Here is a 141121-nt window from a genome sequence, read left to right as displayed (position 1 = left end):
GGGGTGTCGAGCCTCGGGGGCGGGGCGGCCCCCGCCCACTACTTGCTTCCGACACACCCGCCGCGCCAGGAGGGTTACCCTACAGGCTGGGGAAACCCAGGGCCACCCCAGGCTGGCAGTTTTGGTGTGAGCCCCCACCTACCCGATCAGACAGGAGCCAGGGACGGCAGGGGCAGAGGGCGGGCGTGGGAGAGTGGGTGGGATAAGGGAGTCCCTCTCCATGGGGACCCTCTGAGAGGTGACTGCAGAGTCCCCTGGGAGGCAGAGGAGCCCTGGGGCAGTGGTCCCTTTGGACAACAAGTGGGACCAGAGGCCGTGCTGTAAGGGCCCCAAGCCTGGGTGCCTCTGTCCTGGGTGTGGCCTGGACAGTTGCACAGGGCCTCACACTTAGAAGGACCCCATGCTCGCTTTGAAGCTCTGCTGTGGTCATCTTGAAATTCTTCACCATCTTTGAACAGGGTTCCTACATTTTGATTTTGCACGGGGCCCTGAAAATCATGTAGTCGGTCTTCTGACAGCCAATGCATCTTTTCTGAATTCCCCACAGCTCACCACCTCCTCGGCCACTAACCCCAAACTGAGTCAGGACCAGCTCACTCGCATACCGAGTGCTCTTGCAGCAGGCAGGCCTGGGCCTTTGGTTTCCCTGGACCCCGCCTAAGAGGCCCCTGTACTTTCAATCCTGTCCACCTACAATCTATCTCCCTCACAGCAGGAGGATGCTTCCAACCTGGAAATCAGATCAGGCCCTTCCCCGCTCAAAACCCTCAAACACTTCCCCAACCCACTTGAGATGAAATTCAAATACACGACCATGGTCTCTGAGACCCAGCTTGCTCTGGTCATTGGCCGTCTCTCCAATGACATCTCCTACCACCTCCTCTCCTCTCTGCTTACTCAGGCCCCACTACTAACCTTGTCTCCTTCCTGCCTCCCTGCATTTGTACTTACAGTTCCCTGCCCTAGCTATGCCCTTCCCTAGCTCTGTGTGAGCCATGCTCCCTCATTTCACGCTGATCTGTTGGCTCAGAGGGCACCTCCTTGAAGAGGTCTTCCTCGATTCCCCATCTCATTCTCATTTTTATCTCTTTAACTGCCTTATTTTTCATCTTATCACTTATCACACTCAAAATCCCACATAGTGTATCATGCTTGGGTGAATTTTGATTGTCACTCACTCCTATTATAATGGAAGCTCCATGGGAACTAGGCTTAGTGATGAAGCCTCGAAGAGTGCCTAGTATATAGTAGGTGCTAGAGAACCGTGTGTGAGATGACTAATGTTAAATGAATGGGGAATGAAAAGCAAAAAATCAGAGATTATAAGGGATAATCAGAGATAATAAGAAACAAATAATTAGATGACAGATCTAAACAAAACGTATCAGTCATTATATGAAGTGCTGAGAGTTATTACATTAACCGTAAATGGTCTTTGGTTGTTTTTTCACTTGCTAAGTCCAGTTTATTATTTGCCAAGACATGGAGTGCACCTTGCCAGGCTCCTCTGTCATCCACCATCTCCCAGAGTTTGGTCAAATTCATATTCATTGAGTTGGTGAAACTATCTTACCATCTCATCCTCTGCCTGCCCTTCTCCTTTTGCGTTCAATCTTTCCCAGCATCAGGGTTTCTTCCAATGAGTTGGCTGTTCTTATCAGGTTCCAAATAGTGGAGCTTCAGGATCAGTCCTTCGAAACAACATTCAGAGTTGATGGTGTAAATAACTCAATTAAAAGCCAGGGATTGACTGAGTGATAAAAGCATAAAATTGTATGATATGTTGCCTGTAAAAGACCACTATAAATGGGAAGACATAAATAAGTTGAAAGTAAATGAATGAAAAGGCAGGTTTTAGGCTGGTTTAGAAAAGGCCCATCAAATTGCCAACATCCCCTGGATCATCAAAAAAGCAAGAGAGTTCCAGAAAAACATCTATTTCTGTTTTATTGACTATGCCAAAGCCTTTACTGTGTGGATCACAATAAACTGAGGAAATTCTGAAAGAGATGGGAATACTAGACCACCTGATCTGCCTCCTGAGAAACCTATATGCAGGTCAGGAAGCAACAGTTAGAACTAGACACGGAACAACAGACTGGTTCCAAATAGGAAAAGGAGTACGTCAAGGCTGTATATTGTCACCCTGCTTATTTAACTTATATGCAGAGTACATCGTGAGAAACGCTGGGCTGGAGGAAGCACAAGCTAGAATCAAGATTGCCGGGAGGAATATCAATAACCTCAGATATGCAGATGACACCACCCTTATGGCAGACAGTGAAGAAGAACTAAAGAGCCTTTTGATGAAGGTGAAAGAGGACAGTGAAAAAGTTGGCTTAAAGCTCAACATTCAGAAAACTAAGATCATGGCATCTGGTCCCAACACTTCATGGCAAATAGACGGGGAAACAGTAGAAACAGTGGCTAACTTTATTTTTGGAGGCTCCAAAATCACTGCATATTAAAAAGCAGAGACATTACTTTGCCAACAAAGGTCAGTCTAGACAAGGCTATGGTTTTTCCAGTAGTCATGTATGGATGTGAGAGTGGGACTATAGAGAAAGCTGAGCGCTGACGACTCTGTGCTTTTGAACTATGGTGTTGGAGAAGACTCTTGAGAGTCCCTTGGACTACAAGGAGATCAAACTAGTCCATCCTAAAGGAGGTAAGTCCTGGGTGTACATTGGAAGGACTGATGTTGAAGCTGAAACTCCAATACTTTGGCCACCTGAGGCAAAGAGCTGACTCATTTGAAAAGACCCTGATGCTGGGAAAGATTGAGGGCAGGAGGAGAAGGGGATGACAGAGGATGAGACGGTTGGATGGCATCACCGACTCAATGGATATGGGTTTGGGTAGACTCCAGCAGTTGCTGATGGACAGGGAGGCCTGGTGTGCTGCTGTTCATGGGGTCGCAAAGAGTCAGACAGGACTGAGCAACTGAACTGAACTGAACTGAAATGAAATGAATGAAAAAAAAAACAAATGCCACGTAGACGATAAGCTTGAGAAGGCCAGTGCTGCGATCTTATACTTCATTCCATTGCCTTTACCTACGTATACTGTGATATAACTGACATATAATATGGCTATTTTTTTAAACAGCCAAAAGAGAATTCAAATCAAAGGTTGTCACAAAAGACAAACACATTTCATAATGACAATAGGGCCAATTCAACAGAAAGACAAAATCACAATTGTGTGTCTACCTAATAAATAGACCTCCAAATATAGGAAGCAAAAGTGAACAGAATTACAGAATGAAATAGACAATTCCACGGTTACAGTAGGAGAGATTATCATCTTCTCTCAGCAACTGCTAGAACTAGAAAAAACTGCAGGAAAGATATAGATCTAAGGAACAGCACCACCCTTCTTGACTTGACTCCCAAACAGAGGACAGTAGAATACACATTCTTTTCAAGTGACATGGAACACACAGATGGACGCAAGACAGACCACACGGTAGATTTACACAAGTCTCAACTCGTTCAAAAAGGTAAAGGATCGCACAGAATAGTCTGTGACCATAACAACACTGAATTACAAATCAATAACTGTGAGGATTTTTACAGAAACTCTAAGAATCTGTAAGTGAAAGTGTAACTTGAATTGACAGGTCAGAGCCAAAGAGGGGAGATTAAACGACTGATTTCCTGGGCCACAGGAACCCCACTGACCACGCTGACCCCAGGCCACCGAGGCCCCAGAATCCCACGCCCGCCGTGACCCCGGCCCGCGCCCCAGCCGCCCCGCGCCCGACGCGCCGTGTCCGTTGGCCCTCCGCCCTGCGCCTCCGACGCAGCTCGCACCGGGCGCTGCCATGGGGCCCGGGCCGGCTCTCCTGCTCCTGGGCCTGGGCCTGGGCCTGGGCTGTGGGCCCGGCCGCCCGCCTCCGCCCCCGGCTCCCGCGCAGGCGCCTGGCTCGCCGTCCCGAGACCGCCCCATCCCGACGCCCGCCGCGGCCCGAAGTGCCGCGTCCGAGACCCGGGCCCTCGTCCAGGCGCGGCGGCCGGAGGCCGCGCTCCGCTCGGTCAGGGCCTCCCGGGACCCCGGGGAGCGGGGCGCAGGCTTTGGCGGCCTTGGGGCCGGCCGCGCCCGCGTCAGCCTCCGGGCCCGCGCGGCCCCGGGCGGCGGCATCTTCCTGAGCGGCCGCCGCGGCCTCTGCCTGCCGGCCGGGCGGCCCCCGAGCCTCGTGCCGCGCTGCCTCCGCGCGCACGTCCAGCTGCGCGCCCGCCGCGCCCCCGCCGCCGCGCCCGCGCCGGTGGACCTGCAGCTGTCCGCGCCCGGCGGCCGGCTCTCCCTGCGCTGGCTGTCCCGCCTGCCGCGCTCGCTCGGGCCTCTGGAGTGGACCTTCCGCCTCGGGCTGCTCGGGCCCGCGGCCGCCGAGAGCCGCGTGTTGCCCCGTCGGGCTCTGCACCGCGGCCGGCGGTCCTACCCGGGATTCGTGGCCCGAACCGAGTGTCCCACGGACCGGCCCACCCCGGTCGTCTTAGAAGCTGTCAGCCCGAACAGCTCAGAACCCACTGAGTCCTCCGTGTCCTGTCAGGTAGTCAATAAAAAGGTCTGTAAATTGGACCGCGTGCGAATAAATAGGAACGACGATAAACCAGTGCGACTGACCAGGGACATGGGAGACACCTTCAATGCAACAGTCATCCTCTTCTGTCCCATCCAGGAGTACTATTATTGGGGTTGGTCTATCTATTCCGTTCCTTATGTAGGGGCCGTGCCTGACTGGACTAAACCTCTGAAAAAGCCACCGGTCAAGTTTAGTAGAGGTTTCTTCGTGGTGACTATACCCCCATATTCTATACCTTGGGGGGTGTATCTGTTTAATTTCTCGGTGGTTGTCAGAACACGGGATCCCCAGGTTCCAGGGAAGAACGACTCAGACCGCATCTATGTCGTCATTTTTAGACGTCCCCTGAATGCTGTTATTTCAGGGCCTTCCAACATCACAATTAATTTCACAGATGGGGTGACTCTCAATGGAAATATGTCTTCTGATCCAGAGGAAACAGACCCTCTAGAGAAAGAGAGGCTTAAGTTTCTCTGGTACTGTACCACAAACCCAAGAAACTATGATGGAAAAAAAATAACAGTGATAAGCAAGGAAGTTTGTCTCCCAGAGCAGGTTGATCTCAAGTGGACATGGGCTTCTGGTCCTATTCTCACACTTTCTCCAGAAACACTTCAAGGCGGCCGTGTATATTTTTTCAGACTGGTGATCCAGAAGACCGGCAGGTCAGCCTTTGCTGATGCAACGGTGCACGTGCTTCAAGGAGAGCCGGTAGCAAGCATTTCATGCATTGAAAATTGTGACCAGGTTCTGGTTTTATCAGAGAGATTCTCGTTGTCTCTGGATTGCACAGGTTGTACAGCAGGCCGAGATGTCTATCGGTGGTCCATTCTGACGTCTTCAGGTCAGGAGGTGCTATTTGACTGGACGGGGCAAACTTCAACAGGACGGAATGGTGCTTATGTGTCTATAAAAGCTTTTGCTTTCTGGAATTTCAGGGAAGATAAGTTTTGGATTTCTCTAAATGCAGCAACTTGGAGTGGAGTCACCTTGGTCTTAAGATATCCTTTCATTATTCACCATGTCCGTATAACCACAGACTGCAAAATTGTTCCAGAAAAAGGAATTTCCTTCATTACTCAGTTTGTTGTCATTTGTACTCATTTCAAGCATAAGAACATTGTTCTTACATATAAAATAATAGTTCCTGATGTACATGGTTTTGGTGAGATCAGTTCTTTGAAAGAGAATAACTTTGGATCCATCCTGTATTTGGGAAAGAATTCCACATCGCCCCCTTCCTTTCTCCCTGTTGGTGTGTTGGACAGTCATTATGCCTTGAAAATAATTGCTCAGGCATATAATACCTCTCTGGGAGCTTTTTCTCAGGTGAACTTGTATGCCACTGTGCGGCCTCCCACTGACGTAAAGTCATCACCAACTGTGCTGGAGGAGTTATCCAACTTCACCGTGGGACCAAATTCCTCCCTGTCTACTTTGCTTCAACAGCAGGATTTTCTAAATGCAAGTTATTTAATATACATAGTAGCTTCTGTCTTGAATAGCATGAAAACTGACGCAAGTCTTCAAGCTGACAAAATTAAACTCCGAGAACACCTTTTCAATCAGACACTCATTCTTCCTATAAACACTCTGGTGAATATTAGCCAGGTGGTCATGACTATTACTAAATTAACAGAGAAAACCTCTGAGATCAGTGCATTCTCTCAAAAACTGGCCACAGTGAGGACTTGGCAAGCAAGCCAAGCCCTCCAAGATAGTCATCAGAGAGATAAGAGCATTTCTTCTGAGCAAATAGAAAGTGTGTGCACTGGAATATTAACAACCTTGTCTAACATCCTGAAACTGCTGGTTCATTATGAAGTCTTTGAAGAGCCTTTCCACGTGGTTGAATCTCTAGCAGACACGGTATTGGCTGTGAAAGTGCCGGAGAATGAGACCACTGCCTTGAGGACCTCCAACTTTAAAATGTATGTCAAGAAAACCGAAAAGTGGAATGTTACCAAGTTCTTCAGCACCCAGAAGCACTGTCAGAATTGTTTTTATCCCAGCCTAAATGTGAACAGCGTTCCTAGTCTGCCTGCCAGCGCTCCGATTTCCACGATGTTTTGTGAATTTGCGGATGACCCTTTCCCTTGGCTAAATTATGGGGAAAACATTTTGACCCAGGTGGTTGGATTCCGAATGACAGGAGTGGAGGCCACAGGTGACGTGATTGAGATCCCACCTGATGCAGTGGAAGTGTACCTCATCAGGAAAAACCTGAGCTTTGGAACTTTTAATCTCACGGTGGGACCCAGCTCAGAGCCTTATGCAGTGGATGAATCTGCGACAAAGACGACAGGGGCGTTTAGCTTTGTTGTGGACAGTACCGCAGGCAGGGACGTGTTGATCCACATCATGACAGACGTGTCCGTCTTGTTCACGGTGTCTGTGTACGCAGGCCGTGAGATCACACCCAACTCTTTTATGACCAGCTACCTGGTGCCCCATAAAATCCCTCCGATTGCCAACGAGAGTGACCTGTTTGACCCGAAGTGTGCAGTGAAGGAGGCCCGAGTGGTCTGCCTCCCCGAGGCCCTGGTGCAGGTCATAGCTCAGCGAACCGATTCCTCTGAGTGCACCGTCGCTGTGGTTCTACAGGCACCTCGTTTCATCCTAAAACCCAATAACAAGTTGGTGAGAATTTCTGTTTTCAGCATTACGTGCTTGAATATGTTTGGGATCCAGAGCGATTGGAGAGAAGATACCTGCGTTGTGGGAGAGAAGACTACTTGGCAAAGAGTGCACTGTATCTGCAAGAACCCACGGCGGGCCAAACGGCAGCTGGATATAATCAAACAGGCCAACCTTCGCCTGCATACCCACTATTTGACAGCCAAGGTGATCGTGGTCCCTAACTCTGTGGATCTACAACTGGAGGCAGTCAAGAACGTCACCCAAAACCCTGTGACCCTCTTCACGGTACTTCTCATTATGCTGTTGTACTTGATCCTTGCGTTCTGGGCCTTGCACAGAGATGAAATGGACCAGTATCTTAGGGAACATGTGATAGTTCTCCTTGATAACGATCCTTATGATAATGTGTGTTATCTAGTCACTGTTTTTACAGGAAGCCGTTGTGGTTCTGGGACCAGGGCCAATGTCTTTATCCAACTGCATGGAACCGAAGGTAGCAGCGATGTGCACTGTTTAAGCCATCCACAATTTAGGACTCTCTACCGAGGAAGCATCTGCACTTTCCTCCTAGCGACGAAAAAGGACTTGGGTGACATCCATTCCCTCCGTGTGTGGCACAACAACGAGGGCAGGTCCCCTGAATGGTATTTAAGTAGAATCAAAGTGGAGAATCTGTTCAGCAGACACATCTGGCTCTTCATGTGCCGAGAATGGTTTTCTATCGAATCCTCTTTGGACCGAACCTTCCAAGTAATGCCCCCAGATAAGCCTCTCAAGAAAATGGACTTTTTCCTTATAGATATAAATTATAAACTAGGGAGAAACCACTTGTGGTTCTCCGTTTTTTCTGGTGTCATTTCTACACCATTCAATAGGCTCCAGAGGCTGTCCTGTTGTTTAGCCATGTTGCTGTCCACGCTTCTGTGTAATATTATGTTCTTTAATCTAGAGAAGGAGATCGAAGCAGAGCCACAAGAGCAGAGGTACATCAGGTCGATGGTGATCGGACTGGAAAGTGCCTTTATTACCCTCCCTGTGCAACTAGTGATCACATATTTGTTCATCTATTCCCAGAGGAGACCTCTTATATCTCTACATGAGATCACTCCTCGGAAGCATCCTTTGAAGCCAGCTGCTAATGAACACTGGGAAGAACGGCTGGGAAAGTGGCATGCTTATGAAATTGACAAAGCACACTCCCAGGAGCCTGAGAAGTCTAATAGATATCCTAAACCCAAGTCTTCTCTCAAGGTCACCTCTAAAGGACAGCCCCCGCCCAAGCAAGCAGAAAGCAAGGTCTCTGGTACCCAAAGGAAGATGTCAGGCACCCAAAGCAAGGTCTCCAGGCCCCAAAGAGATGTCTCCAGTACACAAAGAAAAGTCTCCAGCACCCCAAGAAAGGTCACCGACACCCCAAGAAAAGCCTCCAGCACCCAAAGAAAAACCTCTAAAGCCCAGGAAAAGAATAAAAACACCAATAACCCAAATGTTGAAGACAATCAAAGCATTTCTTTTGAGGATCTGCCTCCCCAGCCAGGTTCACGAGCCCTCAAAGAGAAGCCCAGGATTGTCCTGCCTCGGTGCTGTATTAGTGTCGCCTGGCTCTTGGTTTTTCTTACCTGTGCATTATCCTCCTACTTCATCATATTTTATGGACTGACTTACGGCCTCGAAAAATCAATAGCATGGTTGTTTGCATCGTTTTGTGCATTCACTCTGTCAGTCTTTCTCGTGCAGCCATCTAAAATCATACTTATGTCAGGCTACAGAACAAGTACAGCCAAGTATTCAAAGAACCTTTCATGGATCAGCAACTATCACTTCACTGAGATCAAGTTGCAAAACCTCTGGAAGGACCCAGAAGAAATGGACAGACGCCACCAGTTTGTCATGGAGCTCCGAAACTCAAGGATGTACCAGCCTCTCACCCAAGATGAAATCACAATATTCCAAAGAAAGAAGAGGATCAAGAGAAGAGCTTTCCTGTTCCTTATTTACATCCTCACTCACTTCATCTTTCTGGCTCTCTTGCTGAGCCTAGTCGCTGTCCTACGCCCCACTGAGAGCTTTTACTATAATCAGTTTATTCGGGACCAGTTCTCTGTGGATCTGGCAGGCGTGACCAGGCTGGAAGACATCTATCAGTGGCTGAACAGGGTGCTGTTGCCTCTGCTCCACAATGACCCGAATCCCACGATTTTCCCTGACAGCTCCTCTAAAATCCTTGGCTTGCCACTCATGAGGCAGGTGAGGGCGCAACCTGGAGAGAGAATGTGTCTGCCGGCCAAGAAATTTGTGGAGGGCAGCCTCAAAGGAGAGATTCGCTGTCACCCCGAATATGGCATTGATCCAGAAGACACAAAAAACTACTCTGGGTCATGGAATAGAGTTAGTAAGCGGGACACTGACAAGACGACCAGAGGGTTTACTTATAGGCCTCCGGAGAAGAGGTGGGCGTACTCTTCCTATGGGCTGCTGCACACCTATGGCTCAGGAGGATACACCTTCTATTTTTTTCCAGCAGAGCAGCAGTTTAATTCCACACTGAGGCTCAGCGAACTCCAGAAAAGCCACTGGCTGGATGAGAAGACGTGGTCTGTGATTGTGGAATTGACCACCTTCAATCCAGACATCAGTCTCCTCTGCAGCATCTCGGTCATCTTTGAGGTCTCTCAGTTAGGTGTTGTGAACACTAGCCTGAATGCGCACTCCTTCTTGCTCACTCATTTGAACAGAAAATACCCAGAAGAAATCTACTTGTATGTGGCCATCTACCTTTTCTTTCTTGCCTATATTGCTGACGAAGTCAATGTCATCACGGATGAAAGGACTGCCTACGTGAAAAGTGTATATAATTTGCTCAACTTTGCTCTAAAATGTATCTTTACCTTGTGGATCATACTCTTTTTCAGGAAGCACTTCTTGGCCATCGGTGTAGTTCGGGCTTACTGGTCGAACCCTGAGGATTTCATTCCCTTTCATGCAGTGGCTCAAGTAGATCACACCATGAGGGTGATTTTGGGTTTCCTGGTATTTCTGACGATCCTGAAGACACTCCGGTATTCCAGGGTCTTTTACAATGTGCGTCTGGCTCAGAGGGCCATTCAGACTGCCCTTCCTGGCATCTGCCACATGGCATTGGTGGTGTCCGTGTATTTCTTTGTCTTCATGGCATTTGGGTACTTGGTGTTCGGGCAGCACGAGTGGAACTACAGTGACATGATCCACGCCACCCAGACAATATTTTCCTACTGTGTCTCAGCTTTTGAGAACACGGAATTTTTCAATAACCGGGTTCTCGGGGTCCTCTTCCTCTCATCTTTCATGCTGGTGATGATCTGCATATTGATCAACTTATTTCGTGCTGTGATTTTGTCAGCCTATGAGGAAATGAAGCAGCCCGTGTATGAGGAGCCCTCAGAAGAAGTGGAAGCCATGACTTATCTGTGTCGGTGCCTACAATCTGCTTTTTGCTGCCTGTGCTTCAAGCCCAGGGCAGAAGATGATCCCAGGTTCTTCATCAACATGGTGTACGGGCAGCCAGAGAAGAACAGCCGCCACTACCTGGGGCTGAAGACCAGAAACATTAATGGGAAGAAAATGGTTTACCTCGTCGTGTGATCCATGGCAGTGTCAAGGCCCACAGGCAGGTTCCTCCAAAGGCTCGGTTTCTGGGGTCGAGGGGCGTTTCATGGCTCAGTTGTGTTTCCCACCTGTATTCTTCACAGTGCACCCCGCATCTGGACGTGTCTGCAGCGGAGGCCTCCAAGCTTGGAACTTGAAAGGCGGGTCAAGGGCAGCATGGCCTCTGCGGAGAGAGGAGGGCGACCATCTGTGAGTTCCGGGTTCATTTCCCTTTTACTTAGAAGCTGCTGTCTTTGGCACCGACTGCAGTTTAGAGGGTTAGAGACCTAGATTTGGGGGAGGGAGCTGAAAGGGCCCCCAACCTCATCTCAGCTTGTCAGAAGCAGCAGGTGAATGCTCCTGCTGTCCCGGTCCCCCTGTCCCCGAGGCTGGGAGGCCAGGGCTAGTGGTTGGGGGCAGAGCCCAGGTCCTTCGGCCCTGCTGGCCCTTCCCTTTGCTGATGGGGCTGCAGAGCCTCCCTGCCTCCTTACCCCCACCACACACACTCCAGCTGGGCAGGGCTGGAGGGGCCTCATGAGGGGTCCCAGGAGTGGCCCTTGTGCCTGGAAATGGAGGGATGTGGACCAGGGTGCAGCAATCTGAAGTTTCCCATGTGCTCTTAAGGCCACTGCAAGTTACAGATGTACAACTTAGTAACATGTTTCTGTCTATGAAACATGCCTTTTCTGAAACAACAAGTTATGTGTTTATGCTGAGGGGTTCACACTGAAAGGTCGTAAATATGCCATGTACCGTGTGTTACCATATATACTTCTAGGATTTGGGCTTTTGGTTATTGTTGGCCTGGTGGATTGTTTATAACACATGAGTTAGGAAAATGATGTAGCAGCTCCTTTATTTTCAGCCTAAAGCATGTTCCTTTACGTAGATGTCACTTTAAGCTTGATGTGAATTAAATGTATGATGTTTCCTGAGGCCTGCAGTGATTTCTGTGATAGGCGTAGGTACACAGCTGGCGCCTGCCCTCCACATCCAGTGCAGCAAAGGGGAACGACCCACAGGTGGTGGCTGCTTTTCCCAGGTGTTTGCCACTCATCACCCCTGGAGAATGGAATGGCTACCCACTCCAGTTTTGGCCTGGAGAATTCCATGGACAGAGGAGCCTGCAGGCTACAGACCACGGGGTCACACAGAGTTGCACAGGACTAACACTTTCAGTTCACTTGGCACCCGGAGGTGCTGATCTGCACTGCGTGGCCACGGCACCTCACACCTTGGCAGGTGTGGGCACATGCACAGGTATAGGCCTCCATCCCTTCCTCCCTGTTGTGGGGGCAGTCTTCATCAGGTGAGTAAACGAAGGAGCTTTGTGACTTGCCCAAGGCCACCCAACAGTTAAGAGTCAGAAGCTCAGTTCTGGGTTTTCTATCTACCCTGGCGGGAAGTCCCAGGTGTGCCCAGGTTCTGATCCACTGTTCCGAGTGAAGTTCACGTTCATGGTTAGCACCTCCCATTAGCACAGGACTTCTGAACTAGTTGAGAGCGTGGAAAACTGGGGCTAACTCTTTATATTGGGTTCCGGTCAGGCGCACTCGCCCATGGAACACAGAATTGTAGAGTGTAAGCCCTGGCGATGTGGGCCAGGAACTGTGGGCCAGGCCCCCCTTAGAGGCTGGGAAGACCCATGGCAGATAAGGCAGTCTCAGGTGCTCTTTGGGGGAGGGTGGGGAGCGCCCAGACATTCTTCCCAAATTTAGGCATCAGCTCAAGTCTCCACCCCTTCTGATGTTGTGGGAGGCCCAGGGTCACCCTATTTGGGCTCCCTCCCCTGGAAATAAGCCCCCAAGTCAGCACTGCATCTCATGATTTGGAGGTGCGACAGAGTCAGAAAGGCACCGCCCAAGTGGGCAGTCCAGGAACAAGGCTGGGGATGGGAAGCCATCTGAGACAGGACCAGGGACAGCAGCTGAATGCCCCGGGGAGAGAGGACTCTCCACTTCTGGCTTCAGTGAGAAGTCTAGCAGATTTGCAGGGGTGTTCCCATGTGTACTGGGAACGAAGGGAGTGCCAGGGGCCTTCCAGTGTCAGAAAGCAATGACACGTATTCTTATAGTTTAGAAATCTCAGAGATGCCAACTGTAACATTGTCACCGTGGAAATTATTAAAGGGAAACCTCACTAAAATGGAGTTGGGAGGCCAGATGCGGGGTCTCATGCATACCCCACTCAAGTCAACACAGATCCCAACTGGAAGAGAGGTACTGGCAGGAAGTGATGCAGGAGGAAGAAAGATTTTCTCCTTGCCTGGCAACTGCATAGCCAATGAGAGGCTGTCACAGCTCAGCCAGTGAAAAGCTATCATAACAGCCCCTCCCAGCTACCCCTTCTCTATTAAAGATCTCTTTTCTTTGTTCTACCAGACTTACTTGTCCCAAACTGCAATTCATTGCTGCTCCTGAATGAATCCATTTTTCTGGTAAAAATAACTGGCTGTTTTATTGTTTTAGGTTAACATCTGGGAAATAAAGTAATGAGAAAACTATAAATTCAGGTTTCTCCAGAAGGTCGTTTTCCTGGAACATGGCGTCAATTTCTAAAGGAATCTTTTAAGATGCCTTTATTCTTACCACATTTCCAGGCACAGGGCAGGCGCTTTTCAGAAGAAGTTGGAGGCAGTTATTCATGCCTCCTGAGTGTGCATTGCCCAGGAAAACAAGATAGATGTTCTTGGGTTTGTTTTTCACTCAGAGGAGTGGAGCAAGCTTTGTATGCAGAGAGGTGGCACCATCTGAAGCTACATGTCCTTCACCTACCTCAAACTGTTGTGTTAATTAAGAAGACTTGTATTTGTAAGGCCTGCTTCTGTGTGTATATTATACTCTTCAGTTCAGTTCAGTCGCTCAGTCATGTCCGACTCTTTGTGGCCCCATGAACCGCAGCACGCCAGGCCTCTCTGTCCATCACCAACTCCCGGAGTTCACCCAAACCCATATCCATTGAGTCAGTGATGCCAACCAACCATCTCATCCTCTGTCGTCCCCTTCTCCTGCCCTCAATCTTTCCCAGCATCTGGGTCTTTTCAAATGAGTCAGCTCTTTGCATCAGGTGGCCAAAGTTTTGGAGTTTCAGCTTCAGCATCAGTCCTTCCAATGAACATCCAGGACTGATCTCCTTTAGGATGGACTGGTTGGATCTCCTTGCAGTCCAAGGGACTCTCAAGAGTCTTCTCCAACACCACAGTTTAAAAGCATCAATTCTGCACTCAGCTTTCTTTATAGTCCAACTCTCACATCCATACATGACCACAGGAAAAACCATAACCTTGACTAGATGGACCTTTGTTGGCAAAGTAATGTCTCTGCTTTTCAATTTGCTATCTAGGTTGGTCATAACTTTCCTTCCAAGGAGTAAGCATCTTTTAATTTCATGGCTGCAATCACCACCTGCAGTGATTTTGGAGCCCCCCAAAATAAAGTCAGCCACTGTTTCCCCATCTATTTGCCATGAAGTGATGGGACCAGACACCATGATCTTAGTTTTATGAATGTTGAGCTTTAAGCCAACTTTTTCACTCTCCTCTTTCACCTTCATCAAGAGGCTCTTTAGTTCTTCAATTTCTGCCATAACAGTGGTGTCATCTGCATATCTAAGGTTATTGATATTTCTCCCGGCAATCTTGATTCCAGCCTGTGCTTCCTCCAGCCCAGCGTTTCTCATGATATACTCTGCTGAACTCCCCAGGTCGGTAGGTGCCCAATATGCTACTGGAGATCAGTGGAGAAATAACTCCAGAAAGAACGAAGGAATGGAGCCAAAGCGAAAACAACACCCAGTTGCAGGTGGGACTGGTGATAGAAGAAAGGTTCGATGCTGTAAAGAGCAACATTGTATAGGAACCTGAAATGTTAGGTCCATGAATCAAGGCAAATTGAAAGTGGTCAAACAGGAGATGACAAGAGTGAACATCGACATTCTAGGAATCAGTGAACCAAGATGGACTGGAATGGGTGTATTTAACTCAGAGATGACCATTATATCTACTATTGTGGGCAGGAATCCCTTAGAAGAAATGGAGTAGCCATCATAGTCAACAAAAGAGTCCGAAATGCAGTACTTGGATGAAATCTCAAAAACAACAGAATGATCTCTATTCATTTCCAAGGCAAACCATTCAATATCACAGTAATCCAAGTCTATGCCCTGACCAGTAATGCTGAAGAAGCGGAAGTTGAACAGTTCTATGAAGACCTACAAGACCTTCTATAACTAACACCCCCAAAAGATGTCTTTTTCATACTCTTAAATATTTACTTAAAAACTATACAACAGTTAAAAGCATTTTTTCTCTTGGCCATAAATTCAGTTCTCTAAATGCATCCTCCCTCCACCACCCTACAGAGGGCCAACCTTTCCTTTGAGCCAGAAGAAACCTCTAGTGTCTTGCATTGTAGAAGACTTCACCTGGGTGCTGGATACACTGCTGTATTTACTTTGTGAGATTTCACCTTGCTGCACACTTAGGAAGTATGTATTTTTCTGTATGTATGTTATACTTTTAAGAGTTTACTTAAAAAAACTAAGGCCTGCTTCTGGCATTTCATTCAGCACTAAAAGCAAAACTGCCCGTCTTTGGAGCTTAATTTTACTGGAAGAAATGGAGAAAGGGATGAGCAAGGTTGTACTTAAGTGAGATGAAGTGCATAAAGAATGAATCCTCCAGAGTACCCCCTTTTGTTGCTACTAGCAGTGCTTTGCTTTAGATTCTAATCTGCAGTCAATTTCTTATTTTTCAATTTTCAAATCTTTCTCAGTCTTCACTTAACTAAAAATATATAATATCAATAGTATTTGCAATGTTCTGCCTTTTCCAGGAATGTAATAGAACTGGAACCACACACTATGTAGCCTTTACATATTGGATTCTTTCACTTAGTTATATGCACTTACATGTCCTCCATGTCTTATCATGGCTTGATAGCTCATTTCTTTTTAGTGCTGAATACTCCTTTGTCCATAGTTTCGGAGAAGGCAATGGCATCCCACTCCAGTACTCTTGCCTGGAAAATCCCATGGACAGGGAGCCTGGTGGGCTGCAATCCATGGGGTCACTAAGAGTCGGGCACGACTGAGCGACTTCCCTTTCACTTTTCACTTTTATGCATTGGAGAAGGTAGTGGCAACCCACTCCAGTGTTCTTGCCTGGAGAATCCCAGGGACGGGGAGCCTGGTGGGCTGCCGTCTATGGGGTCACACAGAGTCGGACACGACTGAAGCAACTTGGCGGCGGCAGCAGCAGCAGTCCATAGTTTATTTATCCACTGACCTACTGAAGGACATGTTGGTTGCTTCCAAGTTTTGGCAATTATGAATACGAATAAAGCTGTAATAAACATCTGTGTGCAGGTTTTTATATGGACATAAGTTCAATTCCTTTGTTGAATACCAAGGAGCACAACCGATGGATGAGACGGTAAGAGTATGTTTATTTTTGTAAGAAACTGCACAACTGCCTTCCCAAGTGGCAGCACCACTCTGCGTCCCCGCCAGCCATGAACGAGCGCTCCTGCTCTCTACATCCGCAGCAGCATTTGGTGTTGTCAGCGTTCCAGATGTTGGCCATTCTAATGGCTGTGCAGTGGTATGTTATTATTGTTTTAATTTGCATTTCCCTGGTGATGTAGGATGTGGGACATCTTTTCATATGCTTACTTGACATTGTGTATCTTCTTTGGTGGGGCATCTATTTAAAGTCTTTGGCCCATCCTTCACTGGGTTGTTTCTATTGTTGTTGAGCTTTAATAGGAGTTCTTTGTATATTTTGGATAACAGTCCTTTATCATACATGTCTTTTGCAAATACTTTCTCCCATTCTATGGCTTGCCTTTTTTATTTTTTAATTGGAGGCTAACTGCTTTACAATGTCATATTGGTTTCTGCCACACAACGTCCATCAGCTGTAAGTGTACATATGTCCCCTCCCTACTGAACCTGCCTCCCACCCTCCACCCCATCCCACCCCTCTAGGTTGTCAGAGTGCACTGGGTTGAGCTCCCTGTCCTACATAGCAACTTTCCGCTCGCTGTTTTATATGTGGTAGCGTATATCTTTCAGTGGTGCTCTCTCAGGTCCTCCCGCCCCCTCCTTCCCTCAATGGGTTCACAAGTCTGTTCTCTGTGTCTGCGCCTCTACTCCTGACTTGCAAATAGGTTCATCAGCACCATTTTTCTAGATTCCGTGTATATACATTAATATACAATATTTGTTTTTCTCTTTCTGACTTACTTCACTCTGTGTAACAGGCTCTAAGTTCATCCACCTCCCTAGAACTGAGTCAAATTCATTCCTTTTTATACCTGGGTAATATTCCATTGTATATATGTACCACAACTTCTTTGTCCATTCCTCTGTTGATGGACATCTAGGTTGCTTCAGTGTCCTAGCTGTTGTAAATGGTGCTTCAATGAATGTTAGAGCATGTGTGTCCTTTTGAAATATGGTTTTCTCAGGGTGCATACATGGCTTATCTTTTCATTCTCTTGATTTAATGCCTATTTCACATGCAGTTTCTTTTGGGAAATGATTTTTTTCTAAAGCTTTATTAGATATTTTAAATCCTTTTGGATTTTTTGTAAGCTTTTTATCAGTAACTGTTGTTGTTCAGTCGGACATCTGGCAACCCCATGGACTGCAGCACACCAGGCCTCCCTGTCCTTCACTGTCTTCTGGAGATTGCTCAAACTCATGACCATTGAGTCAATGATGCCACCCAATCATCTAATTCTCTGTTGCCCTCTTCTCCTCCTGCCCTCAGTCTTTCCCAGCATCAGGGTTTCTACCAATAAGTTGGCTGTTCACATCAGGTGACCAAAGTATTGGTGCTTCAGCTTCAGCATCAGTCCTTCCAATGAATATTCAGGGTTGATTTCCTTTAGGATTGAATGGTTTGATGTCCTTGCTGTCCAAGGGACTCTCAATAGTCTTCTCCAGCACCACAGTTTGAACACATCAATTCTTTGGTACTCAGCCTCCAGCTATCACATCCATACATGATTATGGAAAAACCATAGCTTTGACTATACGGACCTTTGTTAGCAAACTGATGTCTCTGCTTTTTAATACACTAAGTTTGTCATAGCTTTTCTTCCAAGGAGCAAGCATCTTTTAATTTCATGGCTGTAGTCACCATCTGCAGGGATTTTGGAGCCCAAGAAAATAAAGTGTGTCACTGTTTCCATTGTTTCCCCATTTATTTGCCATGAAGTGATGGGACCAGATGCCATGCTCTTCGTTTCTTGAATGTTGAGTTTTAAGCCAGGTTTTTACTCTCCTTTCACTTTCCTCAAGAGGCTCTTTTAGTTCCTCTTCACTTTCTGCCACAAGGGTGGTGTCATCTGCATATCTGAGGTTATTGATATTTCTCCCGGCAATCTTGTGCTTCATCCAGCCTGGCATTTCGCATGATGTACTCTGCATGTAAGTTAAATAAGCAGGGTGACAATATACAGCCTTGACGTACTCTTTTCCTAATTTGGAACCAGTCCATTGTCCCATCTGATGCTTCTTGATGGGCATACAGGTTTCTCAGGAGGCAGATAAGGTAGTCTGGTATTCCCATCTCTTGAAGAATTTTCCACAGTTTGTTGTGGTTCACACAGTCAAAGGCTTTAATGTAGTTAATGAAGCAGATGTAGATGTTTCTCTGGAATTCCCTTGCTTTTTCTATGATCCAACGGATGTTGGCAATTTGACCTCTGGTTCTTCTGCCTTTTCTAAATCCAGCTTGAACATCTGGAAATTCTCTGTTCATGCACTGTTGTACTTCAAGCCAACTTGAAGGATTTTAAGCATTACTTGCTAGCATGTGAAATGAGTGCAATCAATAACTGTGGACAGCTCAAATCAAAATTAACATTATTTTCTGCCTAAGACCACATGACTTGCTCTTTGAATATTATTTCACTTAACTCTTTCCGTGCAGCTGGGAACTTGTCCAAACTAATGGCTTTGACAGCATTCATGGGATAAGCTGTCACATATCTGGGAGTGGATTTAGGTCAAATTGGAAATGCTTCATCAAGATGGCCCATCTATGGCCAGACTCAGAAATAAAAACCAACAGTATATAATCGTTGCATTGACCCCAAAAATGCCATTGCTGTAAGCACACGTCGAGGTCATGTTCTAGTAGTATAATAAAAGTGATTGCCAATTCCTGAGAGTCAGGACAGGAGCATTCTTTCGGTCAATTCAAAGACCATATAGCATTGGCTTTTATTTTTGAATCTGCCCAGATGACGAAGGGCATTGCAGGCAGGTCACTTCAAGGCTTTGGAGGAGCACAGTGGCAAGTCCCAGGCGCACACAGCTTTTAAGGACAGCAGGAAGGGACACGACCCATTTTGAACCCATTTTATCTGCTGTCTCAGGGGACACAGTAACCACTGCGTGCAGCGCTCACCCTAGAACCCGGGCTTCCGTGCTAGTGAGAGGACAGGTAACAGGAGAACTAAGACCAGCGCATTTCTCTCAGAAGTACAGGGTGAGCGAAACTGCCTGGGGCTACAAACCCCAGGGGTTGGGCGGTCTGTGAGGCTGCACACTGGCAGCACCGACTCTGTGGAGCTCGAGAGGGAAGCTGAGAGACTCCGAGCAGCCAGGACGGCAGGCCAAGTCGGCGTGAACGAGTCAAGGCGCGCCAAGGGCTGCCCAGCCCCTGCCAAACAGTAGATCTTGGGTGTGGGACGCCGCCACAAGGCGGAAGCGAAAATGAAAGGCATTCAGTCGTGTCTCTTTGCGACCCCAACGACTGTAGCCCCACCAGGCTCCTCTGTCCATGGGAATTCTCTAGGCAAGAATACCGGAGTGGGTTACCATGCCCTCCTCCAGGGCAATCTTCCTAACCCAGGGATCGAACCCAGATTTCCGCATCGCGAGCGGAGTCTTCACGTTCTGAGCCACCGCTGAAGCCAAGCGGAAGGCGAAGAGGAAGTCCGCCGCGAAGCCCCGCCCCACCCCCCCCACCCCCGCGCAGGCGCCCAGGGCACGCAGTAGCGGGGGCGGGGGCGGGGCCGCGCACGCGCCCAGGGCTGGGCCTCGCCGCCGCGGAGGCAGCGGAGGTGAGTGGCGCGGCGTAGCGGCCTGGCGGGAACGCGAGGGGACGTGTGCGGCCGCGCGCCGGTCACCTCACCGGCGTCTCCCGCTGCCCTGGCCGGGCCTGGGCTCCTCCGCGGAGGACTAGGGGGTTCTGAAGGGAGTGGCGGGCGCCTTGGAGCCAGGCCGCGGAACTTGCGCCCGGCTCGTTCCCGCGCTGCGCGGCGCTGCGGGCCCGGGAGCCGTCCGAGGGCCGGTCGGCTGACTGGACAGAACCGAGGGGGAAAAGTCAGTGAACTTGACGGCAGGGCGGCAGACACGACGCGAACTGAAACGCAAAGAGAGTGACAGCAGAGGTTCCGAGAACCGCGGGGACACTACCCGAGCTCAGCGTACTTGCGGTTGAGATGTCCGTGGGAGACGAGAGAGAAGGGGGCTGAAGAAGAAATCCATGAAGTGATAATGGTTAAGGATTTTCCTAAACTACAGATCAAACTGCTTAATGCAGCACAAGCAGGATAAGTAGGTTTAAAAGAGGTGAGGGTGGCGGGGAAGTAGATATATATTCAAACCGCTGAAAGCCGAAGGTGAAGAGAGAAACTTCAGGGCAGCCAGAGGGAAGTCCCCTAGGTGGAGACACGAGGGAGACCCTCCAGGCGGCTGGAAGGCCAGGAACGAGGCCGGGAGGTGGGAGAGCGCAGGGAACGCGTGGAGGATGCCGGGCCGCAGCGCAGCCTGCTGTATGGACAGTGGACGGCGGAGTCTTTGGGAAAAGATAGTTCCTGAATTAAAGAGGCCTCACATGCCCAGGAAGGTTTGAAACACCACTCAGAGCCTTGAGTTTTGTAAAATCCTGTTGAATTCTCTCATGCTTACAGTTTATGCGTCTCCTGAAACGATGGTGCCGTTTCTTCCTGTATTGTTACTCTCCTGAGTTGCATTCACTAGTTTTCGAATGTTGAACCAGGTTTGCATTCCTGGGTGGAGTCCAGTCTGCACTGATGCTCTAGGCTTCTTATGTATTATTGGATTCAGTTTGCTAATATTGTGCTGAAGAATTTTGTTTGTGAAGGATATTGCTCCGTTGTGTTGTTCCGTGGCTTCAGTTCAGTTCGGTCTCTCAGTCGTGTCCGACTCTGCGACCCCATGAAATGCAGCATGCCAGGCCTCCCTGTCCATTACCAACTCCCGGAGTTCACTTAGTCGTGTCCAATTCTTTGTGACCCCATGGACTGCAGCACGCCAGGCTTCCCTGACCTTCACTATCTCTGGGAGTTTGCTCAAACTCATGTCTGTTGAGTCGGTGGTGCCATCCAACAATTTCATCTTCTGTCACCCCCTTCTCCTCCTGCCCTCAATTTTTCCCAGCATCAGGGTCTTTTCCAGGGAGTTGGCTCTTCACATCAGGTGGCTAAAGTATTGGATCTTCAGCTTCAGCATCAGTCCTTCCAGTGGACATTCAGGGTTGATTTCCTTTTGGATTGACTGGTTTGATCTCCTTGCAGTCCAAGGGATTCTCAACAGTCTTCTCCAGCACCACAGTTTGAACGCATCAGTTCTTTGGCGCTTAACCTTCTTTATGGTCCAACTCTCACATCCCTACATGACTACTGGAAAGGCCATAGCTTTGACTATACGGACCTTTGTCAGCAAAGTGACGTCTCTGCTTTTTAATACACTGTCTAGGTTTGTCATAGCTTTGTAGTTTTCCTATAATTAGTTCAGTTCAGTCTCTGAGTTGGGTCTGACTCTTTGCAACCCTTGGACTGCTGCACACCAGCCTTCCCAGTCCATCACCAACTCCTGGAACTTGCTCAAGCTCATGTCCATTGAGTCAGTGATGCCGTCCAACCATCTCATCTTCTGTTTTCCCCTTCTCCTCCTGCCTGCAATCTTTCCCAGCATCAGGGTCTTTTCCAAGGAGTCAGTTCTTCTCATGAGGTGGCCAAAATATTGGAATTTCAGCCTCAGCATCACTCCTTCCAATGAATATTCAGGACTGATTTCCTTTAGGATGGACTGGTTGGATCCCCTTGCAGTCCCGGGGACTCTCAAGAGTCTTCTCCAACACCATAGTTCAAAAGCATCAATTCTTTGGTGCTCAGCGTTCTTTATAGTCCAACTCACATCCATACATGACCACTGGAAAAACCATAGCTTTGACTAGATGGACCTTTGTCAGCAAAGTAATGTCTCTGCTTTTTAATATGCTGTCTAGATTGGTCATAACTTTTCTTCCCAGGAGCAAGCATCTTTTAATTTCATGGCTGCAGTTACCTTCTGCAGTGATTTTGGAGCCCAAGAAAATAAAGGCTGTCACTGTTTCCATTGTTTCCCCATCTATTTGCTATGAAGTGATAGGACTGGATGCCATGACCTTAATTTTTTGAATGTTGAGTTTTAAGGCAGCTTTTTCTCTCTCCTCTTTCACCTTCATCAGGAGGCTCTTCAGTTCCTCTTGACTGTCTGCCATAAGGGTGGTGTCATCTGTGTATCTGAGGTTATTGACATTTCTCCCGACAATCTTGATTCCACCTGTGCTTCATCCAGCCCGCATTTCACCTGATATACTCTGCATAAAAGTTACATATATGCAGTATACACAGCCTTGACGTACTCCTTTCCCAATTTGGAGCTAGTCGTTGTTCCCTGTCTGGTTCTAACTGTTGGCTTCTTGACCTGCATATAGATTTCTCAGGAGGCAGGTGAGATGCTGTGGTATTACCATCTTTTGAAGAATTTTCCACAGTTGTGATCCACACAGTCAAAGGCTTTGGCATAATCAATAAAGCAGAAGTAGATATTTTTCTGGAATTCTCTTGCTTTTTCTGTGATCCAATGGATGTTAGCAATTTGATCTCTGGTTCTTCTGCCTTTTCTAAATCCAGCTTGAACATCTGGAAGTTCATAGTTCACGTACTGTTGGAAGTCTGGTTTGGAGAATTTTGAGCATTACTTCAGTAGTGTGTGAGATGAGTGCAGTTGTGTGGTAGTTTGAATAGTCTTTGGCATCGCCCATCTTTGGGATTGGAGTGAAAACTGACCTTTTCCAATCCTGTGACCACTGCTGAGTTTTCCAAATTTCTTGGTATATTGAGTGCAGCACTTTCACAGCATCATCTTTAAGGTTTTGAAATAGCTCAGCTGGAATTCCATCACCTCCACTAGCTTTGTTCGTAGTGATGCTTCCTAAGGCCCGCTTGACTTCAAATTACAGAATGTCTGGCTCTAGGTGAGTGATCACACCATTGTGATTATCTGGGTCATGAAGATGTTTTTTGTATAGTTCTTCTGTGTATTCTTGCCACCTCTTCTTAATATCTTCTGCTTCTGTTAGGTCCATACAATTTCTGTCCTTTATCGTGCCCATCTTTGCATGAAACGTTCCCTTGGCGTCTCTAATTTTTTGAAGAGCTCTCTAGTCTTTCCAGTTGATGCTGTCAGGTATCAGTTAACCAATTATCAGCTAATAGTCTAGTCTAGTTAATGGTATCAAGGTAATCCTGGAAGTTTTGGTAGTTCATGTGATACTAGCCTCAGAATTTCTTTGCAAGTACTCCTTTCTCTGTATTCTTTTTTCCTATGGTTGATTTATTTGCGTTTGGTTGCACTGGGTCTTTGCCGCGAGCGGGCCTTCTCTGGTTGCGGGGCGCAGGGGCTGCTCTCTGGTTGTGGTGTGCGGGCTTCTCGCTGCGGTGGTTTTCTTACCGCAGAGCGCAAGCTCTGTGGTGCACGGGGCTTCAACAGTTGCGGCTCCCATGCTCTTGGATGCATGGGCTTAGTTGCTCCTCCACATGGGGCATCTTCCTGGTATCAGGGATCCATCCTTTGTATCCTGCATTGGTGGGTGGATTCCATACCACTGAGCCACCAGGAAAGCCACCCTGCTCTGTATTCTGAATGTTTCTGTAGGTTGGTGTTACTCATGTAAATGCTTGACAATTTGCTGGTAAAGCCATCTGGGCATGAAGTTTTGCTGGTGCTCTATTTCATTTTAAAGTAAAATTTAAAATTACAGATTCACTTTTCTTAATAAATATAGGTCTTTTCAGGTTTTCCATTTTGAGTCACTTTTGGTAATTGGTGTTTTTTTTCCCAAGAAATGTGTCTATTTCATCTAAACTGTCAAGTTCATTGGGTAAAAAGGTCACTGCATTTCCTTATTATTCTTTTGATGTCTGTAGTCTTAGTGATGTCCCCTATTTTGTTCCTCATTATGGTAATTTTTATCATTTTTCTGTTTTTCTTGATCAGTCTAACTAGAGGTTATCAACTTTATTGACGTTTTGAAGTAACCAGTTTTGGTTTTATTGATTTTTTTCCTATTGTTTGTCCATTTTCTATTTCCTTGATTTCTATTCTTTATTATTTTCTTTTTTCTGTGTATTTTGGGTTTAATTTGCCTTTTTGTAGCTTCTTAAGGTAGAAAGTTAGATGACTTATTTTAAATCTTCATTTCCAGTTTAGGCATTTAAAGCTGTGAATTTCTCTAAAATCAGCTTAAACTGCATTGTGTATACTTTGGTATTTTAGTTTTCATTTAGTTCAAGCTATTTTCTAATTTCTCTTGGGATTTCTTCTGTGAATCATGATTTATGCAGAAATATATCATTTAATTTCCAAATATTTGGGGATTTTCCATGTATCTCTTTGTTACTGATTTTAATTGACTTATTTAGGGTTAGAGAAGGTACATTATGGTTTCAGGCTTTTAAAGTTTGAGGCTCTTTTTTTGGCCTAGCCTATAGTCTTATCTTGGCGGTTACCTCATGTACACTTGACGAGAATGTGTGACCTTGAGCGGGTCTTGCAGTTGCCCTGACTGGAGACTCCTGGTGTGTATGGTGCCCATCTTCTCTGTGGGGAAGAAGCAGGCAGTGGGGAACTTTGAGATGTGCGTGGTTCTTGGTTCTGTAGGTGATGTGCCCCATCTCTTGGCCTTGCAGATGGCGTGTGAGACGGAGCGAACCCCCCTGGGTGTGTTCAAGTGCCAGCTCTGTGCCTTAACAGCTCCATACAGCTACCAGGGGCGGCAGCCCCCTAACAGCCAGTCTGTCATGTGAGTACCAGGGTCCCAGCCCAGGAGCCTTGCCAGAGCTCGCTGGCCTGAATCTGACACAGAGCTTGTGTGTTGTGTCTGGGCCCACCCTGCCCAGGCTCTGGGTGCTTGAGGTGTGAGCCACACCTGATGGGTTCAAGGGCCATCTGGCTCTTCTGGAACCTCCCAGTCTCTCCCTCCATGTTCGGCCTTGGGTGGACTTTCCTGCCCGCAGCTCCTGTTCTGGTGGGAGTGAGCCCTGAGGGCCAGCATCTGCCCAGGGAAGGCCTGCAATAGAGCCAATGGGTCCCAGGCCTTGATTCTTGACCTTCAGCTCGTCCTTCATCAGACGCCACCTTGTGAGGATCTGACCAGTCCATTACATGGGACGGGTGCTGGGGGCCAGGCCTCTTCCCTCTGGCCGTGGGGATCCTGGGGGTGTTGCCTCAGGACTCTCTTGGTCTCCTTTCTGACGTGCACTGGAGGCCAGCAGGGCACCCACCGGCAGCCTCCACGTGCTCCCTGCGTGGAAGCCGTTTGGGAGTGGGCATCATCCTGGGGGCGGGGAGAGGACTCGTGCCTGCCCCCAGCCCCATCCTGTTGAGTCAGGTGGGGTCTGGGGTGGAGTTGCCGCAGCACTTCTCTGGGCCGAGGAGGAGCGGCGCTCTCTCGGAGGCTGTTGCGGAGCCTGGAGCAGGTCTTGTTTCAGTCCCAGCCTGGCCCCTTTGCTCCTCTCTGCTACTACTCGGTGGCACTGGGGGCCCAGCCCCTCCCTCGATGCGCGGCCCCGGCGGGCGGCCCCCGGGAGGTCCGTGCAGCTGCCGAGTTCCTGTCAGCAGAGGTCGGGCCTTTCCGCCCCCTCTTCCTGTCCTGCAGCCTCCTGGAGGAGAGCTACGTGATGAGGGACCCCTTCACCCCCGACAAGGGCAGATTCCTGGTCGTCGGCTCGAGGTGCAGCATGTGCGGCAGGCTGGTGTGTGTGGGCCCGGTGGGTAAGCCGCGTGCGCCTGGGGCCGCCTCCTCTCTCCACCCCGTGGCTGGGACCTCACGAGTGCTCTCGGGAGAGGTGACCCTCGTGTCTTTCCCAGGGGCAGTGTGAGCGGCAGCCTTTCCTGGCCTTGGTGTTCCTGGGCCCCCTCACGGTCACTTGGCGGGGGCAGCTGCTCTGCCTCATCATGGGTGGGTCCCTGCAGCCAACAGAGGGCTCGGGGACAGGCAGGCTGGGGTCAGTTTGAGGGTCTCAGTGGGGGTTGAGGAGAGAGATTCTTGGAGGCTCTGCACTGCCCCCCTCCCCACCCCTTAGCCCCTAATCGCCTCCCCTCCCCCACTAAGTGCAGCTGGCATTGTGCTCTTCCCTCCATGGGACCGTGGCCGCCTTTCTAATCGTCCCAGGGCCCTTCCAGAGGAAGGGGCATGCTTTCCGGAGCGTTTGTTGTGTGCCAGACCCTGTGCTTGGGGCTTGTGTTGCCAGCAACGCCTTCTTCAGTCCTACCCCAGCCCTAGTTAGGCAGAGCGGTGCCGCACCCATTTTGCAGGTGAGGAGACTGAGGTTTGGAGAGGTGGCGTTGGCCCAGTTCACTGGGCTAGCTGAGCCTGTTGTGTGAAAGCCCGAGGACGGATGGAAGTGCAGCTGTGTAGACCCTTACCCCGAGTGACTCTGCAGCCCAAGCATCCCTGAGTATTCTGGCTGGGGGCCGAGGGCCAGCAGCGGAGGGGCAGGGGGGCTGTGTCACAGAGCAGATTGGGACAGCCAGTCTCCATCCATCAGAAGTCAAGGTGATGAGACTGGCAGGTGGGAGGAAGCCTCAGCTCAGGCAAAGGCCCAGAAGGAGCCACACTACCGTGGGGCCGTGTGAGGAAACAGGCAGCTGGCGCCGCTGAGGCCCTGTGTGGACCGGAAGCAGCTGGAGTTGGGAGTGGGGCCAGGCGGGGGAAAGCCAGGACTGCCACCCTGGGAGTTCGGGCCGCACTTGGTGCCAGAGGGGACGGGGCCCCGTGTGGCGTCAGATCTCCACGGTTGTCTTGGTTGAGGCACAGCCTAAGCTCCTGGAAGGAAGGGACCCCGATACACGGGACAGATGAGACAAACAGAGCCTGGCCCAGGTGGCGCTGGCTGGCGGGGCACAGCTGTGGTCCTCAGCACAGGACCCGTCGGGTGCCCTTTGGAAGTTGCAGCTCCCACCATCACATCTGCATCCCCACTGGTGGGAAGGGACAGGAGCGCACACACCTGTTCCTTCAGAGAGCACGACCAGGAGGTGGCATGCAGCTGTGGTGACGCCGCTGAGCAGACTCAGCCCCGTGGCCACCCCTGGCTGCAGGGCGGCTGGGAGGCAGGTCTGGGCCCTGTGCCGGATGGGCATCAGTGCAGTGTTAGTGGATGCCACGGTCGCCACGGTACGTGGAGGAGCAGTTCTGGCCTGCCCGGACCAGCCACTCGGCCGTGGCCTCCACCTCTGTGGGCTGTCCTTCCCGTCCCTGGCTGCTCCCAGCAGCGGTGTCACCAAGCCCCTGTCCCACCGCCGTGATAGCCGGGAGAGGGAGGGACCTCGGGTTTCCAGCCCGTTGGGCCTGGCTTGTGCTCATCCTCGGCCCACGGTGGAGCCCCGCCCTGCAGAAGCCAGGCTGCGCCGTCTCTCCTGGCCGACTTTGCGGGTCTCACCCAACCAGGCCCATGGCCTGCGGGCTCCGGCCCTGGCTCTTTTGCCCCCATTGCCCTCCTGGAGGCCCACCGGCTCTTCTCTTAGATGAGGACCACCCTCCTGGAGGTGGGCAGCCAGGCCCCTGCGCTCCCCTCTCCCTTTTGCTATCTGGCTCTGGCCACACCCCCCAGCTCCTCTCTGCTGCTGTGTATCTGGGGGCCTTGCCTTGCCCCCCTGCCCTGCCTGCAGTGAAGGGCTGCCCTCTGGGAGATGCTGCACTGGGCTTCTTGTGGCACTCAGCACTCCCTGCCCTTCTTTCAGGAATGCAGTCTGTTCTACTCCAAGAGATTTTGCCTCCCCTGTGTCCAGGACAACGTGGATGCTTTCCCTCAGGAAATTCAGCAAGACTTGGAGAAAAGAAAAGTCCCCTTCACGAGGCCTGCCAGCCAGCGCAGTTCTCAACCATGAGTGCAGTCGGGTACCAGGTCCGCAGCGGTGCTCACCCAGGGCTTGTGGCCATGCGGGCTTCCGTGGCCCAGGTCAGAGACGGGGCCGAGATGGAGCCGCTGTGCCAGCCTTCTTTCTGGGCCACTGGGAGCCGTGTCTGCAGCCCGGGGGGGCTGGGGTCTGCCTGCAGCAACACCAGGGTCAGGAGCCGGCAGAGACGGCGCCCACAGGCAGACCCCAGACGCCCGCGCTCAGGGACCGCAGCCCCCCACCCGCACAGCCCTCACCTTAGCAGCTGGTGAGACGCTGATGTGGGCTTGCCGTGTGCCCCCAGTCCTTAGAGGGTAGAACTGCTCCGTCCAATTCTGTAATTTCTGCAGGGCCCGCGCACACTGCCTGGGGGTGATAGAGACATGTCTGATGAGGGGACCAATAAAGAGCTTTTACTGACCAATGTTGGTGCTGGGTTTTGTCTTCTGGGGCCGCACTGTCCCAGGTCCACTCTGTTACCGGACCCTGACAGGCAGAGACGACCTCAGGCTTGGGTTCAGGGCAGACCCTATAGTTGGTACTTGTTTTTCCAGACAAGCAGTTCATCTCACAGCATCACTCAAAACTCCCCAAATAATTTTTAAAAATAGTTTATTTTTTAAAACCATTAAGGCAATACTGTACCCTGAAATTAACTCTTTACATTCATCAGTCTTACAGTAGGACATTCCAAACATATAAGTTCCCATCAATTCAGGATAGAAATTAATATACATGATCAGTTCAATCTCCTAAAGGGAAAATGAATAAGATCCTTTTTTTTTTTTTAATTAACGTTATTTTATAGCCATTTTCTAATTGCCGGGCACGACCACCAGGAAAGTGACCAAGGAGATCCCACTCGTTGTCCTCTGCATACCCCAGCTTCCCTGACCCCAGGTGCCCCACCGATCACACCCAGGGGGCTGAGCCACAGAGGTCATTTAGAGCCTACCCAGAAGAGCTCGGCTTTGGAATTGCTCCTGTTTAGTATGAAATACAAGGGGTCTGTCAGCCCCTAAATGCTTTGAGAGCATTAAGGCACCAAGAACAGTAATGGACCAACACACACCAAGGAATCGCGCTTAGTCCTGGCTTTGGAAACCGCGTGGCTCTGCCGCATGTCTGGCAAAGGCTTCCTCTATGCCCTGTGTGCCCCAGGCACAGACATGCGTCAGGAAGAGGCCCGCCTGGGTTTGGAACAGGTTGCCTGGGAGATTCACGGCATCTGTGGCTTCCGCTGGAGGCTGCCAGAGGAGCAGCCGGTGAGAGTCCCTGTCTCAGCATCTCTCAGATTGCAGAGCTCTTTGGTAACAATCCCCAGGTAGTAATTCCCTGAAGAGCAGACAGCTGCTTACTACATAGGAGAAGTTCCGGGTCTCCAGCGGGACCGACCCTGCTTGCGTGAAATTGGTGGCTTCTAACCTGGGTCTGCCTTGCTGATAGATAGACAGGCTTGCCTGTGCTGCTCATGTGTGAAAGACGAAGAGAACAGATTTACAGGGAAATAAATTCCAGATGGCTCAGGAGAGAAGGAAAGCTCAGACGTGTGTGTGCGTGCGTGCGTGCATGCGTGCGTGTGTGTGTGTGTGTGTGTGTGTGTGTGTGTGGTGTCTGGGGAGGGGCGGGCCTGTGTGCGCATGCGGGTGTATTTCTCTTGTGACGTTTCAGCTTTTTTTGTGTTTCCAGCAGGTCCAAGAGCCAAGCTACTAAACAGTATACATCAGTTCACACTGATTTCAGAAGGATCCCAATGTTTGTTGTTAGATACATGATTGTTGGTTAGTAAAATATTAGGATTTAAAAAACTCAAATCACAGTATTTAAGATATAGCTATTAACATAGTTCCTTTTACCATACAGTGTAGAAAAAAAAAGTGATTCTCAAATACAAATACTGTGACTGCAGGACAGTGAGTGGCATCATCTCACGTGAGGTACGTTGTTCTTTAGGCCTGAAACAAGGACCAGACCATCCGCGCCTTTAAGAAGAAACTTCCCCAAAGCGAATGATTTTTCTTGGAAAAGATCAGCTACTCGTCTCCAGGGCTTCTCAGCCCGTGGCCCCCACCTCTGTCCCAGGAGGCAGGGCTGGTGGTGGGGTCTTGTCTGCACTCCGGCTGGCACGATGCAATGCTACACTGGTCACGCCGCTAGGGGTGGCAGTGGTGGGGGGAGGCAAGAGAGGAGGCGGCTGCTGTGTTACCTTCTCTGGGGGAAACGGAAGCTGTTCACATTTGACCCAAACTAGCAAACACATTTTCAAATGAAAAAACCTGACCCAGGTCTCAGTTTGCTGTTTTGCAATGTGAAAAAATTGGTATTTCTTCAATTTTTGTTTTTTTCCAAATAATGCATTTAACAGCCACAGGGCCCCCAAGGTCCTTGATGTTATGAGTTGCTCAGTCGAGATGTGACCTTGGCGTGGATGCAGTGTGGTCCGTTCTGTGCAGAGGATCCCAGAAGCATGTGGCTGCGTGTCTTCCAGCTGAACCACATCATGTGGCCCCCTCTTCCCCAGGGGGGTTATACTTCTCCCGCCTCACCGAAATTCTGAGAAGCAGACAGTCTAGATCTGAGGAGTCTGGGCGCCTCAAGCCAGGAAAAGGCGTGTGGAAGTGAGCCTCGGGCAGCGGCCTCTCTGTTCTAATAAGCGGGCCGCACCCATAGCAGCCCACTCTACGGGAATACAATAGGAATCTGCCACACCCCACACAAACAGCATCATGGAAAGTGTTATTTAGCTCTTCAAATGAATTTGAAGACGCGTGGTCTTTTTTTCCCTTAGAGCACTTCCAGTACCACACTTTAATTCGTCCGGCAGTCCCCAGAGAAGTAGGAGGGCCTCCTGTATCCCAGTCAGACCGAGTTGCTGCCCTTGTTTTCACTCTAGTGTGTGTCCCTGGCTGAGGGTTGATGACCATTTTCCTAATTGTGCTAAAAAATGGTGCCTAAAAATAGATGTAAATCTCAGCCAACACTCAGACCTCAACCTTTGGAGCCTAATCTCGGATCTTCCTAGAGAGAAGTTCCCCAGAGGAAAGTGTGCCCCCAGTAAAGTCCTAGCCCTGGGAAGGGGGGGCATGCGCAGGTGGTGGGGCGCAGTCGGCAGCACGCGGCCGGCTGGTTGGCATTCCCCACCAGCCCTCAGGGAGATTTCACGCGGGCCTCAGTCCGCTCCTCCCAGCAGGGCTGTCCGCAGAGCCTCCCTGCCGCAGGCGGGCCGTGCCTTCTGGAGAGCTAAGGCAGGAGTTCCCTTAGCTGACCACTCCAGGCAGAGATTTCGTTGCCGAGAATCTGTCATCCCAGAGGAGCCCCATAAGCCTGCTTGGACCAAGACTTAAGAACAAATGCAGATATAGTCCAGTGCCTGCAGCAACAGCGCTGTGAAAACCCTCCCTGGACACCTCTTGATAGTTCAGCCCTCAGTTAGTGGCAGCAGTCTAGTTTGTGACATCTAGGGACAGTGCAGTTTCCTTGCCTCTCTTGAATCAACATGGCTGTTGTGAACTTAAAGAGCAAGCGACCCCTCCGGGAACATGTGCAGCCAGGGGACCAGACTCAACCACAGGGACCACTTTGAAGCACCCTCACCTGCCTTAAATGCAGGGGCGGGAGAGTGGAAGCAAGCCACCCCCGGGGCCCAATCCGCACGTCCACGCAGTCCTTCCGAGCCCGGTGTTTCCACTCGAAGGTGGGATGACACAGTCCGACCCCCTCGAGGGTCTGAGGCCTGGAGGTGGCACCAGAGCCTGCGCTGACGGCGCAGGTGGGGAGCCAGGAGCACCTGCATGTCTTCCTCGCAGGACCCGCGTTTTGGAAGCCGTGCGGGTTGAAGAGGCACTTTGAGGTGACTGGTTTTCCAGGGTCCCTGGAAGCCCCTACTGAAGGCCAGGCCAGTGGCCAAGTTGGTCTTAGCTGGAAGCACCTGACTCCCTGGTTGAAACAATGGACTTATATTTAAACAGGACTTTTTAAGACATTCCAGAGACGAGTGTGGTCATTGGGTCAAGACAAAAAAAGCCCTCTGTCGTGCATCTGGCCGCGAGCCATCAAAATGCGCCTGGTGTCACGGTGGCTTGGAAGGAGCCAGGCACAGAGGGGCTCAGGTGCGACGGGGGCGGAGGCCGCGCTGACGAAGGCTTGCACAGAGACGCCTCTCTGCCCTCGCCTGCAGAATCTCCCTCTGAGCAGGATCCCCCTCGGCCAGCAGGTGAAGAGGGAGGCCCTGCGTGGGCCAGTCACCTGGGCCCTCGGCAGCAAAGGTGCGGAGTCCTAACCCCTGGGCCACCGGGGAATTTCCAAGGCTCCCTTTAAACGATAAAATTTCCTTTAAAAATCCACATAGGCTTCCGTGTCTCAGGGTGCACACAGCAGAGGTGGGCACACAGTCTCTGAGCCCTGCTCACAGATGGTCTGACTAGGAACGCCCCGAAGGCCCTAGTGCTCCATGGACCTTAGATTTGACAGAGGCTCCTGACGGCCCTATCGACGTGGCTGTCCAGCTGCAGATTTGGGGAAACAGTAGCTGCTCAATTAATAGCTTTCTCATCATCAATCATCCAACCAAGGGCCCTACCTGTGCCTGGAGCTTCTGCTCAGATTGTAGGCTGCTGCGTTCTGTGCTCTTAAATTGGAAGGAAGGGCTCACTTTAACAGGGCCGACTCTCAGGCGTTCTGGAATTCTTTCCCTTCGATTCACAGTCACTGTTGACGCCTGTGTGTGTATCCTCTTTGGGAAGATGCTTTGAGCCCCTCTCCCCAGAGAGCTGTGTAGAGGTCACAGGGTTCCCGGGGGCCAGGCGGACAGCGGGCAGGGCTGTCGTCAAACTGCTCCTCTGACACTGGACATCAGGGAGGCAGCATCCGCGCGTGCAGCCCTCAGACTTCTCGCAGTGTGGCGGGGGCAGAAGTGAGCCCGTGGAACCCCCAACCAGAAATGCCCAGGAGGCAGAGAGGAGGGCCACTGGGCGGCAGCAGAGCGGCCCGGAGGAGCCCCATGGTCCACCTGTCCAGACAAAGGCCGCCAGTAGTCTGTGGCCTCTGGGGAGTCTGGCACTTGGTGGTAAGTGAGGGAACGAAGAACCAGGTTTTAACAGTGGCTTAAGAGCAGATCAAGGTGGTGAAAAGGGGTCCCGCCATGACCTGCACCCAGCACCGCGGGTGGCTGGCTCTCCACTCGTCATCTGAGGTTTCTGGAACCTGCTTCCACTGGACCTTGCGCTGATGTCTGCTAAAGCCTCACAAGCAAGAAGTGTGTTCCTTCAGTAGCTCCTGTGTGAAGCACTACCATCTACTAAACTGGCGAATAACCCGTCCGTCATCTGACTATCAGTGCTCGGAGAAGTCTTGGATTGTGTGACCCCAGACGTTCTGAGTGGCAATGAGTGGCTCTGTTATTTCAAGTGAATTTCTTCCTATTAACAAGTGAACAATGTCAGGTTGCTTTCAGGCCAAGGTCCTCTGTGGCTTCACCACGGGCTTCCCTGGTGGTCTGGCTGGACCCCAAGAGGACCAGACGCTCGCTGACACCGTGGATGCAGTTAGCCTGTTCAGTGGCAAGCGTGAGCTGGGAACTGTTTCAGATAGGTCCCATGAGAATCTAAACAGAACCTGCAGGTCTTCCGAAAGCCTGAGTCTTGAGCCTCGCTTTCCAAAGCCGTGTCTATGTGACTAGACCTGAAAACACTAGAGCGAGAGGCGGCACACGCACAGGATCCAGCCCGTGACCCCAAGACCTCGCACGAGCCACAGGCCTCCAGGCTCGTCAGCCCAGGGAGTTCCCATCTTAGGAAAGAACGGGGACACGGGTGCACCTGTGACTAAGAGCTTACCTCCTTTCTGACTTAGGGTGACCCCTGACTGGCGTCAGTTCTAAAGCGGAAATGCTGTCATTTGTCTCCAGCAGGCCCTTTGATTGCATCTTAAAAAAATTAAAAGATAAAAGCATCACCGAATGTGTAATGTGTACAAAGATGTCCTAATTGTGAGGCTTGTTTTTTTTTTAAGCTGAAGTCTCAGTTTTTTGTATGATAATGCTGGTCTTGGTGGAGAAGGAAATGGCAACCCACTCCAGTATTCTTGCCTGGAGAATCCCAGGGATGGGGGAGCCTGGTGGGCTGCCATCTATGGGGTCGCATAGAGTTGGACACGACTGAAGCAACTTAGCAGCAGTAGCAGCAGCTGATCTTGGACACTTTTTCAAATTCAGTCCTAGCCATTCTTTAACAGCAGATAATAATGACCTTATAGAACCAAATGTCCTAAAGACAGAGGGGGGAGGGTCATTAAGGATCGAAAGTGCTGCCGGCCCAGGAGGCGTCCAGGGGCTGAACCGGCTGGGGGGTGGGGAGGCACTCTGACAGCTCTCTGACGGACAGTTAATCCAAGTGGTGGACAGGACCATGTGCTCTAGACAAGAACCATAATCCACAGCGTCTCCAAACTGGACTGAGGTTGGAAACTCGACTTTAAGGCTGAATCAGACCTTGTAGATTTTGGTAAAACCACCTTATATATGTAGCTGGAAAAGGAGACAAGTCTTGAAATCCTTGCAAAAACCACCTGTTGTGAATCCTGAGACCAAATGAAACCATTTCATCCCCCCACCCTGCCCCACCCTGGCCCACTCTCCAGGCGAGACCCCCGGCCCCACCCCCACGCTATACAGTGACAGGTGCTTAGTCCTCTCCACCCTAGGGAGCAGCTGCCACCAACAGGGGTTAAAAAGAAACAAAGCTGCGTATTTAGAAAAGCGACACAGAAAAAGACCAAGGAGCTGCCTTGACAGAGGGGGCCTGGAGCAAGATTTATAAATAACTTGTCAGTTTGCCCCTGGAGACGCGACCCTGGCCCCCAAACAGCTCGGCTCGGTAGATTCAGATTTGACAGGGAGTCGAGCCGAGAGGAATGGGAAGTGGACCACACTTCAGTCCCTGTTCTTCCTGCTGACCGCAGGTGCTAGCTTAACACAGGGAGGGGATCGAGTCCAGAGGGGCCTCGAGACACGGCTTTCTGGAATCTTCTACACGCGCCTGGGAACAGGCTTTTCCACATACTACTTACAGCCACAAAACAGCAAACTGAACCGAAACAGCCGATGCATTTCAACAAGCTTATTGAAATCGTTCTTTGACATTCTAAATCCTGTGATTCAAAAATAGCACGTTGTCTTTCTTAGAATTCAGGAAACAGAACCAAAGTCTTCCAAATAAATATTTCGCTGCTCTTAAAATACTTTGGAGACATCTATGTTTACAGGATTATAAAAATTAAAAAGTGCTGATTAGTTTTCAAAATTATAAAAGAGCACAACAGTCAAAAAGCGGTAAAAAGGGAAGACAGACCACGTATTCTGAGGTTAATTCACTGGTAAATTCCTAACACGATATAAAGAAATCTGCATTGATTCACATCAGGCACATTAAAAATCAGACCGCTGAACACCATTACCCCTCATTTCCCAAGTCCTGATTAGTAGCTGCTTCTCACCAGCATCTCAAGACTCTGCACTGCTCTCAGAAGTGGTTACAAAAAAGAAACGTGGAGTAGCCTTCCGGTTACCTAGGCAGTATACCTCCCGTTGTTCCAAGGTTTCCATGGTGGATATTTGTGCAAAGCTGCGTTGCTCCTGTCTCCCTGTAGTGCCGCCGCCTCTAAAAACCCGAGAGAAGCCTCTTTTCCGCGCTCGCGTCTGGATCGTCAGTACATGTCCCTGTAGATCTCCTGCAGCAGCGGGTGCAGGGCGGCGTCCGACTCCGTCTTCTTGATCACCTGCACCAGCTGTGCGTGCTCCGTGACCAGCTGCCGCAGGTCTGCCATCTTTTGCAGGAGTTTTGGGAAGAGGAAGACGTCGTCAGGATGGTTGTTCTGTAGGTGGAGTTTGAGCACGTGCACAATACCCTCCTGCATTTTCTCAATGTGTCCTACATTTAGGAGGCCAGGCCGATCTACCCTCAGGAGAGAGGAGAGAGGTGTGAGTGGGGTAACCGCACGGTAACGCCAAGGAACAGTCTCCAAGTCTGAGAAACCAAACATCCTGACTGGACCCTGCCTTTCTTACCCAAAGCTCAGCTGCCTTTACACACGGTCCACTTGCGTAGAAGACAGAGCTACATTTTCCCCAAATCGCTGGGCCTGGGACAGACAGGAGGCCTGCTGCTGCTAAGTCGCTTCAGTCGTGTCCGACTCTGTGCGACCCCAGAGACGGCAGCCCACCAGGCTCCCCCGTCCCTGGGATTCTCCAGGCAGGAACACTGGAGTGGGTTGCCATTTCCTTCTCCAATGCATGAAAGTGAAAAGGGAAAGTGAAGTCGCTCAGTCATGTCTGACTCTTAGCGACCCCACGGACTGCAGCCTACCAGGCTCCTCCGTCCATGGGATTTTCCAGGCAAGAGTACTGGAGTGGGGTGCCATTGCCTTCTCCGGACAGGAGGAATACTCGTTCCTCAGTATTTCTTTTCTTTTTTAAAATGTATTTTATTTATTTGGTTGTACCAGGTCGTGCCTGCAGCTCATGGGATCTTCCATCTTCACTGGGACATGTGGGATCTAGTTCCCTGATCTGGGATCGATCCTGGGCCCTCCCCACTGGCCTCGAGGAGCCTTAGCTGCTGGACCACAAAGGAAGTCCCTCTCAGTATTTCTATGACCTTAAAACCACTAGCTACCTTACAGGGTGGCTGCTTCATTTAGAGTTTATCTGATGACCACCTGTCAGGGGGAAACTCCCACAACATTAGGAGTAGCAGCTATACACACAACCTACTTGTGCCTAATATGGAAAACAATACCCTTCTTCCTACATCTTCTTAGGTACTCCGTTTCAACAACATTTAAGGAGTGTGATTATGCTCCACATAGGTTTAATGTGGTATAGAGCACCGTTACAGGTACCTTCTGAGTGTGTGAGTGTGTGTGCTCAGTCGCGTCCAACTCTTTGCAACCCCATGGACTGTAGCCCGCCAGGCTCCTCTGTCCATGGGATTTCCCAGGCAAGATTACTGTAGTGGCTTACCATTTCCTTCCCCAGGGGGTGTTCCTGACCTAGGGCTTGAACCCGTGTCTCATGTTTCTTGCATTAGCAGGCAAATTCTTTACCACTGTGCCATCTGAGAAGCCCACCTTCTAATATAAATCAGACAAAAAGTAGGTGGAGCCAGAAAGGAATGAGGGGATGGATACAGGCTGGAGAGGGGGCTGAGGACACCTGGAGAGGGGACGTGTGAGGCTTGGACCAGGAAAAGTGGGGTGGACACCAGGTGACCTCCCCAGGTTGGCTCAGACACGGGGACCAGGCACCGGGGACAGCTCAGACCATGCATCCTTCCCTTGATCCAGAAAGATCAGCCCCCGCCATGCATACTCAACAGGCAGTGCTCTCTTTAGAATCCCACACATCACTATGATTTTCAGAAGTGTTGCTCACAATGTGGACTTATCATTTTTTTGGAGGGGGGTGGATTGTAAAATAAATATTAGGTTTTTAAAGAGAGAAGTTTTAAAAGAATAATAAGTGAATCCCACTTCATAATTGTAGCCCCATCATACAGATTTCATATATGTCTCACCAGATATTTTTCTGATCTGATTATAATTTCTTTTATAAAACTGTGGTCACACTACTTATATAAACAGTCATGCATCACTTTCCCCACCACACTGCCTCTTGAGCATGCAAAGGACGGTGGCAGATTACATACGGTTGCCTTGCCACTCAGTGCATTTTACCTCCACTGACTGTGCCCAGCTAGATGGCCAGAGGGACAGACCTCATCCAGCTCCGAGTCTGGAGTTGGGGCCACTGCGGCCAGCCTCAATTCTGCGAGTGAGGGACTCACGGGGGCACTACAGCTTCAGGCAGCAGTGGCCCCGTGGCTCTCCCTCGTGGCTGGGTTGGGTCAGCCGAGTACAGTAGAGGGATGACCTTCTTAGATCCAGGACAGGGCTATTTAAAGGAACGTAAGGCTGAGCCAAAAATCTGCAGAGCCAGCTCCCCATACAGAGGCCCAGGTTTTCCTTCACTGGAATCCATTTCCTCTGGCAAAGCATACTGTGCAGTCATACCTGTTAGCTAACTGCTTATGTTTTTCATTATGAAATTGCATAAGTACACCAATACAGACAGCAACTGGACTAACATCCGTGTGGCACTTTATAGAATACTGTCTGCAACGTGGATACAAGATTATGATAACAGTTATAACACGGCCATCCCACAGTATCTGTGCAGATTGTTCCAGGACCCCTTGAGAGTCCCTTGGACTGCTAGGATTTCCAACCAGTCCATCCTAAAGGAGATCAGTCCTGGGTGTTCATTGGAAGGACTGATGTTGAAGCTGAAACTCCAATACTTTGGCCACCTGAAGCAAAGAGCTGACTCATTTGAAAAGACCCTGATGCTGAGAAAGATTGAGGGCGGGAGGAGGAGGGGACAACAGAGGATGAGATGGTTGGATGGCATTACTGACTCAATGGACATGAGTTTGAGCAAGCTCCGGGAGTTGGTGATGGACAGGGCGGCCTGGCGTGCTGCGGTTCATGGGGTCGCAAAGAGTCGGACACGACTGAGAGACTGAACTGAACTGAAACACCCAAAGCCACGAAAGCTCAAGCCCCTGACACAAAATGGCATGTAACCGGTGCACATCCTCCCAAACATACTGCATCACCTCTAGATCACCTGTAATGCCTCAGGCAGTGTGAACAGTATACAAACAGTTGCCAGTGTGTGGCAAATTGAAGTTTTGTTTTTTGGAACCTTCTGGAATTTTTTTTTCTGCATGTTTTCCATCCATGGTTGACTCTGCAGGTGCAGATGAGTATGGAGGGCTGACTGAATATGATGGTGTTATTATAACACATATACATTGTAATATTACTACCATTATATCTGATATATAATAGTGGGTATGATGTAATGAAAGTGAAAGTCACTTAGTCGTGTCCGACTCCTTACGACCCCATGGACTCTACAGTCCATGGAATTCTCCAGGCCAGAATACTGGAGTGGGTAGCCTTTCCCTTCTCCAGGGGATCTTCCCAACCCAGGGATAAAACCCAGGTCTCCCACATTGCAGGCGGATTCTTTACCAGCTGAGCCACAAGGGAAGCCCGTGATAAGAAGAAACATCACTAAATATTAACGATCCCTAATATATTTTGTTGTTTAGTCGCTCAGTCACGCCCGACTCTTTGCAACCCCGTGGACTGTAGCCCGCCAGGCTCCTCTGTCCATAGGATTTTCCAGGCAAGAATACTGGAGTGGGTTGCCATTTCCTTCTCCAGGGATCTTCCCAACCGAGGGATCAAACCTGCATCTCCTGCATTGACAAATGGATTCTTCACAGCTGAGCCACCAGGAAAATGCCACCTGATATATTTTATTACTTCCTGACCCAGGGATCAAACCCAGGTCTCCTGCATTGCCAGCGGACTCTTTGCTGTCTGAGCCACCAAGAAAGCCCTGATATATTACATCCTGTTATAAATAAAATATGTATTTCTGTAGTTACAAATGGGACATATCACTACTTTACAAATGTGCTGTTGTCTTGTCACTCAACCACTCGGTCATGCCCAGCTCTTCTGTGACCCCATGAACTGTAGCCCAAGAGGCTCCTCTGGATTGCCATTTCCTTCTCTGTGGGACCTTCCTGACCCAGGGATTGAACCCACATCTCCTGTTTGGTAGGTGGATAATGTGTTTTATATAAAGTAACATGAAGACACTGCCATACATAAAATAATCAACAGAGACCTCCTGTGCGGCACAGGGGACTCTTATTCTGTAACCACCTAAATGGGAAAGTAATCTGAAAAAGAACAGACGTACGTGTATACACCTGAAACTAAGAACACTGTAAGCCAATTATACTCCAGTATAAAATAAGAATTGTTAAAAATAAAAAGTTAAAGCTCTGAAACTGGAAAAATTACCTTTGCTACAATATGATCCGACACAGATCTCATTCTCACTGAATCCTGGTCGGTGTCACTGTGGGAGTTCGGACGCCCTCCCCACCTGCCCCCAGCGGTGGCTCCATGCCACTCACATCGGATTTACCGCTGCTGGGTTCTCGAGACAGGAGGCCGTAAGTGCCCTGGCACCGATGCGAAATCAGCAACTTACCTCCGCAGCAAATGATAGCAGCCACAAAGAGGGAAATATCGCTGTCGTCCAGCTCCAGTGCATTGAACTTCATTGCAAAGTCGAACTTGGGCTCCATGATATCACAGAAGGGTTTTCTTAGGCTTTTAAGGAATTCACGGGTTATGAAGCCATTCCCGTAGGCTACCAACATCCCGTCTTTATTCATCACAGAAGACAGCATCGCAAATATGGCTTCGTAAACTCCATACTTCAGCAGAGTGACTTGGTCATTCAAGTCCAAGTTTGCAAACCCAGGGATGGACTTGGCAAACTCCGTGAGCTCGGTGACGGTCTCCACGGACGTGCACTGGCAGCAGTGGAAAATGCGGACTTCCGCCTCCTTGTTCTGGATGCCGTTGGCCACCAGCTTGGCCACCAGCGTCTTCTCGGCCATACACAGCGTCTCCATGTCGTGGATGACGAAAGGCTGGAAACAAAGACACTGGAATAAGTTGGATGACTGGTGACAAGCTGTCTTCTTAATTATCATGAAACTGATGGGTAGTCACTGTAGTTCAGCCGCCTGAGAATCAAAGTATGTACAAAACACAGTCTCCATCCTTAAACCACCTCAAAATTAGCTGGGGATAAAAAGACATTTAACAGAGGACAATATACATCAGAAAGATAGTCAGCGTCATCGCCTGGAACTGGGGGGGATTTCATTGCTAAGGAAGTGAAGGACTTCCCTGGCGGTCCAGTGGTTAGGATTCCATGATTCCACTGCTTTGGGCGAGGGTTCGATCCCTGGTCAGGGAACTAAGATCCTGCATGCCTTGCAGCACAGCCAACAGCAACAAAGCAAAGTACTGATTTTGGCAATAAAGCTCACAAGAAAGAGAATATTAGCAAACCACTCTAAATGTTTGATAATTTTCTCTGGACTCCCAAATACTACTGCAATAGCCAATCATTACAATAATTCTTTTTTTTCTATAAACAATGGTGGTGGTGGTTTAGTTGCTAAGTTGTGCCCTACCCTTGCGACCCCATGGACTGTAGCCCACCAGGCTCCTCTGTCCATGGGATTCTCCAGGCAAGAATACTGGAGTGGGTTGCCATTTCCTTCTCCAGGAGATCTTCCCACCCAGGAATCGAACCCAGGTCTCCTACATTGCTGGGAGATTCTTTACCGACTTCGCTACAAAGGAAGCCCTGAGCTACAAGGGCTTCAGGCCCTGAGCTATAAACAATAATGGTTCATTTATTTCAGAGACTCTAAAAAAAACCAAATCCTAGTATTTATTTTGGCAAAGTCATATTTAAATCAATGAAAAGTGATAAAACAAATGAAATGATCATAGTCACTGATCATTGGGGAATATGTTCTATTTTAACTATGAACTTTTGGTAAGTTGGGATTTCCTGGTGGTTCAGACAGTAAAGAATCTGCCTGCAATGCAGGAAACCCAGGTTTGATCCCTGGATCAGGAAGATCCCCTGGAGAGGGAAATGGCAACCCACTCCAGTATTCTTGCCTGTAAAATCCCACGGATGGAGGAACCTGGTGGGCTACAGTCCATAGAGTTGCAAAGAGTTGGACACGACTGAGCGACTTCACTTTCACTTGGTAAATTATTCGTTACATGCCTGCGTACTAAGTGGATTCAGTCGTACCCAACTCTTTGCGACCCCATGGACCATAGCCCCGCCAGGCTCCTCTTGTCCATGGGATTCTCTAGGCAAGAATACTGGAGTGGGTTGCCATGCCCTCCTCCAGGGATATTATTCATACAGTAATTCTTAGTTTTTCCATTTTATGAACGTTAGGGATAACCATCCTTATCCAACACTATTGAATGAATAAATTTCGCATGTAAATAAATGTAACTCAGAAAGTTGGCTATCTGTGTAGAAGTGAATGAACAAGCACTGTTAAACCCTTGCTCTCTAGGGATAAACCAGAAAGCCTCACAGGACCCCCTTTCCTGGTGCAGGAGACTGAAATCTCCCCACCACTGCTCCACATGCTGAGACAGTCTCCACAAGCTCCAAATGCTTGCGGCAGCTCCCTAAACGTGGCCTTACCATGTGCATCTAGACCCACCGGTCCTATCATTTTAGAAAGATCTAGGGGCTTCCCCGGTGGCTCAGATGGTAAAGAATCTGCCTTGAATACGGGACACCCGGGTCCGATCCCTGGGCTGGGAAGATCCTCTGGAAAAGGGAATGGCAACTCACTCCACTGTTCTTGCCTGGAAAATCCTGTGGGCAGAGGAGCCTGGCGGGCTACAGTCCAAGGGGTTACAAAGAGTCGGCCACGACTGAGCGGCTAACACAGTGGAGGACAGCCGAGATGGTGGGTCATGGACCTGGAGCAGTGTGCTCAGAAGAGATGGTGTCTCTGGTGGGTCTTGGGAAAACGGGCACAGAAAACACTGCAGCTGAAATGTGGCCCGACCTTCATGCGGAGCAGGAGAAATGGCAGCCTCCGAAGGAGCTCGCTGGCTCTTCTGCAGGCCAGTGAGGAAGCAGGCTGAGGCGTTAGGTTCAGTCCCCGCTGGACAAGCACTGAGTGGACGAGCAGCCCAGTGATTTTAAGAACCACTCTGCAAGTGGGCAGATCGCATCACTGACAGAGCCTCCGGGCCCCACGGCATGACGCGTGCCCTGTCTGGGCTCACGAGCATCGGGATGAGCCACTTGCAGGGCACCTGTGGGGTGTCCCTGGCACAAAGGCGGAGGTGCTGGGGTAATCTGACGCACTGTCTTTGAAATGTCTAAACAGCATTCGCAAGATAGTCTTGGACCAAAAAAAAAAAAAGGATCTGATTTCGCATCTGAGGCAAGAAAATATTTTTTAAATTATCTGTGTAGGACTGCAAACATCCTGAATACAAAACTTAAAGCCAAATTTCTAGCAATCTCCAGTTTGATGGAGAAAGACTAAAACCATCTTTTCCCAAAGACTTTAAAAGCAGGCCAGGTTGACCATTTTGGGGGGAAAGTTTGGGGGCAGTTTCTATGAAGTTGGAGCTCAGATTTAAAGTGGACTAGAGAAATATTTTTAAAGAATAGATGGCAGTGTTGCCTCAATTGCAGAAAATACAATATAAGGCCACCTCGACTTTATGCAGATCACTGACTTTTTAAAAGCACATTCAGCAGAAATAAAAATGTTCAATGAATTTTTTTTTAAATGAGTTTTGTTGTTAAAAAAAAAAAAAAAAAACTGGGAAAACACTGAGCTAAATGAAGTTAGGTCCTGCCAGCGTCTTTAACATACTGAGTGTACACTGTCCATCTTTAAGAATACTGAGTGTACACTGTCCATCTTTAAGAATACTGAGTGTACACTGTCCATCTTTAAGAATACTGAGTGTACACTGTCCATCTTTAAATACTGAGTGTACACTGTCCATCTTTAAGAATAATGAGTGTACACTGTCCATCTTTAAGAATACTGAGTGTACACTGTCCATCTTTAAGAATAATGAGTGTACACTGTCCATCTTTAAGAATACTGAGTGTACACTGTCCATCTTTAACATACTGAGTGTACACTGTCCATCTTTAAGAATACTGAGTGTACACTGTCCATCTTTAAGAATAATGAGTGTACACTGTCCATCTTTAAGAATACTGAGTGTACACTGTCCATCTTTAAGAATAATGAGTGTACACTGTCCATCTTTAACATAATGAGTGTACACTGTCCATCTTTAAGAATGGGGTTAGGGACTTCCCTGGTGGTCCAACGGTTAAGGCTTTGCCATGCAGGGGACGCCAGTTCAATCCCTGGTCGGGGAACTAAGATCCCACATCCCACGCCACTAAGCCCAAACTAGAGAGTCTGTGAGTCACAACGAAAGATCTCACGTCTCAACTAAGACCCGATGCAGCCAAATAAATATTTTTTTAAAACAGAAATCACCTGCTAAAAAAATTTATTAAAAAAAAAAAAAGAACTGTTTGACTGCAGAATGCCTATTATTATTATTGGTAAGACATTTCATAGGACTAGCATAGACTGGCTACATAATTTTCAGGGCCCAGTGCAACATGCCAGTCACTTACTCAGAAGCAATTAAGACTTTCAAGACAGTGACAGAGAGCATGAAACCCCAGCACAGGGCCCGCTAAGTGGGGGGCAGTGTGAGACAGGACACACAGCCAGGACGCCAGCCCTGGACTGGTTTTACGTGAAACATTCTCTCATAAACGAAGACTTCGATCGTAACGAGTATTTCATTTTTATAAAATTATCAGTTGGGTTTTAGAAGGCAGGCCTCATTAACAGGCAAAATTAGAAACCATTTGGATTCAAAACAAGTGCGAACATTTAAAACCATGTTTATTACAGCCAAAGAGAAATTGTAGAGTAAGACCCTTGAAAGTTTGCCAAACTTTATTGAGAACTATTCTCCATTAGACTATTTTAGAAGTCCTGGAAGCTTTCATTTAACTTTGGAATGTGCCTTTTCTACTCAAGCTTGAATATGAATATATCTGATGTTACAGGTGGTCATTTCAAATCAATGAAAGTGAAAGTGAAGTTGCTCAGTCGTGTCCGACTCTTAGCGACCCCATGGACTGCAGCCTACCAGGCTCCTCCATCCATGGGATTTTCCAGGCAACAGTACTGGAGTGGGGTACCACTGATGCTACAGGTGGTCCTTTCAAATCAATGTAGCACATCATAAAAAGTTTAAACAGCATAAGGCAGAAAGCTGCCCACTTTCCCCTCAGAACTGTGCAGGCATGCATGCTAAGTCCCTTCAGTCATGTCTGACTCTTTGCAATCCTGTGGAGTGTAGCCCGCCAGGCTCCTCTGTCCAAGGAATTCTCCAGGCTAGAATACTGGAGTGGGCTGCCATGCCCTCCTCCAGGAGACCTTCCTGACCCAGGGATCAAACCCTGGTCTCTTTAGGTCTCCTGCATGGGCAGGTGGCTTCTTTACCACTACTGCCATCTGGGAAGCACCCACCCCGAATCGCTCTGGGCCAAATCCAGAAGGCTCCCCTCACTGATCCATTACTTTTTTTCCGCTCACACCTGAAGTGTTCTATGTGTGTCAATGATGTTCCTTATAAGAGTTCATTTCCGAAACACATTCAAAAAGCATTTTCTGTGAAAACTTAGGCAGCACTATCTTTTAGGAGAAATTTAATTGTGAGTTATTTGGCAGAATCGCTTTGGATGACATTATCTAATAAGCTCTTGATGAGGTTTTACTACACGTTTCTCGATATAAAACAGTGTGTTCTTCAGCCTACTGACAACTGAAGTTATAGGTATAATATTTCAGTGTAGCGCAGCAGGCCAGACCCCAGGGTGTGGTGGCAGGGGGTGTCAGCAAGGTCCACCGTGCCTGGGCAGCTCTACCTCTGTCTGAGCACAGATGGAGTAGCAGAGCCTGTGGCCCCGAGCTGGATGCCCCAAGCTCTGGCATGCCCTGGGCAGGCCAGGGAGACAGGGGAAGGGCCATGTCTCCATGTATATGGGGCATGGGCGGGAGGTGAGCCCACCTGGGAGCACACAGGGTCATCAAAGGCAGTGACTGTCCCCTGGACACTCCCTTTCAAATTGGTACCTGTGATGCTGCGGTTTGGAGGTGGGGGCAGAAGCGGGCGATGGACCCTTAGCCATACCCTGAACTCCATTTTTCCTATCCAGCGAAACCCAATCCTAGACTACTTGTCTATTATTTATTTCCTTGAGGCCAAAACACAGATTCCTCTCCCCAGGCCACTGTGTGACAGTCCTCAGCTGTCCAGGTTCCCACTGGCCTTGGATGACGGGCTCCTCCTCGGAGTTCGTGGACCTCAGTGGGGTACGGGAAAGACACTCTACAGAAATCAAGTTAATATTAAAGAAGAGTGTTCGGCTCAGAGTAAAGATGACTTATAAGTTAGCTTTACAGTCTGAAAACCCAAGGGAGAAGTAGAAGATCTCGGCAACATCTCAAAAAATTCAAAGAGATAAAAAATTTGGACTACAAGATCAAACCAGTCAATCCTAAAGGAAATCAACCCTGACTATTCGCTGGAAGGACTTGATGCTGAGGCTGAAGTTACAATACTTTGGCTACCTGATGGGAAGAGCTGACTCATTGGAAAAGACCCTGATGCTGGGAAAGATTGAAGGCAGGAAGAGAAGGGGACGACAGAGGATGAGATGGTTGGATGGTGTCACCGACTCAATGGACATGAGTGAGCAAACTCTGGGAGATGATGAAGGACAGGGAAGCCTGGTGTGCTGCAGTCCGTGGGGTCACAAAGAGTCGGACATGATTTAGCGACTGAACGACAACAACTCGGGGCTGTACCAATCATTTCCAGGGTAGAAATTCAAAGGTGAAAGGTTACTTTGCTTTCACCCCCGTGATGTGGAAAGGATTGAGTCTGTGCTGGCCCAGCGTGGGTACAGCTTTACCAGTTTAACGAGAGTTAGCTCAAACCCTTCTGAAGTACCTCAGCCTGTTTCATTGGAGAAATCACCAAAGAATGAAAAGACTCAGTAGAAAAGAGGCTGGGTGTGTTCATGAAAGTAAGCAGCTTGTGAAATGCTTTATTTTCCTGTGACTAAAAGTTCCAGCTTGTAATTCCCAATAGGGATGGCTTCAAGCTACTCATTAGTACACATTAAACCTGTTGCACCATGCTCGTAGGGAAGAGGCAGAACGTCTTGATTTGCCAACCTTGGGCCATGCCCCACTTTGAAGGCCACACTGAGATCAGTCCTATAACGGAGACAGGCTGGGCTCATTGTGGGGTGGGGGCCAGGTGGGGGCCGGGTGGCACTAAGCTGGGCAGGCAAGTGTCAGCGCCCACAAGGGGCATTCTTAGCTGCTCCCAAGAAGGTCCAGAACTGTCCAAAAGACAGTAAAAATAAAGTTACTGAAAACAAAAGGACCCCTTCTAAGCCCGGAGATGTCATTTGCTTCTTACTGGAAAGATGAGAGGTGGGTAGGAATGGGGCACACTGGTGAGGACAGAGTATTTTTTAGGAGCAAGGATACAGGGGCACATTCTGAGTCAGAAGGGAATGGGTTAATTTTCTGAGATTAAAAAAAAATCACTGATACAGCTCTAGAATCTGGTAAACTATTAAACAGAGTTTTGGGGCACATTAATTACACAGTCATTATACTAACTTGGTTGCTGGGAGCGTTGAGGTGGATCAATGGATGGGAATTGCTGTCAGGCTGAGTTTCACAGTCTCTGAATGAAAATGTTTCCATTGCATTGTCTGTCGTTTGCCTCGGGGATAAATATTATTTTCCCAACATTCAGAACATACTTCCTCCACCCTCTGCCACGACTCTAGCTGACAGGTTGCCCAGGGAGCCCGTCAGACTGTAACTAACAGAGCAGAGCCACCCACCGGGTTGTTGTTGGTCTTCCCGGCAAGGATGACCCGGGCCTTGATCTTGTTCATGTTGAAGTTCTTCAGGTAGGCCTCGTAAATCCTCTTGGCCAGAGACTTGAGATCCGCGGTTTCGGAATCTTCTAGGTCATGCTCACACGTAAGGATTTCTGCCTTCAATTTTGCTTTTTCAGATCTTGGCATTCGTCCAAAACGAATCGCTGGGGGTCGGAGGGGAGACACGGAATCATGGGAAACAGAGAAATGAAGGACGTAACGGGGAGTGATGACTAACAGCTGCAGGGAAAGTTCACACTACGGGTCAAACTGTGGGCGAACATCAGCAGGAAGTCAGAACACACTTCACGGCTCAGCTTTCCCCCTGTGGAGCGGTGGGCGTGCTGCTCACACTCCATGTAGCCTAGACTTTCAAAACCAAAAGGTTAAAGTAAAAATAGCACCATTACTCACTTCATCAATAGGACGGGCTCAAGGTCACTTGATGTCATTAAGTGTATAATTGACCCTTTCAATCAAGGAGATGAAAGTGAGCCTTAGAAGGAGTTAACTATTACCTTTTTCTTTTTCAGAAGGTAGACGAGCAACTCTTTTGAACATTATTTTAAACTTACTTTCACGTAGTGATTGGCATGTTTTAAAATAAAAGTAGGGGGCCTTCCCTGGCGGCCCAGTGGTTAGGACTCCATGCTTCCAATGCAGGGGGCGTGGGTTTGACCCCTGGTTGGGAAAGGATCCCACATACCACATGGCTTGGCCAAAAAAAACCAATAATAATAATAATTAAAATAAAAGTATGACTGAATATAATTAAACTTATGGTAAAATGTTTGAAATGGCACACACTTCATATATATGATCTGAACATTATCTCTGTGATTTCCAAGTGTTTGCAAAGTCTTATATCCAAGTTTCACCATTTGAAGTTTCTAACCATAATACCAAGGGCTGTACTGGATTTCTGCCCTCTGAGACTTACTTTCTTAGGCTCTCGTGTTACAAAATGACCTGAATATTAAATGCTGCAGCACATTCATTCAAAGTACAGCACGTTCCAAGCCCACAAGGGAGGCAGACGGAGGCATGGGTGGGTGAAGTTTGAGAGACAACCTTACCTACCGTTATGGGACATCCCAACTGAAAGGCACTTGTGGAAACGACAGTATTGGCACTTATTCCGATTCTTTTTCTGAATCTTGCAACTACGGTCACATTTGTCATACACCAGCTTCAGCCGAATCGTTCTCCTAAAGAAACCCTGTGGATTAACATACAGTTTGTTAACGACTAGGAACTGATGATCAGCGTCATTCCTTTATTCACGCTTCTTGTTCACTTACTCTCTCTTTTAAGATGAACTAAATGTAGAGACATGGTTCATCTAAAAAGTCCAATGTAGGGACTCCCCCGGTTAAGACTGAGCTCCCAGTGCAGGGGGCACGGGTTTGATCCTTGGTTGGGGAACTAGATCCCATGTGCAGCACAGCCCGGGCAAATAAAAACATAAAGTTCGTAATTTTTTTTTTTTAAGTCTGATATAATTGAGGCAGGTTGAAAATTTGAAATTTCATTCCATGGAAAAGGAAAAGTAAGAAAATGAGGCAAAATTCAAAGTAATACCAATACCGCCTCACCTGGGAAGGCACACAGTCTCCCAAAGAGTGACCCCACCCAGCTAAGACTCTACAAGTGTGACTTTCTCTTCTTGGAGAACAGGTCCATTTGGGTGATGAAAGTGTTCTAAGCATTTCTGTGGGAGAATATAAACTCTCTAAAAGATAAAGATTATACAATAAAGGGAGGCTAGCTTCTTATAAATGGAGAAGGCAATGGCACCCCACTCCAGTACTCTTGCCTGGAAAATCCCATGGATGGAGGAGCCTGGTAGGCTGCAGTCTATGGGATCGCTAGGAGTCCGACACGACTGAGCGACTTCACTTTGACTTTTCACTTTCATGCATTGGAGAAGGAAATGGCAACCCACTCCAGTGTTCCTGCCTGGAGGATCCCAGGGACGGGGAGCCTGGTGGGCTGCCGTCTATGGGGTTGCACAGAGTCGGACACGACTGAAGCAACTTGGCAGCAGCAGCTGGTTGTAAATAACTTTCTTGCTTTATAAAAGCATCTTAAACTTTACCCAGTGAGAAACAACTTTTAAAAAACCCAAAGTAAACAAAGGTGACTAAGCCGTGGCCCGGCGGAAAGACAGCTTTGCAAGGAGCAAGGCACTCGCTGCGGGGCCCGCGGTTCGGGTGGACGGGCCCCAGCAGAAAGGACACCCTGGGGCGTGCCGCAGCATCGGGGAGGACTCTGCCCGGGCTCTGGCCTTTGGCTGGCACATGCTGCGGGCTCCACCACTGCCCTCCGCGGCCTTCTGAGGACAATGCAGAGAGAATGTGCGCGGAAGCTGTCTGACCTCGTGTCCCCATGAAGGGAGCAGCCTTAACGTGGTTCATTCTCCTTCAAACAGCACACTTGCCACATCACGAATAAAGAGCAGTCCAGCAATATACCACAGGCTTTCCAAAGAGAGAAATGAACGTGTTACTGGGGTCAGTTTCTGATCAACAGCTTTAACGTGCTTGTGCTAAGTCACTTCCGTCACGTCTGACTCTGTGTCACCCCATGGACTGTAGCCCACCGGGCTCTTCTTGTCCATGGGATTTTCCAGGCAACAATACTGGAGTGGGTGGCCATTTCCTTCTCCAGGGGATCTTCCCCACCCAGGGACTGAGCCCGAGTCTCCTGCGGCTCCTGCACTGCAGGCGGATTCTTTGCCACTGAGCCACCAGGGATGCCCTTTAGCAGATCTTTCTTACTAACAACAAACATTTGTGTATAAAATAAAGGGAAGCACACGTGGTCCCTGAAAGGTCACTTTTCTCCGCATCCAGGGTCCCCGTACCTTGCAGCCCTCACACGCGTGGACGCCGTAGTGGTAGCCAGAGGCTTTGTCCCCGCAGATCCTACACTCGATGTTCAGGGCGATGCTGGATGACTCCTCGGTGCTGCCAGGGACCGCGGGGTAGGAGACGGAGGAGGGGCTCGAGGCGGGGGACAGGGTGTCTAGGAAAGGAAGGGGCGGGTTATGAGCTTCCGCGCTCTCACCATCCAGCGTCCAGACCAGCTTTCTGAGGATCCGATCCCCGCCTAACCACTCGCGCCCTCCATCCAGCACCCAGACCAGCTTTCTGAGGATCCGATCCCAGCCTAACCACTCCCGCCCTCCATCCAGCACCCAGACCAGCTTTCTGAGGATCCGATCCCCACCTAACCACTCCCGCCCTCAACTCCCCCCACCCCACCGCCCCGGGCTTTGACTGGGGAGGCGTCAGCTGCTGGGTAGGGCTCCCTTCCTGTGTCAGCCCTGGCCAGGCCCTCCCACAGCGACCAGGGCGGGGACATCTGGAAGCTCCCCTAGCCAGGGACTCCCCAACTGAAAAACAAAAAACAAAAAACAACTATACCCTTTAACCCATAAAAATCAAAACAAAATGGACCAAATCACGGCCCCATAGAAAAGGCCACTTCCCAAGCAGCCTATACACACGAATGTCACAGCAGCTTTATTCTTCATTCCAAAAACTGAAGTGTCCCACACAGAACTTGTTGCTTTTTTTTGGCATCCTCCCTTCCAGCCCTTTTGTAATTGTTAACTCAGTAAATTGCACCAGAAAGACAATAAAAATCCATGAGGGCGACCCAAAAGCACAACTCAAGAAAAAAAGTTGGGCTTTCTTAAAATTAAAAACGCCTGCTCTGCAAAAGACACTGTTAAGAAAATGAAAAGACAAGCCACAGACTGGGAGAAGCTATTTGCAAAACACATCCGCAATAATAGAGCTGCATCCCAAATACATGAACGAGTCTTACAGCTCAATAGCAATGAAATTAAAAACTCAATTAAAAACAGAGGATCCGGATAGATATGTGGCTGAAGAAGACACAGAGAGCAAGCAAGAACATGAAAACATGCCCCCCATCAATGGTCGCTGGGCAACTGTGAAGTAAAACAACGAGACATCACGGTGCAGCTATCAGAACTGCTAAAATCCAAAAAGCTGACACCATCGAATGATGGTGAGGAGGTGGAGGAAAAGAAGCTCTCCTTCTAAGGAAGAGAGTGGTGCAGCCGCTTTGAAAGGCCATTTGGTGCTTTCTTATGAAGCAAAACAGTCTTAAAGAATCACACTGCTAGACACTGGCACATGGTGCTGGAGGAGTCTCCTGAGAGCCCCTTGGACTGCAAGGAGATCCAACCAGTCCATCGCAAAGGAAATCAACCCTGAATATTCATTGGAAGGACTGATGCTGAAGCTGAAGCTCCAACACTTCGGCCACCTGATGCGAAGAACTGACTCATTGGAAAAGACCCTGATGCTGGGAAAGACTGAAGGCAAGAGAAGGGGGTGACAGAGGATGAGATGGTTGGATGGCATCACTGACGTGATGGACATGAGTTTGAGTCAACTCCGGGACTTGGTGATGGACAGGGAGGCCTGGTGTCCTGCAGTCCACGGGGTCGCAAAGAGTTGGACCAGACTTGGCGACTGAACGACAGTAACAATACTGACAAAAGTGATCTGAAAATGTGTGTCCACACAGAAACCTGCATGTGAATGTTTTCAGCAGCTTTATTCTTTATAGTTGCTTTACGGTGTCGTGTTTAGTTGCTGCCGTACAGAACAGTGACTCAGTCACACACGTACATTCTGATCCTTTACGGTTCGTCACAGGACACTGAGCGTGGGTCCCCGTGCTGCACAGCAGGACCGTGTTTTTTTCCACCCCGTATATACCAGTTTGCGTCTGCGAATTCCAGCTCCCGATCCTCCCCTCCCCCACTCCTCCCCCTTGGGAACCCCAAGTCTGCGCTCTATCTCTGTGTGTCTCTGTTTGGTAAATATGCTCATTTCTGGTTGAGTTTTAGATTCCACCATAGCTGATGTCATATGCTATTGGTCTCTCTCTTTACGACTTACTTAGTATGAAAATCTCCAGTTGCATCCATGTTGCTCCAAATGGCTGAGAAAAATGAAAAATCACTTCTTTTTTGTAATGGCTGAGTGATATTCCATTGAACCTACATATGCACCACATCTTCTTTATCCACTCCTCTGTCGATGGACGTTTAGGAGGTTTCCATGTCTCGGCTATTGTGGACAGCGCTGTAGCAGCTTTATTCTTAATTGCCAAGAGGCCCCTCAGTAGGTAAGGTCAGTTCCGAAAGGCTACATATGCGGTTCTTAATATCTGACATTTGGGGAAAGGCAGAGCTATCGGTGGTAAAAAGATCAGCAGCTGGAGTGGGGTGAGGGAGGCAGGGCTGAATGGGGGAAGCACGGTGGCTTTTTCAAGGTGGTGAAACTATTCATATGAAATTGTAATGGTGAATACACGACCTATTTACTGGTCAAAATCCACAGAGTTTTACAGTTCAGAGTGAACTTTAATGTGTGCAAATAAAAAAAATAATTGAGGAGGTCCAGGGGCTCCAGAATCGCACACAGAATGCAATTTTACAGCCTAACTATATCACAGTGTGGGAAGCACTTGTGGGAAAGCTGACGAAGATGTTCGCCTGCATGACCTTGGGCATGCACGGAGTCTGTGAGTCCAGAGGAAAAGGGAACTGCGCCTGGTCACTGTCCTGAGCCGGTAAGGTTGTCCCCACAGGGCCCTGGGGGAGCAGTTCTGAGGCCCCTGCACTTGCTGTTCTGTCGTTCGGTCCTGTCTGACTCTTTGTGACGCCATGGACTGCAGCACGCCAGGCTTCCCTGTCCATCACCAATTCCTGGAGCTTGCTCAAACTCGTGTCTATTGAGTCGGTGATGCCATCCAGCCATCTCATCCTCTGTCGTCCCCTTCTTCTCCTGCCTTCAATCTTCCCCAGCATCAGGGTCTTTTCCAGTGAGTCAGTTCTTCACATCAGGTGGCCAAAGTATTGAAGTTGCAGCTTCAGCATCAGTCCTTTCAAAGAATTGTCAGGCCTGATCTCCTTTAGGATGGACTGGTTGGATCTCCTTGCAGTCCAAGGGGCTCTCAAGAGTCTTCTCCAACACCACAGTTTGAAGGCATCAATTCTTCAGTGCTCAGCCTTTTTTTATTGTCCAGCTCTCACATCCGTGCATGACTGCTGGAAAAAAACCATAACTTTGATGTAGGCAAAGTAATGTCTCTGCTTTTAAATACGCTATCTAGTTTTGTCATAGCTTTTCTTCTAAGGAGCAAGCATGTTTGAATTTCATGGCTGCAGTCACCATCTGCAGTGATTTTGGAGCCCAAGAAAATAAAGTCTGTCACTGTTTCCATTGTTTCCCCATCTATTTGCCATGAAGTGATGGGACCAGATGCTATGGTCTTAGTTCTTTGAATGTTGAGTTTTAAGCCAACTTTTTTACTCTCCTCTTTCACTTTCATCAAGAGGCTCTTTAGTTCCTCTTTGCTTTCTGCCATAAGCATGGTATCATCTGCATATCTGAGATTATTGATATTTCTCCTGGCAATCTTGATTCCAGCTTGTGCTTCATCCAGCCCAGCATTTCGCATGATATACTCTGTATATAAGTTAAATAAGCAGGGTGACAATATACAGCAGCCTTGACGTACTCCTTTCCCAATCTGGAACCAGTCTGTTGTTCCATGTCTGGTTCTAACTGTTGCTTCTTGATCTGCATGCGGGTTTCTCAGGAGGAAGGTAAGGTGGTCTGGTATTCCCATCTCGAAGAATTTTCCAGAGTTTGTTGTGATCCACACAATCAGAGGCTTTGGCGTAGTCAGTGAAGCAGAAGTAGAAGGCACTACACTGGAAATGAAAAACTAAATGTTCATTTAATGATGGTGGATGGATGGATGGATGGATGGTGGATGGATGGATGGATGGTGGATGGATGGATGGATGGTGGATACTGTTGGAGTATGAGCTCACAGATAAGAAGAAGAGGCTAGAGTGGTCCATGAGGTGGTGGATTAGAGGTACAGACATTTGTTTGAAATTATATTACCTTAACATAGAGACAGACAGCTGTATATAGAAATACAGACACGTGTACATATGTGGGTTTGTATGTACGCATATATGTCCGCTCCATCAGCTGAGAGAGCCTAAAAGGAAAGATACTCCAGGGGATTTCCTGGTGGTCCAGTGGTGAGGACCCTGGGCTTTTACTGCCAAGGGCTCAGATTCAGTCTTTGGTTGGAAAAACTAAGATCTGGCAAGCCGTGGGGTGTGGCCAAAAAAAAAAAAAAGGAAGATAAAGAAAAGATACTCCAAGAGAAACCTCAAATGCTTAGAAGGAACAGTATGGAGTATCTCAGAATTCTCAGGACCCTGGGTAAAACACTCAAAAGGGTTTTGCCTCAGAACTGGGGCAAATTACGTCTAGAATCAGCACTGCTCTGGGCCCATCTAACAAAGCTTAACCACAGGACCTGAAAGGATCAACATTTTCCACGTTAAAACTTAACTGCCTCCCAGAACAGGACTTAAGAATATTTATGTAAATACAAAATATCCATCATCAACAAAATCCACAATGTATGGTATCTAAAAATAAACTGTAAAGGAAAAAAAAACATGCACAGAAGCAGAAGAACATGATCCCTTCCACTCCTATTTACCCAAGAGAACTGGGAGCACCGTTCACACAGAGGTATGTACGTGAACCTTCCCAGCAGCTGCATCTGTAACAGCCAAGACCTGGACACAACCCAACGTTTATCAACAGTGTGGATAAACAGACCATGGTAAACTCAGACAGGGAATTTTAAAAGATGAACTGTTGATACACGCTGTCAGTGCAGATGAATCTAATTTGGCTGAGTGAAAGGAGTTAGAGTAAAAAGAGAACACGCTGTACGATTCCATCTATATAAAATTCTAGGAAATACAAACTGACTGAAGATAGAAAGCAGACCAGCGGTTACTGTGGGAGAGAGGGAGGTATGGTGAGGGGAGGGATTACACGAGGGCACAAGTAGATTTCAGGTGCCGGGGCTGCCGTTTGATTGTGCTGATGGCTACACAAGTCTCCGTGTGTGTGTGCATCTGATTGCACTGTTTGGATATGTGAAGTTTTTATGTCAATAAAGCCAGCTACGGGGGTAGGGCAGGAAATACAGACTGGCAGAGCAAACAGTCTCACCCGTCCAATCTCCTAGGTGTAAATTTGCCCGTGAACACATTTTACAGAGGGCCCTCCCGAATCTGCAATTTACATAACTTAGAAATATCACCAAGGGAGCCATTAGAGACAAGGATGAAAAATCGAATTTACAAATAAGAAATCATTTTATCTCTCAAATGAATTGGTAACAATAGCAATGAAAAGCCTAACTAGGAGACAAAGATTTTATGGATTATGAGATGATTCTAAATGATCAAAAGGTTTAACTAACCATGATAAGGAGAACTGGAGGGAAGTAAAAATGGATGACGACACACCCACCACCTTAGCGGCCAGTGGCCGAGAGTCAAGGACGTGTGTCTGGCCACTTTCTGTAAGCTCCCCTTTCTTCCTTTCTGCCATGGTGCACGCCCTGTCACAAACACCACCTCAGTGCAGACCCCTGTGTGTGAGGTGAACAACGCCCACCCCAGCAGGCTCGCAGGTCATGCACTCTCAACCATGCTCTCCATGACACGGGTTTATCCGTGAACACGGCTGCCAGCCAACCTCCAGCCTCCCTCTCCCGCCGTCACTGAAGGTCAGTGCACAGTCTCGGAAACCATCTTCCTGGGGTGGGGACATGGGAGAAGACGGTGGGGGAGTGCGCCCTGGACACAAGGGGAGCCGTGGGGGTGGAAGAGCACAGAGACCTGCCACCAGACGCTGCCAGGAGAACCTTCTCGGTTCTCCCGAGGGAGCTGGGATAATCCACGATCGGAGGGGAAAACCGCACACACACCTCCTGGCCGGTCCAATCCTGACTCCTCCAGTCCCAGCCCAACACCCACTCCTGCCAAGAAGGACAGTGGAGTCAAGCCCACCTCCAAAGGGCCTCCTTTAAATCAGGGGTGCAGTCTACACCACACGACCCCAGGGTGGCTTTAAATCAGGGTGCAGTCCACACCACATGACCCCAGGGTGGCTTTAAATCAGGGGTGCAGTCCACACCACACGACCCTAGGGTGGCTTTAAATCAGGGGTGCAGTCCACACCACATGACCCCAGGGTGGCTTTAAATCAGGGGTGCAGTCCACACCACATGACCCCAGGGTGGCTTTAAATCAGGGGTGCAGTCCACACCACATGACCCCAGGGTGGCTTTAAATCAGGGGTGCAGTCCACACCACACGACCCCAGGGTGGCTTTAAATCAGGGGTGCAGTCCACACCACACGACCCCAGGGTGGCTTTAAATCAGGGGTGCAGTCCACACCACACGACCCCAGGGTGGCTTTAAATCAGGGGTGCAGTCCACACCACATGACCCCAGGGTGGCTTTAAATCAGGGGTGCAGTCTACACCACATGACCCCAGGGTGGCTTTAAATCAGGGGTGCAGTCCACACCACATGACCCCAGGGTGGCTTTAAATCAGGGGTGCAGTCCACACCACATGACCCCAGGGTGGCTTTAAATCAGGGGTGCAGTCCACACCACATGACCCCAGGGTGGCTTTAAATCAGGGGTGCAGTCCACACCACATGACCCCAGGGTGGCTTTAAATCAGGGGTGCAGTCCACACCACATGACCCCAGGGTGGCTTTAAATCAGGGGTGCAGTCCACACCACATGACCCCAGGGTGGCTTTAAATCAGGGTGCAGTCTACACCACATGACCCCAGGGTGGCTTTAAATCAGGGTGCAGTCTACACCACATGACCCCAGGGTGGCTTTAAATCAGGGGTGCAGTCCACACCACACGACCCCAGGGTGGCTTTAAATCAGGGGTGCAGTCTACACCACATGACCCCAGGGTGGCTTTAAATCAGGGTGCAGTCTACACCACATGACCCCAGGGTGCAGTCTACACCACACGACCCCAGGGTGGCTTTAAATCAAGGGTGCAGTCTACACCACACTACCCCAGGGTGGCTTTAAATCAGGGTGCAGTCTACACCACATGACCCCAGGGTGGCTTTAAATCAAGGGTGCAGTCTACACCACATTACCCCAGGGTGGCTTTAAATCAAGGGTGCAGTCTACACCACATTACCCCAGGGTGGCTTTAAATCAAGGGTGCAGTCTACACCACATGACCCCAGGGTGGCTTTAAATCAAGGGTGCAGTCTACACCACACGACCCCAGGGTGGCTTTAAATCAGGGGTGCAGTCTACACCACATGACCCCAGGGTGGCTTTAAATCAGGGGTGCAGTCTACACCACATGACCCCAGGGTGGCTTTGGCGGGGGCATGCTGCAAGGCTTGAAGAATCTTAGTTCTCTAACCAGGGACTGAACCCATGTCCCCTGCAGTGGAGGCATTGGAATCCTAGCCACTGGACCTCCAGAGGAGTCTCCGGGGTGGCTTACATGTTGCCCAGAGAGATGGACTGCGCTGCAACTCCCTTTTTCCCAGTGAGGCTACCAGACTAGACCCCACATTTTACTGCTTTGTATCTGCCTCGCCTGATGCTTAATGTAGTTCTTCTTTTTTTTTTTACCATAACCATCTTAAAATTCTTTTTTTACAGTTTTAATATTTTTTTTTACTAAAGCATAGTTGATATGCCACATTGTATTAATTTCTGCTGTTCAGCAGAGCGATTCAGTTGTACACATACACATATATACATTCCTTTTTAAAATATTCCTTTGCATTACGGTTTATCTTATGCAAAAGACCCTGATGCTGGGAAGGCGAAAGCAGAAGAGGGTGGCAGAGAATGAGATAGTTAGATCATCAACTCAATGGACGTGGATTTGAGCAAACTCTAGAAGAGAGTGGAGGACAGAGGAGCCAGATGTGGTGCAGTCCATGGGCTCGCCAAGAGTCAGACACAACTGAGCGACTGAACAACAGTGAAAAAATTAATTTAGTTCTCCATGCTGCGCAGTAGGGCTTTGCTGTTCATGCATCCCATACATGAAGGTTTACAAAAGAGTAGGGAGATGGTTCATATCCGTTTCCAGACAAGACAGTGATTTTTATTACAATAGGAGTCTCTGCTTTAAAGAAACATAAACTCACACCATTAAAAAACAAAGCAGCTGCCAGCTGAATTTCAAGCATTATGTGACTTATGTCCAGCTTTTATAAAGAGGACACACCATGAGACGCCTCAAAAGCCCAGCGGCACGGGATGTCACGCTCTCACGGCTGCATATTTCAAGGCAGAAAGACGCAACCTCTCCTCCAGGTGACGCGAACACTGTTCTCTGCGGAAAAAACATTTCTGAGTAAAGCTTTCCAGGAAGTAGTACGCTTACCTGTAATAACGGAGCCATCTGATCCTGGACCACTTCCTAAGTACTGGTATTCTGTAAAACTGAAGCTTCCGGAACTGTCCTCCCCAATAGACTGAGAAATCTCTTGAATGGTTCCCATCTCTTGTAGGAAGTCTGCCGAGAGCGGGCTTTCCAGGTCATCAGCCTCCAGTGGGGAGAGGGGACCGATGGGACTCTCTGTGTCCACCATCTCCATTGGGAGGAGCTGGTCCCACTGCCCAGCTCCGATCTCCTGGGAGGGGAGAGAAGCCGTCAGTGAAAACACTGGAGACTCGGAGGGCCACTGGCTTTCCTTGAATGGAAGCATCACTGGCCAGTGGACATGCCTGAACTCATAATCGAAAGAGTAACATTGTCAGCCATTCTCCTTCCGCTTGACTCTTGATAAGCTCAGTAAGAAAAGGAACATATTGTATTCTTCTTATTTTTTATTTTGGTCAAGCGGCTTGCAGGATCTCAGCTCCCTGACCAGGGACTGAACCCAGGTCCTTGGCAGTGGCAGAACCAAATCCTAACCACTGGGCCACCAGGGAACTCCGCTCAAAATGAAAAATCTCTAAACAAGAGCTCGTCTCAGGAACCAGAGCTGACCCGGCCGGGACTCCCTCTGCGTTGCCGTGCCCTCTGCGTATCGGAGGAAGACGGAAGTAGCAGCGGACACACGCTTAGTCCCCGCTGGCCCGGGGCAGCCCCTCCGGTGGGGACACGTCTGGACTGTCTGACGGGCACACAAGGATGCAGGAGGGGGATGGGGAGGGCACGGCCCCACACGGCTGGCCAGGGAGGGCCTCACTTCAAAGGGCGCAGTCCCCAGCAGGAACACGGCAGACAGCTGTGCAGACATCTTGGGGAGAATGTCCAGCGAGAGTAGTGGCAAGTGCGGAGCCCCCAGGATGGATGCCTGCGGGGGTACTTGCAGGCACAAGCGGGTCGGTGTCCTCGGCTGGGGTCCCGGGGGGTTGCAGGGGCAGGAAGCTGGCGGGCAAGCTGGGGACAGAATTTTGTGTTCTCTGTGCCCGTGGGGTGCGCCGTGCAGGTAGGTGTTCCTAAGGTGACTACGCTGTGACGAGCACATCTGAGGTCACAAAAATCTAAACAGGGCAGTCCCCGACAGTGCCAGGCTGTTTCAACTCACACACGCAGAAGAAGGCTCTCTACACGGGCATTTTCAGGCTGCAGCGTGCCCCCCAGATTCCTGTGTGGGAGTCCCGACGCCTGTGCGTGCCTGCCCAGTCGTGTCTGACTCTTTGCGACCCAATGGATTGTAGCCCAGCAGGCTCCTCTGTCCATGGGACTCTCCAGGCAAGAATACTGGAGTGGGTAGCCATGCCCTCCTCCGGGGATCTTCCCAACCCAGGGATTGAACCCGCGTCTCCTGCACTGGTAGGTGGATTCTCTACCACTGAGCCACCTGGAAAGCCCTAGGGCCCTAGAATGGGGTTGCATTTGGACATAATAAAGGGGTGATTACATTAAGATGAGGCCCTAATCCAATCTGGCTGGTGGAAATCTGGACACACAAAGAGACACGGGGGTGTACACATGGTTGAGGGGGGCGGCCCGTGAGGACACAGCGGACGGTGGCCCTGTGACCCAAGCAGAGGGGCCTTGAGAGGAACCAAAGCCGCCCACACTCCAATCTTGGCCTGCGTGCCACCTAGAGGGTGAGAAGCAAACATTGTCGGAGGCTGCAACCCGTGACCCGCCCCGAGGGCAGCCGGAGTACGGGTACAAAGTCAAAGCACAGGTCCTCCCTGTGCTGACTGGGTTCACGCTGTTGCCCACACCTCTGAAACCACTTCCTGCGACCTTCAGACCAGGGCCCGGTCTCCTGCACAACATGGGCCCTGGTGACACACCTTCCCCACCTCGCCCTGGCTACCGGCCCCCGTGCCCCCGAGACCAGGGGCACCGGTCATCTCCCCATCTAGAACCCCAGCGTCAGCCCAGCCCCCTGCCTGAACCGACCTCCCCTCCCCACCTTCCCGAGGCCCCCTCCAAGTTCACCCCCCAGCCCAGCCTGGTCTCTCCTCGCCAACAAGGCCGACGAGGCAACATTCAGCTTCTGAAATGGTCTCAGGGAGGCCCACGCTCATGTTGAGGACAGGACCCGAGGGGTGCGTGCCACCAGTCCTGGCCAGGGCTCAGCGGTGGAGGGGGGTCGCTGTGGTCCCTCCACAACCTCGGAAGGCTGGGCTCTTGGGACCAAGGAAAGAAAGAAAAGAAAGAAAGAAGGAAAGGGAAGTCACTCAGTCGTGTCCAACTCTTTGCGACCCCATGGACTATAGCCTACCAGGGTCCTCTGTCCATGGGATTTCCCAGGCAAGAATACTGGAGCAGGTTGCCATTTCCTTCTCCAGGGGATCTTCCCAATCCAGGGATCAAACCTGGGTCTCCTGTGTTGCGAGCAGACACTTTACCCTCTGAGCCACCATGACCACGGAAGGCTGGGCTTTTGGGACCAAGGGAGAGGACCCTGCCAAAAGCAGACCTGTGGAATGTACTTGTGTCAAAGCATTTCCCATCTCAGCCCGGCTGCAAATCAATAGCAGCTTCAAGTGCAAAGATGAAGGGATGGTTTCCTTCCTTTAGAAACGAAAAATGGGTCCAGTTCACATACTTTTGTGAGAGTCACATCTCATGCCAGGATTCTGACAATAAATGATCATAGTCAATGATAACGCCATAGCGAAAAAGAAAAGGGAATCATTAAACTTCCATATGATTGAGAAGATGTTATCATCTTTTAAATCAGACTGTAAATCTGACTGTGATCTGTGCTTTTTTTTTATTGTATTTTATTCTGCATCATAATTGAATTTCTTCAAATGGCAAGTGAGATAAAGGGATTCCTTAAGATATTTTCTGGGAGGTCCCTGGTGGTCCAGTGATTACGACTTCACCCTCCAATACAGGGATGCAGGTTCCATCCCTGGTTGGGGAGCTAGAATCCCACACGTCTTGTGGCAAAAAAAACCAAACATAAAACAGAAGCAATATTACAAATTCAATAAAGATTTTAAAAATGGTCCACATCTAAAATAGATTTTTTTTTTAAAAAAAAAAGGTATTTTCCACCATGAACAAAAGATTCCAAAGTGCAGTCATTAACTTACTACCTCCACCATAAAACTCAACTTCAAAACTATACGAAAGCCAGGCAGGGGCCATGTTATCAACGGGGCCGCGACCACCTCCTCTGTGCCGTCATACTCAGTGCTGCAAGGAAAACACAGGTGGAGGCCGGCTTGTATTCCTGCAGACATCCTATCTTTCAACCAGGAGAGCCCAGATCCGGAGGAACTCAACTCTGACTACAAACGATGCTAGTCTCCCTGGCATTCCAACAGGGAGTTGGAATGCTCTGCCATCTTATCGTTTTACCTTTCGGTTGCTTTCCAAGGGTACCTGAGATTTATGGAGAGAAACGTCAGTGTTTCTGTTAATGAAGAGCTAAAGGATGTGAGAGTTGGACTATAAGGAAAGCTGAGCGCCAAAGAATGGATGGTTTTGAACTGTGGTGTTGGAGAAGACTCTTGAGAGTCTCTTGGACTGCAAGGAGATCCAACCAGTCCATCCTAAAAGAGATAAGTCCTGAGTGTTCATTGGAAAGACTGATGCTGAAGCTGAAACTCCAATACTTTGGCCACCTGGTATGAAGAACTGACTCACTGGAAAAGACCTTGATGCTGGGAAAGATTGAAGGCAGGAGGAGAAGGGGATGACAGAGGATGAGATGGTTGAATGGCATCACCGACTCAATGGACATGATTTTGAGCAAGCTCTGGGAATTGGTGATGGACAGGGAAGCCTGGAATGCTGCAGTCCACGGGGTCACAAAGAGTAGGAAAATGACTGATCAACTGAACTGAACTGAAACGAGATCCCTGGGGAGTGAGGCAACACCATGACCTCTGGCCAGAGGACCGGCCGCCACACATCACTGGACACACTGGCCCTGCCTGCTTCCAGCCAGAGCAGATAAGGGACACTGCCCTTTGGACGTTTCCGCAGGTAAAGACGAGGCCGCATGGCACACGCCGTAGCCCTTTGGACGTTTCCGCAGGTGAAGACGAGGCCGCGTGGCACACGCCGTACATCGTGGGCCTGCGGTTCCTGGCAGCCTCTGCACACCCGGCCTCCACACCAGTCACCTCTGCTCTGGGATCAGGAAGATCACGGCAAGTCCCTGCCTCTGGAGCCCACAGAACACAGCCACCGCCTGGTCGGCCAAGACGGGCAGCCAGGTGCCAGTTACCGTGCCCTGGCCCAGGGTCCTAGGTCCTCCAGGGCTTTAGAAGAGAGAAAAAGACACCACCAATGATGTCTCAGCAGCTCCCAGTGTAGCCAAGAGGCAAGACATCAGGAGGTGGTGCAAATGGAAGTCAAACAGGCCTCGGTTTCCAGGCAGGGAGCAGCGAGCGATGGGGTGGTGGGTGTTGAGGACACTGACCGGTAATAAAGCCAAGTTCCAACAGAGACGTGGGGGATGCATACTCCGTCCCCCTTCCTGGACGATCCATTCTGAGACTCACTGGCTTTCAAATGCATTTTTTTTCTCCCCTTTCTCATCCAACTTAAGTGTTAGAACCGTATCCCGTATATGGGAAACTCAAATGTAAACTGCTAAAATTCTACTTTTAGTACAACACCGATCCGTCAAAATATTGATGGTCCAGTGGTTAAGACTCAGCCTTCCGGGGGGTGTGGGTTTGATCCCTGGTCAGGGAACAATTATATAACCCCACATGCTGAGCGGTGCAGTGAAAAAGAGATTTAAAACAAAATTAAATGAAAAAAACAGAAATTAACAGAGTGAATCATAACCATGAAACTAAGCCTGAGAGACGAAACACACACACACACCTGGGCACTGTTGTTGTTTGCTGTTGTTCAGCCACTAAGTCACGTCCAGCTGTTTGTGTCGCAGTGAAAGCAGTGAGCAGGAGTCCAAGTGGGCAGGAAAAGGCAGGCTTCACACGGGGAGGTGGGCGGGGGGTGCACCTTTATCCTGAGACGGGGACTGTGCCCGCGGCCTGGGAGGCCGACTGGCATGCATCATCGACTGCCCAGGAAAGGCGTGGACAGAGCGCCAGTCTGACTCTACCAGAGAAGCAGCAGAGAGAGGACTTGGAGAACGTTCAGTGACACAACAGTGCTTTGCAGAGAGTCAGGAAGTCTCATTATCTGATTGGAGTAACAAAGCAGGGACTCAACTTGGCTGTTGTCTCCGGAGGGTGTTGCTGTGTCTCACCCATTTTTGTCCCCTTACGTTACTTTTTAAAGTTTTTGTTTAAAGTATTTATTTATTTAATTAGTTTATTCGGCTGTCCCAGGCCTTAGTGGTGGCATACAGGACCTAGTTCCCTGACCAGGAATCGAATCCAGGCCCCCTGCACTGGGAACGTGGAGGCTTAGCCACTGGACCGCCAGGGAAGTATCCCCGCACACACACATTATTAACAGAGTTTCTTGGACCTAGGAGGCCTTTTGCAAATGTTCTCTGAAATAAAGTACTAAATAAAAGTTCACCATCTAAACATATTTCTATGCTGTGACATCACATACTCAAGAAAAAGAACAAGTGGAATTAGGCTGGAGTTCTCTCGCTCAGAACTTATGTTTGACTCAAAAGGGTCCAGATAAATAGCTGAGCAAACATCAGTCTTTTACTTTGCTTCTCTTTACCCCGCTCTGTTCAGTTCTTACCGTACCGTAAAGCCCTGCTAGATGGTCCCTTCTCAGGCCTGACAATGCTGCCTCTGAGCAATCTGCTGACAGCTGTCTTCACTCGGGTAAGTCTGACTACACTTCACTGAGTGATTAAAAGTAAAAGAGGGGATTTTTGTCAAAAGAGTGCCATTTGTGGGCAGACAAGCAGCTTTCAGACAAGGAATTTTTCCACTTTTCATCGACTCTGATTTACTACCTTGTCACATTCTTTATACTGTGCTGTACACCTTATGGAGATTACACAACTACTGAGATGACTTTTGGCTTAACTTGCTGGGTTAGGACTGGAAACAACATTTCAAAATAAACAAAATAATGCCAAAAAGCCCTCTGCAACTTTACCTTGCACCTGAAGTTCACTGAAATAGATTAATCATTAGGGCCTGCATAATGATTAACAAAGTATAGAAAGGCCTAGGAAACACGTCTGAAACAGAAGAGAAAGTTCCAGAGTACAATAAAAAGAAAACAAAGGACTGTGCATTTTAACGAATTAAATCAAACATGCTAGGAGCACTCTGCACAATAGGTTTGACTAGAGCTTTCTAGATCTTTTCCAACAACGCTTAAGACGTGAAATTTTGTAATCAAGAGTCTGGCAGGCAGAAATGGGAGACCAAAGGATGTTGTGAGCCTCTACACCTGTCTTTAAAGGCGCAAAGAGAATGTTCCCGATCATTTCTAAGAAATCTCCCTCCAGTTTTACACAAAGGTCACACTCTATCATGTAGCTGTTCCAGCACTTCAAACCCACTCCTTCCCATGTTCCTGAAAATGGAGTTATCGTTCCGAAATATAATCTTACTTTTGTGGATGGTGATACCAAAATAATCACAGGCAAGTGGCCACTTTGGACACGCATTGGTGCCAGCTGCGACGGAAGGTGCGTGAGCTGAGAACCGAAGCCAGTGGATGCAGCCACTGTGGAAAACAGTATGGAGTCCCTCAAAAAACAAAAATGGAATTGCCTGTGATCCAGCAATCCCACTCCTGGAGGGATATCCAGACAAAACTACAACACAAAAAGAAACGTGCATCCCTATGTTCTCAGCAGCACTATTTACAACAGCAGAGACGTGGAGACAACCTACCCGTCCGTGGACAGATGAATGGATAAAGGGGACGTGGCAAAGACGGATACATGACTACTACTCAGCCATAAAAAGAACAAAACAAAGCCAACAGCAGCAACGTGGACGGACTTAGAGATTACCATACCAGAGTGGAGTAGGTCAGAGAGAGACAAATGCCATATGACGTTGCTTATACGTGGAGTCTAAAATACGACACAGCGGGACCTACTTGGGAAACAGAGGCAGACTCACAGAGAGAGAGAACAGATTGCTGGCTGCCAAGGAGGATGGGGGTTGGAGAGGGATGGTCTGGGAGTTTGAGGTTAGCAGATGAAAACTATTACACAGAGCGGAGGGACGACAAGGTCTTACTGCAGAGTACAGGGAGCTACATTCAACCCCCTGCGACGAGCCGTAATGGAGAAGAACATGAAAAACTGTATATGGCTTATATACATATAAGGCTACTATGTAGCTCAGTCAGTAAAGAGTCTGTCTGCAGTGCAGGAGAGCCGGGTTTGATTCCTAGGTCGGGAAGATCCCCTGGAGAAGGGAATGGCAACCCACTCCAGTATTCCTGCCTGGGAAATCCCATGGACAGAGGAGCCTGGCGGGCTACAGTCCATGGGGTCACAGAGTCAGACGCGACTGAGCAGCCCCACCACCACCATATGTGTGTATATATGCATATAACTGAATCGCTGTGCAGCGTGAATGAACACAACATTGTAAATCAAGTCAACTTCAATTAAGAAATAAACGTAAGAAGTTGTGAGCGAGAGTCCACGGAAATTAAATGCATATTTATGACACAAACGCTTTGACCCAAAGAAGACAGAACCAGGAGCAGCGGGGCGGACACTGAGCTTCTGCCGCTCAGACGACAGACCAACAGTGGAGGATCAGGGGCCCTGATGGTCGCAGACCTGAGCAGTGACACCCCAGGCAGGGAGGGCCTGGTGGCTGTTGGAGGAACATCCCACGGACGACAGGACGCGAGTCAAGCTGGGGCTCACCGCTGGGATGGGAGCCGTGTTTTGTGAGCTTGGTGGGCTGTGTGCGTTCCCCTGAGCTGGTGACCATGCTTCTCCTGGAGACCTCTTAGGGGGGACCCACAGCTCCAGGGCAGGGGTGTGGGAGCTGAGACGGGGCGGGGAGGGGTGCAGGGGCACACCCGGAACCAGGCCCTCCGGAGCAGTTACTGCAGCGCTTTCGCTATGGGTCCACACTGGGGCAGGGGAGGCAGCCCTTGTCCACTGACAAAGGGGACCAGAGGCTCAAGAGGGACCTGCCTTATGCAGCCCAGACGTGAAGAGAGAGAGATAAACGAGAGACGGCAGAGTCAGTGTGATGAGGGCCATCTGGGGACACCCTGAGGGTCGGGGGCCTCCACCAGGGAGGGGTGTCCATGCTGAATGCTAAGAGGTGGCCATAAGGAAACGCAGCAGAAGAAAAAGGGTGAGGAGGCGTTTCTAAGAAAAGGGCACAGCCCGTGTGCAGAGACGACTTGAAACATCACTGAGTAGCTGAGAAGGCCAGGATCACCCACACTGAGGGGGCTGGACCCATGACCCGTGGCTGCACAGCAAACACCCCCCACCCCCCGCTCAGCAGCTGGAACTCCATCCACTGTGCTTGCTCACAGTTCTGTGGGTCAGCAACTCGGGCTGGGCTGGCTAAATCTTCCTTGGTCAGCGGGCCATGGTGGCTGGGGGGGTCAGTGGGGATGGACACTGGGTCCAGGCTGGGCCCTTCTCACCACGTGGCCTCTATCCTAGCAGGCCAGCCCGGGGCTCCTGCAAGTGCCTTCGTCTTCCAAGAGGGAGTGTGGGAGCTTGGCGACCTCACTCATAAATACTGCATCACTTCGGCCAATTTCTGCGGGTCAAAGCGAGTCGGAGGTGAGCCGAGATCCAAGCGGTGGGGAAATGAGCCCAGCCTCCAAGAGGGAGCCCCAGAGAACCTGGGACCCTCTTTGGGGCAGCATGGGTCGGGGGTGGGGTCCTGCACAGGGGAAGAGGCTGCAGTGCAGTTGAGGTGTGTCACCGCTCTCGGCTCAGGACTCAGCCTGTGGCCTCCACCTTGCAAGCAGGAAGCAGCCACAGAGGGATGCCTGCGGACGGTGACGTGGGAGGAGCTGCACTGGGCTTGTTCTGGCAGCAGGTGGGATCCAGAGTTAAATGAAAGCAGGCAGGGTGAGAAGCAGCAGGACTCCTCCAGAGTGAGTGGTAACTGCTCCCTGTAAGAGGCGACACGCCCCAGGGCTGATCTGGGAAGGTGGGAGGGAAGAGAACGAAGACCTAACATGGCCAGCGGGCAGGGATGGAGCAGGGAACTCGGATGGAGCCTGGGCTACACCTCCTCCCCAGCTCAGGTAACTGGGAGACAAGGTGACGCCATGAAACCGGGAGCATGAAGAGAAGAGCCGGTTCCCAGAGCGGAGAGTCGTGGAGAGGGAGGGTGGCGAATTCAGGGGCAGGCTGTGGTGGTGTCTGTGGGACCTGCAGGCTCAGCCTCTGTCAATGCCTCCTCTTCCGGAAAGTTCTGAGGATGTTACCAGCGTTCGCCTCCTACAGCTCTTAGCAGCAGCAGCATCGGGCGGGCAGATGAAGCCCCATCCTGCTCTGGGTGACCTTGGATACCTGAAACGCAGTCTCAACAGCTGCGACGGGGTTACTAACATCCACACACTGGCTGGCCCGAGCGTGTGTGGATTGACTGTCCCTCCTCCTTCCTCAGGTCCCCCCGCCCTACCCCCACCTTTATCCCTTAATCACGCCCTTCCTCCTGCCTGGCTGGACCTTAAAGAAGGCTGAGAGCCGAAGAACTGATGCTTTTGAACTGTGGAGCTGGAGAAGGCTCTTGAGAGAGTCCCTTGGATGGCAAGGAGAGCAAACCAGTCCATCCTAAAGGAAGTCAACCCTGAATATTCACTGGAGGGACTGGTGCTAAAGCTGAAACTCCAATACTTTGGCCGCCTGATGCGAAGAGCTGACTCACTGAAAAAGACCCTGAGGCTGGGAAAGATTGAAGGCAGGAGGAGAAGGGGACGATAGAGGATGAGATGGCTGGATGGCATCACCTACTCGATGGACATGACTTTGAGCAAGCTCCGGGAGTTGGTGAAGGACAGGGAAGCCCGGTGTGCTGCAGTCCATGGGTTTTCAAAGAGACAGAAACGACTGAACGACTGAAGTACAACAAAGGCAAGAGCAAGCTGATGGAAACACACAGCTCAAAATGCCCCTGGGTGGGCTGAGCTGAACACCAGGAGGAAGGGGAAACGAGGCAGCATCTGTATTAGATTCTGCAAGTACCAAGAAGGATGTCGGAGACCGGCGAGGCCTTCACGCTGCTGAAACAGAGTGAGACAGAAGGAAGCAGACTACTCGAGGCCGACTGAGGGCGTCAGCCCCAACCGTATTTCCACCGCCTGCCCTGCGGTGCTGAGAGCCTAGACAAAGGTTTTACGGGAAAGAGAAAAGTCCCTTTATCTTTAACTTCTCCGGGCCAACTCACTGAAATCTAAGTTTGTTCTAAACCAAGAGAAATCAAGTAGAAAGACGATTACTTTTGGTAGTTGTATATCCTGGAGGCTAATTTTGGCTTTTTGATTTCAGAAACTTGATAACAGATGTGTCCATTATTTTCTTTTTTAAAAAACCATTTAAAAAAAAATCAAAGTGTAGTTAATTCACAATGTGCGTTAGTTCCAGGTGTACAGCAAGGTGGCTCAGTTACACACATGTGCACATATGTATGTTCTTTTTCAGATCCTTCCTCTTACAGGTTATCACAGGACAGTGCGTGTAGCTCCCACGCTGCACAGCAGGTCACCGATGCTTGTGTGTCTCACACACAGCAGCACATGTCTGTTGTGCGTGCATGCTCAGTCGCTCCAATCATGTCTGACTCTTTCTGACCCCGTGAACCGTAGCCCACCAGGCTCCTCTGTCCATGGGAATCTCCAGGCAAGAATACTGGAGTGGGTTGCCATTTTCTCCTCCAGGGGACCTTCCAGCCCAGGGATCAAACCCACGTCTGTCGGTGTCTCCTGCACTGCAGGCGAATTCTTTACCTACTAAGCCACCTGGGAAGCCCGCATATCTGTTAATTCCTGCTGATTTATCCCTCCCCAGGACCATCCCCTCGGGAAACCATAAATTTGTTTTCTAGGTCTGTGAGTCTGTTTCTGATTCATTAATAAATTCACTGATATCGCTTTTTTAGATTCCACAGGTAAGTTACACCATACAATCCAAGTCTTTGTCTGACTCACTTCACTTAATGTGATCATCTCTAGGTCCAATCTGTTGCTGCAAATGGCAGAGACGTGGCCGTGTCCAAACCACTCTCCTTTAGCTCCTGTTTCGGTTTTGGATGCGGTCAGAGGCATCGCATTCAACATTGGGCCACAGCGGGCAAGGTCTGAGCATCCTCCCATTTTTCCGGTCTGACATGGAGCCACAGAGAGTCAGACACGGGGACTCAGAGTAAAGTGGGCCTCCTCTAGTGACAACGTTCGGAGAGACAGGAGGGACCAGAAGTTTCTGGGGAGACAAGCTCTCTCCAGCAATGCTCTGAATGCCCAGAGCCAGCTCGGCCTGCAGAACCATCTGGGAATTCAGCATCAGCCCTTCTGTAAACGCACTCAGAGGAGCAACTTCACGGACAAGGTCCCACTTTCTGGGAGGTGAGAACCACTTTTTGGACATTTTCATAAACCACGCTAAGCTACAAAACCAATCGGTGCGTCCAGCATCCAGAGGGGCTGCCTCTGTCTCTCTTACCTGACTGAACAATGAAGCGTGCTCACGTCAGTAAGAGAAAAGCCAAAATCTGGGATAGTAATACAATGGTGTCACTGGGTTCATCCTCCTCCATAAGGATGAAGAGATTGGGGAAAAATCCTCCTCGTCTCTCCAGCAGTTCTATATGGACAACTGATACACAATATTACAATTTTATTTCTACCGTCACCAAGGGATGGCTTCTCTTCAGCTTCATGGGTCTGTGAGCGGCTGTGATAGGCATACTGGGGAGACCACCGACTAAGAAAACACTCTCATTCTTGAGCTCCAAGTAACTGGGGGGGACGGTGGAAGGTAAAACATGCTCACCAGTAAGCACCCAGGAAAACAGATGCAAGCTGGCACTGAGTATTGGAGACGGAGAGTTTCAGGGGGAAACCCGATTACCACACTCAAAAAGTCAACAGGAGCTTAGCTTTGCAGAAGTTCAAACATTTTTTAATTTCCTTATTGTTTTTATTTTTGTGATTTTTTTTTTTTATGGTGCCATTCAGCCTGTGGAATCTTAGCTCCCTAACCAGGGACCAAACGTGTCCCCCAGCAGTGGAAGACCACCAGGGAAGTCCCAAAACTACTTTTTAAAAAATTTATTTGCTTTTAATTGGAGGATAATTGCTTTACAATATTGTATTGGTGTCTGCCATACATCAACACGAGTCAGCCATAGGTATGCATATGTCCCCTCCCTCCTGAATCTCCCACCCTCTAGGTAGTCACAGAGCAGGTTTGAGCTGCCTGCATCATAGAGCAGATTCCCGCCGGCTACGCGTTTTCCATATGCTACGCGTTTTCCGTATGCTACGCGTTTTCCGTACCATACGCGTTTTCCGTACGGTAGTGCACACGTTCCCATGCTACCCGCCCAGTCCGTCTCACCCGCTCCTTCCCCACTGGGTCCACAGGTCTGTTCTCCGTGTCTGCCTTGCCACTGCCGCCCTGTAAATAGGTTCATCAGTACCATCTTCCTAGATTCCATACACATGCCTTCATATACGATATTTGCAGGACTTCTTTTTTTAAACTCAAACTTTAATCTTAGCCCAGAGATTAGGAAATGTGCCTTCTGGAGTCACCAGAACTGCCACAGCTGCACAGGAGTTGTGTAACTCTGGAGCTGACTTACAAAGTCCCTAAGGGTAGGGGGATAAAGGCCATCATCTCCCAGAAAGCAAAGCGAAAAGGCAGATGGAAATGGGAGAAGACAGAGGAGAAAGTGAGAGGAGCAGTCCAGGGGTGAGACTTAACCAAGCAAAGATGTCCCAGAGGGAGGGAGGCGGGAAGCTGGGGCGAAGGAAAAGATCCGCGAGAACTGCTCTCAGAACTGAAGGCTGTGCGTTGCCAGGTCCCCAGTACAGGGGGTGAATGCAGACCCACATCACAGCAGAGCACGGGGAAATTCTGGAGCACACTGGGACCAAGAGAGGCCACCAGACCCTCCCAGCTTTCAGAGGGGGCACACGTGCCCCATGCAAAGTGTCAAATACAGTACATCCCCTACTTAGGAGTGAGCTCCACCCCACAGCACATCTCTAAGTCCAACAAAGTTAGCCGAGGTACCCAACTCACACAACGGGCTGTATACTTGTTGCTTTAGTCTCGAAGTTGTATCCAACTCTTTGTGACCCCATGGATTATAGCCAGCTAAGCTCCTGTCCATAGGATTTCCCAGGGAAAAATACTGGAGTGGGTTGCCATTTCCTTCTCCAGGGGATCTTCCCAAACCAGGGATTGAACCCAGGTCTCTTGCATCTTCTGCACTGGCAGGCAGGCTCTTTGCCACTGAGCCACCAGGGAGCCCGGGCTCTGTAGCACTGCACTGCAATAGGTCTATAACACTTTCACACAGATAATACCTAAAAACAAACAGATACAAAAAACAAGGAAACCCTTTTAACCTTACAGTACAGCACCTTGAAAAGTGCAGTAGTGACTGCAGAATGAAACTAAAAGACGCTCGCTCCTTGGAAGGAAAGCTATGCCAAACCTAGACAGCATGTTAAAAAGCAGAGACATCACTTTGCCAACAAAGGTCCGTCTAGTCAAAGCTATGGTTTTTCCAGTGGTCATGTATGGATGTGAGAGTTGGACCATAAGGAAGGCTGAGCACCGAAGAATTGATGCTTTTGAACTGTGGAGCTGGAGAAGACTCTTGGGAGTCCCTTGGACTGCAAAGAGATCCAATCAGTCCATCCTAAAGGAGATCAGTCCTGAATATTCATTGGAAGAACTGACACTGAAGCTGAAGCTCCAATACTTTGGCCACCTGATGTGAAGAACTGACTCATTGGAAAAGACCCTAATTCTGGGAAAGACTGAGGGCGGGAGGAGAAGGGGACGACAGAGGATGAGATAGTTGGATGGCATCACCGACTCAGTGGGTATGAGACTGAGTGAGCTCTGGGGGATAGTGAAGGACAGGGAAGCCTGACTTGCTGCAGTCCATGGGGTTGCAAAGAGGCGGACACGCCTGAGCGACTGAACAACAAGAAGAGTACCACAGCTGGCACACAGGGGCTCGCAGCAGTGCCAGCTGCATCGCCGCTTTCACATTGGTTCCTGGACATCCTCGGCCGGAAACAGAGATGCCGTGCAACTGGGCTCACAAGCACAGCCACTTGCAGAGCATGCACACAGCAACGTGCGCCGGGTACCTGAGCCAGCGGACACGGCTGGACACGTAAACGCAGGTTCAAATCTTTGAAAGTTTGCAACGTGAGGGCTCATATGTAGGCACCTTGACTTCCTGCTTCAGAACGCTTTTGCATTTCTCAACAGCGGCACTGGAAGCGGAAGACGACAGGATGGCACGCTTACAGCGGGGAAAGGAGGGGACTCCCACTCACAACTCAGCATCCAGGTGAGCAGGCCAACGGGTGGGGAAGCAGGAACGCGCTGGTATATTCTTTCAGCGCGGTAACTGTGCCTCTCTCTGAGACTCGAGTCTCTCCCTCCCCTGATAACCTGGTACTTATCTCGTCTCACAGGCAACGACAGGGGAATGTGTTTTTTAAATGGAGTTATGAAATGCAACTCAAGGATCTCTTCTAGCCATCTAACCTGCAGTGAAATATTGAAAGTTGCTCGTGTCTCATCTGCTGTGGTTCTATAGGCTCCTATGCGTCAACTTGACATCATCGTTGGCCACCATGCAGACACAGCACTGCTCTAAATTAGAGATTTTGTTGCCATGGATGATGGAGGCTAATGCTCCTTGAATCTTCATAACGTGCCAAGCATGCGTTAACTCGTTCCATCCTTGCAACAGCCCCATGAAGAAGGTCCTGTGAATATGCTTACTTTAGAGGTAAGGTAACTGCAGTACAGAGAGGTTACAGTACTGGGCCCAGGGTCTCAGCACAAGTGGAGGTGGGGTTTGAACCTTGCCGGCCAGCCTCCAGTTTCCGCTCCTGACCCACCATACTGTTAACCTTGGTAAAACCAATGGTGTAACATCTCCCAGGGCTCATGTTTCACAGCCTTCTGGTCAACCACTGTGATTTCTGAGGTTTATTGTCTAGTTTCTGAATTACCCTCAAGCTGTTTTTCTTTCCCAGTTTAATCTATGTTAACAGCAGATACTCTGCTGCAGGAATGTTATTCTTAACTAGACTGTTAAGTAAAGTTTAGACCTGAGAAAAAAACCCAGCATCATTTCAATTTGTTTATTCAGTAGAGATTGGAGATTTAAAGTCATGGCAAAATTACATATAGATAATTAGCGGAATGCCCAGCTCTCATGCTGCTGTTTGCGTATTCAGTGGAGAACTGTCTACTCAACTTTGCCAGTGGAGTCATTTGTGAGAGTGTCTTTACACTGGGCCACGTGAGTCTTAGCTGATGACTTTAGGGCCACGCCTACAGTTTTAATACCAATTATGAGTGAATCATTTTTTTGTTTTTAAAAACCGGTCTTACTGATGTATAACTGGCATACAATAAACTGTACGTATTAATTTTTTTCAATTTGTATTATATATATATTTTTTTAAAGTAATTATTTTTCTGTGTCGAGTCTTAGTTGCTGCCTGCAGGCTCTAAGGTGCTCGTTAGTCGAAGCACACAGGCTTAGTTACCCTGCAGCACGTGGGACCTTAAATTCCTGACCAGGGAATCGAATCTGTGTCCCCTGCATTAGAAGGTGGATGCTTAACCACTAGACCAGCAGGAAAGTCCCTGTATGTGTATCAAGTATACAGTTTGAGAAGTTTTGATATATGCACACACCTGTGAAACCACCATCGCTATCAGGATGGTAAAAACATCCGTTGCCCCCAGAGTTTCTTCCTGCCCATCTGTAACCTCTCTCTCTCTCACCCGTCTGGACCCCCACCCTACTGATCTGCTTTCTGTCACTACAAATTATCTGCATTTTCTCGAGTTCTATGTAAATGGAATCATTCGGTGTATACTCTTATCTGTTTCCTTTAACTCAGCGGGCTTCTCTGAGCCTCATTCGTGTTGTTGTGCACGTCCAGAGTTCATCCCTCTTCGCTGCAAAGTAATATTCCATTCACCTGTGGACGGACACTTGGACTGTTTCCAAGTTTGAGTTATTACAAACAAAGCAGCTATAAACATTCATGTATCAGTCTCTATATGGACAGGTGCTTTTTTTCCTCTTGGCTAAATACCTGGGTGTGGGATTGCTGGATCAAATGGTAGGTGTTTAACTTTTTAAGAGATTACCAAACTGTTTTCCAAAGTGTTTGCATCGTTTTTCATCTCTACTAGCAGTGTATGAGAGGTCCAGTTCCTCCATGACATGGCCAACATTTGGTGTGGTCCCTCTTTCGAATTTTATTTCTTCTAATGGGTCTGTCGGAGAAGGCAATGGCACCCCACTCCAGTACTCTTGCCTGGAAAATCCCATGGATGAAGGAGCCTGGTGGGCTGCAGTCCGTGGGGTTGCTAAGAGTCGGACACGACTGAGCGACTACACTTTCAGTTTTCACTTTCATGCATTGGAGAAGGAAATGGCAACCCACTCCAGTGTTCTTGCCTGGAGAATCCCAGGGATAGGGGAGCCTGATGGGCTGCCCGTCTATGGGGTCGCCCAGAGTCGGACAGGACTGAGCGACTTAGCGGCAGTAGCAGCAGCAATGGGTCTGTAGTAGCACCTTATCACCTCTGCGAAAGCTGTGAAACCCGAGCACAAGGATTGTAGGGTTAATTTGCATTGCCCTGGCAACAAATGATGTGGGACATTTTTCTCACGCTATTGGCTACCTACGTATCTTCTTTGGTGATGTGTCAGTTCAAATCTCTTGCCCATTTAAAGACTGGATTATTTTCTTAATGAGTGAATTTCCTAAGTTTTTTTTTTCCTGTTTTCTGGTTACAAGTCCCGTATCAGGCTTATGCTTTACAAAAACTTATTTTCAGCCTGTAGTTTGCATTTCCATTCTCCCAACACTGACTTTCGAAGAGCAAAAGTTCATTTTGATTAAGTCCAATTCATCGATTTTTGTCCTTTTGTGGATTGGGCTATGGGTGTCATAACTATAAAACTGTTGCCTAACCCAAGGTCACATAGATATTCTTAATTCTTGCTTTCTGTAGATTTTGCATTCAGATCTATGGCCCATTTTGAGTTCATTTTGTGTATGTTGTGAGGAATGATCAAAGTTCATTTCGGGCACATGGATAAACAGTTGTGAAAAGATTGTCTTTTCTCTGCTGAATTGCCATTGTACCTTTGTAAAAAAACACTGATTTCTCTTAGTAGCAAATATGGAATTTCATCAAAAGCTTCTTCTACATCTATTGAAATGATCATGTAGTTTTTTTTCATTCTGTTAATTTGGTGAATTATGCTAATTTTTGATTGTTAAACCATCCTTACATTCCTGGCTGAATCCATTTGGCTATGATATAACATTTTTTTATACATCATAGATTCAAAGTCCTAAATTATAAATTAGAATTTTTGTATCTATGTCCAGAAGGGATTTTGGTATTTAGTTTTCTTGACTTGTAATGCTTTTGCCTAGTTTTGGTATCAGATTAATGCTAGCCTCATAGAATGAATTGGAATGTACTCCCACTTCTTCAATTTGGGGGAAGATTTTGTATAGAATGGTATCATTTATTCTTTAGATATTTGGTAGAATCTACCAGTGAAGCCATTTAAGCCTGAGGTTTCTTTGTGGAAAGATTTTTTAACTACAAATTCTATTTATTTAATAGATGTAGGGCTAGATAGATGATCAATTTATTCTTGAGTTTAGTTTTCGAAATATGCATATGTCAAGTAACTTGTCTTTTTATCTGAGTTGTCAAATTTGTTGACATAAAGTTCCTAATGTTTTCTTTTTATCCTTCTGATAGCTGTAGACCCTGCAGTGATGTCACCTCTCTCATTGCAGATATTAGTAGTTTGTATCTTTTCTTCTTTTTCTGAATAAAACAGGCTAGAAGTTTATCAATATTATTCATCTTTTCACAAGAACCAGCTTTGTATTAATATTTCATTGGTCTTCTCAGTTATGTTTGGCTTTCTATTCATTGATTTCACCCTGATCTTTATTATGTCCTTTTTTGTACTTACATCGGGTTTAATTTGCTCTTCTTTTTCTATTCCTAAGGAGTTCTTTCTTCTTTTCTAGTAAGGTGCTTAGTGTTATAAATTTGCATCTAAGTACTGCTATAGCGGGTTCCACAAATTTCAACATTTGTGGAACACATTGTGTTTTTAATTTTCATTCATTTCAAAATACTTTCTAATTTCTTCTTTGATTTCTTTTTTGATACATGGCTTATTTGGAAGCATGCAATGTAATTTCCAAATATTTGGTGAGTTTTCACTCATGTTTTTGTTAGTGACTTCTAATTTAATTCCATTATGTCAGAGAACCTACTTTATATGACTTAAACCTTTTAAAGTTTATTGGGATATGCCTTATGGCCCAGAATACAATGTATCTGGTAAGCGTTCTGCAGGCACCTGGAAACGACGCGTGTTCTGCTGCTGTTTGGTAGATTGCTCTGCACAGAAATGTCAGATCAGATTGTTTGATAATGTTGTTCAAGTCTTCCATATCCTTGTTGATATTCCCTATATCTAATAAATTATCTGACTATAATTTTGTATCTGTCTGTTTCTCTTTGAAGTTCTCTCAGCTTTTGCTCCATGTATTTTAAAGTTCTGTTATTAGATACATAAACTTAAAGAACTGTAAATCTTCCCAAAGAACTGATCCCATTATTTCTTCAAATGTTTTTTTCTGCCCCCCACTTTTTCCCTAGGATCTCTAATTATGCATACATTAGGCTGCTGTTGTTCACCAACACAGCGATGGCTCTTTTCATTTTTTAAAATCATAATAACTATTTTACTGCTTAATCTAACATACACACACATCAGTATATATCAGTTCTGGGTAAGTTTCAACTCACTGATTCCCACCTCCCACATTATGGATCCTCTTTTCTGGTTTTTAGCTTATCTAGTAACCCTGGATTAGCTGTCAGACACTGTAATTTATTTTTACCTTATTCAGTACTGAGTAATTCTGTATTCCTATAAAGATCCTTGAGCTTTCTTCTGGGATGTAGTTAAATTACTTGGAAAAGATCCTTTTGTTTATTAATTTTGAGAATCGTCAGGCAGGACCACAGCAGCATGTAATCCAGTGCAACTCTCCCCCTACTGGGGCAAGATCTTTCTGAGTACTCTGTCCAATTCCTCTTGAAGCATGAGGTTTTCCAGACTAGCAAGTGGAAACAGGCCCTGTTCCCAGCCCCACGTGCGTGCCAGGCACTATTCCTGGCCCAGCTTGACTGCTGGGCGCTGATGCTTCTAATCCTCCCAGATGGCTCCTTCACTGGCCTCAAGCAGCTTTACTCACACGCCTGAGCCAGGCAGCATGTAGCAGGTCCCAGAGCTTTCTCCTCTGGTGCTCTGCCCTGGGAACCCTAGACCTTTTGGTCTCTCCAGACTCTCGGCTCCATCTCCTCAGCTTAAAGACCCCGCCAAGCTCTGCCCAGGCGCCTCCTCCTGGCACCACGGCCTGGAAACTCACTCGCATCACACCTCTCCCCTTGCTTGTTTTCAGAGCCATTCACTGCCTGACGTCCAACGTCTTGAAAAACATTGTTTCATACATTTGTCTGGATTTCTGGTTGTCTCTGGCAGGAGGGTAAATCAGCTCCGTTCCGTCTTAGACAATGAAGCCAATCATTTTTACACACATAGAATAAGTTGGTCACAAGGTCACAACCACTTTCTCTCAACCTTTTTAACATGAAATGGGAAACGGTTAGCATAAAGTTATATGACCCATCAATTTGCACTCTTGGGTGTTTATGCCAGTGACATGAAAATTTATGTTCACAAAGAAACCTTAAGACATACCAAGGGCACAACTGCCAAAAGGGAAAAACAAATTGGATGTTGACATTTTTTTTAAAGTGCGCTATAAACATTATCATCAAGAAAGTGAAGACAACTCACAAAATGGGAGAAAACTGTGAAAATCAAATATCTGACACAAGACTTCTATCCAGAAGATATAAAGCACTCTTACAACTCAGCAACAAAAAGGAAGATACCCAATTTAAAAATGGGCGAAGGATTTAAGTAGACATTTCTCCAAAGGAGATATACAAATGGCCAACAGGTGCATGAAAAGATGCTCAATGTCTTTGGTTAGGGAAAAGCAAATCAAAACCACAGTGAGATACCACTTCACATCCACTAGAATGACTATAATACAAAAGACAGACAGTAACAAGTATTGGTGAAGATGTGGGGGGACTGGAACCCTCACACGTTGCTACTGAGATTGTAAAATGATGGAGCCATTTGGAAAACAGTTTATCAGTTCCTCAAAAAGGTTAGACACAGAGTTACCACATGACACAGCAATTCCACTTCTAGAGAAACGAAAACATACATCTCCACAAACACTTGTACATGAAGCATTCATAGTAGCATTATTCATCACAGCCAAAAAGTGGAAATCACTCACAAGTCCACCGACTGATTACTGGATAAATAAAGCACACGGGGCCTGCATGCACCTGTGCTGCTTCTTCAGGTGAGACCGACTCTTTGCGAACCCACGGACTGCAGCCCGTCAGGCTACTCCGTACTTGGAATTCTCCAGGCAAGAATACTGGAGTGGGCTGCCATGCCCTCCTCCAGGGGATCTTCCCGACCCAGGGATCAAACTCACATCTCCTGCATTGGCAGGCAGGTTCTTTCACTACCGCCACCTGGTAAGTCCCAAAATGTACTATATCTATACAAGATTCTTGGTGACAAAAAGAAATGAAGTACTGATTCATGATACAACATGGATGACCCTTGAAAACATTATACTAAGTGAAAGAAGCCAGCCACAGAAGACCGTGTATTGGGTAAATCCATTGCTATGAAATTGTCCACAACAGGCCAACTGTACAGACAAATCAGATTGGTGCTTTTCCAGGGCTGAGGGTGGGGTGTGCAGGGAATGAGGCATGATTGTTAGTGGGCATGTGGTTTCTTCCGGGGTGATGAAGATGTTCTAAAATTAGATTGCGGCAATGGTTGCACAACCCCATAAGTATAATGGAAACCATGGAATTGTATACTTTGAACCATTGTTTAAACATACCAGTTACATACCAGTGTATGGTATGTAAACGACATCTCAATGGAGCTATTTAAAACCTGCGCAGCAGCTTTATTCATAATAACTCACAATTGGAAAGAATCCACATGTCTTCTGATGGTGAATGGTTCCACAAACTTGGTGTATCTGTTTCACGGAATACGACTCAGCAAAAAAAAGAATGAACTATTAATATATCCAATAACCTGTATGAATCTCATGAGAGTTACGCTATGTGAAAAAGCTAGCACCAAAAGGTTACATGCTGTTTTTTGTTCGTTGTTCAGTCGTTAAGTCCTGTCTGCCTTTTTGTGACCCCACAGACTGCAGTCCTCCATTATCTCCCAGAGTTTGCTCAAACTCACATCCATTGAGCCGGTGATGCTATCCAACCATCTCATCCTCTGTCACCCTCTTCTCCTCCTGCCCTCAATCTTTCCCAGCATCAGGGTCTTTTCCAATGAGTCAGCTCTTTACATCAGGTGGCCAAAATATTGGAGCTTCAGCTTCAGCATCAGTCCTTCCAATGAATATTCAGGGTTGATCTCCTTTAGGATGGACTGGTTGGATCTTGCTATCCAAGGGATTCTCAAAAGTCTTCTCCAGTACCACATTTCGGAAGCATCGATTCTCCGGTGCCCAGCCTTCTATTGGCCTCATTATGCACCACTCTCGAAATGATACAATGATAGAAATGGAGAACAGACCACCAGGGTGAGGAAGAGGCCAGGGTTTGAGAGATCGGTGTGGCTCTGAAGATGACTCTGAGAATGTTCTGGACACATGACTTCATCCTGGCTATGAGGCGGCACTGTGGTCTTATAAGACGTTTCCACGGGGGAAACAGTAGAAACAGTACGGGGATCTCTCTGAATTATTTCCTACAACTGCATGTGAGTCTACAATTATGTCAAATTTCAAAGATTTTTTCATTTTAAAAAAGTACTAAAAGGGAGATAAATTAGGAGTGATATTTTCGGAACAGGTGAGCTCAGACTCACACTTCTGATCTGCAGCTTGGTAAATAAACATGATAATAAACATAGCTGTGATACAGACGGTAGAACCTGTGCTTTTCTGTTTGTCTGCTTTTTTTTTTTTTCCACTTGGAAGTGATTTCACTTACAGAAAAATTGCCCACAAACGCAGAATAGTGTAAAGAACACTGTGAACTCTGTACCCTTTATCATATTTGCTGATGATTAACATTCTACCTACTTGCTCTATCTTTGTAGGTAGGTAGCCATGACTGCAGCCATGAAATTAAAAGACGCTTACTCCTTGGAAGGAAAGTTATGACCACCCTAGATAGCATATTCAAAAGCAGAGACATCACTTTACCAACAAAGGTCCATCTAGTCAAGGCTATGGTTTTTCCTATGGTCATGTATGGATGTGAGAGTTGGACTGTGAAGAAGGCTGAGTGCCGAAGAATTGATGCTTCTGAACTGCGGTGTTGGAGAAGACTCTTGAGAGTCCCTTGGACTGCAAGGAGATCCAACCAGTCCATTCTGAAGCAGATCAGCCTTGGGATTTCTTTGGAAGGAATGATGCTAAAGCTGAAACTCCAGTATTTTGGCCACCTCATGCGAAGACTTGACTCATTGGAAAAGACTCTGATGCTGGGAGGGATTGGGGGCAGGAGGAAAAGGGGACGACAGAGGATGAGATGGCTGGATGGCATCACTGACTAGATGGACGTGAGTCTGGGTGAAGTCCGGGAGTTGGTGATGGACAGGGAGGCCTGGCGTGCTGCGATTCATGAGGTCACAAAGAGTCGGACACGACTGAGCGACTGAACTGAACTGAGCCATACAGCGTGTGTGTGCATGTGCATGTGTGTGTGTGTGTGTATGTGTGTGTGTATGTGTGTGTATGTGTATGTGTGTGTGTACCTGTGTGTGTGTGTGTGTGCGTGTGTGTGTATTTGAAGCATGACTCTATCTCCCTCAATAATGAAGTACCTATTTTCTAAGAATCAGGATATTCTATTAATACACTGCTGCTACTGCTGCTGCTAAGTCGCTTCAGTCGTGTCCGACTCTGTGTGACCCCATAGACGGTAGCCCACCAGGCTCCTATCCCTGGGATTCTCCAGGCAAGAACACTGGAGTGGGTTGCCATTTCCTTCTCCAATGCATGAAAGTGAAAAGTGAAAGTGAAGTTGCTCAGTCGTGTCCGACTCCTAGTGACCCCATGGACTGCGGCCCACCCGGCTCCTCTGTCCATGGGAGTTTCCAGGCAAGAGTGCTGGAGTGGGGTGCCATCGCCTTCTCCGCTCTTATACACTAGTGTATGTTTATCTACAGGACACTTATCAATTTCAGCCAACTGAATAAATAGAGATACAAGGCTTTATGACTCAAGGTCAAATTTTCCTCAGTTGACCCAACAATATCCTTGACATTACTCCTCCAGGACAGGATCTAGTGTGGGGGTCACCTATGGCGTTTTGTTGTCATTTCTCTTTTAATGTGAAATACTTCCGCTGCTTTTGTCTTTTCGTGAAAGTGACTTTTTAAAGGCTCACCATTTCTACTACTGTTTTTAAACAGAATGTAGACATTGCTTTAAGGGAATGGCAACCCACTCCAGTATTCTTTTTTTTTTTTTTTAAGTTTTATTTTAAACTTTACATGATTGTATTAGTTTTGCCAAATATCAAAATGAATCCGCCACAGGTATTCATGTGTTCCCCATCCTGAACCCTCCTCCATCCTCCCTTCCCATACCATCCCTCTGGGTCGTCCCAGTGCACTAGCCCCAAGCATCCAGTATTGTGCATCGAACCTGGACTGGCATCTTGTTTCATACATGATATTTTACATGTTTCAATGCCATTCTCCCAAATCTTCCCACCCTCTCCCTCTCCCACAGAGTCCATAAGACTGTTCTATACATCAGTGTCTCTTTTGCTGTCTCGTACACAGGGTTATTGTTACCATCTTTCTAAATTCCATATATATGCGTTAGTATACTGTATTGGTGTTTTTCCTTCTGGCTTACTTCACTCTGTATAATAGGCTCCAGTTTCATCCACCTCATTAGAACTGATTCAAATGTTTTCTTTTTAATGGCTGAGTAATATTCCATTGTGTATATGTACCATAGCTTTCTTATCCATTCATCTGCTGATGGACATCTAGGTTGCTTCCATGTCCTGGCTATTATAAACAGTGCTGCAATGAACATTGGGGTACACGTGTCTCTTTCCCTTCTGGTTTCCTCAGTGTGTATGCCCAGCAGTGGGATTGCTGGATCATAAGGCAGTTCTATTTCCAGTTTTTTAAGGAATCTCCACACTGTTCTCCATAGTGGCTGTACTAGTTTGCATTCCCACCAACAGTGTAAGAGGGAAATTGAAACTGTAATCAAAAATCTTCCAGCAAACAAAAGCCCCGGTCCAGATGGCTTCACAGCTGAATTCTACCAAAAATTTAGAGAAGAGCTAACACCTATCCTGCTCAAACTCTTCCAGAAAATTGCAGAGGAAGGTAAACTTCCAAACTCATTCTATGAGGCCACCATCACCCTAATACCAAAACCTGACAAAGATCCCACAAAAAAAGAAAACTACAGGCCAATATCACTGATGGACATAGATGCAAAAATCCTTAACAAAATTCTGGCAATCAGAATCCAACAACACATTAAAAAGATCATACACCATGACCAAGTGGGCTTTATCCCAGGGATGCAAGGATTCTTCAATATCCGCAAATCAATCAATATAATACACCACATTAACAAATTGAAAAATAAAAACCATATGATTATCTCAATAGATGCAGAGAAAGCCTTTGACAAAATTCAACACCCATTTATGATAAAAACTCTCCAGAAAGCAGGAATAGAAGGAACATACCTCAACATAATAAAAACTATATATGACAAACCCACAGCAAACATTATCCTCAATGGTAAAAAATTGAAAGCATTTCCTCTAAAGTCAGGAACAAGACAAGGGTGCCCACTTTCACCATTACTATTCAACATAGTTTTGGAAGTTTTGGCCACAGCAATCAGAGCAGAAAAAGAAATAAAAGGAATCCAAATTGGAAAAGAAGAAGTAAAACTCTCACTATTTGCAGATGACATGATCCTCTACATAGAAAACCCTAAAGACTCCACTAGAAAATTACTAGAACTAATCAATGACTATAGTAAAGTTGCAGGATATAAAATCAACACACAGAAATCCCTTGCATTCCTATACAGTAATAGTGAGAAAACAGAAAGAGAAATTAAGGAAACAATTCCATTCACCATTGCAACGGAAAGAATAAAATACTTAGGAATATAAAGACCTATATATAGAAAACTATAAAACACTGGTGAAAGAAATCAAAGAGGACACTAATAGATGGAGAAATATACCATGTTCATGGATTGGAAGAATCAATATAGTGAAAATGAGTATACTACCCAAAGCAATTTATAGATTCAATGCAATCCCTATCAAGCTACCAACAGTATTCTTCACAGAGCTAGAACAAATAATTTCACAATTTGTATGGAAATACAAAAAACCTTGAATAGCCAAAGCGATCTTGAGAAAGAAGAATGGAACTGGAGGAATCAACCTACCTGACTTCAGGCTCTACTACAAAGCCACAGTTATCAAGACAGTATGGTACTGGCACAAAGACAGAAATATAGATCAATGGAACAAAATAGAAAGCCCACTCCAGTATTCTTGCCTGAAGAATTTCATGGACAGAGGAGCCTGGCAGGCCACCATCCACGGGGTTGCAGAGAGTCAGGCATGACTGAGCAAGTAACGGGCACACAGTAGCTTGCATTTCGGTGGATATCTGGGGAGAAGAGCCAGCGCTTCTGGAGTGCCACTGACTTGAGATACCACAGGTGCCCTTCCAGAGCGGGGTGCTTCAGCTGCCTCGTAGCCCCTCTAGCAACTTCTGTCCGTTTGCCAGCTGGAAATGTTTGCCAGGCCTTCCTATTTGGAACTAGAGGTTCCCAGAGCCACATAGCTTCCATTCCTATTCACCATGACAAATAAAAGCAAACTGAAAACACAATTATTCTGTAAATTCCCAAACAAGAAGAGGCTGATCTAACGCTGATTTTCAGCAGCTCTATAATTCCAACATTTAGCGAATGTTGGTAACAAGCAACCAAGGGCCCTCTTCCGTAGCAGGCTGTAGATCAATTGCTTTTCTTAAGAAACCAGGATGAATGCGACTCAAAGTGACAAGGACACGAAAGGAACAGAAGCAATCTGTTTAAGGGGGAAAAGTGAATCTACTGCTGTCAAGTCAAACTCTGCATGAAAATAAGAGAGCCGGGAACCCTACGAAGGGTTTATTCATAACACCCAGCGCCGGGGCTTATGAGGAGGAGATGGTCCTATATCTGCGGTAACTGGCTATTCGCGTCCACTGGACCGAATCTGGGAGGGGAGCGGGCTCAGGTGCCGATCAAAGCACCGACGACTGACATGCAGGAGGCTCTGCTCAGCCACGCTGCCGGGGAGAGCAGGTCTGGGCCGGGAACAGCTGTCCACATGCCTCATAAGCAGCATGGCCTGACATGACCTTGGTCTTTGAGGGCTGACAGAGTTCCAGCCTAGAGTCTTTTGGACAGTATGGTTTGCTTGCTTCTTATTTGTTTTGATAGACTGTTTTCTAATTACTTGCCTCTTTCCTTCCTCCACCCACAGCAGCACCCCCCTCCCCTACTTGGACTTCGGCAACATCCTCCTAAGTGGCCGGCTCGCCAGCTGCTCCTCTCTCCGAGGGTCTCCAGCGACACTGCCAGTTGCATCCTGAAGTCCCGCCCTGATGGCCCCACCCCTGCTTTACGCATCCCTCTGAGGTGCATGGGTTCCAAATACCTGGACTTACAGGTAAGGAAGGAAATGACAACCCACTCCAGTATTCTTGCCTGGGAAGCCCCACACACAGAGGAGCCTCCGGGCTACAGTCCGTGGGGTTGCAAAGAGTTGGACGGGACTGAGCATCTGAGCACGAGCAGACCTAGGGAAAGCATCGTCCAGGGCCACATGGCAACTCAACTGTCAGCATCTCTGCCCCACGCGGGGCCACGTCCACACCGCCCAACAGCCTGAGCTGCTCTCCGCCGGACCCTCGGTGAGCCCCAAGAGCCTCATGGCCGGCCTGTGGCTTCTGTCCCCAGCCCCAGATGACAGCCAGAGGGAGCCCGGACCAGCTGAAGAGCTGTGTGCGGCAGCCCCCGACTCAGACCCTGCTCCTGGGGGTGCTGCATTCACAGAGCACACAGCCAGAGCCCTTGCAGCGCCCCCAGGGCCCTCCACGGGGACCTGCTGCCACCTCCCTGCCAGGGCCACGTGTCCTCCTCCTCAGGCTCCTCCACGAGCTTGGCCCCGGCTGCCCTTGGCCCGGGACGCTCCCCCCACAATCTGTGGAGCCTCTCACCTTCCAGGCCTTTCTCAGACGTCATTTTCTCGGCGAGGCCGCTTGGCCGTCCTTCGAGCGCCCTGGCCCTTCCCTGCGTGCACGCCCGCCCACACACAGCATTTCTGAACACACCAAGCCAAGCACGGATGTGTCCACTGGGCTGATTGTCCATCTCTCCCCACCAGAGAGCCAGCTCTCCAAGAAAAGAGATTTGTGGATTTTTGCTCCTTTATGTATCCCCCAACCAATGCTTAAGAATAATGCCTAGCACAGAGAAGGAGCTTAATAAATATTTGCTGAAGTTTTATCCTGAACAGATCCAATGTCTCTTCATTCCCCTTTGCGACCCTGTGTTCCAAAATAAACTATTCAGGGCCTTGCCAGACCCACCTCCTAATTTCCAGTCTCTATACCTTACCCTATTCCTCTGCCTGGAATGCCTCCCATTCCCATACATGTCGGGGGAAGCTCAAATACAATTCCTCCCTGAAACTTTCCTGGATGCATCCAGATGGAAGGACCCCAACCTTCACATTCAATCTATTGATTGAAATAGATTGATGTCTGTAGTTTGACCACCTGATGTGCAGAACTGACTCGTTGGAAAAGACCCTGATGCTGGGAAAGATTGAAGGCGGGAGGAGAAGGGGACACCAGAGGATGAGATGGCTGGATGGCATCACCGACTCGATGGACATGAGTTTGAGTAAGCCCTGAGAGTTGGTGATGGACAAGGAATCCTGGCGTGCTGCAGTCCATGGGGTCGAAAAGAGTCAGACATGACTGAGCGACTGGACTGAACTGATTGATGTTTAAATGCCCAGCTGATCTGGGTCTCCTTAAGGCAGTGTTCACACCCCAGAAGGCAGGTGTTCAATAAATATAGACTGATTCAATCTAACATCAGTGCTACACTCTGGACATTGATCCCTTTCTTACAAAAACACCTCATATCATTTTAAGCAATGAACCAGCGGAAGGAGTTTACGTGGGGAACACACCAGGGGTCAAAGGGCTGAGGCCGGGCATGGAGCGGGTGCTTTTCTGAAGAAACAGGGGTTTATGCAACTTCAAGTGTCAAGAAAGGTAAGAGAACAGAAGTGATCCGTTTAAGGGGAAAAAAAGATGGCAAAGTTCCTGAAGCACATTCGAAGACATTCTGGGGAACAGTGCATGCAGGGGTGTCAGGGCCAATTAAATTGTCTTTAACCAGTTTTCAGAGTCCACACCATTCAGCTGAGCACAGTTGAGATGCCCACGTGAACTTGGTGGTAAACTTAGAGGTCACTTTCCCTTGTTTGGTACATGAGGCCTTTTCAGAGAGAACTGACCCCTTCCCAAAACTGAGTTGTCTCCTCCAGAAACACTGTACAGCCATCTGTTTATTTGGGCTACATTTAATGTCAACACTCGGGTTCGATGCCTGGGTCGGGAAGATCCCCTGGAGAAGGAAATGGCAACCCACAGTACTCTTGCCTGGAGAGTCCCATGGACAGAGGAGCCTGGCGGGCTGCAGTCCTTCGGGTCCCAAAGAGTCGGACACAACTGAGCGACTAAGCACGCATCCGTGTTAATGTCAACAGTAGGGTCAATTATCTGAGTAGAGGTCTTGTATACCTGTTTCATTAATAGGTTTATTCTTAGGTATATGACACATGCAGTCTAATTTATTCTTAATAGAATGGATTTTATTACTTGTTTCCAATTTTTAAAATTGAAGTAGAGTTGATTTACAATGTTGTCTTCATTTCTGCTGTACAGCACATGATTCAGTTATACATATATATACATCCTGTTTTAATGTTCTGTTCCATTATGGTTATCATAAGATACTGAATACAGGTCTCTGTGCTGTATAGCAGGACCTCCTTGTTCACCCACCCGGTACATAAAAGCTTACATCTGTTAACCCCAGCGTTCCGCCCCGCCTCTCCCCCAGGCCCCTCCCTCCTGGCAACGACCGGTGTGTTCTATTAAGCATAGTTCAAAGTTTACAGAAAAACTTAGAAGAAAGTACAAAGAGTTCCCGTGTTCTCCCGTTAGTAACATCTTGGTAGGGTCATTACCACTGACGAGCCAATGTCAATGTACTAATTAAAGTCCATAGTTTACATCAGGGTGCGCTCTTGGTGTCGCCTGTTCTGTGGTACAAACATACATGGATATAAACAAGCTCTGGTTTTTCCTGTAGTCATGTACGGGTGTGAGAGTTGGACAATAAAGAAGGCTGAGTGTCGAAGCATTAATGCTTTTGAACTGTGGTGCTGAAGACACTTGAGAGTCCCTTGGACAACAAGGAGATCCAACCAGTCCATCCTAAAGGAAATCAAGCCTGAATATTCATTGGAAGGGCTGATGCTGAGGCTGAAGCTCCAATACTTTGGCCACCTGATGCAAAGAATGACTCACTGGAAAAGACCCTGATGCTGGGAAAGATTGAGGGCGGGAGGGAGGAGAAGGGGACGACAGAGGATAAGATGGATGGTGGAATCATTGACTCAGTGGACATAAGTCTGAGCAAACTCTGGGAGACAGTGAAGGACAGGGAAGCCTGGCGTGCTGCGGTCCATGGGAGGAGCTGGATACAACTGAGCAACTGAACAACACGTGCCTACTACAGTATCACACGGAGCAGCTTCACTGACCTAAAAAGCCTCTGTGCTCTGACTCATCCTTTCCTCCACCCAACCCTCGGCAACCACGGATCTTCTAACTGTGTCCATAGCTTTGCCTTTTCCAGAATGTCACAGAGCTGGAATCATGTAGTCTGTAGGCTTCAGTTTGGGCCCTTCAGGTATGTGACATTTTCGGTAATAGCGTCAGTGATATCACTGGCCAAAATGTTTTACAAAGAGGCTGTACCAGTTTACATTCCCATCATCAGCATGAGTTCTTGCCAGACCACGTCCTCAGACCTGACACTTGGTCAGTCTTCTTAATGTACCCACTCTGGTTGGGGTTTAATATCTCTCTACTACTAACAGCAGGCTTCCCTGCTGGCTCGGACAGTAAAGAATCTGCCTGCAAAGCAGGAGACCCGGGTTTGATCTCTGGGTTGGGAAGAACCCCTGGAGAAGAGAATGGCCACCACTCCAGTAATCTTCTCTGGAGAATTCCATGGACAGAGGAGCCTGGTGGGCTACAGTCCATAGGATCAAAAGAGTCAGTCACAACTGAGAGACCAACACTTCACTATTAATAGCAATATCTGCTGCTATTAATTTACATTTTCCTAACGACTAATGATGTTGAACACCTTTTCATGTGCTTACTTGCCATCCAATACCTTTTGCTGAAGAATGTGTTCAAATATTTTGCCCACTTTTGCTTTCATTCTTAATTGGGTTGCTTGTCGTCTTCTTATTAAATTGTGAGAGTTCTTTACAGATACAAGTTCTTTGTCAGATGTACGTTTTGCAAATATTTTCTCCAAGTCTGGGGCTTGTCTTTTACTTTCTTAAATGCCTTTTGATGAGAAAAAGATTGTATTTTTTTAAATTTTGTTTATTTATTCATGGCTGCAGTGGGTCTCCGTTGCTGCGTTTTTTCTCCCGTCGTAGCAAGCTCCGGGTCCTTCCTGTTACGGTGGGTGGGTCTCTCACTGCAGCGGCTTCTCTTGTTCTGGAGCGCAGGCTCTCCCGGACCAGGGATCGGACCCGTGTCTCTTAGATTCACAAGTGGATTCTTTACCACCGAGCTGCAAGGGAAACCCAAAAGTTTATAATTTCGATGAAGTCTAATTTATTAGATTTCTTTGGTAGCTTGTATTTTTTTCATTATAATCTTTACCAACCCCGAATCACTAAGATGGACTCTGTTTCTTCTTCTAGAAGTTTCTATAGTTTTCACTCTTAAAGTTAGGTCTCTGGCCCATTTCAAGGTCTTCCTTTTTAAGATGACCTGATATGGGGGCTGAGATCTGTTCCTTTGCATGTGGCTATCCAATCGTTCCAGCACGAGTTGTTGAGAAAAAGTGTCTTTCCCACGGAAGCGATCTGTCACTCTGCTCACAGTCAGCTGGCCGTGAGGCTGGGTCTGTCTCTGAACTCGCTGTCTGGGCTGCTCCTCTGTTTCCCTACTTTCATGTCAATACTATATTGTTTTGAAACTGCGGCTCCATCATTCTTGAAACCAGATAGTCCAAGTCCTCCCTCTGCATTCTTCTTTTTCAACGTCGTTTTAGCCACTCCAGGTCCATTGCATTTCCATATAATGTTAGAATCAGTTTGTCAGCTTCTACAAACAGGCATGCTGAGATTTGACTTTGATCACTGAATCTGTAGATCATTTGGGAAGAACTGCTGTCTTAACAATGCTGAGCCTGATAATGCAAGAGCCTGCTGTGACTTGTCATTTATTCAGGTTTTTCAAAATTCCTCTCAGCCACGTTTGGTAGATTTCATTGTTCAGATCTTAGGCATTTATTTTATCCAGAAGCATTTCATGCTTGTTGATGTTTGATTACTTTAAAAACTTTTTCCAGGTTATTTTAAAAAATTAATTAATTTTTGGTTGTGCTGGATCATCATTGCTGGGAGGGCTTTCTCCAGTTGCTCCAAAGTGTTGGAGCCTCAGCTTCAGCACCAGTCCTTCCAATGAATATTCAGGAAGGTTGGTTGATTTCCTTTAGGATGGACTGGTTTGATCTCCTTGCTGTCCAAGGGACTCTCAAGGGTCTTCTCTAGCACCAGAGTTCGAAAGCATCAGTCCTTTGGTGCTCAGCCTTCTTTATGGTCCAGCTCTCACATCCATACATGACTACTGGAAAAACCATAGCTTTGACTAGACGGGCCTTTGTCAGCAAAGTGATGTCTCATTTTAATACGCTGTCTAGGTTCGTCACAGCTCTCCTTCCAAGGAGCAAGTGTCTTCGAATTTCATGGCTGCAGTCACGGTCTGCAGTGATTTTGGAGCCCAGAAAAATCCTCCTTTCTAAGTTTGAATCTGCATCCCACATTTTTTTTTTGCATCCCACATTTTATCCTTTGTACTTTCAATGTTGTGAAATATCTTAGAGAGTTCTATCAATGTGATTGGGGGAAAGGGCTAGGCTCACTTCCTGTGTGGCACTTTCCACCATTTTCCTCAAGCATGTGGATAAGCTAAGCATGTGGATACTAAGCTCCTCTGCCTGCCCCTCTAGATGCTAAATAGCAGCAGTGTCCACATCCCCACTTTTGAGCCTTTAAAAAGCAGAGAACCTTCTCTGGCTGAAATGAGGCAGAAGGGGAGGTGGGAGAGGTTCAGGGCATGAGAAGGACTACACCCACACAGCAGGTTTGGAAAACCACACGGGGCCACGAGCCAAGGAATGTGGGCACCTCTGGTTGCAACCAGGAAGAAAACAGGCATGGAGATGTTCAGAACACACAGAACTGTCCATCCGAAAAGGACGGATTTTACCACATGTAAATTAAACTTCAGTAAACTTGACTTTAAAAAGACCTGAAAGCCATCTCCACTGTCTGGATTTTAGGGACAGGTGGCTCAGTGGTAAAGAATCTGCCTGCCAATGCAGAAGACACACGAGACAGAGGTTCAATCCCTGGGTCAGGGAGACCCTCTGGAAGAGGAAATGGCAGCCCACTCCAGTATTCTTGCCTGGGAAATCCCATGGACAGAGGAGCCTGGCGGGCTACAGTCCATGGGGTCTCGAAGAGTCGCATGCAACTGAGCGACTAAGCCATAGAAAGAGGTGAGTCTGGTGTTAGAAGGTGACCCAACGCACATCACACCCTTGGAGCAGGGCAGCCATGGAGGTTCTCCAGCATCTCCAGGTGTCAGCCCTGCTCCCACCTGCTGTAGCCAAGCTCCTGACCTCGTGGGCAGGATACAGCCTCTCTCCCCACCACCCCAGCCACGGAGCAAGAAGCCAGGAGGCAAAGACATCACCCATCTATGGTCCTAGGAAAGGGGCTTGCGTGTGTCTAAGAACAGTTCACTTCATTCACTTCTGTGACAGCAAACAATGGCGGGCTGGTGACACACCTGGTCGCTCACGCCCGGCTCCTCCAGGAAGCAACTACCCCGCTTTTATAATGAGGACAGATCGCTGCTCGGCGGGCTTCTCCACGCCTCGTGCCTAGCCGTCGGCAACAGAGACGGCAGACCCCCAAGTCAAGTGCGGTGCTTCCTGGAGACAGGTCACTAGGTGTGGGGTGGGAGTCTCTATGCCTCTAAGGTTTAAATCCAGCTGACCTGAGCGGGGCAGAAGGATTTCAGCTGAGCACGTGATGCCAAGAGAAATAAAAAGGTAATCACCAGAAGAACTGAGACGGGTGCGACCATGGCCCGGATCCCTCATGTTCACCCGTTTCCTTTTTCCCAACTCAGCTCCTGTCGTTCAGGAGCCCCTGACCCCTGGGCCACGGACACGCACCGCCCTGTGGCCTGTTAGGAAGTGAGCCCCAAAGGAGGAGGTGAGCAGTGGGCAAGTAAGCGAAGCCTTCGTCTATATTTACAGCTGCTTCCCATGCCCCCGCCCCGCCCGCCGTCGAGTTGCAGGAGAACAAGCCCAGGGCTCCCGCTGACTTTGCATTATGGTGAGTTCTGTAATTATCTCATGACACATCACAATGTAATAAAAACAGAAATGAAGTACGCAATAAACGGAATATGCTTGAATCGCCCCCAAACCATCCCCCGGCACCACCCTGGTCCGTGGAAAAGTTGTCTTCCACGAAACCAGAAACTGTCTTCTAACGTGCCCTGTGCCAGAAAGGCTGGGGGCTGCGGCTCCAGTTGAAAGGATGTGTTAAAGACAAATATTACTCGAGGAGCGTGTGCAGACCCCTATTAAATCGTTGCTGTCCCCCTGGCTCCCCAGGGGCTCGGAGAAGGCCAGCCTCGCCCGTCAGGTCTCCTGGGTTGGCTGTCCCCATGCAGCGCCACCTTGCTTGGGTACCTGCCTGAATCCTGAGCCGCCATGTGACGCAGCGCGTCCTGATGGCAGGGAATGCAGCCTGCCCTTTTCTGCTGTTGCCCCCAGCACTTGGAACACTGCCTGGCCCGTAGCAGGGGCTCAGGAAAGGTGTGCTGAATAAACGAATGAGCTCAGGAATGAATGACTGAAGTACTCAGTAAACAGCTGCAGAGGTGAAGGTAGAACATGTCCAACCAAAGAGATTCAAACTGCAGTAGGGCGTCTGGGCGGCAAAATTCCTGCCTCTCTCTCGGGTAGGAATCCAGGAAGGCTTCCTGCAGGAGGCGGTATTTGATTAGGCCTGGAAGGAATCTCAAACGGAGGGGTAGCCGAGCTGGAGCTCACGCGCTTGTCCTGCGGCCCCTGCTGGCGCACATCCTGGTGACTGGAGCGCGAGGCATCTGTGGTTTCCTGCCCCAGAGGGTCTGCGACTCAGCCAGGGAGGGCGACTTGCACCAAGCAGCCACGATGAACACGTGACGGGCGAGCACACAAGCAAAAGCAGCGGACGCTGCGCCAGACAGACCTGAGCCGGGCAGGCAGGGCTGGAGGGCTTCCCCAAGAAAGGGGTTTTCACTGAGATCTCTGCGGTAGGGGTAGGGAAGGAGGAAGGGTGAGCCGCAGGGCAAGCGAGCTTCTCGGGCGCAGCCGAGGAGCTGGCCACGGAGGAAGCACGTGGACCTCTGGGCGTCAAGGCCCTGCCCTCCAGTCGCCACCGGAGCTGACAGACAAGGATGAGTAAGTCCATGTCACAGCTAGAGACTTAATAACAAGCCAGGAAACAACACAGCCCCAGCAACAAGGTCCTGCTGTGTAGCCCAGGGCCCTATGATAAACCGTAGTGGGAAAGAACAGGAAAATGAACATACACGTGTATATGTGTGTGTAACAATCTTACGTCCTGTTCAGCAGAAACGAACACAACACTCTAAGTAACTATACATGAACAACCACTGGGAAAGTCATAGCTTTGAGTGTATGGACCTTTGTTGGAAAAGAGATGTCCCTGCTTTTTAATATGCTCCTTAGGTTTGTCATAGCTAACCCTGAATGAATTCATTGGAAGGTCTGATGCTAAAGCTCCAATACTCTGGACGCCCGATGCAAAGAGCAGACTCACTGGAAAAGACCTTGAGACTGGGAAAGGCTGAGGGCGGGAGGAGAAGAGGGAGACAGAGGATGAGATGGTTGGATGGCATCATCGACCCAATGGACTTGGGTTTGAACAAACTCTGGGAGATGGTGAAGGACAGGGAAGCCTGGCATGCTGCAGTCCATGGGGTCACAGAGAGTCGGACGTGACTTTGGAGACTGAACAACAACAAATTCTTGAATAAAGTAAAATTTTTGGAAAAGCCTTCTTGGGAATTCCCTGGTGGTCCAGTGGTTAGGTCTCCACTTTCACTGCAGGGGTCCAGGTTTGATCCCTGGACGGGGAACTACGATCTTGGATCCCACAAGCTTCATGGAGTGGCCGAAAGTAATGATGATGAAAATAAAAGGCATTCTTCCTCTGCACCAGGCGACAGCCTCCCACTCAGAGCAGCAGTACCCCACCTGTAGACAAGGGGCGCGGGCGAACGGGCGATGTCCGTGGCCAAGAGCCACTCAGCTCTCAGTACCGCTCCACCTCCATGGCCCCAGTGGGAGGCCACCTATTGGACTAGGAGGAAGACCAGGGTCAGGGAGGGGAAACATGGGGGCTCAGAACCGACATTCTGAGTCTGAGTCTCAGGGAGGCAGGCTGGGGAGCGTGGGGCCCCCGTCACAACAGCGATGGCAAAGTCCCGCTCCGCTGAACCTCTGCTGCCGTACTTCAGTCTAACTTCATGTCTACAAAGATGAGGCTTCCCAGGTGGCTGAGTGCTAAGGAACCCGCCTGCCAATGCAGGAGCTGTGGGTTCAATCCCTGGGTCGGGAAGATCCCCTGGCAGAGGGCATGGCAACCCGCTCCAGTATTCTTGGCTGGGAAATCCTATGGACAGAGGAGTCTGGCGGGCTACAAAGAGTGTGGCCTAGGGTCTGAAAAGTGCGGGACATGACTGAGCACACACACACACAATACAAAGAAGAAGGCGTCAGCTGGATGGACGTGTTAAGACCTTCGGTTGGAAGACCATCTTCTCATCTCTTAAAGTGATTCCTTTTCTAAATTTTATTTACTAGTTTTTGTAGTAAATACAGAGACCTCTCAGAGGTCTCGTTCTCAAAGAGACTGCACCAGATCTGACATCGCGAGTGGCCATGGATCTTTCTGAAACGTCTTCTAGAAAACAATTTCTCCTGCTATGAAAGCCCACATTTGAACTCATCCATTCCACACAGAGTTGCTGAGCCCTTCCTCGGTTTTGTGCCCTTTCACCAGTCCATGAACCAGTCATGGGTTTATCTGCTTTCCTGGCTATTTTTTTCCCTTCTAGAATTTTCTTTCTCTTAAGTCCTGGGCCTCTCTTAGTATTAAAGATTATCAGCCGTCCTTGAATGTGGTTAAATATTCACTTTCACTTAGACTTCTGACCTAGACGCTGAAAGCTAACTTTGCTGCCTTCATCTAAGTAAAGAGAAAGCAGCAGGAAAAAAGTCAATAATTTTTGGTTTCCAGAGTGAAAGAAAATACCCTGTTTTTTTTTATATAATGATAACCTGCTAGGTACGCTTGTTTAAAAAATTTGTTTTACTGAAATATCGACTGACAGTGCTGTGTTCTGCTAGGTACTGACATCCACACACAATGCTGGCCTTGGAAAGACTTAGTCCCGCTCTTCCCGGAACCCTTCCTCTCGTCACCGGCCACTGTCACCCTCGGCCAGGATGGGGGCCTTCCTCTTTCCGTTGAACACACCAGCCCTGGAGGGGGACTTCCTGCCCCTGTGCTGGGGGGAGGGTTACAATCTTTGGTTTCCAGGCTGCTGGGGTGGATGCTGGCAGTGCCCCCCCGCATCACTGGGGAGCCAGCATCTAGACCCGCCCTCCCCCTCCCCTCCCCAGGGATGCGGGCACCCTGCCCTTTCCTCCTTGCCCAGGTCCAGAACCTTCCGTCTCTGGCTCAGACATCAGTATTTCCACCCCCACAACCTTCTGTCATCGCTTGTCCAACACATTCTTTTAACCCTGTTTGTGCTGGTGTTTTTTTTTTTTTTCTCTCAAGCAACATCTGCATGTGAATACTCTGATGCCTTTCTCTGCACACCTCTTCTTTTTCGAAGGCTTCGTGGTCGAGTGTCGCCCACAAGCTCATGCCACGGCTTTTTGCACAACTGAACTTTGTGAGTTTTTTTTCAACCGTTCCTCTCTGTCGGGACCCCTGCCTGAAGGTGGCGGATGAGCTTTACTTTCATGGCTTGAGAAGCACCGCACTGGAATGCATTTTCTCCTGGAAACGGCTCTCGAGAAGTGATAAATCGAAGGAAAGCAGAGAAAGAAAGAGGCTCTTTCCTGAACCTGCGTGTGCTCTGGACCGATTGCTGTGAACACTCAGGGGGACCCTGCAGAGATGGGGCTGGAGTCCCTTTGCCTACAGGTGGGGATAGTCTGCAACAGGTTTCAAGGAGGGGAATAAAAGGTGATCATAATATTCAAGCAAGATATACCCTCCACAAGTCCTAAAGTCCAAGGATATTGTTAACGCATCCAATACTGCTTTTTTGTTTGGACTATAAATAACTTCAGTACAGCAAGAGATGCTTCTATTTAAACCAAATTTCAAATTGCTCGGAACCATTTTCCTTTTATACGTCACTCCTGTTAATCCCATCCCCAATACACAAATAGAAAATCAGAAATAAAGTGAGTGGATAGAGAATAAAATAAGACCATAACCCACTTACCAAACTGTCCCATAAAATCAGCCAAAATGAGATTACCAATTAGAATTTATCAAATTGATTCACAATCCTTGACAGAAGGGACATACGTTCTTCATGCTGGCAGCCTAATAGATGTCAACTTGTCCAAGGAGGAACACTGCCTGAAAATGCTTCTGAAAATTTTTTTGGTTAAAAAAAATCCCATTAACATACAGGTAATAGAAGAAAACTTGACTTCAGATCATCAAGATCTGATTGTCACTTGAGTCCTCTGTTTTACTAGCCACACTGCTTCACCGTAACTATGCACTTAAATATACGTCAGGCTAACAATTTCTTAGAACACTTCCGAAAGGGACATGGCCACGTGTCAACCTCTAGATGACTCGGTCTGTTTTACTAGAACTTGGCAACTTGTCACCTCAGTGTGGTTATCACATAACCACAGATGTATGCAGTTGCAAATGGCCTCAGGGAACTTGGTGCCCCACTTGCTCTTAAAAATTGGGGGGGGGTAAGGAACTATGGTATACTGTTTACTTAACTGTATTATCATCTCCAACCTTTCCTGTGAAGCTTCGTAACCTTTGAGACAATTCATTCTGCCTTTGCTTTCCAAACTCTTCCTGTTTCAAAGGGATCCTTTTTCAAAGTTTACTTGTGGTCTCTGAATTAAAAGTGTAAAAGAAAGTAGATCAGAAGAGAACTCACCACTCTTTTTTATTTGCAAATCCCTTTGTGTATGTGTGTGTGCGTGCACGTGTGTGTATGTGTGTGTGTGTGTGTGTGTGTGTGTGTGCTCAGTTATGTCCAACTCCTTGTGGCCCCATAGACTACACACTCCCAGCCTCCACTGCCCATGGAATTTTCCAGTCAAGAATACTGGAGTGGGTTGCCATTGCCTCCTCCAGGGGATCTTCTCTATCTAGGGACCAAACCCCCATCTCTTGCGTCTCCCGCATTGGCAGGTAGATTCTTTTTTTTTTTTTTTTTTGGCAGGCAGATTCTTAACCACTGTGCCACCTGGGAAGTGCCACAAATCTCTTTAAATAAAGCAAAGTAAAAGCAGTCAGATGGGAACTATCCAATCTCCTGTGATAAACCATGATGGAAAAGAATATGAAAAAGAACATATATATATATGTATAACTGAGTCGCTCTGCTGTACGGCAGAAATCAACACAACACTGTAAACCAACTCTACTGCAATAAAAATTTTTAAAAAATTAAAAGCCAAGCGATGAGTGTGGCATCTGAACCAGAAGACAAATCTCTGCAATGCTTTCTCTAATTTCTCCTGTGTGTATCTTATCTTCACAGTTGGAGAGCCAACAGGACCCTTGCCCTGTTAAATAATAGCACATGTCCCAACTGACAAAGATTTAGAACACAACTCTTTCCTTCTGAGTCAATTTTTTGGAATCAGAACGCATGATCTTGCAGAAAGAAAGAGCATTTTATTTAATTAGCTGCTCAGGCCACCTCATAGAAACTCTATTTCATGCTTAATATACCCCAAATCTGGGCTTCCCAGGTGGCGCTAGTGGTAAAGAACCCTTCTGCTAATGCAGGAGATGTAAGAGAAGGGATTCAATCCCTGGGTTGGGAAGATCCCCTGGAGGAGGAAACGGCAATCCACTCCAGTATTCTTGCCTTGAGAATCCCAAGGACAGATGAGCCTGGAGAGCTGCAGCCCATAGAGTCACAAAGAGTCAGACATGACTGAAGCAACTTAGCACCCATACCTCAGATCTAGTGATAATTATAAACAGAGTAATTTGAATGGCAGCTGCCACCTTTATAATACCTATGCCGTGGGAGCCACGTGTGGGAGTCCAGCAGGCGTGCAGGAGCACGCCCGTCTAGTGCAGATGGAAGGAGGGGTTCTGGCCATCTGGGTGTGAGGGAAGTTGCAAAATGCCAAGGGGAAATCCTCCAGCAGGGGCAGGTAGGCCCTAAGTGCCTTCTAAGTGCCCCCACTAGTTCCCACCCACATCTGAGCACTGTAAAAGAAATCGACAAATACTCGCTGAATTCAATTCTGTTCACGTTTTAGTGGCTCAGGGCACAGGCACAGGCCTCCGTCGGCATCCTCAAGGATGGTCCCAGGCCCCTTGGGGGCACCAAAACCTGCCCACCACGCTCAGGTCCCTTAAATGGTGTAGCATCTGCATACAACCTACACACATCCTTCATAGACTTTCAGTCACCTGGAGATTACTTCCAATACCTAATACTACATGCATGCAATGTAAATAGTTGCGGATACAATGTATAGCTATTGGCAGGTGGCAAATTCAAGTCTTGGTTTTTGGAACTTTCTGGAATTTTACACCCTCGAATATTTTCGCTCCATGGTTGGTTGAATCTGGGGACACAGAATCTGGATGTCGAGGTCCTACTCAGGATACAGGGCGAGCTGGGCAGAACTGACGGGCACACTGCCCGTCTCATCGAGTCAGACTCAGTGGAAGAAGACTTCCTTCAGCCTGCGTTTCCAGAGACCCTCCGAGGATGAGCAACAACTGTTGTCAGGGTCTGGGGATACCAGAGGAAGGACAGATGCAACATACATCACCATCAAAGCCTGAGCGCGTGGACTTCCCTGGTGGCCCAGTGGTTAAGACTCCGTGCTCTCAATGCAGGGGGCCCAGGTCTGACCCCGGGTTCGGCAGCTGCTGAGCCCACGTGCCGTACCTCCTGACACACCTAAGAGCTTCGGCAGCTGCTGAGCCCACGTGCCGTACCTCCTGACACACCTAAGAGCGTGCTTCGCGAGAGAAGCCCCCGGAAGGAGAAGCCCCGCGCTCCGCAGCTAGAGAAAAGCCTTCACAGCAACTAAGACCCAGCTCAGCCAGGGAGGAATACATAAACAGACATTTTTAAAAAGAATAAGAAAAGCAAAGAAAAAATGGCTTTAATAAAAGTGTATATGCAGGGTGGGCGATGTGCTTCTTTCCAAAAGCCTTTGAAAAATCATCCAATGGTCAGAGCCAAAATAACAGGTACCAGATCCGGGCAGGTGGCACCGGCGTGCTCCTTTAGACCCCGACTGGGCGAGACTGGCTTCTTACCTGCCACAAAGAATCTTCACCTGCACTTCTTTGCCACCACTTATGAGCCTCCCAACCCTTCAAAGAGGTGGAGCGGAGCGAAAAGCCATTTTGTGATGAAAAGTCAGCATCTAGAGAGGGGGACAGAGGTCCCTTGGCCCAGCGGGCGGCCCTGAAGGGACAAAAATCAAACCTCGCGATGACCTAAACACCTCCTCCACTCTGTCAGACTGCTTCTCCGATGCGACCGCAAAACAAACGCAGCTCAGCTACCAAAGTAACTATATACTAGGCCGGGCTTAGTAAGGAGCAAACGCTCCATCTTTTGAGGTGCATAAACCCCTCCCCGATACTGCTACGAGAAGATGCTAGTTAAATGTTCTAGAAGCAAAGAATGAACACCGCTCCACACAGCAAGCCAACCAGACTGGGTGAGGTCTGTTCCCCACCAGACAGGTCACTGCAGGTAAGTGACAGAAACACTGGGAAGAAGAAACAAGTTCTGTCAAATCTGGCCCACGGGGACATCAAGGGCTTTCCCTGTTTGGTTCTTAACCCTAAAACTATCTTCACACCAAGTCGGAAATTACAATTCTTTGCCTAATTTTCCCCAACCACATGGCCTTAGAAGTGAGCTAGCCTGTTCTATGTAACTCCTCAGGCAGAAGCAGCAGACACAGCACACGTCTATCCTGCAAACAGAAACTGTGGCATTACTTGAGGCGTCTGTGAAGCCCCTACCAAGCCACCAAAACCAGAATAAAAACAGAGGCCCTCAAATTCCCAAAAAGCCACATCCTCTAACTGCAGTGCAACAGAATTAGTGCAAACATTCACCCCCAACGCCGGTCACTTGGAAGTTAAGACACTCTGCCGCTAAGGACATATTCATTCACACACAGACTGAAAGAGGAAATAGAGAAATGTGGCATGTTTAAAATATGTTTACAGTAAGCAAAGAAATGTTTTAATAGAAGTTTTTAAAGATGATTACTTAATCCTTATAAAAACAGATGCTCAAAGACAACACATCAAAAAAAAAAAAGCACTGGTTAACAGTCATTTATCACATATCATAACATATGATTTATTATATCATATATAATCATAACCACAAGGTGTATGGCAAAAATAGATTCCCTTTCTGCACCCCAATTTCATCTCCTTTCAGCTCCTTTTTTGTATTCTGGTATAAAAATCAGCTTCATGAGCAGATTCACAGTTGCCTTCCCCAATACTAAACACAATATCCCAGGGCAGCTAAAAACTCAGGAACTATTTATAGAATATATGAATTTTAAAATGTACATCTATTAAAGAATCAGCTTAATAATTATTCTATCTAAGCATGATGAAATATATGATATAGACACAAACACATTTATTCACATGAAAAGATGTTCCATAACCCAATGCTTAATAAAGCAGCTTATAAAATAGTTTCTATAGAAGAAACACATTTTTTTTTCTCCTCTCTCTCATGCTCTCTCCCACATACACAGACTATGGTTAAAAATCTGGGTACAAGTTGGACAAACGTGAGCTAATAACAACACTTGCTTTATGATTATGAAATAATCACACGTCCAAGATTCGAGAAGAGGGAAAACGTTGCTTCCTGTGGTCAATTAATTTGCTGTTGCTTCCAAGTTGTGTAGAAGTTTGTCAAGCTCCCTGCCTGGTCCCTCAGTGACCAGTGAACCACTCAGCCTGAACCATCTCCTCCAGGGTATCACTGTCCTGGCTGATGGCACTTCTAGACCTGGCCTACCAGCTTGGCAAGCATCTGCTTGATATTAAAATTGGAATTAAAACAGCTAAGTCGTGGCACGACCCCTGACTTGTCGGCGTCTGTAACTTAAGTGTCTGTTAAGTGAAAACATTTCTCACAGTCATATTATCTAGTTTTAAATTACACGGAACCAGCCTGCCATAAAGAAAGGAAGTTCCTGAAGAACACTGACACGATCAAGTTTTCAGGACTTAAAAGAACTTACCCACATTTATCTTACTTTCAAAGAAATGAAAATAGACCTAACTGCGGCATCGGCAAGGTAGTACTTAACCCTCAAATTGCTAGTCTGTAGGGCAATGGAAGTAAAGACTTCAATATTTCAGTCTGGAAAAAAATGAGTAAATCAAACCTCCTATTTACCTGTGATGACAACGTCTTGGTTCTGGGCTGCTCCGGCCACAGACTGTTACTTTCCAGAGGAGGCAGGGCCCTCCTCCTCCGGCCTTGGCGGCAAGAAGGTAAAGGAGGAAACGATCTGTGCTCTGGTTCTGCCAAACTCTCCACCACCTTGAAAGAGGAAAGTCACCGTGACCCTGCGTCTTCAACCGCTACGGTGTGGCAGGGTCGTCCCAGGAAAGCCCAGCCCCGCCTCCCTGCCCCACGCACCCCTTCCCAAGCAGCCTGGGGGAGGAGGGGACTCCCGAGTTTGGGGAGGGGCCGCAGGGACTAGGGGTGGGCAGGCGGCCGCGAACGGCCCAGGGCGCTCCGCGAAGTCCAAGGCAGTATACAAGCCCGGACTTTTCTTAGAAAGAATCTTGACGTTTGCGGCGCAGCCACCAGCCTTTAAACTTCAAAAGGCAGGAGAGCACGGGTGTGCCGTTGTTCCCGGTTAGACTGCGGAGCGCGTAGGGGCAGAAGCAGCCCTCCGGACTTCCGCCAGGACCGCGGCGCGCAGCCGGGGACCCGGGGAGACCCGGGCGCGGGCGCCCAGCGTCAGACCCGCGGGCCCCGGGCTGGGAGGGCCGTCCCGCGGCGGAGGCTGCCCTGGGCTCGGCCTGTCCGGGTCTCCCGAGGGCGCTTAGGCGCAACGTGGGCGCAGTTCCGCAAAGCTGAACTAACCCGCGCTTGTCTCTCCCATCCGAGCTTAGACGCCCGGCGCACGAGGGTCAGTCTGCCGGACCTCGGGCCACCTGGCCTAGGGGATCCTCGGACGTCTCGGGAACGTCCCCAGTCGGGGACAACCAAACTCGACCATGCAGAAGGAAGGGCGAGCCTGATGCCCCCGCCTGGTGGGCCTTCTCTCCGGAGTGGGGGCAACTTGAGCACCTAGCGTCTCTGAGGTACCAGACCTCGACCCCTGCCCAGGCCCCAGTCCCAACCGACAGCTGCGGACGCCGGGGCTCCAGGCAGGCCCCGGGCGCTCGGAGGGAGGCCGACCAAGGGGAGGGCCCCTGGGCCCCGGGATCCCCAGTACTAGCCAGCAGCGAGCGCCCTCACCCCGCGCCCCGGGGCCCCGCGCATGCGCCACCCGGCCCCTCCCCGTCCGCCGCCGCTCTCGGGAGGGAGCCCGGCCCCCGGACCCCCGCGCGCGCCCGCCCGCCCGCCGCCTGGCACCTGGGGCCGCGCGGTCCGCCGCCTGCCGGTCCGCCGGGCGAGCACGCCGAGGGAGGCGGCGCCGGGCAGGGCGCTAGCGGCCGCCTCCGCCCCTGCCGCCCGCTGCCCCCGCCATGGGGCCGTCGCGTCCCCTGCCCCTGCCCGGCGCCGCCTCCAGGCTCCCGTGCCAGCCGCGCCCCCGCGGCACGCGCCGCCCCTCTGCCCGCCGCCCCAGGCCGGGCCGCTCGCGCAGGGGGCCCCTCCAGGAAGCCCCGCCCCCGGCCCCACCCCGCGCGGGGACACAGCCCCCGGACGGCGGGGCCCGATTGGCTGCCCGCGGGGGCGGGGGTGGGACCGCTCTCGGCGCGGGGGCGCCCACCTCCTGTCCCACTGCAGCGGCGCCAGCGGGGAAACTGAGGCCGGGGCGGGGGTGCGCGGAGGTTCAAGGTCACCCGGGTGGGCGCAGCGCCCGTGAGAGCACTCCGCGCGTGGCTGGACCTGGGCGCGCGTCCGGCCCCGCTCACTGGGGGAGGGCCGAAGTCTAGGAGGGGCGGGCGCGAGACTGCCGGCCGGGTGGGGGTTCCCGCCCGCGGCCCGGCCACGCTGGCGAGGCCCCGCCTCCCCTCCGGGAGCCCAGCTCTGCCCGGGCCGCGCGAGGAGCTTGGTCTAGACCCGGGACCAAGGCGCGTGGTGCCCTCGAGTCTAGGGAGAGCGCAGGGCCAAGGACAGGCGGGGAAAGACCTTGTCCCGGGGACCCCTGATTGCAGAGGCAGGGGAACGGGAACGCTGGTTGGGAGGGCGCGTCAACAGGTGGCGGAGTTGCCGGGGGCGGCGGACGGGGGACGGAGACGAGCGAAGGGCACCGGGCCCAGACGCCCGGAGGCGCTGTCGACTCTGACCAGCCGCCCCCCACCGCCCCTCGGCCCCGGGCCCCGGCTGTCCAATGAGCCTGCCCTCCCCCAGTGAATGGGGGGAGAGGGACTGACTCTGTGCCCAGCCGAGGAGCTGGGCTTCTGCCAGCGCAGGAGGGGAGGTCGCGGCCCGGGAGCCAATGGTGAGCAGCAAGAGCGCGAGCTGCAAAGCGGCTTTGTTTGCGCGGTGACGCCCGAGCTCCCCGCGCCGAAGGCACAAAGCCCCAGGTGCCAGCGCATCGGGACGCTCCTCCTTTGGGAACGAAATGTGTGCTATGTGGGCCCTGCTCCTTGCCCTCCCGCGACTCGGTCCACTGTTCTATTTGTGGCGGCGAGCGCCCAGAAGGAGCTACTGGGGCGGGAAACAGCTCCAAGCAAATTCCCGCATGACACACAGACGCTGGAGACCCGGGGAACGCGGCCCCTTATACGGATGTCTTAGGCTCACCCTTGTTGATTGGCTGCATACCTGTGGCGAACTTTGCCCCACCCAACAGACACCCTCAACACCTTGGCACTAACACACTGGACAAGCCCAGCTTTTATTGCACATGCTATATAGCGATGGGCAGTTTTTGTATTACGTTTCAGAGTTTACCAAGTGATCCGTGTACATTACATCCTGGATATCTCACAGGTTGAGCAGGCAACAGTATTGTTTATTTATGGAGCTAGAGGGCCCATAACTGGGTTTCTGTCCTCATGAGGGCATCCAAGCTCGGAGAGGTCACCTGACATACCACAGATCAAGAACCCAAGAGTTGGAATAGAAGGGCAGTGACTTCTCTCCCCAGACACACTCGTGATTGTCTGCTGTAAACCCAGTTAAACCAGGCAGTTAGAGAGACCTGATAAAATCTGTTTTGAATAAGGGCGAAGGAAGCTGCCTAGGGGTCAACAGAGTCATGTGTACACCCACAGACATACAGAAATGATGTTCTTGGGGCTTCCAAGATTTTAGGGAGAGAAAGCTTGCTTTCCATGCATGTAATGTAAGCAAAGCTTTCACATTTGAACAAATGCTCTCAGCCAGTCCCTTGCCTCCCCTTCCCTAGGAAAAAGTAGAAGGATGCTCAGGACTTTCCTCGTGGGAGTAGTCATGCGAGGTTTCCATACACGCAGCCCCCAGGGGACCGTAGGTTCCTGTTTACCTTGAGCAGACTTCTGTTAGCCATGAAAACCCGTCACAGCCAGAATAGGAGGTCCTGTCACAAAGGACGTCCCTCTCCCAGCCCCCAGCTCCTGGAAGTCTCTCCCTCCGCCCCCACCCCCGACTTCTGTGTGATGACAAAGCTTGAGCAACACGACAACACAGACAGCCTCCTACACTGGGACAGAGCAGCACCTTGTAGCCTGAGTGACACGTCAGTGCTCCTAAACACGCCTCCAAGCATTGCCTCCGCTCCTCTCTGCAGCCTTGGTGAATACCAGGGGCAGTGTGGGTTGTGTGTGTCTTCGTTCATAGCTTCCATTTCTTTGGTGCTGATGCTCTTTCAGATCCTGTTTCACATTTTCTAATCTTGGAGACATTTGGAGAAATAATTATTCTTGTGCCCACGTTACAACAGGGGCACTGTGGCACACACACACCCCCCGCCAGGTCATACTGACCAGTTGCAGAGCCCAAGATAGGAAGCCTGTCTGTGGTGCCCACACCTGGATGGACCTAATCCTACAGGGGCAGACAATGGTTTCCCATGGCCTCAGGGGAGAAGTCAGGAAGCTGGGGACGTTCAGAGGACAGGAAGGGAGTTGCTGGCCAAGGCTCCCATCACCAGATACCAGGTGGCAGGTTCGACCCTGGATGTGTAAGCAGGTGAGGTCACCACCTGTGTTCAGAAACTGGCCCTGACCCCTGCAGGGCTGAGGCATCTGCTGTGGGTTGGGTCCAGGCCCCAGACAGAAGTCTATCTCTTTGCCGTGCAGTTGAGCTAAGCCCTTTTCCGGGAACTGTCCAAGCCTCTGCAGGTCACTTGCTTGCCCTTTGATGATGTGCAAAGCCTCCCAGTGAGACGGAGTTTGTGCTTCTGGGGTGTCATCAACCAGGACGGTGGCCTCTGATCTCCTGGACGCGTGACCTCTGGTGAGATAGTGGAAGTCAGCAGGGGCAAGGGACACGGGCTGAGAAACTGCAAGTTCACTGTTGGCTGGTTCAGAGCTGCCCTGTGGTCCAGACTGGACCTCAGCGGGGACCAACCCTGAGCGTGTGCATGGCTGCTCTCCTAGTAGTGATGGCGAAACCTCAGGGGTCCAGGTGACCAAGTCTTGTCAACCCGAAGGCTGGAACTCACAAAGGTCCCGAAGAACAGCTGGGTTCATCTCATTCTGCAGAAGTGGAGACAAAGGGAGTGACAGCCCTTGGCCGAGGTCTTCGAGAATGAGCGAGAACCTGGCTCTCTGAGTCCAAACCCACTCTACCATGGGTGCAGAAGAGGGCCTCGAGTAACCCCAGGGTGCAGCTGCCTGGTCCCCAAGCCCGTGCTCTCCTGGCCCAACGCCCCGGCTGTCTCTGGCGGGCCCAGGAGCCGACTGTGAAGGACCAGTCTGGGCCCAGAGCATCAGTGAGGCCACAGCACACCACAAGCTTGTGGCTGGAGAAAGAGGCCATGTTCAAGGGGAGAGTGGACAGGGCACGGAACAGGCGGAGGTGGGCAGTGACCTGTGACCTGGTGGGGAGGGGGAGGTCGGCTTGACTCCATCACATCAGTAACAAATTGCAAATGATACATGTTAACCAGTTGTTATCACGGAAGTGGCGGTGGGGTGGGTGGGGTGGGGTGGGGTGGGTGGTGGGTACAGCCCTGCACCCGCTTGAGGTCGGCAGGGTCTGGAACCTTCTGCAGGTCCAAAAACAGCTTCCATCAAGATACCAGTCCCTTTGATTACTCACCTGTCCCCAGCCAAAGTCCCCAGACTGGCTTTCCTACAGTCTCTGTCTCCAATCTCTGTCTCTGTTGTTCTTGAGAACCCCAAGGCAGCCTTCCCACAGCCGTGCTCCTCCAGCCCCCACCATCCCTCCCTAGAGTCAGATTCCCTCATCATCACGGACTACTCCGTCCCAGGTGGCTTAAGCTCCTTGGGACGGGCTGGGTCACAGATGTCGTTTGCTGGGTTCCGAGCTTGGGCTTGGAGCTTCAAAGTGATCCAGAAGGAGAGAATCTCACACTAAAGTATGATGGATAGATGCTGTATGATGTATAAAGCAGTATCTATATAAAGCACAGTACATCATGTACATCATCATACATATAAAGCACAGTAAAAAAATACATAAAATGTATACAGAAAGCTGAGTGCCAAAGAATTGATACTTCTGAACTGTGGTGTTGGAGAAGACCCTTGAGAGTCCCTTGGACTGCAAGGAGATCCAACCAGTCCATTCTAAAGGAGATCAGTCCTGAATATTCATTGGAAGGACTGATGCTGAAGCTGAAACTCCAATACTTTGGCCATCTGATGTGAAGAACTAACTCATTGGAAAAGACCCTGATGCCGGGAAAGACTGAAGGCAGGAGAAGGGGACGACAGAGGATGAGATGTTGGGTGGCATCACCAACTCAATGGACATGAGTTTGAGTAAACTCCGGGAGTTGGTGATGGACAGGGAGGCCTGGCGTGCTGCAGTCTGTGGGGTTGCAAAGAGTCGGACACGACTGAGAGACTGAACTGAACTGATAGATGCTATGCCATGAGTGCATGCTCAGTCGTGTCCAACTCTTTGCAACACTAAAGACTGTAGCCCTCCAGGCTCCTCTGTCCATGGGATTTCCCAGGCAAGAATACTGGAGTGGGATACCATTTCCTTCTCCAGGGAATCTTCCTGACCCAGGGATCAAACTCGCAGCTCCTGCATTGGCGGGCAGATTCTCTCCCACTCAGCCACCTGGGAGGCCTGATGTATGGATAAATTTGGTCAGTAAAGGACATTCTGCCTGCTGGGGTTCTCAGTTATCTGACCCGGGGAGGGGGGTCCTGAGTGTGAAGTGCACTGTTGTAGGTGGGCAAAGTCTGGGGGGAGGGCGTGCAGAGATAAGACAGGTGTGTTGACCCACAAATGCAAAATAGATTCACATGTATGTGGGGATCACCACCTCTCTCTAGGGCACCCCCAATTCCCTCATGAAATTAATAGACAGAACCTGGGATTTGGAGTCAAACAGATCTGGATTCAAAACCTTGCTCTGCCTTTTTCTCATACCATAATCCTAGACAAATGGCTTGAACTCCTATCTGAACTTTTTCCTCGAGAAAATGAGGTGGCAATGCCAAGCTCCAGGTGTCCTGGGGTGAGAATTAGGAAGGAGGGTAGAGGAAGTGCAGGGACAGGGCCTGATAGGTGGGTCACTTTTGGGACCTGGCGACCACCTGCCTGAGGGCTCTGCCAAGGGCCACCTCCTCCAGGAAGCCTGCCTGGCGCCCACCCCACCAGCAGAGCCGCCCTCTTCTCTGTGCCACCACCGCCCGCATGGCTCTCGCCTAGGTCAGCGCTGTCTTGACCGTGCCTCTCCCCTTCCTGCCTCGCCACTCAGAACGGCCGACACGATCGAGTCCTTGGAACTTTCTGACACCAGGCGAAGTACCTGCTCCTTGCTCCCTCTCGTGATCCTCAATTCTATGCTGGTACCTGCCTTTAGGGCTTTCTGGTGCCTCAGCCATAAAGAATCCTCCTGCCATGCAAGAGATGCAAGAGACTCTAGTTCGATCCCTGGGTTGGGAAGATCCCCTGGAGGAGGAAATGGCAACCCACTCCAGTATTCTTGCCTGAAAAGTCCCATGGACAGAGGAGCCTGGTGGACTACAGCCCCTGGGGTCGCTGCGACTGAACACACACCACCTTTCACAGAAGAGTTCTGCCGGCCGGTCAAGGCAGCGTGACCTCCAGCTGAGCGGCCTGCAGGTTCCCAGCCTGGCTGCCAGCTGCCCTCACCCAGGTCTTCATCTCTGAGTGCACAGGGCCTGGAACCCACCCCACCAGCCCCCATAATGTGCCAGGGAGTGGCCAGCATGTCCAGGCCTCGGAGTTCACTAACATGATCGAGTGGCCCGTGGGCCCCAGTCCCCTAAGGGGACAGCCCGTGTTTAACAACATGTCCCCAGTCTGCGGCTAAATGGACAAAAGAGCCTTTGGCGAGTCTTCTGTAGAGCTAGTTGACCTGAAGAGGGGTCCTCTTTGTCCCTGGGTGTGTCCTTGACACTGCCCTGGTTTTTTGTCGAAAATGCCTTTTCTTACTAATAAGGTGCTGATAATAGCCGACCATAGCTGTGTTTTGACTTGGCGGCCCCACGGCCGTCCCCCAAACCGGGTACAACGTGGGTCTGTGAGCCCGAGGTCCGCCGGTGTGCTCTGTTCACGGATAAACGCGCAGCATGCTGCGAAGGCCTCCTGGCCCCTGTCCTCTGGCCCAGCTCTCTCCTCCAGACTGCCTTCTGATGCTTATTTTCCCATCAACACTTCGGCTTGTGTTGAGACTTGCAGCCGGGAATATAAAATCCTACACAAGGGCCTGATTTTGATCTCTGACATGTGGGCGGCGCCCTCGGGAGCCTACCGGCATCACACTCACTCGGGGCCCCAGCTCACCTGTCACCTGCTACCCTCGGGTGGGGGCCAGGCCTGGGGAAGAGCGCTCCCTCTGCCTGGGAGCCTGAGGTGTGCAGGGCCTGACTTTCATGGGAGGCAGGAGGGAAACTAAGATCTACACTCTGGAACACTCTAGAAGGAGCCAGGGGCCTGCCGCAGACAGCGTGGGACCAGCCTCCTGGCAGATGGGGCCCTTCGGTGGCTGGCAGGAGAGACACTGGGGGCTGTAGACCCATTGTTTCTTTTCTCTAAGTTGAAGTACGTTAGATTAAACCAACTTTCTGGGCAAGCGTTAGTGCTAAGTTTAGTTTCAAAATGGTCCCTCCCCGCAGGGAGATCTAGGGATCGCTAAGTACATGCCAAGGACTGAGATGGCCCCTTCCAAGAGAGATGCCAGCTTCACCACCCGGGGACCCCAGCCCTGACTTTGTCCAGGAAAGCAAGGCGGGCTGTACCCCCTTGTTCCTGACTCCCCACCTCCAGCTTACAACAGAGAAGAATCCCTCAGTTAGACGCCTCTGATCTTGACTTCTGTCCTTACATGTGCCTCCCCCCACCCCAAGGTCAAGGCCCGGCCTTTCCAGATTGGCAAAGGCCCTCAGAGCAAAACGGCTGCAGAGCCATCGCCCCGTTCCTGCTCCCCGTGTCCCCAGACTTAGCCTCTGGTGGTTCCCTGCTACCTCAGCCACACTTAGAGGCCTGTAACATAATTTTTAAATAACTCCTTTATCCAAAACATTTACTTGCTTCCGGAGAGAGTCAGTGGAAAGAATCTGGCCCACCATTACTAGACACAGAAGCTTAAACCCTGTTTCAGTCCTTGATATTTATTTGTCTTCTGGCTCAGCTGTTAAACAGCTTGAAGACTGCACCTTGGGCTCCTCGTGTTCCCAGCTCACCTGGCACAGGGGAGGCGGTGACTATTCGGGGATTTTGAGCATGTCCCTGAAGGGTGCTGTTGGTCCAAAGGAAAGCTGGTAGGTAACTTCAGGTGCCCGGAGTTCCCTCCTGGCTCGGCTGCCTGGAGAGGGCGTTGGCGAGGTCACCCACCTACCTCTCTGAGCCTCGTACCTGGGAACCACAGGCCTGGGCGCGGTCGGGCTCACGTGCGCTCACTGTTTCCACTGTGCCTACCCCTCCCCTCCCGGGCTCTGTGACCTTGGGCAGCCCGACCAACCGCCCTGCGTCTGTTCCGGACCTGCGTCTGTTCCCAACCGTAAACTGAGAGGCCGGGCTGGCTGATCTCAGACGTCCCCTGCCAGCTTGAGACTCTGCGTCTTGCTTAGGGGGTGTGACTGTGACGTACCCCAGGAGCCAGCTGCCAGGGCCCATGAGGGAAGCGTTTTTTTCCTGCCTCGTTGGGGGAAAAGCAGACACGTGACTCTTCCAGCTGATCTCTTGCGTGAATTGAGATCAGCATCTCGTGCTCTGCTTTGGAAAGGCGTTGGGGACCAGCCTCCCTGGTCTGTGCCCTGGGGGAAATCGGCTGCTTCTTTGGGCTGGAACCTTCCAGGCTAAGGCTGGTCCGCTGAAAGTCCTGCAGCCCTGCTCCTGCAAATGCCCAGCAGGCAGACTGTGCCGAGTCCCGTCCCAAGGCCGCAGCAGGGAGGGGACATGCCCCAGGCTTCTGCTTCCTCTTCCGGGGACTGCTCCTCTGCTGCCTGCTGCTTCGGTCTAAAAATACGCTCTGCCTTCTTGTTAGGACCCAGTAGGAGTGATAGACGCTGCCAACGAGAGGAAGAAGTTAGGGGATGGGGCACACTTTGGGAAATTCCCAGGACGGCAGGAGCCCGGGCTGGGTGCCCCTGGCATCCTCCACTCACGTTAGGGAAACAGAAGGCCGCTGCCCAGAGGGACCCAGGGCTCCCTACCCCGTCGCTCCTGCCCCGATTAGGAAGGGAGCCCCGCTCGGCAGGACCAGAGGTCCACCTGGAAGTTTCTGGACCGGGGGGGGTTCCTTCAGGGCAGGACCCTATGGGAGCCTTGCTGAGTCTCCTGGGCCCAGGGCCAGGCCCCGAAAGGGAGGCTCAGGCAGCCATGGGGGTGACATGGGGCTGGCCCCCGAGGGGGCTCTCCCTGTCTCCATCATCCATTTTGTTCAGGGAGCAAAGCCAAGCGGAGAGTCTGAGTGCTAATCCCAGCTCTGCTGGGTGAACTTGGCCAGTTGCCTCACCTCTCAGCTCCTCAGTTTCTTCATGGGGGTGGGATTTAAGGCTGCCCTTGGAGGGTCACTGTCAAGGTCGGCCTGATGAAGGGCGTCCTGGCCCCTGACTCCGCCCCCAACTCTGCTGGCCCTGCCCTTTCCTCCTGGCCCTCAAGTCTCACTCCCCTTACCCTCCAGCGCCAGGCTCCGCCCTGCCTGCACAGCTGCTCCCCAGCCCATATTTCTGCCCTGCTGGCAGCCGGACAGGCCTGGGCACAGCCCTTGGGCCTGATACTTGGGGTCAGCCAAGGTCACACGCCTACCTCTTTCTCTAGCCTCTCTGCTTGCAATCCACCACATCCCCAGTGCTTTTGCTTCTGCAGGGCATCTCCTTTTCCTTCTTCTGTTTTTCCTGGCACCACCTCTTCCAGGAAGACCTCCCAGATGGCCCCTCTCTGGGCTGTGTTCCTCTGCTGATCTCTCTGTGTTATACTGGTCTCTTTACTAGTCCATCTCCCTCACTAGATTGGAAGCTTCTTGGGGATTAGGATCTTACCTGAGATTATTAATAATAATAATGACAGAAATGATGAACTTTTTAAAAAAGTTTGTACCTTTTAAAAAAGATTGTACATCGTGCATGTTCAGATTTAACAATGCCCAGCTATTTTGTGCTGAAAAATTTCACTAGTGATTGCTTTCTTCATACTGCAGTTATTTTATAGTGAAGTTTATCACGTGTCTTATAATTTCACTTGTTTTTTATGACACATATGATATTGCTTATGTTTGAATAAATGACTTCCTTTTAACATAGTAATTTTTGACTGTGATAAAATATACCTCACATGGGCTTCCCAGGTGGCTCAGCCCATCCAGTATTCTTACCTGGAAAATCCCATGGACAGAGGAGCTTGGCAGTCCATGGGGCTGCAAGAGTGGGACATGACTTAGCAACTAAACACCAAAAGGCATAACACAGGGCTTTCCCTGGTGGTCCAGTGGCTAAGACTCAGAGCTCCCAGCGCAGGGGGCCCGGGTTCAAGCCCTGGTCAGGAAAGTAGATCCCACATGCCGCTACGAAGACCCAGCACAGCCAGATAAATGAGTATTAAAAAATGCATGCGTGACATAAAACGTACCATTTTGAAGCATCTGGTTCACTGGCATTAAGGACAGTCGCTTTGTTTGCTTCCACCACCAGCATCCAGAACTTTCCCATCTTTTGAAACTGGAACTTTGGTCATCCCATGCAACTGCGGCTCCCCACTTCTTGTTCCGGGTGTTTAGTTGCTGTTAAGGAGATTTGGGGAACATCTAGTGAAATCAGAATGAGGTCTGTCCCACAGATAGTGTTGACTTCCTGATTTTAATCTTTGTACGGTGCTTGTGTAAGATAGTGATTTTTAAACATTTTGGTTTTATGATTCCTTCATCCTCTTAAAAGCTATTGAGAACTCCAAAACATTTTGTCTCTGAGGGCTATATTTGTTAGTATTTCTGGTGTTAGAAAATGCAACTGAAAAAAACTTTAAGTATTTATTAATTCATATAAAAATAACAATAATAAGCCCTTCGTATCTTAACATATAGAACACTTTTATGAAAATGATTATAATTTTCAAAGCCTTACCCCCAAATTTTGAAAAACATTTTTTCAAATCTTCTTAATGTCTGGTTTAATAGAAGGTAGCTGGATTCTCGTGTCTGCTTTGTCGTCTTTGTGTTTTTGGATGATTCCTAGTTTTGAAAAATTAACTTTTAGTTGATTTATAATGTTGTGTTAATTTCTGTTGCACAGCAAGATGATTGAGTTACATATACACACACATTCCTTTTATCACTCTTTGCCATATGGTTTATCACAAAGTATTGAATATAGTTCCCTGTGCTCCACGGCAGGACCTCGCTGCTCATCCTCACGTCTGCTTCTGCAGTCTCTTGCAATCTGTCGTTTTTGTCGACCTCAGTGAAGAAAATCTAGCAGGTGGAAGAAGGAGTGCAATTTAATAGTCATTGTGGATATTCTTTGCCACTGCCCCCAGAATTCAACAAACGGATGTTTCCCTTTCTCTCCTTTTTTTGATGTAATGCTTTATTGCAGTATAATTCACATGCCATAAAATTCACGCTCCTAAAGGCTCATGGTTTTAGTGCCTCCTCGCTCCCGGCTCTTTCGGGACGAGAAGGCATTTGAAGGAGTGTGCTCAGCCCAGGGGAAATCAGGCCCTCCCCACCACACACACACCTGAGGGAAGACAGCACGGAGGGGCGCTGCCAGGAAGGCAGGGGCGTCTGGGAGCATCCTCCAGACCCGCAGACAGGCTGCCTCTGAGTCCTTCTCCCCTCCCGCCGGAGGCCACACGGGACGAGGAGTTTCAGCAGCTTTGACCCTGACCATGGAAGAGAAAGCCTCCCCATTCCTGGCATGGTAGGGCTGATTTTGGGTCCACTAGGAGGGGGATAGACAAAGCCTCTAAGAAAGGAGGGAAGAATTCATGAACTGCCGTTAAGTGAGATGAGAGAAGGCCGTGGAGGTCAAGAGCCCAGCCATCGTACGAGCCTCCTGTGGCCGCTGAAACAAGTGACCACGAGAGTAATGGCTGAAAAACCACCAGGGGGACTCCCAGGAGGCCTAGTGGTTGAGGTTCTGTGCTCCCAATGCAGGGGGCCTGGGCTCGATCCCTGGTCAGGGAGCCAGAGCCTACACACCGCAGTGAAGACCTGGCACAGCCAAATAAATCGAAATGAATAAAGCAACCCAAGTCTCTTCTCTTGCAGGTCCTGAAGTCAGAGTCTCATGTGGGTCTCACGGTGCTCAGGACAGGTGTGGGCAGGGCTCCGCTTCCCCTGGAGGCTCCAAGAAAGAATCCATCTCCTGGCCTTTGCTGGCTTCCAGAGGCGCCCACGCGCCTTGGCCCATGGGCCCTTTTCCCACGTCCAAGCCAGCGGCTCCGCATCTCCTGATCTCTCTCTGACTCTGACCTCTTCCTTCCTCTCCTGACCCTTGTGATGACGTTGGACCTTCGGGGGAAATCGAGGACCATCTCCCCATCTCAAGATTCTTAACTAATCCCGTCTGCAGAGGCCCTTTTACCATAGAAGGCAGCTATTGGGACTTCCCTGGTGGCCCAGTGACTAAGACTCTGCACTCCCGGTGCAGGGGGCCCAGGTCCGAGTCCCTGGTCAGGGAACTAGAGCCCACATGCCTCATCTGAGCGTTCGCATGCTACGACTGAAGATCCCTCGTGAGGCATCTAAGACACGGGGCAGCTGAATACGTGAAAAAAAACATTTAAGAAAACGGAGGAAGACGTTCACAGGTTCCGGGTATCAGGACGTGACCATCCTAGAGGGGCGTTACTGTGTCCCCACGGGGCTCGAGAGCGTGGCCACTGGAGCAGACAGGCTCCGGGGCCTCAGACAAGTCATTTCACCTCTCCGTGCTTCAGTTTCCACATCTGTAGAGAGAAGACAGCGACAGCCCTACCCCGTTAGGCCCACCGCTATTTCCACAAGCCCTTCTGGCAGATGCAGAGGGCTGTGGGCAGTGGTCATGTTTCCAGAACCTTCCGTGGCCATGGCCCAGGTAACTGGGGAGGGGCTGCTCACTGAGCTCACCATCCGTCTGTCCCTCGCCCCCTCCAAGGGCAGTTCCGGTGGCACCCACACACACACACTCGAAAGCCCCCCAGACACGCCTGGGAGGGGCCAGGAGGGCAGGGAGGCGGTGGTGGCGGCCGCCACGGCCACACACGGCTTTTTCCTGCATTTAACCGGATTACAGGACTTGAGCTTCCTTCCGTGTTAGGTCCTCCCAAGCCCCTGGGAAGTCGCGGGCGCTGAGCCTACACTTGTTGGATTGTGAGTCATGCATTGGCCGAGGGGTGGAGAAGAGATGGAATCAGAATTTCGGCCCTGGCCCCCTCAAAGCCTTCATTTTTCTGTGAACATATAGTGCAGAGGGTACTTATTTCAGAACAATAAAGGGATCATGACCTTGACAGCGAATCCCTCCCCTTGGCTCGGAGGGAGCACAGCCAGCCCTCAGCCCGGGGTGAGAGTCCTCCCCCTGAGCCCCTCCCAAGAGTGCCTCCAGGGAGCTGCCCTTGGAAGTCGGGAGCTGCACAGAGCAATGGAATCCAACCTTGAGCTGAGCGTGTTCTGCCCACAGGGGAGCATCGGGAGCTCCCTGAGCCCAGGACGCCTCCTCCTCACCACCCAGCAGAGGAGAAAGGTGAGGGTGTGCCCACCCCCAGGCTCTGCACAGCTGAGTCACGGGAGGCGTGGAGTCACCTGCCAGCCATCTTGAGCTCACACACATGTGCAAGACCAAGCGCACGTGTGTGTGTGTGCTTGTGTATGGGTGTGCGCACCAGCAGGTTTGCAATTATGTCTGCGTGTGTGTGCATGTGTAACTGTGCACTTTCGCGTGCCACCTGAGTATGTACATGAATACACGTGTGTGCATGCCTGTGCACACACACGAGTACACGCTCGTGCGTGTACGTGTGTGCATCTGGGTGCACAGGTCTCTGTGTGCATGCTTGCCTGTGAGCGTGTGCCTGCGTGGGTGAGCATGGACGTGTCTGTGTGCTCACATCTGTGTACAAGTGTGCATCCACTTCTGCGTGTGGGGGCCTGTTTTTGTGTGTTCAAGTCTCTGTGTGCACACACACGTGAGTGTTGCATTTTCTCCCTTGGGTGATTCAGACGGCCGTGGAGATCTGACATAGCAATGAAGGTGGCCGCCAAGACAGATCCAGGGAAAGGCGCGGGCCAGGCCCCGCCCGACGCCTACCCACCGTGGGCTCGGCAAAGCCAAGGGCTCAGGCAGGATGCTCCCAGGGCCGAACTGCCAGCACCTTCGACCAGCTGCGTTGCTTACTTCTCAACCTCGCCCACCTGAGGGCATCTTGCCATGTATTTCAGTTTCAAGCACGATCCGAGGGCCAGCTGCCGCCCATCCTGGGGGAACATCGTCTTCTTTTGGCACGTGCCCACCTGCTCCAGGCCGGCCTCTGGGGACCCCTCCCCAGGCTCTGGGGGGCTGCTATTTAAGACCCCCACAGTCGTATGAACAGGGTTGGTCTCTCAATCATTGGCTTCACAGGGAACAAAGGCAGAATTGTGACGGCTGTGGGAAAGGGCAGCAGTTTTGCAGCACAAAGAATTTATTTTTTCTTTCCCTGATCTGAGCCCTATTGGGGCCCACGGGCTGCCTGGGAATTCGGAAGCAGCTTCTGGGAGAAAGCTGGGCAGGCGGTGTGGGTGGCCGGCTGCTCAGGGTGCCTGCTGGCCCCCCAGTGCCTCCAGGGCGTCTATTCTGCCCCTGGAGTCCCGCCCACGGCCCTCCGGCGTGTTGGGGACACACTTGGGCACTCCTGCCCCTCTCTGATGCCGCAGCCCCTCCAGCCCTCCTCGGCCTGGATTGCACCCAAAGCATGTCTCCCGCTGCTCCCCACTCTGCCCAGGCCGTCCTCCCCCTCCTCCTCCTAGTGGATCACCTCCCACCCCATCCCCATCCCACCCCCATCCCATCCCGCCCACCCCATCCCCATCCCATCCCCATCCCATCCCCATCCCATCCTGCCATCTGGCTCCACGGACCCCACAGGAGGCAATGCCTCCCGGTCTGTCCCCAATCGGGTCTGCCCCCCAGGTGCCTCGCAGGAACCCCCGAATTGCTCTGAAGTCTGACCCCCTCCATGGTCCCCGTCTTGACCGATGGGGCTACTAGACAGCCAGTCTGTCTGAGCCAGCTGTCGGGGCTGGGCTGCACACCACGTGGACCCCCGCCCCTCCAACCCATCACCAGCTCCAGCCAAGGCTCCTGAGAGCTCTCTCCTATCTCGCCCATCATCCTCCACTTTCCTCACCTCCCCCACCTCCCTCACTCACCCACTAAAACCCTTGAAGTCTCCTTGTGGCCTTCGAGGACCCAAGGGTGCCCCAGGCCCTTTGCAGCCCACCCAGACACTTCTTGCCTCCAGGTTCTGCTCCCTCTAGAGGCTCTCTCCCCTATGAACACCAAGCTTCCCTCCCCAGCCCCACGCCTACCTACCCCTTCCCTTGTCAGGGCTCCTCATCCCTGAAGACTTGGGTTAGTGGTCACGTCATCTCTAGGAAGCCTTCCCAACCCCCAAGCTGGTGAGCGCATGCCTCCCACAGCCCTTGCTCTTGATTCACCCTTGATGGAGGAACCCCCTTCGTGAAGGGGTGGGCTGGGATATGGAGGCATCCCTGCAGCCCAAGTGAGAGGCTGTGTAGGTGGGGGATGTCACCTTGGCACCCGCAGACCTGTACCTGACCTTCCCGATTGGGGCGTGACCTCAGGGATGGCCTGTGAGACAGGGCCCCGTGCCCCCAGTAGGGGCAGGGCCGTGTGAGTGATGGGAGTGGGCAGGGCCAGCAGATGCTTCAAGCCCCATCTCTGTGACCTTGGGTTGACCTTGCCCAGCCTCTGTGTCCTGCCTGCAAACCGGGGACCACAGAAGGGCCTGAGATTAGAGCCAGACCTGCAGGGAGGCCCGGGGCCCTGAACCCACAGAGCTCAGCTGGGCGGTCAGAAGCCTGGCCTGAGGAGGGGTTCCAGGGACAGAGGGAATGTGGGGTCAGGCGATATGGCGGCCACCTGGCGGTCTGCCCTTGGGAAGGTCGCCAGCCTCCCGAGCAGACCGCCCTTCGGAGGCCCCACGGCTCGCCTGGGTCCTGCCTGTGTTCCCAGGCCCTGGGTCACGGCCGGGCTGCCCAACTGCCTTGGGAGCTGACCTGGGCTGACTGTGGCGCTCGGCCAAGCCGTGTCTCTGCATTTAGCACCAGAGCTGAGTCGTTTAAAGCGGGGTGGGGGAGCGGGCACCTCCTGTCCTCTGCCTGCACCGATGGAGGAGACGGGGGGCACTTCTCCACCGCCAGGGCCCCTCCAGTTGCTGACCACCGGCCCCCGCCCTGGCCAAGAGCCCTTCCAGCTCTGACAGGCTCTGGCAGTAGTCTTTTCTTTTTTATATATGATTTTTGTTTATTCATTTCTGGCTGTGCTGAGTCTTCGCTGCTGGGCAGCCCTTTCTCTGGCTGCAGGGGCTTCTCTAGCTGGGGTTCATGGGCTCTAGGGCGCGTGGGCTTCAGGGGCTGCAGCTCCGGGCTTGGTAGTCGTGGGGCCCGGGCTCAGTCGCTCTGCAGCACGTGGGACCTTCCCAGATCACAAATCAAACCCCTGTCTCAGGCATCAGCTGGCAGATTCATTACCACTGAGCCATCAGGGAAGCCCTGGTCAGGAGTCTTGGGGCTGGCGCCAGCTCGGGGTGAGAAAACGGCCCTCAGGGATCACGTGGGTGGCTGGGGGCGGCCGGCCTGGACTGGCTCCTTTGCTCCCGGTCCTCAGTTTCCCCGCCGGCCCCTCAGCACCACGTGAGTGAGCGGCCCTGCAGTAGGCTGGAGGCCGTGCTGCAGTGAGCGCCCCATGGCGGGTGAGCAGGTGGGTGCCCCTGGGCCTCTGCCCAGCCTGGTTTGCGTATCAAGGTTGAACCTTCTGCTGCCCGCCCTGCCCCCCTCCCCAGACAGGGCACTCACTCAGTCGTGGCCTGGAGGGTGGCTGTGCCACGCTGCCCCTGGGGCCCTGGGGGACCCTGGTGAAGGTGCCTGTCTGCAGCGAACCGCTTGCCCTGGCCAGAAGCAGGCTGGGTGGCAGGCCCAGGGCCCAGGTCACGCAGGGCAGCTCAGGCTGTGGGTGAGACAGGCCTCCAGGCCCCCGTGGGCTGCAGGACTCTTGGTTCCTGGCCTGAAGAATGGGCGGATACGAGCAGTGCCCACCTGGCAGCTGCCGGAGGTGCCCCCGGGGGTCCCGTGGAGCCCCGAGTGGCCAGAGAGAAGCAGACAACCAGCACCGTGCCTCCCCCGCCCTCCCAGAGGTTATGGCCAGGGCAAAGCTGGCCTGGCCTCCAGGGCGCTGCTCCCTGGCCCCTGGCCACTGCGCGGGGCTGAGCGCTCTGATGGGCGCAGGGGCACAGACAGGAAGTTCCTGTATCCTCGAAGGTCAAGGTCACTCACTGCAAGGGCCCTCACGAAGCCCGTGTCCTCCCGGCACTGATCTCAGTGTCGGTCCCAGGAGCAGCAGCTCGGCTCTGCCCACCAAGCCACTGCTGCCCCCGACCCCCGCAGGGCCGGCTCCACCCGGGCCAGGGAGCACACACAGCCAGGGCTCGATGAGCCTTTGTGACTCACTGCTGGGGAAGGGGAGACAGCTTCCCATGGCGCAGGGATGGGGAGGGCAAGGCCTGGCCTTTTCCGCCTTTGCGGTGGAGCCGGCTGGAGGAGCGGGGCACAGGGAGGAAGGCAGTCCACAGAAACGGGGCCGAGCCCTGGGGATGCCCTTTGAACCAGCCCTGCCTGACGCTGGTCCAGTTCTGGGATTTTTTCTTACATAAGGTGGTAAGTCCCTCTCTGGGCCTAAGCTGGTTTGGCGTGGGTTTCTGTCACCTGCAATTAAATCTTCCGGATTAATTCTGAGACTGACTCTAGAGAGGACCTGCCCTTTTGGACACAAGAGGCCCCGGCTCCCACAGGGAGTCCATGGCCCGTCCACCCCAGCGGCATACCACAAGGCAACTCCCACAGGCCCGCACAGCACGCACAGCGAGTCCCCTACATACGGACCTTCCAACTGTGAACGTGCGTCTGTGCGCACACTTCCGTCCGGCGTGAGGGAAACAGCAGCTCGCCCTCCGTCTCCTGTTGCTGACGGCCCTTCAGCTCCAGCATCTCCCACATCCTCTCCCTGCTCTGGTCAGCAACTCCTTTTGCCTGCTCACTTGATGCCAGTCCCTGCACGCCAGCTGTTGTACTGGATGCTGTACTTTTCAGGGGACTGTACTATGAGATTAAAAGCTGTTTTTGTTTTGTTTTGCTTTTATGTCTAATTTGTGTGACAAGCATTATAAACCTATTACAGTAGAGTATTCTGGAGTACGAAAGGGCAGCTCACTCCAGCGTTCTTGCCGGGATGATCCCATGGACGGAGGAGCCTGGCGGGATCTCAAAGAGTCAGACACGACTGAGTGACTGAGCGTGCTCACGCACGGCACAGTCCTGGATACCTGATTGTGTTAGTGGGGTACCTAAGCTAATTTTGTTGGACTTTCAAGCCAACTGGACTCAGAATGGAGCTTGTTTGTATATAGATTACTGCACAGTCAGGGTGTGAACGCGGGGGCTTCTCATTCCTGTCCCTACTTTGCAGCTGGCAAACTCCTATTTATCCTACAAAACCCCACTCAGGACTTATCTGAACCAGGAAGCTTTCTGTGAACTCTCCCCCTGCCCCGACCCACCTCTGCTCTGTGGCCCTCCCTCCTTCCCTGTGCCTCCAAGGCCCTCAGCATTGTCTCCCTAATCCTCATGCACAGTCAGTGCCTGTTCCGAGTCTGTCTCCCAGCTGGAAAGGATTGAATGAAGGATAGTTTGGAGGGCTGCACCCCCAGGTGGATCCCTCAAGCTGATGCACATTCCGTTCTGGCTGGTCTGCAGTTGGAGCTGCCCTGGACCCTGAACCTCTCCCCCTCCACCGTCAGCTATCCACAGCTGCTCGAGGATGTCTGGTTCAAGTGTGGAGGCTGCCAGGAAGGTTCCCTGGAGGGAAAGCGGCTGGATTCCTGCCTCCAGGACTGGCTGGTGGAGGCAAGGCTGGGCATGCCGGGGTTTGTACAAGTCTGCCTGGGCCCGGGGTGCTCCTGAATGGGTGTCTTCCAGGCCCTGGGGGGCTCGGGCAGGCTTCTCACTGAGACGGATGGAAAAAAATAACACCTACAGGAGGGTCAAATGACAAGACGGTGTCAGGCATCCATGGCTGGTGATTAACAGAAGCTGGGGCGGGGGCCATGACGGAGGCCCGGGGAGGTGCCGGCACCAAGCAGCAGCAGGAGGGGCGTCCCAGGCCGCGGCCCAGTGTGAAAAGCGCTGTGCCGTGCGCTCTGCGGGGCAGTGGCCTCCTGCGGCTGCAGGCAGGCTGGTAGGGGAGGTTCTGCTCCTGCCAGGAGTGAGCCTTCAAGAGCAGGGGGAGATCAAGTCAAGGCTGTGAACCAGGCAGGGGAGGACTGGTGAATGTCTGGCCCCAGCAGTCTGCTCTCTCTGGGTGGCTGGTCCTGTGCTGGGTTTTACAGTGGCCTGACCTTTGCCTGTTCAAGACCAACTTGTTCAGGCCCAGTGAGGCTGTACAACCTATAGCCTCCCAGACAAGGCTGCCCATTAAGCACCAGTCTCAACTGGAATGGCCAAGCCCACTGGGCCTGGCCCGACTCCCAGCCTGCTCCATTGGGGCCAGGCCAGCAGCTGCCCACGTCCTCTGCCAAAGGGGCAACCTCACTCACTGGGCCGCCTGTCTGTCACTGGGTTGTGGGTCAGGCAGACTAAAGAGCCTGTGGCTTCCAGGCCCACGTGTACCCGGCTCCTATCAGCTGCCAGGGGTGGCGCCTGCCCACAGCCCAGGGGTGGCGCCTGCCCACTCGTCAGCACTGTTCCCATGCTCCCTGCCCACCTGGCCAGGAGTCTGTCCTGTGAGCCCAGAGCTTTAGGCGGGGAAACTCCCTGTGGCTGAGTGATACCTCCAGGTCTCTCTTGGGGTGGGACTCCCTGAGGATCTAGGAGGGTGGTGACTGCCCCAGGGCCACTGAGCAGGTACCACGCTGATAAAACAGCGTTGACAGTCCACCATCCCTGTGACTGGGCTCACAGGGTGCAGAGGGGATTGAGGAAGGCCCCTGTCCTTGGGGGACACGCTGTGCCGACCTCTCTGGGCCCAGGGGCACAGGGATGGGACACCTGACTCAGCTCCTGTGGTGGGATCAGACGAGACCACCACTCCCCACCCCACCGGGCAAGTGGTGGGCAGCAGGGCTTTCATCTTGGGTCTTCTGTAGCCTAACCCCTGCTACATGGGACCTTGTGACCTCGGCCATGCAGCCTTCTGCAGCCTGGCACAGATGGCACCCTCCACTTTAGAGGGCAGCCCTGCTGGGGACCCCCCACTTGCAGATGCTGGCCCATAGCGGGTGGCCAGGTGCAGAGGGGAAGGGGTGCCATGGTTCTTTTCTGTTTTGCAGATGGGGAAACTGAGGCTCAGAGAGGCAGAAGTGTGGGCTCCCGTGACAGAGCTGGGGGCAAGGGCAGACAGTCCCCGGGTTGGACCCCAGCCCAGGGTTTGGACACGGCAAGCACAGCTGTCCTCCCGGTGGTGGGAAGAGGGGCTGTCCCCCACCTCCCCACGGCCAATGGAGCAAGACACTCACCCCGGGGGGTGTGAGGGGAGAAGAGGCCTAGCCTCCTGCGGGGGCAGCTGGCCTGAGGCAGAACCCACCTGCCCTTCTCTCTCCTTGCTCTGGACCTCGAAGGCTGCCGGGGACAGGAAGCGGGTGTTGGGGGGTTGGGTGGCGAGCGTCTCGAGGACCACCCTCCTTCCCCAGCCAGACCTGCGCTATTTGCCGGATGCGGGGCGCCACCTGGTGGTCACCTCAGGCCTCGCCCATCCCATGTCGTCGTCTAGTCACTAAGTCGTGTCCGACTCTTTGTGACCCCGTGGACTGTGGCCCGCCAGGCTCCTCTATCCATAGGATTCTCTAGTCCAGAATACTGGAATGGGTAGCCATTCCTTTCTCCAGGGAATCTTCCCAACCCAGGGATCGAACCCAGGTCTCCTGCATTGCAGGCAGACTCTTTACCAGCTGAGCCACCGGGGAAGCCCCCAGCTCCTCTGTCGGTGGGATTCTCCAGGCCAGAATACTGGAGTAGGTTGCCATGCCCTCCTCCAGGGGATCTTCCTGACCCAGGGATCGAACTAGGCTCCTGCGCTTCAGGTGGATTCTTGACCGACTGAGCTAGGAGGGAAGCCCATCCCCCATAGCTGAAAAAACATCGGGGACCTTCAAGTTCATGCCTCCTCATGCAAGAACCTACTCGCTGGAAAAGACCCTGATGCTGGGAAAGACCGAGGGCAGGAGGAGAAGGGGGAGACAAAGGATGACGTGGTTGGATGGCATCACCGACTCAATGGACATGAGTTTGAGTGAACTCCGGGAGACGGTGATGGACAAGGAAGCCTGGTGTGCTGCAGTCCACGGGGTCACAAAGAATCGGACACGGCTGACTGAACAACAAACATCATGCACATGGGGGAACAGGGGCTCCCGGGGGGCCAGGAGCTCTGTGGGTCCCTCGGGGAGGCAGAGCTCCGGACACAGGTCCAGTGGTCATGTCTCTCTGGTTGTGCTCAGGGCCATGTATGTGCGAACGTCGCTCAGTCGTGTCTCTTTGTGACTCCATGGACTGTAACCCGTCAGGCTTCTCTGTCCATAGGATTCTCCAGGCCAGAATACTGGAATGGGTAACCGTTCCCTTCTCTGGGGGATCTTCCCAACCCAGGGATCGAACCCACATTGCAGGCAGATTCTTTACCAACTGAGCCACCGGGGAAGCCCTGGTTGTGCTCAGGGCTAAAGTGGCTTTGTACACATGGGGATCCAGGCCCAGGGCGGCAGAGACGTAAGTCATGGTTGGGCTTGTGCAACCCCTGCCAGGGGGTCAAGTCTGTCTGCCCTGGCCAAGCGAGAACCCGCCCTGCTGTGCTCATCACCCTTCTCAGACCCCATTGCTGGCTGAGATCTTGGGGGAACATCCCCTAGCTCGTGGCCACACCCCCTAGCTCGTGGCCACACCCCCTAGCTCGTGGCCACACCCCCAGCTTGTGGCCACACCCCCTAGCTCGAGGTCGCAGGTGGATGGGACTGGCTTGGCCTGGTCCTGAGGCTCACCTGGCGTGGTCCCCTGCCTGCCTGGCACCTGAGTGGCTGCCTGGACTCCATCAGGACTGGGTCCCTCCCTGAGAACAGAGAACCAGGATCATCAGTTCCTGTCCTGCCTTGGCGGCCCTTCTCAGGGCTCACTGCCCAGCTCAATCCTGTTCTGGGACCCCATGGGCCTGGGTCCTTGGGGACCCTCCTCTGCCCCCCACCCCGCCCCACACTGTTCCCGCCCCTGAGGAACGCTCCCTGACCCTGAGGGCCCAGGAAGCCCAGGAGTCTCTCTCAGGTGCCCCTGGGCAGGGTGTGTAGGGTGGGTGGGGCACGGGGGCTGGGCTGGCCGCACAAGCATGACTTCCTGCAGGGCAGACCTCCAGCCCATGTGGGGTCCCCAAGGTCAGTCCCTGGAGCATGTCCAAAAGCTCATGCTCCGGGTCCTAACAGGGTTCCGGTTCGGGTTGGGCCTGGCTCTTCTGTTTCAGTAGCTGTTCACCCATCAAGCTGGAGAGGCCTGGGCCTCCCCTCCCGCCCGCCGTCTCTGCCCCGGTCAATCTGCTGGTCCCTTTGCTGTCACCTCCCAATGCGTCTCAAACCTGCCACTTTAGTGCTCTCCTGGTCACCACCACGGGCTGGGCACAGCTGCTTCAGCCTGAGCCCAGGGGCCACCACCGCTCAGAGTTCTGCCTCCACGGGGTCCTCTCCCCTCAGCGAGGGGCCTCTGGCAAATGCAGAGCTACCAGGCCATGCTCATGTCCTGTGGGACAGCCACTGGCGTGCCTCAACCAGCGAGGCTGATGTGGTCAGGCCTGTCTGGGGAACGGTGAGGTAAACCGAGTCCAAGAGGTCTGTCTCCTTTCTGCAGGACTTGTCAGAGCCTTTAATGGGCTCACCTCAGTGTGACTCCAAGAGAGGACACTGAGAGAACCAGCTCTGAGTTCACGAGCATGTCAAGCCCTTCACAAGGGACAGCCAGCCCCCCTTTCTCAGCCTAGGTCCTTAGGACCCCAGGGACTGCCCGCCTGCCCCACCGCCTCTCCTGCCAGTTTCCCTCACGGCACTGGGCTCCACTCCACCAGACTCTGTGCTCACTCCAACTTGTTTGTCCTTTCAGTGGGCATTTATTACACACCCACTGTGCACCACCAGGCGGGCTTCCCTGGAGGCTGAGCGGTAGAGAACCCGCCTGCAATACAAGAGACACAGGTTCGATCCCTGGGTCGGGAAGATCCCCTGGCGAAGGAAATGGCAACCCACTCCAGGACTCTTGCCTGCAGAATCCCATGGACAGAGGAGCCTGGCGGGCTACAGTCCAAGGGGTTGCAAGGAGTTGGACGTGACAGAGATTAAGCACACATGTGCACCCAACACTAGACCAGGTGCTGGGGATAAGGCAGGGACAAGATGACACAGGTCCCTGGAGCTCAGCTCGTGGGGCGGGGGTCGGCCCACACGCAGGTAGATAAGGAGCACGGTAGGGGCAGGTAGAGCTTAGAGCTGCAGGGAGCGGCCCCGGGACGTCAGCTGCGTCTGGCAGTCCTCCCATGGACATAAACAGTTTCACGGAACACCAACACCCCCGGGGTGGTCCCGGACACAGACAGCAGCGTGGACCTCGTCCAGGCCACAGAAATGTTCGGACCTCCCCGTCTCCAGCTGCGGGAGTGACCGCTGCTTCCGGGGTGAATCACAGTCCCCGCCCCCTCCTGTCACGGCCTCACCCCTTCCCGAGAGCAGCCAATTGGAAGCGAGCTGGCCTCCTCAGGCCCCGCCCAGCAACCCGGGCACCTGGTGAGAAGCCGCGTGACTCTGCCTTGTGGCGGAGACCGCTGAACTTCTTGGTCCACCACGGGGAAGCCCCGATTTGCTTTGACAGCTCAGTGGAGACAAGAAAAGTGGGTAGTGGGGAGAGAAAACGGAGACACGGGGGCGAGTGTGGGCACTGTTGGCCCGGGTGGGTGTCGGGGAAGGCCTGGGTGTCTGGGGGAGGGAGGCTGTGCCCCGAGCAGCGCTGGACCCTCACCGCCTCATCCCGCGGGGTCCGCCTGCTCCGCCCACCTGGCTGGTGTCTGTGGCCCAGGGACCCCTCAGTACCTGCAAGGGCCGCTCTGCTTGTCGTCAATCTGGGTGAGGAGATGGCTTCAGAGAGGGCCTGGGTCACACAGCTGGGGTGTGGCTGAGACGGTGAGGGTGAGGCCCCTCTGCGGGGTGGTCTCCTGAACCTGTGTTCCTTCTGCCACACCCTGGGCCCCCTCCCTGGCAGCAGGGGCTGCTGGCTGAATGCCTATGGGCCAGAGGGCTGGCAGGTGGCTAGCTGACTCCTTGCTGCCATGCACTGCCTGCCTCTGGGGTGCCTCCATCTGGGGGTGACCACAGACCACCTGGAGGGTGCCTCCCCCATCCCCCGTCCCACCAGGGCTCCTGCTGGCCTCTGCCCCAGCCTCAGTCCCAAACACTGGGTGGTGGGCCATCTGGCTGGGCCCTCAGGTGCTGGGTTCCTGGGCCACTGGTGACCCCCAGTGGACTTCCTCGCTCCTGGAACTATCCTGCTCCCACGCTCTGGGGGGTCTGTGCCTGCTCCAACCTGTGGGGCAGCCTCCTGCGGGTGCCTCTTCCTCCCACAAGGACCCCCACCCCCTTGACCGGCTCCACTGCCCTTCACGCCTGCCCTTCAGGGGGTGCCTGTCCTCCTCCCCCTAGCCCCACAGCCCCCAGCCCCACACCTGGAACACACCTCCAGCCCCACACCCCAAACCCCCCTTCCCAACCCCCACCCCAGAACACTTCCCCTCCAGCCCCACACCCCGAATCCCCCCAGCCCCATACCCTGAACCCCCCCATAGAGGTGCCTTCGTGCACCCCCTTCCTCCCTGTCCTCTGTCCCCTCATCCTGCCTCTCCGTCTCCCCCAGGCCTTCACCTCTCTCCACCAGCTGCTGCCTGGGCCCTGATGCCTCCAGGCCATAGGCCAGCTGCTCGGGCCTCCCTGCAGTGCGTGGGGGACGAAACGTCCACATGAGCAGGGACCATGGACTTCTCCGCTGCCCCAGGAGAGGTGTGGGAGAGGGAGTGCTGGGGGAGGCCCTGTGATGTGGGGGCAGGAGGGGAGGAGGGGAAGGAGGGGGGTCAAGGAGGGGGCGATGTCCTCTCCAGGATGGGCTACCCCTTCATGTTGGCTCCCCGGAGACCTCAGTGGTCAGCACGCCTTGCTCACCACGCTCTGCTGCCCTGCCCACCTGGGGCTTGGCTGCGGGGTTGACACCCAGGATTTGGGAAGCAGGCAGAGCGCTGGGATCCAGGCCCACCAGGAACAGGCCCCACCACCTTTAAGCCCAGGTCAAGCCTGCAGGGAGAGGGAGTCACTTCCTTCTGAGGGGCCAGGTGTCCGGTGTGTAGGCGGCCACTTTGCTCTTGTTAAAGTGGACCCTCGTGTGCGAGGCAGATGCAGAGGACCTTGGGCGGCCCCTCGGCTGGGTCTGCTTCCCTGGCCACAGGGAAGGGAGTCTAGAACTCCACCCGTCCCTTCTCTGCGGCCCTATCCCCTCACCATGGGCAGGAGGACACCCGGTGGCAGGACAGCTGCAGGGCTGCCAGGGGCACAGGCCAGGTTGCGGTTCCAGCTCTGTCATGGCCCCCTGTGTGGCCTGGGGATGGTCACTGAGTTTCTCTGAGCATCAGTGTCAACCCCCATGAAATGGGCTCAGGACCGCAGCCCCTGCCTAAGGACCAGAGACATCGCCCCGGCACACGGCATCCCCAGTGGGCGCTGGCTCGGGAGCATTTACACCAGTGGCTGGAGCCTAGGAGAGTCACCCCTGCCATGGAGACTGGTAGCCATGGAGATGCGCAGGAGCCGGGGCCGTCTTTGCACCAGGCAACCTAAGAGGTCCTGGGGCCTTGAAGCCAGAGGCACTTGGTGCTGTCAGGGCAGATGATGAACTTAGGCCACCAAGCAGGAAGCCGGGAAGAAGGCAGCCTTGAGTTCAAGAACACCTGAGGCTGCAGTGGGATTGGAGGCCGTTGAACAGACCGGGCCTGAAGGCCCTCTCCTCCTGGCCCATCTCAGACCTCCAGATGTCCAGGCTCTGACATGTAACTGTAGCTGGTGCCGCCCCCTCCTCTTCTAGAAAGACTAGCTGAGCTCAGCCCCTTACCCAACTGATGCGGGGATTCCCCTAGGCCCCCAGGCCCCCCAAGCCCACCCTGGACCCTCAGACCTTGCCTCATCTGGAAGGTGCAACACTGCGGAAACCCATCTCTGCTAAATGACACCGATGGGCATGAAGTTTCTCCAGGCAGACCTGGTCCTACGGCAAGAGCCAGACCCTGCCCTCCCCTCTCAGCCTGGCGTCTGCGGCCTCCACGTCAGGCCCCTCTGCCGGGGCCGCCTCCATTGTGAGGTCTCCATCCTCCCACGCGTGGGGACTGCCTCCCTTCCTGCAGAAAGCGTGGCCTCAGGCCCGCAGGTGGTGCCTGGAGACAGGTGACAGATATGGCAGGCGGCCCTGCCCCTCACCGGGGTGCTGTGGGTGTGGCCGTGAGGAGGGGGCGCTGATGGGGGGCAGGATGCTGCCAGCTGGGTCACCCGGGGCCATGCAGGGATGCACCCTGCCCAGGGCGTGGGGGAGCGGCGAGGTGTGGGGCGGTGAATGCTGCCCAGTCATTCGTCCGCAGGAAGCTCTCCTGGGGCCTTCCCCCCCAGGCTGACCTTGAACTCCAGGCTTCTTGCCTCGCAGTGGGGTCAGCCCCTTGCACAGCCTTGGGCCGCGGCGGTGGATTGCCTCCGGCCGGCCGCCATGGTCTTCTCCCGCCACACGGTGTCACTGTTGGGGACGCTCAGTGCGATGGCAGGGGCCGCCCTGCGGGGCCCAGCCCAGCCCGCCCCCGGCTGTCCAGGGAAGGAGGGACCGAGGGGGATGAGAGCAGGACTGGGCCCAGGGCCAGGGAGGCGGCTGGGCCACCGAGCTGAAGGAGGCGCTCAGCCTCTCCGGGCGGAGGCCACGCTTGCAGGCAGGGCCCAGGCTGGCTGGGGTGGGGGTCGGGGCGGGTGCTTCCTCCTTAAACATGATTACAGAACACGTCTTAGGACCCGGCGGCATAAAGACGCAAGTACTCCAAGCTGGTTTCATTGCTATGGATGCCATGTGTTAAATAGTAGGTATTATTATACACAGTCACGACGTATATCGTATATTACATGTAATATATAGTCAGTATCATTGTATTCCTTTTTTCTTCGAATTTTTAACGGAATTGAAGTGAGACTTTCTGTTGTCACGAACAGTATGGGGCCTTGGCGCTGTGCCCACCCTGCTGATGGACAGGCTAGCTGTGCCCTGTGACCCTGAGTGTCCCCTGAGACGCTAGACCCTTATATCAACTCACCCGAGTCACCTCAGCCCTGGGGGACGGCCTGATCACTCCGTGCCCACGTGGCCAGGTGGGCCCTCGCTCAATCCTGGTCTGTAGGGTCTAAATGCTGGGCTGGCTCTGCCATCATCTCTCCCAGGGGGGTCCAAGGTCAGCGGTGGCCCCTGTGAACCTTAAGGCCCATGGTCTCTCAAAGGCCCCCCACCTTGGACACCCCAGAAGTCCCTCAAGTCCCTCTGGTGAGTTGCCTCCCAGGAACGGCAGGAATGCGCAGACCTCTCCCCGGCGGGACACAGCCACCCTCGGCCTGTTGCAGCAGGCAGAGGTCTGAGGGAGGCCTGCCTTCTGCACACTTGGGGACAGGGGATCACCTCCAGGGTTGTGGTCTCTCGCTAGCCCCCAGCACTTACCCACATCTCTGAGCATGGTCCTGGCCTGCCCTGGGGGGCGGGGGGCTGACAGTCTGGGGGCCCCCAGCCTGCCCTCCACCCTGCTCACCTGTTGGCCAGACCCAGGGCCCACGACGGGCCAGGAGCCACTCCCTGGTTAGGCAGCAGGTGGCAGCAGGCGCCCAGCATCAGACCAGGGCTCCGGGCTGGCCCCTGGCTCCCTCACTCCCCCACCCGGCTCCACTACCCCAGCTAAGCAGTCTCAACTGCTAGCTCCTTCCATCCATCAAACAGCCCCTACAAAGTGGGGTGGGGAAAGTGAGGCTTGGTGAGCAGAGCAACTGCCCAGACCTCTGCTCCTGAAGCCTGGCCCTTTCTGCCACTTCCCAGGGCTTCCCAGACAAAGTAGCTGCTTTGCCCACCCTGACTTCATCCAGTTTGTTTTGGGATTCAACTGCTTCTGCACATTACTGGTGACTAGGTGGTCAGAGAAGGCAATGGCACCCCACCCCAGTACTCTTGCCTGGAACCTCCCATGGACGGAGGAGCCTGGTAGGCTGCAGTCCATAGGGTCACGAAGAGTCAGACACGACTGAGCGACTTCACTTTCACTTTTCACTTTCATGCATTGGAGAAGGAAATGGCAACCCACTCCAGTGTTCTTGCCTGGAGAATCCCAGGGACGGGGGAGCCTAGTGGGCTGCCGTCTATGGGGTCGCACAGAGTCGGACATGACTGAAGTGACTTAGGAGCAGCAGCAGGTGATTAGGTACCACCCTCCCCCATGCCCCTCGGGCCCACATTTGGGGCCCTGTTGATCTCTGGGGTCAGCCAGTTGGTGACAGATGAGAGGCTGGAAGGTAGAGACAGTTGCAGGGTGAACCAGGTGTCACCTCCTCCAGGAAGCCATCTCCGATTGCAATGCTGGGCCCAGGGCTCTTCAGGGCTTTCCTAGCCCCTGGGCTGCTGTCATCATGGTGCTGACCACAACAGGTGGCTGTTGTGTGTCTGGCCTGCTCCCTACCAGGCCATGAGCTCTGATTGCAGGGCCAGACACAGCAAGAATGCCAGGAGGGTATCCATGGTCACAGTCAGCTCAGAGAGACATGGGCTCTCATGGCCAAAGGTGGTGCTGAGCTGCGGACATTCAGAGGAGAGGGGCTGTGCATTCAGCACCATGGCAGGCAGGAGGGGCGGGGATGAGTCCAGGTGGGAGCCCAGTGCCCAGAAGGGCAGAGCAGCTGCTCCAAGCAGCTCTGAGGTCTTGCCGTGGGAGTGGGGATAGAGAGACAGGAGGGACAGAAAGGGTGTCCAGGAACATAAGCAGCCAGATTCTGCTGCTGACTGACCCAGGGTGATGAAGAGGAGGTGGGCAGTGCCTCTCCTTGATGACCCACACAGCCAGCAAATTGCAAACTCCTACACAGGCATCAAGACCCAGCTCATATGGCCCCTGCTTTAGAAAGCCCTCCCTGCCCCTTGGGGGTCCCTGCTCTGGGTTCCCACCCTGACCCACAGTGTAACTGAAGCTCTGCAAGGGCAGCCAGGCCACAGATGATGTCAGGGTGCTGGCCTCACAGGTGTGGCCACGCAGGGCTGGGGGCCTGCAGGACCCAGGCAGGAGGCTCAGGATGGTGGGGTCTGGGGCTGAGATGGCGGACTGGGACAGTCATCATGGCTGGGGAGGCGGGGCAGGGGCTCCCTCCACAGCCCCAGGCTGCTGCACTCTGGCTGAGGGGGTGCCAGGCTCAGCCCACCTCTCCCCGCTCCGGGACCCTGGTGGCGTCAGGAGTCTCCTCTGGCCTCGTCACAGGGTCCCTGTCCCAGACCCTGCCCAGGATCAGCCCGAGCCTTGTCTGTCCTGCAGCCGGGGGCCCCTGAACTGTCCTGTCTGCACATCCTGTGCCACAAGCAGGAGCCAGCCCGCAGGGCATCGTGGGGTGACGGCGGGGGCTGCTCCAGCTGTGGGCACAGGGGCGGGGAGTGGACCCAGGCGTGTCAGCCTCTCCCAAGGGTACTCTCAGTCAGGGCGATGGGTCTCTTCAGCACCTGGGCTGGCGTCATGGGGACAGGCCTGCAGCAGCCACTGGCAGACAGCCTGAGACCCCAGCAGAAACTGGGTGAACGCTGGGAGGGCAGGCAGACCGGAGAGGGACCCCGACGTTAAGGGCTACTCGAAACTGTCCTGAGAGCACTGGGGACTTCCGGGCTCCAGTCAGGCACTGGATCTGCGGTGGCATCAGGGGCGGGGCCCTGGACTGTGCTCTGAGTGGCTGACTGGGGTCCACACCCCTGCAGGGGGGCCCGGGGACACCTCTGGAGCCAAGCTCCCACAGCTTGTGCTCAAACGGGGTGTGAGATGGGTGGGGGCTGGGGTCCAGAGCTGCACCCACCAGGAGGGCCTGAAGGCGGCCGGGATGGCAGACGAGGGCGTGCTGATCCCCCAGCAGCCCGGAGATGGCCCCCCAGTCGGGCCAGACCCACGCCCCCCAACACCAACACACACGCCCTCCAGCGCCCAGCCCCCGGGCTCCCAGAACGAACAGGGCCGACTCCATTTCCACGTTGAACAGCTTTATTGCGCTCCGGGTGTGCATGCCGCAGCCTCCCGCCCGCCTGGCCACCCAGTCGCCTGCTGCGCGCGGGGGCGGACCCTCCGTGGACGTCACTGGGCCCCTCGAGGAAGGCAGTAGGTTGTATAGTTATCTTCCGAGGGGGCAACATCACTACCCTGAAACCACACAACCTACTACCTCACCCCGCCGGCACCCGGGGGTGAGAGGGTCCGCCGTCCCGCTGCCGCCCAGCCCGCGGCCCCCGGAGCCGTGGAGGGCCAGGCGGGCACCGGGCAGGAGGGCCACGCCGACGGTACCACGGCTCCTCCGCGGCGTCCAGCCTGCCTGTGGGCGCGGGGAATGGGCACAGGACCCGCGGGGCCGCCGCGGGCTGGAGAACGCGCCTCTCTCTTCCTGCCTTCAACCGGGGAGCCCCGGCCCCCCTCCCTCCGCTGACCAGAGGCCTGGCACTGAGATGGGCGGGCTGGCCACTGGAGAAACGGGCAGATGGAAGCTGGCCCCGTGGGCCATCCTGGGGCGCGGTTGTCCCACCCCAGCCGAGTCTCAGCTGGCCCCGGGGCTGCTCCTCCTGGCATCCAGGGTCGGCTGCAGCCCGGACTAAGGGCCGCCCACGAGCCCCGTCAGGGGGACGGAGCGAGGAGCAGGGGGCAAAGATGGCGTGAGGGGAGGGAAGGGCCGGCTGAGTGGAGCCTTCCTTGGACACCTCATACGGTCCTGCCCTCAACCCTCACCAGGCCCGTTTCACAGATAAGGAAACTGAAGCTCAGAGAGGTCAAGGGACCTGCCCCAGGTCACACAGCACCGCCCCACCCTGCAGAGGCCGCACCCCTCCCTATCTGCCCGCCCCTCGCCCCCCCACCCTCCCAAGCCAGGGTCCTGGGTGCTGGCCGCTGTCGGTATTACAGCCACTTCAGGAAAGACAGTAGATTGTATAGTTATCCCATAGCAGGGCAGAGCCCCAAACTATACAACCTACTACCTCACCCCAAAGGGCCGTCGGTCAGTCTCGGCGCCTGGACTGGGCAGACTTGGTGGCTCCCAGAGACGGTTCCTGGAGGCGGCAGCGGCGGAGAGCGGCAGGGGCAGGAGCTCAGGGTGGCGCTGGAGGCTGAGGGCCCGGGGCCCTGGCAGGCAGGTCAGCAGGGGCCTGTGGGCCCAGGGAGCTGCCCCGCAGGAGGAGACCGCTGACCAGGGAGGAGAGGGAAGGAGGGAGGAGAGGGAGCAGGGACACCGGTGGAGCGAAGAGGCCCGCGGGGCTCTCAGGAGAGGCTCACAGGCGACCAGACCGCTCCCATCTGGACTGGAGACCGGAGAGGCCGCGGTGTCCCCAGGCGACCTGTGCTGGCGGCGCTGGGAGGAAGGCTGGCGTTTGTCAGAGGCCAACCTGTGCCCAAAGCGGCCATAGTGCCCACCACGTCCCCATCTCACAGCACCGCCACCTGCGATCCCGCCTCCACCCGCTGGACCGGGGGCACTCCCTCCCCAGCACCCTGATCCTGCCATCAGGGTAACCCGGGCTTTCCCACCAGGCAGAAGCTCTAGAATGTTCCCTCCTTCCAGAAGGGAACCTGGCTCTCAGGGAAGGGTGTCTGGGCTGGAGCCGCAGACACAGGGCCCAGTGCCCGAGCCTGAGCCCCACACAGGTCACATGACTGTCATGAGGTCACACTGCCGATGGGTGTGTGTCATTCCTGCTTTCTGCCTGGTAACACCTCTGCCTTGTAACTGGTGCCACTGGACAAGAGCCCCGAGCCGTCAGACACCCCTCACCTCCCCCGACACCCCTCCCTAGCAGGCTGCCTCCTCCAGGCAGGCACCAGGCTGCTCCATGCTGTGTGGTCTTCCCGGGCCCAGTGAAGCCAGGATCACTGATCCCGTGGGCTCTGGGCAGGGAAAGGGCCCGCCCTCTGGCTCGCCCACTACCGCAGGTGGGGTCTCATGCCCAGGCCCAATGAACAGCGCAGTGGCCGCTTCCCGAACAACCCCAAGGAGTATGAAGTCAGTGCCAGGGCCCTCAGCCAGGGATGGGGATGCCGGCACCCATACCATGCCGTCCACCCAGAGGACGAGCCTGAGGTACAGTCGCGGGGTGTGGAGCCGGGAACACCCCAACTCCTGGCTGGCCTGTGGTCACAGCTGTCCTGTCTCTCCTCGAGGCCCCAGAGGGGAATCTGCATGAGAGGGTCTCAGGGTCCCGTCGCACTGTCTGCCTGAACTCCCTGCCGGAAGTCAGGGCCAGGGAGTCCCCAAGGACAGAGCCTCTAAGGACGGGGGCTGAGGAGAGGGTGACCAAGGGTCTTCCGTGACGGCTGAGGCCACAGGGCGCCACAGACACAGCCCTGACCGCGTCCCTCCCCGTTACAGTCCTCCCGCCAAGGCTCCTTACTTCCCAGCACCAGGATGGCCGGAGGGACACGCACAGTCACTGTGCTGTCCTGTGCCCTGGGACAGTCACCACACCGAGGCCGGGGTGGGCCGGTGTCCCGCAGCACAGGGGCCTCCTGGGCGTCCCGGCTGGGCTCCCCACGAGGAACGCTGGCCTCAGGCAGACACTCCCATCTCAGCGCCACTTCTTGACCTGTTGGGGTTTAGAAAAAAAGACACAAGCGTCAGACCTTGTGAGAGGTGCAGCCAAGCCTGAGCTCCGGCCGCTGCTCTGCGCCTCCTCCCTGGACTCGCCCGTCCACCTCCTGCGGATCCCACATCTCAGTCCAGCCTGTCTCACTATGGCCCCTTGCCTGGCGACACACCCCGTGGAGAGGCCTGGAGAGAGCAGCCACTCTGGCTGCCCTGTGTCCGACGACCCCAGATGGGGAATGAACAAGACCCAGTCCGCATCCGTGAGTGGCCAGGGCCGCTGGTGTTCCCATGCCGGGTGGCCAGACCTTCCAGGCTCACTCTGGGGCCTCGATGTTGGGAGGGGGCGGCAAGGGGAGGAGAGATGGGTGCTGCCTCCTGTGTGGCAGACCATTTGTGGGACCCAGGAGGAGGAACCAAACTCCCCAGTTCACAGAGGAGGCTCCCAACAACGAAGTTGAAAAGTGAAGCCTCGGACCGTCCCAAGAGCAGAAACGTGTGGGAGCGGGCACCCAGGGCCTGGTGTGAGGCCTCAGCCAGGGCTCACTCAGCGAACCACGGCCCCACCTGGCTCCAACCCGCTCGGCCAATTGGAGGGCCTGAGCCTCATCCCAGGTCGCTGCACTCGGAGCCAGAGCCACTGGGGTCTATCCAGCCCTATCATGTGCCAACCACTGAGCCTCGGTGTCCCTGGCCGGTAACAAGGACGGAGGGTCAGCCCACCAGGCTGTAGGGGTGCTGTCCTGCCCCTCGTCCCTCTGCGCTCCCAGAGGCCCGACGTCCATCAATCACCTGGGCTCACATCTCTGTGCCCCGCCTGGCCCGGCTCCCATCATTTCCCCCTCCAGAGCAGAAGAGCACCCTGGACAGCCCTCCCCACCCTGCCGCGCACCTCCTGGCCTTTGCCTTGGCCTCTCCTGAGCCAGGAGTGACCATCCTGTTGCCCATGAAGACTCTGCGCTCCCCACGCACGTTCCTCTCGCTCACTGCCCATCGGGAGGCCTGTGGGGGGGGGCGCCCCAGTGAATTCTCACTGTCCGGGCTCTGCGACCTGGCCTGGCCCTCCTGGGCCCCAGGTCTCATGTCTGGACACCCAGAACCGTGGCAGGCATGCAGCTGACTCAAGCGGTGCCTGTGACAGTGCCCCCGGACGAGGGGGACTTCCTCTCTCCACGAGGGCTGGGCGGGCTCCCACGAGGCGGCCCAGCTAATGGCCTCTCCAGGTGGGCAGGAGGCAGGTGTACCCCCAGCAGGGTTCCCCAAACTCGGGCTCTGCCTGCCCACCAGGGAACCGCTTTCATACAACCTGGCTCTTTCTTTAGCCAACAACCCAGGATTGGCGGGAAGGAAGGAAGACTGACCCAGGTCTGAAACCTAATCGTGGAGACATTTCAGAGCTGGGTGGGGAGGCCTCGATTCCGGGTGTCAGGAGGCGTGCTTTGCTCGGCCCACTGCCCCACAGTCCTAAAAGTGAGCATGGGTCCAGCCCAGGGAGGGTCAGCAGAGACCTCCCCTCTTCCAGCGGGGTGGCAGGGGTCTGAGACCTCCTAAGGGACCCTTCCTGGTCAGCCTGGACCGGGGGTGGCAGCAGGAGCAGCCACTGTGCCATGAAAGGGGCTCCCTGGGCAGGGCTGCGGGAGAGAGTGGTCAGCAGTTGCCCTGCCATCTGCCACCGCCGGCCCAGCCCCAGGCCCCAGCGTCGGCCTGTGGGCAGGGCGCCGGGCAGGGAGGAGCCAGGCCAACTGGGGACAGGTGTGTGGGAGGCCTCGGTGGGCAGGTGGCCCTTTCAGGGCCAGGCGGATGTCTGGAGCGAGCGAGGCAGACAGACGGTGTCACCCCGCAGTCACCTCGGGCTTGGCTTGGGGCCACTGGGAGCCTGGACCCCCCCCCCCGGTGACGGCTCCCCCTACCGCCACCCCGATTAGGTTTCTCCCCATAAAGCAGCCAGTGTTTCTGCTCGGCAAGCCGTGCCAACAATGGAGTCTGGGAAAAAGGCGTGGGGGGTGGCATCCGGGGGCCGGGTCTCCCTACAAACATGGCCCATAAAGTTAACAAGATGTGCACCCAGCACAGGCTGGCTGGGGACGGGCAGAGACTGGGCAGAGCTGGGCACACACTTGAAAGGGGCACCAAAACTCAGGAATCAAAAGTTGCAATGTAAAAATTTTTTTAATGCAAAAAGGCCCCTGGTGTAAGAAGGACAAACTTATGGCGGAGCGGAGGCTTACTGATTTCTGAGCTCAGCTGAGTGCAGGGCCCAGTAGCTTCAATGCCCCAAAAGCACCTCTGGGGGACAGAGGAATAAAAACTAGACCTGGAACCTAGCCTTCTGACCCTGGCTCTTCCCATAGCCCTGTATACAGCCCGGTGGTGCCACGTAGGTGGGGAAGTGGCGCCCACAGACACTGGAACGCCTGCCTTTCTTCTCAGGGAGACGGGGGCCATCTCACTGGTACCCTTCCTGCCCAGTCTCCCTGAGACACATGCCCTTGTTCTCTGGGTCAAGGTCTCCCATCCCCGGACGTCTGTACGCTGCCCTGGCTGCCTGCTCTCCTGTCTTCCTCCAAGCTTGCAGCTGGGAGGTGGCACGCACGGGAAATGTCCAATCCCCAGGGAAGGGGGCCAGACATGCGCCAGGGACCGAGGGTCACTGCCCACAGAGGTGTGAGTCCCAAAGCCCCCAGGAAGTCCTAGCATCTAGGAAGCTGGGGGTTTCCTCCTGGCCGGGAGGCTAAAGCTGCAGTGGGATCCAGCCCTGCTCTGCAGACACCCCTGCATTCACGGGGGCCATGGGCACAGGCTGGGGACAGATGGCTTTGGGAGCTGCCCGGCCACAGTTCTGTCCCCCGCTCTGGCCTCTACCAGCGATGGGCCTCAGGCAAGTCAGTCAGCACCTCTGGCCTCAGCTGGTGGCTTGGTAAGTGGGGCAAGGATACCAGCCAGGGCTGTCGGGAAGGAGGTCCAGGTGCCTGTGCCCAGGGGCGGGGCAATCACCGGGGAAGCTGCTCCTCACCGCAGAGGATCTGCTCAGGGTCCAAAGGGAACAGCAGCCAGGAGGCAGAGCCCTCTCCATGCCCGGTGGGTGTCTCCGTCTGGTGTTTAACCATTAGGCAATCATTTTAACCTCAAAGGCGTCTATTTATCTGAAAATATTCTCAGTCGCAGCCGCAGTCTGGGTCACAAGGCAAGGAGAGGGAAGAACGGGGTGGGTGGGGGACCAGATGCAACCACATCATTAAAAACGCCCGGCGGCGTGAAACCGCGCCCTGGGGGCAGCCCCACCTGGCCACAGCCCCTCAAGATGTACCTTCTGCTTGCTAGGGCTCCCTGCGCCCCCCTCCCCGGGAGGCTCCGGGCCTGGCCGGGCGTGGCACCACCCCGTCCTTGGCTGGGTTTCCCGAGCCGGCGCTGGGAGGGCGCAGCGCGCAAACCCCACTCGATGGTGACGGAATGTCCTCTCCGGGAACCGCGAGGAGCAGGGATCTGCGGAAAACACGGGAGCTGTGTGCCCAGCAGCCGACCCAGCCTGGAGGGCCTGGCGGGGCCACGGGTGTCCAAGGACAGTGCCCCACCGCTCCCGAGGGCCCGGGGTGCGCTCTGCTTTGCGCGTGCTGCCCGGCGAGGGCCTAGCCTTGGCCAGCCGGGGACCACAGGCCAGAGCGTGGCCCCGGGGCCGCCCGGCACGCCCCGTATGCCAAAGAAAGGGCACAGCCTCTGTAACGCACGCGCCCTCTCCTCCAACATCGGCCCGGCCTCTTTTCCAGGACACGTCTCTGCACCCCTCAGGGAAGGACGCGGACTGCCGTCGGAGGCCCTCGTCGCTGGGTCCTGCGGGTGGGCGCGGACGCCCGGCGGCTCCACGTCCACCCCCGCCCCGGCCGCCGCTACGCTGCCCCTCACACGGCCGCCGCCTCTGCCGCGATCGCCCGGCGCTGACTCGGGGGGCGGCGGGGGTTCACACAGAGTCTAGAGCGGGGTGCGGAAGGAGACCGGAGAGCTCTGTCTCTGGAAGGGAGAGGCCCCAACTCGGGGCGGGGCGGGGGGGGCCGGGGTCTCAGGGTCTGGGAGCCGGGGGTCTGGGGGGCGGGAGTAGCCGGCGTCTCAGGGTCTGGTCGCCGGGGACCAGGGGGGCCGGGGTCTGGGGTCTCAGGGGCTGGTCTCCAGGGGTGCCGAGGCGGTGGGCCCAGGCCGCAGGGAGCGCCCCTCCTCCAGGAAGCAGCCGCCTCGGCTTCCTCAGGGCGGGCAGCGCCTCAGGACAGGCAGTGCCCGGGACGACCGAAGCCTGAGGCTGCTCAGGCGGGGAAGCGGGTGACTCGGAGGCCCGAGGGCGCCGCCTGCCTCCTCCACGTGGCCTACACAGGCCTGCCTCTGTGTGCGGCGCGTCCGGGGGCCCGCTCCCCCGCTATTTCTAGAACTGTCCGCGGCGGCCCCGTGGCTGCGAGGTCTCCCCTCGGGGCACAGCCTTCCCGACGGGGCCGCCCCCGGGCGCTGGCGGGCAGCGTCTCCACCCGCGCGGCGGGCCGGCCCGGGGCCACGAGGGGCCAGCAGGGTCGGGGCTCCCAGACGCCTCACCAAGACGCCGGCCGGTGCCAAGCCTGGGGTGGCCCCGGCCAGGGCCGGGCTGGGCGCGGGCCAGGCCGCGCGGGGACGGCGGGTCGCACTCTCGCTCACAAAATGGCGGGGGCCGGCGGCCATTTTGTGCGGCTCTGGGAAGACAAAGGCGGCGGCGCGAGGGCAGGGCGCCCGCGGCAGGAGGCGGCCGTCCACTCAGGAAGCAGCCCGGGCCGAGTGGGCCGGGCCGGGGAGAGGGCCGGGCCGCGCCCTCTCCAGAACCTTCTCCTGCCTGAGCTCCCGGTCACCCGGCCGCAGAGGCCCTATTGCCCTTGGGTGGCCCCCAGAATGGATGCCTCACGGGGTCTGGGTCCTCATTGGCCTGAGGTCGGGGCAGCCTCTGACCAAGGGGCCTGAGGGGCCCTCCTGCCTTCTAGGGACACCCCGGCACAGCCACCCCGAGATCCAGGCTGGCACCTCCTGTCTGTCCGGGGCAGGGGGAAGGCGGCACAGGCAGCTGCCAAGAAACACCCCAGGGGTGCGTGGCCACAGCTCTCCTACCTCCTGCAGCACTGAGACCCTGCCTGACCCCAGCA

General features: G+C 51.9%; 3 protein-coding genes and 2 long non-coding RNA genes across 13 annotated transcripts; 3 read left to right on the top strand and 2 right to left on the bottom strand.

The window, feature by feature from the left end:
* Nucleotides 1-3758: 3758 nt before the first annotated feature.
* Nucleotides 3759-12323, top strand: LOC133248534 (polycystin family receptor for egg jelly-like). The gene has a single exon (XM_061418860.1). The coding sequence runs from the start codon at nt 3827-3829 to the stop codon at nt 10844-10846; it is 7020 nt and encodes a 2339-aa protein (XP_061274844.1). The 5' UTR covers nt 3759-3826; the 3' UTR covers nt 10847-12323.
* Nucleotides 12324-19825: 7502 nt separating this feature from the next.
* Nucleotides 19826-28481, top strand: CDPF1 (cysteine rich DPF motif domain containing 1). 6 transcript variants are annotated; one of them, XR_009736747.1, is made up of 5 exons: nt 19934-20714; nt 24847-24959; nt 25815-25926; nt 26474-27335; nt 27902-27988. XR_009736747.1 is itself a non-coding variant. In XM_061418884.1 (4 exons), exons 2-4 carry the CDS (start codon nt 24847-24849, stop codon nt 28046-28048), a joined length of 372 nt encoding a protein of 123 aa, XP_061274868.1. In that variant the 5' UTR covers nt 19826-19926; the 3' UTR covers nt 28049-28481. The 6 variants fall into 6 exon arrangements, 5 of the variants coding, with proteins under 5 accessions (XP_061274868.1, XP_061274864.1, XP_061274865.1 ...); XM_061418884.1 differs by lacking the exons at nt 19934-20714; nt 26474-27335 and adding an exon at nt 19826-19926 and having other exon boundaries at nt 27902-28481; XM_061418880.1 differs by lacking the exon at nt 26474-27335 and having other exon boundaries at nt 19941-20714; nt 27902-28481.
* A 171-nt stretch (nt 28482-28652) lies between these two features.
* On the bottom strand, nt 28653-103742 carry PPARA (peroxisome proliferator activated receptor alpha). 4 transcript variants are annotated; one of them, XM_061418873.1, is made up of 8 exons: nt 103668-103742; nt 102474-102620; nt 58909-59158; nt 50440-50600; nt 48654-48792; nt 47535-47737; nt 40188-40635; nt 28653-36006 (listed from the first exon to the last, which is right to left on the bottom strand). In XM_061418873.1, exons 3-8 carry the CDS (start codon nt 59120-59122, stop codon nt 35759-35761), a joined length of 1413 nt encoding a protein of 470 aa, XP_061274857.1. In that variant the 5' UTR covers nt 59123-59158; nt 102474-102620; nt 103668-103742; the 3' UTR covers nt 28653-35758. The 4 variants fall into 4 exon arrangements, with proteins under 4 accessions (XP_061274857.1, XP_061274858.1, XP_061274859.1 ...); XM_061418874.1 differs by lacking the exon at nt 103668-103742 and adding an exon at nt 103173-103250; XM_061418875.1 differs by lacking the exons at nt 102474-102620; nt 103668-103742 and adding an exon at nt 63793-64218.
* Nucleotides 103743-105075: 1333 nt separating this feature from the next.
* LOC133248544 (uncharacterized) lies at nt 105076-112986 on the bottom strand. Its single transcript, XR_009736748.1, has 2 exons — nt 111038-112986; nt 105076-106882 (listed from the first exon to the last, which is right to left on the bottom strand). It is a non-coding gene; the product is annotated as an uncharacterized LOC133248544 (long non-coding RNA).
* A 13033-nt stretch (nt 112987-126019) lies between these two features.
* LOC133248531 (uncharacterized) lies at nt 126020-130275 on the top strand. Its single transcript, XR_009736746.1, has 2 exons — nt 126020-128117; nt 129297-130275. It is a non-coding gene; the product is annotated as an uncharacterized LOC133248531 (long non-coding RNA).
* The last annotated feature ends 10846 nt before the right edge of the window (nt 130276-141121 follow it).

The sequence above is a fragment of the Bos javanicus genome, chromosome 5 (assembly GCF_032452875.1).
Source record: "Bos javanicus breed banteng chromosome 5, ARS-OSU_banteng_1.0, whole genome shotgun sequence".
Classification (NCBI taxonomy): Eukaryota; Metazoa; Chordata; class Mammalia; order Artiodactyla; family Bovidae; genus Bos; species Bos javanicus.
Note: the sequence above shows the minus strand (reverse complement) of the source record. Positions and strands in the feature narration are given on the sequence as shown.

Excerpts from the sequence above, each read along its gene's own strand:
- LOC133248534 (XM_061418860.1), top strand. The coding sequence starts at position 3,827 with ATGGGGCCCGGGCCGGCTCTCCTGCTCCTGGGCCTGGGCCTGGGCCTG.
- CDPF1 (XM_061418880.1), top strand. The coding sequence starts at position 20,616 with ATGCCGGGCCGCAGCGCAGCCTGCTGTATGGACAGTGGACGGCGGAGT. Across the intron at positions 24,960-25,814 it reads CCTAACAGCCAGTCTGTCAT|CCTCCTGGAGGAGAGCTACG; the intron begins GTGAGTACCAGG and ends CCTGTCCTGCAG. Across the intron at positions 25,927-27,901 it reads GGCTGGTGTGTGTGGGCCCG|GAATGCAGTCTGTTCTACTC; the intron begins GTGGGTAAGCCG and ends CCCTTCTTTCAG.
- PPARA (XM_061418873.1), bottom strand. The coding sequence starts at position 59,122 with ATGGAGATGGTGGACACAGAGAGTCCCATCGGTCCCCTCTCCCCACTG. Across the intron at positions 50,601-58,908 it reads AGATGGCTCCGTTATTACAG|ACACCCTGTCCCCCGCCTCG; the intron begins GTAAGCGTACTA and ends TTCCTTTCCTAG. Across the intron at positions 47,738-48,653 it reads AGTTGGGATGTCCCATAACG|CGATTCGTTTTGGACGAATG; the intron begins GTAGGTAAGGTT and ends TCCGACCCCCAG.